We start from the raw sequence: 144,179 nt of genomic DNA, 5'->3' as shown, positions 1-144,179 counted from the left end.
GTGTGTTGTGACATCTTCATAACCTTATCGAGCTGATTAATTTGACACTTTGTTTAACAAATTTGGTCCACATTTGCCAAAGTTATCGAGCTTCAAAATTGGAAAAGTCACAAAACTTGTGTGTTTGAGCACATAAAGTACTATTTTTCTTGGAAGTTCAACAAGATGTAATCATGGTGTGTTGTGTCATTTTAAAGATCTCGTCGAGCTGATTAATTCGACACTTTGTTTAACAAATTTGGTCCACATTTGCCAAAGTTATCGAGCTTCAAAATTGGAAAAGTCACAAAAGTTGTGTGTTTGAGCACATAAAGTACTATTTTTCTTGGAAATTCAACAAGATGCAATCATGATGTGTTGTGACATCTTCAAAATCTCGTCGAGCTGATTAATTTGACACTTTGTTTAACAAATTTGGTCCACATTTGCCAAAGTTATCGAGCTTCAAAATTGGAAAAGTCACAAAAGTTGTGTGTTTGAGCACATAAAGTACTATTTTTCGTGGAAATTCAACAAGATGCAATCATGAATTGTTGTGTCATTTTAAAGATCTCGTCGAGCTGATTAATTTGACACTTTGGTTAACAAATTGGTCCACATTTGCCAAAGTTATCGAGCTTCAAAATTGGAAAAGTCACAAAAGTTGTGTGTTTGAGCACATAAAGTACTATTTTTCTTGGAAATTCAACAAGATGCAATCATGATGTGTTGTGACATATTCAAAATCTCGTCGAGCTGATTAATTTGACACTTTGTTTAACAAATTTGGTCTTCATTTGCCGAAGTTATCGAGCTTCAAAATTGGAAAAGTCACAAAAGTTGTGTGTTTGAGCACATAAAGTACTATTTTTCTTGGAAATTCAACAAGATGCAATCATGATGTGTTGTGACATATTCAAAATCTCGTCGAACTAATTAATTTGACACTTTGTTTAAGAAATGTGGTCCACATTTGCCGAAGTTATCGAGCTTCAAAGTTTGAAAAGTCACAAAAGTTGTGTGTTTGAGCACATAAAGTACTATTTTTCTTGGAAGTTCAACAAGAGGTAATCATGATGTGTTGTGACATCTTCAAAATCTCGTTGAGGTGATTACTTTGACACTTTGTGTAACAAATTTGGTCCACATTTGCCAAAGTTATCGAGCTTCAGAGTTTGAAAAGTCACAAAATATGTGTGTTTGAGCATATAAAGTACTATTTTTCTTGGAAATTCAACAAGATGCAATCATGATGTGTTGTGACATATTCAAAATCTCGTCGAACTAATTAATTTGACACTTTGTTTAAGAAATGTGGTCCACATTTGCCGAAGTTATCGAGCTTCAAAGTTTGAAAAGTCACAAAAGTTGTGTGTTTGAGCACATAAAGTACTATTTTTCTTGGAAGTTCAACAAGATGTAATCATGATGTGTTGTGACATCTTCAAAATCTCGTCGAGCTGATTAATTTGACACTTTGTGTAACAAATTTGGTCCACATTTGCCAAAGTTATCGAGCTTCAGAGTTTGAAAAGTCACAAAATATGTGTGTTTGAGCATTTAAAGTACTATTTTTCTTGGAAGTTCAACAAGATGTAATCATGATGTGTTGTGACATCTTCAAAATCTCGTCGAGCTGATTAATTTGACACTTTGTTTAACAAATTTGGTCCTCATTTGCCGAAGTTATCGAGCTTCAAAATTGGAAAAGTCACAAAAGTTGTGTGTTTGAGCACATAAAGTACTATTTTTCTTGGAAATTCAACAAGATGCAATCATGATGTGTTGTGACATTCAAAATCTCGTCGAGCTGATTAATTTGACACTTTGTTTAACAAATTTGGTCTTCATTTGCCGAAGCTATCGAGCTTCAAAGTTTGAAAAGTCACAAAAGTTGTGTGTTTGAGCACATAAAGTACTATTTTTCTTGGAAGTTCAACAAGATGTAATCATGATGTGTTGTGACATCTTCAAAATCTCGTTGAGGTGATTACTTTGACACTTTGTGTAACAAATTTGGTCCACATTTGCCAAAGTTATCGAGCTTCAGAGATTGAAAAGTCACAAAATATGTGTGTTTGAGCACATAAAGTACTATTTTTCTTGGAAGTTCAACAAGATGTAATCATGGTGTGTTGTGACATCTTCATAACCTTATCGAGCTGATTAATTTGACACTTTGTTTAACAAATTTGGTCCACATTTGCCAAAGTTATCGAGCTTCAAAATTGGAAAAGTCACAAAACTTGTGTGTTTGAGCACATAAAGTACTATTTTTCTTGGAAGTTCAACAAGATGTAATCATGATGTGTTGTGACATCTTCAAAATCTCGTTGAGGTGATTAATTTGACACTTTGTTTAACAAATTTGGTCCACATTTGCCGAAGTTATCGAGCTTCAAAGTTTGAAAAGTCACAAAAGTTGTGTGTTTGAGCACATAAAGTACTATTTTTCTTGGAAGTTCAACAAGATGTAATCATGGTGTGTTGTGTCATTTTAAAGGTCTCGTCGAGCTGATTAATTTGACACTTTGTTTAACAAATTTGGTCCACATTTGCCAAAGTTATCGAGCTTCAAAATTGGAAAAGTCACAAAACTTGTGTGTTTGAGCACATAAAGTACTATTTTTCTTGGAAATTCAACAAGATGCAATCATGATGTGTTGTGACATATTCAAAATCTCGTCGAGCTGATTAATTTTACACTCTGTTTAACAAATTTGGTCCTCATTTGCCGAAGCTATCGAGCTTCAAAGTTTGAAAAGTCACAAAATATGTGTGTTTGAGCACATAAAGTACTATTTTTCTTGGAAGTTCAACAAGAGGTAATCATGATGTGTTGTGACATCTTCAAAATCTCGTTGAGGTGATTACTTTGACACTTTGGTTAACAAATTTGGTCCACATTTGCCAAAGTTATCGAGCTTCAGAGATTGAAAAGTCACAAAATATGTGTGTTTGAGCACATAAAGTACTATTTTTCTTGGAAGTTCAACAAGATGTAATCATGGTGTGTTGTGACATCTTCATAACCTTATCGAGCTGATTAATTTGACACTTTGTTTAACAAATTTGGTCCACATTTGCCAAAGTTATCGAGCTTCAAAATTGGAAAAGTCACAAAACTTGTGTGTTTGAGCACATAAAGTACTATTTTTCTTGGAAGTTCAACAAGATGTAATCATGGTGTGTTGTGTCATTTTAAAGATCTCGTCGAGCTGATTAATTCGACGCTTTGTTTAACAAATTTGGTCCACATTTGCCAAAGTTATCGAGCTTCAAAATTGGAAAAGTCACAAAAGTTGTGTGTTTGAGCACATAAAGTACTATTTTTCTTGGAAATTCAACAAGATGCAATCATGATGTGTTGTGACATATTCAAAATCTCGTCGAGCTGATTAATTTGACACTTTGTTTAACAAATTTGGTCTTCATTTGCCGAAGTTATCGAGCTTCAAAATTGGAAAAGTCACAAAAGTTGTGTGTTTGAGCACATAAAGTACTATTTTTCTTGGAAATTCAACAAGATGCAATCATGATGTGTTGTGACATATTCAAAATCTCGTCGAACTAATTAATTTGACACTTTGTTTAAGAAATGTGGTCCACATTTGCCGAAGTTATCGAGCTTCAAAGTTTGAAAAGTCACAAAAGTTGTGTGTTTGAGCACATAAAGTACTATTTTTCTTGGAAGTTCAACAAGATGTAATCATGGTGTGTTGTGACATCTTCATAACCTTATCGAGCTGATTAATTTGACACTTTGTTTAACAAATTTGGTCCACATTTGCCAAAGTTATCGAGCTTCAAAATTGGAAAAGTCACAAAACTTGTGTGTTTGAGCACATAAAGTACTATTTTTCTTGGAAATTCAACAAGATGTAATCATGATGTGTTGTGACATCTTCAAAATCTCGTCGAGCTGATTAATTTGACACTTTGTTTAACAAATTTGGTCCTCATTTGCCGAAGTTATCGAGCTTCAAAATTGGAAAAGTCACAAAAGTTGTGTGTTTGAGCACATAAAGTACTATTTTTCTTGGAAATTCAACAAGATGCAATCATGATGTGTTGTGACATTCAAAATCTCGTCGAGCTGATTAATTTGACACTTTGTTTAACAAATTTGGTCTTCATTTGCCGAAGCTATCGAGCTTCAAAGTTTGAAAAGTCACAAAAGTTGTGTGTTTGAGCACATAAAGTACTATTTTTCTTGGAAGTTCAACAAGATGTAATCATGATGTGTTGTGACATCTTCAAAATCTCGTTGAGGTGATTACTTTGACACTTTGTGTAACAAATTTGGTCCACATTTGCCAAAGTTATCGAGCTTCAGAGATTGAAAAGTCACAAAATATGTGTGTTTGAGCACATAAAGTACTATTTTTCTTGGAAGTTCAACAAGATGTAATCATGGTGTGTTGTGACATCTTCATAACCTTATCGAGCTGATTAATTTGACACTTTGTTTAACAAATTTGGTCCACATTTGCCAAAGTTATCGAGCTTCAAAATTGGAAAAGTCACAAAACTTGTGTGTTTGAGCACATAAAGTACTATTTTTCTTGGAAGTTCAACAAGATGTAATCATGATGTGTTGTGACATCTTCAAAATCTCGTTGAGGTGATTAATTTGACACTTTGTTTAACAAATTTGGTCCACATTTGCCGAAGTTATCGAGCTTCAAAGTTTGAAAAGTCACAAAAGTTGTGTGTTTGAGCACATAAAGTACTATTTTTCTTGGAAGTTCAACAAGATGTAATCATGGTGTGTTGTGTCATTTTAAAGGTCTCGTCGAGCTGATTAATTTGACACTTTGTTTAACAAATTTGGTCCACATTTGCCAAAGTTATCGAGCTTCAAAATTGGAAAAGTCACAAAACTTGTGTGTTTGAGCACATAAAGTACTATTTTTCTTGGAAATTCAACAAGATGCAATCATGATGTGTTGTGACATATTCAAAATCTCGTCGAGCTGATTAATTTGACACTTTGGTTAACAAATTTGGTCCACATTTGCCAAAGTTATCGAGCTTCAAAATTGGAAAAGTCACAAAAGTTGTGTGTTTGAGCACATAAAGTACTATTTTTCGTGGAAATTCAACAAGATGCAATCATGAATTGTTGTGTCATTTTAAAGATCTCGTCGAGCTGATTAATTTGACACTTTGGTTAACAAATTTGGTCCACATTTGCCAAAGTTATCGAGCTTCAAAATTGGATAAGTCACAAAAGTTGTGTGTTTGAGCACATAAAGTACTATTTTTCATGGAAATTCAACAAGATGCAATCATGATGTGTTGTGACATCTTCAAAATCTCGTCGAGCTGATTAATTTGACACTTTGTTTAACAAATTTGGTCCCCATTTGCCGAAGTTATCGAGCTTCAAAGTTTGAAAAGTCACAAAAGTTGTGTGTTTGAGCACATAAAGTACTATTTTTCTTGGAAGTTCAACAAGAGGTAATCATGATGTGTTGTGACATCTTCAAAATCTCGTTGAGGTGATTACTTTGACACCTTGTGTAACAAATTTGGTCCACATTTGCCAAAGTTATCGAGCTTCAAAATTGGAAAAGTCACAAAAGTTGTGTGTTTGAGCACATAAAGTACTATTTTTCGTGGAAATTCAACAAGATGCAATCATGAATTGTTGTGTCATTTTAAAGATCTCGTCGAGCTGATTAATTTGACACTTTGGTTAACAAATTTGGTCCACATTTGCCAAAGTTATCGAGCTTCAAAATTGGATAAGTCACAAAAGTTGTGTGTTTGAGCACATAAAGTACTATTTTTCATGGAAATTCAACAAGATGCAATCATGATGTGTTGTGACATCTTCAAAATCTCGTCGAGCTGATTAATTTGACACTTTGTTTAACAAATTTGGTCCCCATTTGCCGAAGTTATCGAGCTTCAAAGTTTGAAAAGTCACAAAAGTTGTGTGTTTGAGCACTTAAAGTACTATTTTTCTTGAAAGTTCAACAAGAGGTAATCATGATGTGTTGTGACATCTTCAAAATCTCGTTGAGGTGATTACTTTGACACCTTGTGTAACAAATTTGGTCCACATTTGCCAAAGTTATCGAGCTTCATAGTTTGAAAAGTCACAAAATATGTGTGTTTGAGCACATAAAGTACTATTTTTCTTGGAAGTTCAACAAGATGTGATCATGGTGTGTTGTGACATCTTCATAACCTTGTCGAGCTGATTAATTTGACACTTTGTTTAACAAATTTGGTCCACATTTGCCAATGTTATCGAGCTTCAAAATTGGAAAAGTCACAAAAGTTGTGTGTTTGAGCACATAAAGTACTATTTTTCTTGGAAGTTCAACAAGATGTAATCATGATGTGTTGTGACATCTTCAAAATCTCGTTGAGGTGATTACTTTGACACTTTGTGTAACAAATTTGGTCCACATTTGCCAAAGTTATCGAGCTTCAGAGATTGAAAAGTCACAAAATATGTGTGTTTGAGCACATAAAGTACTATTTTTCTTGGAAGTTCAACAAGATGTAATCATGGTGTGTTGTGACATCTTCATAACCTTACCGAGCTGATTAATTTGACACTTTGTTTAACAAATTTGGTCCACATTTGCCAAAGTTATCGAGCTTCAAAATTGGAAAAGTCACAAAACTTGTGTGTTTGAGCACATAAAGTACTATTTTTCTTGGAAATTCAACAAGATGCAATCATGATGTGTTGTGACATATTCAAAATCTCGTCGAGCTAATTAATTTGACACTTTGTTTAACAAATTTGGTCCACATTTGCCGAAGTTATCGAGCTTCAAAGTTTGAAAAGTCACAAAAGTTGTGTGTTTGAGCACATAAAGTACTATTTTTCTTGGAAATTCAACAAGATGCAATCATGAATTGTTGTGTCATTTTAAAGATCTCGTCGAGCTGATGAATTTGACACTTTGGTTAACAAATTTGGTCCACATTTGCCGAAGTTATCGAGCTTCAAAATTGGAAAAGTCACAAAAGTTGTGTGTTTGAGCACATAAAGTACTATTTTTCTTGGAAATTCAACAAGATGCAATCATGATGTGTTGTGACATCTTCAAAATCTCGTCGAGCTGATTAATTTGACACTTTGTTTAACAAATTTGGTCCACATTTGCCAAAGTTATCGAGCTTCAAAATTGGAAAAGTCACAAAAGTTGTGTGTTTGAGCACATAAAGTACTATTTTTCGTGGAAATTCAACAAGATGCAATCATGATGTGTTGTGACATATTCAAAATCTCGTCGAGCTGATTAATTTGACACTTTGGTTAACAAATTTGGTCCACATTTGCCAAAGTTATCGAGCTTCAAAATTGGAAAAGTCACAAAAGTTGTGTGTTTGAGCACATAAAGTACTATTTTTCTTGGAAGTTCAACAAGATGTGATCATGGTGTGTTGTGACATCTTCATAACCTTGTCGAGCTGATTAATTTGACACTTTGTTTAACAAATTTGGTCCACATTTGCCAATGTTATCGAGCTTCAAAATTGGAAAAGTCACAAAAGTTGTGTGTTTGAGCACATAAAGTACTATTTTTCATGGAAATTCAACAAGATGCAATCATGAATTGTTGTGTCATTTCAAAGATCTCGTCGAGCTGATGAATTTGACACTTTGGTTAACAAATTTGGTCCACATTTGCCAAAGTTATCGAGCTTCAAAATTGGAAAAGTCACAAAAGTTGTGTGTTTGAGCACATAAAGTACTATTTTTCTTGGAAATTCAACAAGATGCAATCATGATGTGTTGTGACATCTTCAAAATCTCGTCGAGCTGATTAATTTGACACTTTGTTTAACAAATTTGGTCCACATTTGCCAAAGTTATCGAGCTTCAAAATTGGAAAAGTCACAAAAGTTGTGTGTTTGAGCACATAAAGTACTATTTTTCGTGGAAAATTCAACAAGATGCAATCATGAATTGTTGTGTCATCTTCAAAATCTCGTTGAGGTGATTACTTTGACATTTTGTGTAACAAATTTGGTCCACATTTGCCGAAGTTATCGAGCTTCAAAGTTTGAAAAGTCACAAAAGTTGTGTGTTTGAGCACATAAAGTACTATTTTTCTTGGAAATTCAACAAGATGCAATCATGAATTGTTGTGTCATTTTAAAGATCTCGTCGAGCTGATGAATTTGACACTTTGGTTAACAAATTTGGTCCACATTTGCCGAAGTTATCGAGCTTCAAAATTGGGAAAGTCACAAAAGTTGTGTGTTTGAGCACATAAAGTACTATTTTTCTTGGAAAATCAACAAGATGCAATCATGATGTGTTGTGACATATTCAAAATCTCGTCGAGCTAATTAATTTGACACTTTGTTTAAGAAATTTGGTCCACATTTGGCGAAGTTATCGAGCTTCAAAATTTGAAAAGTCACAAAAGTTGTGTGTTTGAGCACATAAAGTACTATTTTTCTTGGAAGTTCAACAAGAGGTAATCATGATGTGTTGTGACATCTTCAAAATCTCGTTGAGGTGATTACTTTGACACTTTGTGTAACAAATTTGGTCCACATTTGCCAAAGTTATCGAGCTTCAGAGTTTGAAAAGTCACAAAATATGTGTGTTTGAGCATATAAAGTACTATTTTTCTTGGAAGTTCAACAAGATGTGATCATGGTGTGTTGTGACATCTTCATAACCTTGTCGAGCTGATTAATTTGACACTTTGTTTAACAAATTTGGTCCACATTTGCCAAAGTTATCGAGCTTCAAAATTGGAAAAGTCACAAAAGTTGTGTGTTTGAGCACATAAAGTACTATTTTTCTTGGAAATTCAACAAGATGCAATCATGATGTGTTGTGACATCTTCAAAATCTCGTCGAGCTGATTAATTTGACACTTTGTTTAAGAAATGTGGTTCACATTTGCCGAAGTTATCGAGCTTCAAAGTTTGAAAAGTCACAAAAGTTGTGTGTTTGAGCACATAAAGTACTATTTTTCTTGGAAGTTCAACAAGAGGTAATCATGATGTGTTGTGACATCTTCAAAATCTCGTCGAGCTTATTAATTTGACACTTTGTTTAAGAAATTTGGTCCACATTTGCCGAAGTTATCGAGCTTCAAAATTGGAAAAGTCACAAAAGTTGTGTGTTTGAGCACATAAAGTACTATTTTTCTTGGAAGTTCAACAAGAGGTAATCATGATGTGTTGTGACATCTTCAAAATCTCGTCGAGCTAATTAATTTGACAATTTGTTTAACAAATTTGGTCCACATTTGCCGAAGTTATCGAGCTTCAAAGTTTGAAAAGTCACAAAAGTTGTGTGTTTGAGCACATAAAGTACTATTTTTCTTGGAAATTCAACAAGATGCAATCATGATTTGTTGTGACATATTCAAAATCTCGTCGAGCTAATTAATTTGACACTTTGTTTAAGAAATTTGGTCCACATTTGCCGAAGTTATCGAGCTTCAGAGTTTGAAAAGTCACAAAATATGTGTGTTTGAGCACATAAAGTACTATTTTTCTTGGAAGTTCAACAAGATGTAATCATGATGTGTTGTGACATCTTCAAAATCTCGTTGAGGTGATTACTTTGACACTTTGTGTAACAAATTTGGTCCACATTTGCCAAAGTTATCGAGCTTCAGAGTTTGAAAAGTCACAAAATATGTGTGTTTGAGCACATAAAGTACTATTTTTCTTGGAAATTCAACAAGATGCAATCATGATGTGTTGTGACATATTCAAAATCTCGTCGAGCTAATTAATTTGACACTTTGTTTAACAAATTTGGTCCACATTTGCCGAAGTTATCGAGCTTCAAAATTGGAAAAGTCACAAAAGTTGTGTGTTTGAGCACATAAAGTACTATTTTTCTTGGAAATTCAACAAGATGCAATTATGAATTGTTGTGTCATTTCAAAGATCTCGTCGAGCTGATTAATTTGACACTTTGTTTAAGAAATTTGGTCCACATTTGCCGAAGTTATCGAGCTTCAAAATTGGAAAAGTCACAAAAGTTATGTGTTTGAGCACATAAAGTACTATTTTTCTTGGAAATTCAACAAGATGCAATCATGATTTGTTGTGACATCTTCAAAATCTCGTTGAGCTTATTAATTTGACACTTTGTTTAAGAAATTTGGTCCACATTTGCCGAAGTTATCGAGCTTCAGAGTTTGAAAAGTCACAAAATATGTGTGTTTGAGCACATAAAGTACTATTTTTCTTGGAAATTCAACAAGATGCAATCATGATGTGTTGTGACATATTCAAAATCTCGTCGAGCTAATTAATTTGACACTTTGTTTAACAAATTTGGTCCACATTTGCCGAAGTTATCGAGCTTCAAAGTTTGAAAAGTCACAAAAGTTGTGTGTTTGAGCACATAAAGTACTATTTTTCTTGGAAATTCAACAAGATGCAATCATGAATTGTTGTGTCATTTTAAAGATCTCGTCGAGCTGATGAATTTGACACTTTGGTTAACAAATTTGGTCCACATTTGCCGAAGTTATCGAGCTTCAAAATTGGAAAAGTCACAAAAGTTGTGTGTTTGAGCACATAAAGTACTATTTTTCTTGGAAATTCAACAAGATGCAATCATGATGTGTTGTGACATATTCAAAATCTCGTCGAGCTAATTAATTTGACACTTTGTTTAAGAAATTTGGTCCACATTTGGCGAAGTTATCGAGCTTCAAAATTTGAAAAGTCACAAAAGTTGTGTGTTTGAGCACATAAAGTACTATTTTTCTTGGAAATTCAACAAGATGCAATCATGATGTGTTGTGACATATTCAAAATCTCGTCGAGCTAATTAATTTGACACTTTGTTTAAGAAATTTGGTCCACATTTGCCGAAGTTATCTAGCTTCAAAGTTTGAAAAGTCACAAAAGTTGTGTATTTGAGCACATAACGTACTATTTTTCTTAGAAGTTCAACAATATGTAATCATGATGTGTTGTGACATCTTCAAAATCTCGTTGAGGTGATTACTTTGACATTTTGTGTAACAAATTTGGTCCACATTTGCCGAAGTTATCGAGCTTCAAAATTGGAAAAGTCACAAAAGTTGTGTGTTTGAGCACATAAAGTACTATTTTTCTTGGAAATTCAACAAGATGCAATCATGATGTGTTGTGACATATTCAAAATCTCGTCGAGCTGATTAATTTGACACTTTGTTTAACAAATTTGGTCTTCATTTGCCGAAGTTATCGAGCTTCAAAATTGGAAAAGTCACAAAAGTTGTGTGTTTGAGCACATAAAGTACTATTTTTCTTGGAAATTCAACAAGATGCAATCATGATTTGTTGTGACATCTTCAAAATCTCGTTGAGCTTATTAATTTGACACTTTGTTTAAGAAATTTGGTCCACATTTGCCGAAGTTATCGAGCTTCAGAGTTTGAAAAGTCACAAAATATGTGTGTTTGAGCACATAAAGTACTATTTTTCTTGGAAATTCAACAAGATGCAATCATGAATTGTTGTGTCATTTTAAAGATCTCGTCGAGCTGATGAATTTGACACTTTGGTTAACAAATTTGGTCCACATTTGCCGAAGTTATCGAGCTTCAAAGTTTGAAAAGTCACAAAAGTTGTGTGTTTGAGCACTTAAAGTACTATTTTTCTTGGAAATTCAACAAAATGCAATCATGAATTGTTGTGTCATTTTAAAGATCTCGTCGAGCTGATGAATTTGACACTTTGGTTAACAAATTTGGTCCACATTTGCCGAAGTTATCGAGCTTCAAAATTGGAAAAGTCACAAAAGTTGTGTGTTTGAGCACATAAAGTACTATTTTTCTTGGAAATTCAACAAGATGCAATCATGATGTGTTGTGACATATTCAAAATCTCGTCGAGCTAATTAATTTGACACTTTGTTTAAGAAATTTGGTCCACATTTGGCGAAGTTATCGAGCTTCAAAATTTGAAAAGTCACAAAAGTTGTGTGTTTGAGCACATAAAGTACTATTTTTCTTGGAAATTCAACAAGATGCAATCATGATGTGTTGTGACATATTCAAAATCTCGTCGAACTAATTAATTTGACACTTTGTTTAAGAAATTTGGTCCACATTTGCCGAAGTTATCTAGCTTCAAAGTTTGAAAAGTCACAAAAGTTGTGTATTTGAGCACATAACGTACTATTTTTCTTAGAAGTTCAACAATATGTAATCATGATGTGTTGTAACATCTTCAAAATCTCGTTGAGGTGATTACTTTGAAATTTTGTGTAACAAATTTGGTCCACATTTGCCGAAGTTATCGAGCTTCAAAATTGGAAAAGTCACAAAAGTTGTGTGTTTGAGCACATAAAGTACTATTTTTCTTGGAAATTCAACAAGATGCAATCATGATGTGTTGTGACATATTCAAAATCTCGTCGAGCTAATTAATTTGACACTTTGTTTAACAAATTTGGTCCACATTTGCCGAAGTTATCTAGCTTCAAAGTTTGAAAAGTCACAAAAGTTGTGTATTTGAGCACATAACGTACTATTTTTCTTAGAAGTTCAACAATATGTAATCATGATGTGTTGTGACATCTTCAAAATCTCGTTGAGGTGATTACTTTGACATTTTGTGTAACAAATTTGGTCCACATTTGCCGAAGTTATCGAGCTTCAAAGTTTGAAAAGTCACAAAAGTTGTGTGTTTGAGCACATAAAGTACTATTTTTCTTGGAAATTCAACAAGATGCAATCATGATGTGTTGTGACATATTCAAAATCTCGTTGAGCTGATGAATTTGACACTTTGGTTAACAAATTTGGTCCACATTTGCCGAAGTTATCGAGCTTCAAAATTGGAAAAGTCACAAAAGTTGTGTGTTTGAGCACATAAAGTACTATTTTTCTTGGAAATTCAACAAGATGCAATCATGATGTGTTGTGACATATTCAAAATCTCGTCGAGCTAATTAATTTGACACTTTGTTTAAGAAATTTGGTCCACATTTGGCGAAGTTATCGAGCTTCAAAATTTGAAAAGTCACAAAAGTTGTGTGTTTGAGCACATAAAGTACTATTTTTCTTGGAAATTCAACAAGATGCAATCATGATGTGTTGTGACATATTCAAAATCTCGTCGAGCTAATTAATTTGACACTTTGTTTAAGAAATTTGGTCCACATTTGCCGAAGTTATCTAGCTTCAAAGTTTGAAAAGTCACAAAAGTTGTGTATTTGAGCACATAACGTACTATTTTTCTTAGAAGTTCAACAATATGTAATCATGATGTGTTGTGACATCTTCAAAATCTCGTTGAGGTGATTACTTTGAAATTTTGTGTAACAAATTTGGTCCACATTTGCCGAAGTTATCGAGCTTCAAAATTGGAAAAGTCACAAAAGTTGTGTGTTTGAGCACATAAAGTACTATTTTTCTTGGAAATTAAACAAGATGCAATCATGATGTGTTGTGACATATTCAAAATCTCGTCGAGCTAATTAATTTGACACTTTGTTTAACAAATTTGGTCCACATTTGCCGAAGTTATCTAGCTTCAAAGTTTGAAAAGTCACAAAAGTTGTGTATTTGAGCACATAACGTACTATTTTTCTTAGAAGTTCAACAATATGTAATCATGATGTGTTGTGACATCTTCAAAATCTCGTTGAGGTGATTACTTTGACATTTTGAGTAACAAATTTGGTCCACATTTGCCGAAGTTATCGAGCTTCAAAGTTTGAAAAGTCACAAAAGTTGTGTGTTTGAGCACATAAAGTACTATTTTTCTTGGAAATTCAACAAGATGCAATCATGAATTGTTGTGTCATTTTAAAGATCTCGTCGAGCTGATGAATTTGACACTTTGGTTAACAAATTTGGTCCACATTTGCCGAAGTTATCGAGCTTCAAAATTGGGAAAGTCACAAAAGTTGTGTGTTTGAGCACATAAAGTACTATTTTTCTTGGAAAATCAACAAGATGCAATCATGATGTGTTGTGACATATTCAAAATCTCGTCGAGCTAATTAATTTGACACTTTGTTTAAGAAATTTGGTCCACATTTGGTGAAGTTATCGAGCTTCAAAATTTGAAAAGTCACAAAAGTTGTGTGTTTGAGCACATAAAGTACTATTTTTCTTGGAAGTTCAACAAGAGGTAATCATGATGTGTTGTGACATCTTCAAAATCTCGTTGAGGTGATTACTTTGACACTTTGTGTAACAAATTTGGTCCACATTTGCCAAAGTTATCGAGCTTCAGAGTTTGAAAAGTCACAAAATATGTGTGTTTGAGCATATAAAGTACTATTTTTCTTGGAAGTTCAACAAGATGTGATCATGGTGTGTTGTGACATCTTCATAACCTTGTCGAGCTGATTAATTTGACACTTTGTTTAACAAATTTGGTCCACATTTGCCAAAGTTATCGAGCTTCAAAATTGGAAAAGTCACAAAAGTTGTGTGTTTGAGCACATAAAGTACTATTTTTCTTGGAAATTCAACAAGATGCAATCATGATGTGTTGTGACATATTCAAAATCTCGTCGAGCTGATTAATTTGACACTTTGTTTAACAAATTTGGTCTTCATTTGCCGAAGTTATCGAGCTTCAAAATTGGAAAAGTCACAAAAGTTGAGTGTTTGAGCACATAAAGTACTATTTTTCTTGGAAATTCAACAAGATGCAATCATGATTTGTTGTGACATCTTCAAAATCTCGTTGAGCTTATTAATTTGACACTTTGTTTAAGAAATTTGGTCCACATTTGCCGAAGTTATCGAGCTTCAGAGTTTGAAAAGTCACAAAATATGTGTGTTTGAGCACATAAAGTACTATTTTTCTTGGAAATTCAACAAGATGCAATCATGAATTGTTGTGTCATTTTAAAGATCTCGTCGAGCTGATGAATTTGACACTTTGGTTAACAAATTTGGTCCACATTTGCCGAAGTTATCGAGCTTCAAAGTTTGAAAAGTCATAAAAGTTGTGTGTTTGAGCACTTAAAGTACTATTTTTCTTGGAAATTCAACAAAATGCAATCATGAATTGTTGTGTCATTTTAAAGATCTCGTCGAGCTGATGAATTTGACACTTTGGTTAACAAATTTGGTCCACATTTGCCGAAGTTATCGAGCTTCAAAATTGGAAAAGTCACAAAAGTTGTGTGTTTGAGCACATAAAGTACTATTTTTCTTGGAAATTCAACAAGATGCAATCATGATGTGTTGTGACATATTCAAAATCTCGTCGAGCTAATTAATTTGACACTTTGTTTAAGAAATTTGGTCCACATTTGGCGAAGTTATCGAGCTTCAAAATTTGAAAAGTCACAAAAGTTGTGTGTTTGAGCACATAAAGTACTATTTTTCTTGGAAATTCAACAAGATGCAATCATGATGTGTTGTGACATATTCAAAATCTCGTCGAGCTAATTAATTTGACACTTTGTTTAAGAAATTTGGTCCACATTTGCCGAAGTTATCTAGCTTCAAAGTTTGAAAAGTCACAAAAGTTGTGTATTTGAGCACATAACGTACTATTTTTCTTAGAAGTTCAACAATATGTAATCATGATGTGTTGTGACATCTTCAAAATCTCGTTGAGGTGATTACTTTGAAATTTTGTGTAACAAATTTGGTCCACATTTGCCGAAGTTATCGAGCTTCAAAATTGGAAAAGTCACAAAAGTTGTGTGTTTGAGCACATAAAGTACTATTTTTCTTGGAAATTCAACAAGATGCAATCATGATGTGTTGTGACATATTCAAAATCTCGTCGAGCTAATTAATTTGACACTTTGTTTAACAAATTTGGTCCACATTTGCCGAAGTTATCTAGCTTCAAAGTTTGAAAAGTCACAAAAGTTGTGTATTTGAGCACATAACGTACTATTTTTCTTAGAAGTTCAACAATATGTAATCATGATGTGTTGTGACATCTTCAAAATCTCGTTGAGGTGATTACTTTGACATTTTGTGTAACAAATTTGGTCCACATTTGCCGAAGTTATCGAGCTTCAAAGTTTGAAAAGTCACAAAAGTTGTGTGTTTGAGCACATAAAGTACTATTTTTCTTGGAAATTCAACAAGATGCAATCATGATGTGTTGTGACATATTCAAAATCTCGTTGAGCTGATGAATTTGACACTTTGGTTAACAAATTTGGTCCACATTTGCCGAAGTTATCGAGCTTCAAAATTGGAAAAGTCACAAAAGTTGTGTGTTTGAGCACATAAAGTACTATTTTTCTTGGAAATTCAACAAGATGCAATCATGATGTGTTGTGACATATTCAAAATCTCGTCGAGCTAATTAATTTGACACTTTGTTTAAGAAATTTGGTCCACATTTGGCGAAGTTATCGAGCTTCAAAATTTGAAAAGTCACAAAAGTTGTGTGTTTGAGCACATAAAGTACTATTTTTCTTGGAAATTCAACAAGATGCAATCATGATGTGTTGTGACATATTCAAAATCTCGTCGAGCTAATTAATTTGACACTTTGTTTAAGAAATTTGGTCCACATTTGCCGAAGTTATCTAGCTTCAAAGTTTGAAAAGTCACAAAAGTTGTGTATTTGAGCACATAACGTACTATTTTTCTTAGAAGTTCAACAATATGTAATCATGATGTGTTGTGACATCTTCAAAATCTCGTTGAGGTGATTACTTTGACATTTTGTGTAACAAATTTGGTCCACATTTGCCGAAGTTATCTAGCTTCAAAGTTTGAAAAGTCACAAAAGTTGTGTATTTGAGCACATAACGTACTATTTTTCTTAGAAGTTCAACAATATGTAATCATGATGTGTTGTGACATCTTCAAAATCTCGTTGAGGTGATTACTTTGAAATTTTGTGTAACAAATTTGGTCCACATTTGCCGAAGTTATCGAGCTTCAAAATTGGAAAAGTCACAAAAGTTGTGTGTTTGAGCACATAAAGTACTATTTTTCTTGGAAATTAAACAAGATGCAATCATGATGTGTTGTGACATATTCAAAATCTCGTCGAGCTAATTAATTTGACACTTTGTTTAACAAATTTGGTCCACATTTGCCGAAGTTATCTAGCTTCAAAGTTTGAAAAGTCACAAAAGTTGTGTATTTGAGCACATAACGTACTATTTTTCTTAGAAGTTCAACAATATGTAATCATGATGTGTTGTGACATCTTCAAAATCTCGTTGAGGTGATTACTTTGACATTTTGTGTAACAAATTTGGTCCACATTTGCCGAAGTTATCGAGCTTCAAAGTTTGAAAAGTCACAAAAGTTGTGTGTTTGAGCACATAAAGTACTATTTTTCTTGGAAATTCAACAAGATGCAATCATGAATTGTTGTGTCATTTTAAAGATCTCGTCGAGCTGATGAATTTGACACTTTGGTTAACAAATTTGGTCCACATTTGCCGAAGTTATCGAGCTTCAAAATTGGGAAAGTCACAAAAGTTGTGTGTTTGAGCACATAAAGTACTATTTTTCTTGGAAAATCAACAAGATGCAATCATGATGTGTTGTGACATATTCAAAATCTCGTCGAGCTAATTAATTTGACACTTTGTTTAAGAAATTTGGTCCACATTTGGTGAAGTTATCGAGCTTCAAAATTTGAAAAGTCACAAAAGTTGTGTGTTTGAGCACATAAAGTACTATTTTTCTTGGAAGTTCAACAAGAGGTAATCATGATGTGTTGTGACATCTTCAAAATCTCGTTGAGGTGATTACTTTGACACTTTGTGTAACAAATTTGGTCCACATTTGCCAAAGTTATCGAGCTTCAGAGTTTGAAAAGTCACAAAATATGTGTGTTTGAGCATATAAAGTACTATTTTTCTTGGAAGTTCAACAAGATGTGATCATGGTGTGTTGTGACATCTTCATAACCTTGTCGAGCTGATTAATTTGACACTTTGTTTAACAAATTTGGTCCACATTTGCCAAAGTTATCGAGCTTCAAAATTGGAAAAGTCACAAAAGTTGTGTGTTTGAGCACATAAAGTACTATTTTTCTTGGAAATTCAACAAGATGCAATCATGATGTGTTGTGACATCTTCAAAATCTCGTCGAGCTGATTAATTTGACACTTTGTTTAACAAATTTGGTCCTCATTTGCCGAAGTTATCGAGCTTCAAAATTGGAAAAGTCACAAAAGTTGTGTGTTTGAGCACATAAAGTACTATTTTTCTTGGAAATTCAACAAGATGCAATCATGATGTGTTGTGACATATTCAAAATCTCGTCGAGCTGATTAATTTGACACTTTGTTTAACAAATTTGGTCTTCATTTGCCGAAGTTATCGAGCTCCAAAATTGGAAAAGTCACAAAAGTTGTGTGTTTGAACACATAAAGTACTATTTTTCTTGGAAATTCAACAAGATGCAATCATGATGTGTTGTGACATATTCAAAATCTCGTCGAGCTAATTAATTTGACACTTTGTTTAAGAAATGTGGTTCACATTTGCCGAAGTTATCGAGCTTCAAAGTTTGAAAAGTCACAAAAGTTGTGTGTTTGAGCACATAAAGTACTATTTTTCTTGGAAGTTCAACAAGAGGTAATCATGATGTGTTGTGACATCTTCAAAATCTCGTTGAGCTTATTAATTTGACACTTTGTTTAAGAAATTTGGTCCACATTTGCCGAAGTTATCGAGCTTCAAAATTGGAAAAGTCACAAAAGTTGTGTGTTTGAGCACATAAAGTACTATTTTTCTTGGAAGTTCAACAAGAGGTAATCATGATGTGTTGTGACATCTTCAAAATCTCGTCGAGCTAATTAATTTGACACTTTGTTTAACAAATTTGGTCCACATTTGCCGAAGTTATCGAGCTTCAAAGTTTGAAAAGTCACAAAAGTTGTGTGTTTGAGCACATAAAGTACTATTTTTCTTGGAAATTCAACAAGATGCAATCATGATGTGTTGTGACATATTCAAAATCTCGTCGAGCTAATTAATTTGACACTTTGTTTAAGAAATTTGGTCCACATTTGCCGAAGTTATCGAGCTTCAGAGTTTGAAAAGTCACAAAATATGTGTGTTTGAGCACATAAAGTACTATTTTTCTTGGAAGTTCAACAAGATGTAATCATGATGTGTTGTGACATATTCAAAATCTCGTCGAGCTAATTAATTTGACACTTTGTTTAACAAATTTGGTCCACATTTGCCGAAGTTATCGAGCTTCAAAATTGGAAAAGTCACAAAAGTTGTGTGTTTGAGCACATAAAGTACTATTTTTCTTGGAAATTCAACAAGATGCAATTATGAATTGTTGTGTCATTTCAAAGATCTCGTCGAGCTGATTAATTTGACACTTTGTTTAAGAAATTTGGTCCACATTTGCCGAAGTTATCGAGCTTCAAAATTGGAAAAGTCACAAAAGTTATGTGTTTGAGCACATAAAGTACTATTTTTCTTGGAAATTCAACAAGATGCAATCATGATTTGTTGTGACATCTTCAAAATCTCGTTGAGCTTATTAATTTGACACTTTGTTTAAGAAATTTGGTCCACATTTGCCGAAGTTATCGAGCTTCAGAGTTTGAAAAGTCACAAAATATGTGTGTTTGAGCACATAAAGTACTATTTTTCTTGGAAATTCAACAAGATGCAATCATGATGTGTTGTGACATATTCAAAATCTCGTCGAGCTAATTAATTTGACACTTTGTTTAACAAATTTGGTCCACATTTGCCGAAGTTATCGAGCTTCAAAGTTTGAAAAGTCACAAAAGTTGTGTGTTTGAGCACATAAAGTACTATTTTTCTTGGAAATTCAACAAGATGCAATCATGAATTGTTGTGTCATTTTAAAGATCTCGTCGAGCTGATGAATTTGACACTTTGGTTAACAAATTTGGTCCACATTTGCCGAAGTTATCGAGCTTCAAAATTGGAAAAGTCACAAAAGTTGTGTGTTTGAGCACATAAAGTACTATTTTTCTTGGAAATTCAACAAGATGCAATCATGATGTGTTGTGACATATTCAAAATCTCGTCGAGCTAATTAATTTGACACTTTGTTTAAGAAATTTGGTCCACATTTGGCGAAGTTATCGAGCTTCAAAATTTGAAAAGTCACAAAAGTTGTGTGTTTGAGCACATAAAGTACTATTTTTCTTGGAAATTCAACAAGATGCAATCATGATGTGTTGTGACATATTCAAAATCTCGTCGAGCTAATTAATTTGACACTTTGTTTAAGAAATTTGGTCCACATTTGCCGAAGTTATCGAGCTTCAGAGTTTGAAAAGTCACAAAATATGTGTGTTTGAGCACATAAAGTACTATTTTTCTTGGAAATTCAACAAGATGCAATCATGATGTGTTGTGACATATTCAAAATCTCGTCGAGCTAATTAATTTGACACTTTGTTTAACAAATTTGGTCCACATTTGCCGAAGTTATCGAGCTTCAAAGTTTGAAAAGTCACAAAAGTTGTGTGTTTGAGCACATAAAGTACTATTTTTCTTGGAAATTCAACAAGATGCAATCATGAATTGTTGTGTCATTTTAAAGATCTCGTCGAGCTGATGAATTTGACACTTTGGTTAACAAATTTGGTCCACATTTGCCGAAGTTATCGAGCTTCAAAATTGGAAAAGTCACAAAAGTTGTGTGTTTGAGCACATAAAGTACTATTTTTCTTGGAAATTCAACAAGATGCAATCATGATGTGTTGTGACATATTCAAAATCTCGTCGAGCTAATTAATTTGACACTTTGTTTAAGAAATTTGGTCCACATTTGGCGAAGTTATCGAGCTTCAAAATTTGAAAAGTCACAAAAGTTGTGTGTTTGAGCACATAAAGTACTATTTTTCTTGGAAATTCAACAAGATGCAATCATGATGTGTTGTGACATATTCAAAATCTCGTCGAGCTAATTAATTTGACACTTTGTTTAAGAAATTTGGTCCACATTTGCCGAAGTAATCGAGCTTCAGAGTTTGAAAAGTCACAAAATATGTGTGTTTGAGCACATAAAGTACTATTTTTCTTGGAAATTCAACAAGATGCAATCATGATGTGTTGTGACATATTCAAAATCTCGTCGAGCTAATTAATTTGACACTTTGTTTAACAAATTTGGTCCACATTTGCCGAAGTTATCGAGCTTCAAAGTTTGAAAAGTCACAAAAGTTGTGTGTTTGAGCACATAAAGTACTATTTTTCTTGGAAATTCAACAAGATGCAATCATGAATTGTTGTGTCATTTTAAAGATCTCGTCGAGCTGATGAATTTGACACTTTGGTTAACAAATTTGGTCCACATTTGCCGAAGTTATCGAGCTTCAAAATTGGAAAAGTCACAAAAGTTGTGTGTTTGAGCACATAAAGTACTATTTTTCTTGGAAATTCAACAAGATGCAATCATGATGTGTTGTGACATATTCAAAATCTCGTCGAGCTAATTAATTTGACACTTTGTTTAAGAAATTTGGTCCACATTTGGCGAAGTTATCGAGCTTCAAAATTTGAAAAGTCACAAAAGTTGTGTGTTTGAGCACATAAAGTACTATTTTTCTTGGAAATTCAACAAGATGCAACCATGATGTGTTGTGACATATTCAAAATCTCGTCGAGCTAATTAATTTGACACTTTGTTTAAGAAATTTGGTCCACATTTGCCGAAGTTATCTAGCTTCAAAGTTTGAAAAGTCACAAAAGTTGTGTATTTGAGCACATAACGTACTATTTTTCTTAGAAGTTCAACAATATGTAATCATGATGTGTTGTGACATCTTCAAAATCTCGTTGAGGTGATTACTTTGAAATTTTGTGTAACAAATTTGGTCCACATTTGCCGAAGTTATCGAGCTTCAAAATTGGAAAAGTCACAAAAGTTGTGTGTTTGAGCACATAAAGTACTATTTTTCTTGGAAATTAAACAAGATGCAATCATGATGTGTTGTGACATATTCAAAATCTCGTCGAGCTAATTAATTTGACACTTTGTTTAACAAATTTGGTCCACATTTGCCGAAGTTATCTAGCTTCAAAGTTTGAAAAGTCACAAAAGTTGTGTGTTTGAGCACATAAAGTACTATTTTTCTTGGAAATTCAACAAGATGCAATCATGAATTGTTGTGTCATTTTAAAGATCTCGTCGAGCTGATGAATTTGACACTTTGGTTAACAAATTTGGTCCACATTTGCCGAAGTTATCGAGCTTCAAAATTGGGAAAGTCACAAAAGTTGTGTGTTTGAGCACATAAAGTACTATTTTTCTTGGAAAATCAACAAGATGCAATCATGATGTGTTGTGACATATTCAAAATCTCGTCGAGCTAATTAATTTGACACTTTGTTTAAGAAATTTGGTCCACATTTGGTGAAGTTATCGAGCTTCAAAATTTGAAAAGTCACAAAAGTTGTGTGTTTGAGCACATAAAGTACTATTTTTCTTGGAAGTTCAACAAGAGGTAATCATGATGTGTTGTGACATCTTCAAAATCTCGTTGAGGTGATTACTTTGACACTTTGTGTAACAAATTTGGTCCACATTTGCCAAAGTTATCGAGCTTCAGAGTTTGAAAAGTCACAAAATATGTGTGTTTGAGCATATAAAGTACTATTTTTCTTGGAAGTTCAACAAGATGTGATCATGGTGTGTTGTGACATCTTCATAACCTTGTCGAGCTGATTAATTTGACACTTTGTTTAACAAATTTGGTCCACATTTGCCAAAGTTATCGAGCTTCAAAATTGGAAAAGTCACAAAAGTTGTGTGTTTGAGCACATAAAGTACTATTTTTCTTGGAAATTCAACAAGATGCAATCATGATGTGTTGTGACATCTTCAAAATCTCGTCGAGCTGATTAATTTGACACTTTGTTTAACAAATTTGGTCCTCATTTGCCGAAGTTATCGAGCTTCAAAATTGGAAAAGTCACAAAAGTTGTGTGTTTGAGCACATAAAGTACTATTTTTCTTGGAAATTCAACAAGATGCAATCATGATGTGTTGTGACATATTCAAAATCTCGTCGAGCTGATTAATTTGACACTTTGTTTAAGAAATGTGGTTCACATTTGCCGAAGTTATCGAGCTTCAAAGTTTGAAAAGTCACAAAAGTTGTGTGTTTGAGCACATAAAGTACTATTTTTCTTGGAAGTTCAACAAGAGGTAATCATGATGTGTTGTGACATCTTCAAAATCTCGTTGAGCTTATCAATTTGACACTTTGTTTAAGAAATTTGGTCCACATTTGCCGAAGTTATCGAGCTTCAAAATTGGAAAAGTCACAAAAGTTGTGTGTTTGAGCACATAAAGTACTATTTTTCTTGGAAGTTCAACAAGAGGTAATCATGATGTGTTGTGACATCTTCAAAATCTCGTCGAGCTAATTAATTTGACACTTTGTTTAACAAATTTGGTCCACATTTGCCGAAGTTATCGAGCTTCAAAGTTTGAAAAGTCACAAAAGTTGTGTGTTTGAGCACATAAAGTACTATTTTTCGTGGAAGTTCAACAAGAGGTAATCATGATGTGTTGTGACATCTTCAAAATCTCGTTGAGGTGATTAATTTGACACTTTGTTTAAGAAATTTGGTCCACATTTGGCGAAGTTATCGAGCTTCAAAATTTGAAAAGTCACAAAAGTTGTGTGTTTGAGCACATAAAGTACTATTTTTCGTGGAAGTTCAACAAGAGGTAATCATGATGTGTTGTGACATCTTCAAAATCTCGTTGAGGTGATTAATTTGACACTTTCTTTAACAAATTTGGTCCACATTTGCCGAAGTTATCGAGCTTCAAAATTGGAAAAGTCACAAAAGTTGTGTGTTTGAGCACATAAAGTACTATTTTTCTTGGAAATTCAACAAGATGCAATCATGATGTGTTGTGACATATTCAAAATCTCGTCGAGCTGATTAATTTGACACTTTGTTTAACAAATTTGGTCTTCATTTGCCGAAGTTATCGAGCTTCAAAATTGGAAAAGTCACAAAAGTTGTGTGTTTGAGCACATAAAGTACTATTTTTCTTGGAAAATCAACAAGATGCAATCATGATGTGTTGTGACATATTCAAAATCTCGTCGAGCTAATTAATTTGACACTTTGTTTAAGAAATTTGGTCCACATTTGGCGAAGTTATCGAGCTTCAAAATTTGAAAAGTCACAAAAGTTGTGTGTTTGAGCACATAAAGTACTATTTTTCGTGGAAGTTCAACAAGAGGTAATCATGATGTGTTGTGACATCTTCAAAATCTCGTTGAGGTGATTAATTTGACACTTTGTTTAACAAATTTGGTCCACATTTGCCAAAGTTATCGAGCTTCAAAATTGGAAAAGTCACAAAAGTTGTGTGTTTGAGCACATAAAGTACTATTTTTCTTGGAAATTCAACAAGATGCAATCATGAATTGTTGTGTCATTTTAAAGATCTCGTCGAGCTGATTAATTTGACACTTTGGTTAACAAATTTGGTCCACATTTGCCAAAGTTATCGAGCTTCAAAATTGGAAAAGTCACAAAAGTTGTGTGTTTGAGCACATAAAGTACTATTTTTCTTGGAAATTCAACAAGATGCAATCATGATGTGTTGTGACATATTCAAAATCTCGTCGAGCTGATTAATTTGACACTTTGTTTAACAAATTTGGTCTTCATTTGCCGAAGCTATCGAGCTTCAAAGTTTGAAAAGTCACAAAAGTTGTGTGTTTGAGCACATAATGTACTATTTTTCTTGGAAGTTCAACAAGATGCAATGATGATGTGTTGTGACATATTCAAAATCTCGTTGAGCTGATTAATTTGACACTTTGTTTAAGAAATTTGGTCCACATTTGCCGAAGTTATCGAGCTTCAAAATTGGAAAAGTCACAAAAGTTGTGTGTTTGAGCACATAAAGTACTATTTTTCTTGGAAATTCAACAAGATGCAATCATGATTTGTTGTGACATCTTCAAAATCTCGTTGAGCTTATTAATTTGACACTTTGTTTAAGAAATTTGGTCCACATTTACCGAAGTTATCGAGCTTCAGAGTTTGAAAAGTCACAAAATATGTTTGTTTGAGCACATAAAGTACTATTTTTCTTGGAAGTTCAACAAGATGTAATCATGATGTGTTGTGACATCTTCAAAATCTCGTTGAGGTGATTACTTTGACACTTTGTGTAACAAATTTGGTCCACATTTGCCAAAGTTATCGAGCTTCAGAGTTTGAAAAGTCACAAAATATGTGTGTTTGAGCACATAAAGTACTATTTTTCTTGGAAATTCAACAAGATGCAATCATGATGTGTTGTGACATATTCAAAATCTCGTCGAGCTAATTAATTTGACACTTTGTTTAACAAATTTGGTCCACATTTGCCGAAGTTATCGAGCTTCAAAGTTTGAAAAGTCACAAAAGTTGTGTGTTTGAGCACATAAAGTACTATTTTTCTTGGAAATTCAACAAGATGCAATCATGAATTGTTGTGTCATTTTAAAGATCTCGTCGAGCTGATTAATTTGACACTTTGGTTAACAAATTTGGTCCACATTTGCCAAAGTTATCGAGCTTCAAAATTGGAAAAGTCACAAAAGTTGTGTGTTTGAGCACATAAAGTACTATTTTTCGTGGAAATTCAACAAGATGCAATCATGAATTGTTGTATCATTTTAAAGATCTCGTCGAGCTGATTAATTTGACACTTTGGTTAACAAATTGGTCCACATTTGCCAAAGTTATCGAGCTTCAAATTTGGAAAAGTCACAAAAGTTGTGTGTTTGAGCACATAAAGTACTATTTTTCTTGGAAATTCAACAAGATGCAATCATGATGTGTTGTGACATCTTCAAAATCTCGTCGAGCTGATTAATTTGACACTTTGTTTAACAAATTTGGTCCTCATTTGCCGAAGTTATCGAGCTTCAAAATTGGAAAAGTCACAAAAGTTGTGTGTTTGAGCACATAAAGTACTATTTTTCTTGGAAATTCAACAAGATGCAATCATGATGTGTTGTGACATATTCAAAATCTCGTCGAGCTGATTAATTTGACACTTTGTTTAACAAATTTGGTCTTCATTTGCCGAAGTTATCGAGCTTCAAAATTGGAAAAGTCACAAAAGTTGTGTGTTTGAGCACATAAAGTACTATTTTTCTTGGAAATTCAACAAGATGCAATCATGATGTGTTGTGACATCTTTAAAATCTCGTCGAGCTGATTAATTTGACACTTTGTTTAACAAATTTGGTCTTCATTTGCCGAAGTTATCGAGCTTCAAAGTTTGAAAAGTCACAAAAGTTGTGTGTTTGAGCACATAAAGTATTATTTTTCTTGGAAGTTCAACAAGATGCAATTCTGATGTGTTGTGACATCTTCAAAATCTCGTCGAGCTGATTAATTTGACACTTTGTTTAACAAATTTGGTCCTCATTTGCCGAAGTTATCGAGCTTCAAAGTTTGAAAAGTCACAAAATATGTGTGTTTGAGCACATAAAGTACTATTTTTCTTGGAAATTCAACAAGATGCAATCATGATGTGTTGTGACATCTTCAAAATCTCGTCGAGCTGATTAATTTGACACTTTGTTTAACAAATTCGGTCCTCATTTGCCGAAGTTATCGAGCTTCAAAATTGGAAAAGTCACAAAAGTTGTGTGTTTGAGCACATAAAGTACTATTTTTCTTGGAAATTCAACAAGATGCAATCATGATGTGTTGTGACATATTCAAAATCTCGTCGAGCTGATTACTTTGACACTTTGTTTAAGAAATGTGGTCCACATTTGCCGAAGTTATCGAGCTTCAAAATTTGAAAAGTCACAAAAGTTGTGTGTTTGAGCACATAAAGTACTATTTTTCTTGGAAATTCAACAAGATGCAATCATGATGTGTTGTGACATATTCAAAATCTCGTCGAGCTAATTAATTTGACACTTTGTTTAACAAATTTGGTCCTCATTTGCCGAAGTTATCGAGCTTCAAAATTGGAAAAGTCACAAAAGTTGTGTGTTTGAGCACATAAAGTACTATTTTTCTTGGAAATTCAACAAGATGCAATCATGATGTGTTGTGACATATTCAAAATCTCGTCGAGCTGATTAATTTGACACTTTGTTTAACAAATTTGATCCACATTTGCCGAAGTTATCGAGCTTCAAAGTTTGAAAAGTCACAAAAGTTGTGTGTTTGAGCACATAAAGTACTATTTTTCTTGGAAGTTCAACAAGATGTAATCATGGTGTGTTGTGTCATTTTAACGATCTCGTCGAGCTGATTAATTTGACACTTTGTTTAACAAATTTGGTCCACATTTGCCGAAGATATCGAGCTTCAAAGTGTGATAAGTCAGAAAAGTTGTGTTTGAGCGCTTAAAGTACTATTTTTCATGGAAATTCAACAAGTTGCAATCATGACTTGTTGTTTTATCTTAAACATCTCATCGAGTTGATTAATTTGACATTTTGTTTAACAAATTTGGTCCTAATTTGCCAAAGATATCGAACTTCAAAATTTGAAAAGTCACAAAAGTTGTGTGTTTGAGCACTTAAAGTACTATTTTTCTTGGAAATTCAACAAGGTGCAATCATGACTTGTTTTGTCATCTTAAAGATCTCGTCGAACTGATTAATTTGACATTTTGTTTAACAAATTTGGTCCTCATTTGCCGAATTTATCGAGCTTCAATATTTGAAAAATCACAAAAGTTGTGTGTTTGAGCACTTAAAGTACTATTTTTCTTGGAAATTCAACATGATGCAATCATGACATGTTTTATCATCTTAAAAATCTCGTCGAACTGATTAATTTGACATTTTGTATAACAAATTTGGTTCTCATTTGCCGAAGTTATCGAGCTTCAAAGTTTGAAAAGTCACAAAAGTTGTGTGTTTGAGCACTTAAAATACTATTTTTCTTGGAAATTCAATATGATGCAATCATGACTTGTTTTGTCATCTTAAAAATCTCGTCGAACTGATTAATTTGACATTTTGTTTAACAAAATTGGTCCTCATTTGCCGAAGTTATCGAGCTTCAAAGATTGAAAAGTCTCAAAAGTTGTGTGTTTGAGCACTTAAAGTACTATTTTTCTTGGAAATTCAACATGATGCAATCATAACTTGTTGTGTTATCTTAAACATCTCATCGAGTTGATTAATTTGACATTTTGTTTAACAAATTTGGTCCTAATTTGCCAAAGATATCGAGCTTCAAAGTGTGATAAGTCACAAAAGTTGTGTGTTTGAGCACTTAAAGTACTACTTTTCTTGGAAATTCAACATGATGCAATCATGACTTGTTATGTCATCTTAAAGATCTCGTCGAACTGATAAATTTGACATTTTGTTTAACAAATTTGGTCCTCATTTGCCGAACTTATCGAACTTCAAAATTTGAAAAGTCACAAAAGTTGTGTGTTTGAGCACTTAAAGTACTATTTTTCTTGGAAATTCAACATGATGCAATCATGACTTGTTATGTCATCTTAAAAATCTCGTCGAACTGATAAATTTGACATTTTGTTTAACAAAATTGGTCCTCATTTGCCGAAGTTATCGAGCTTCAAAGTTTGAAAAGTCACAAAAGTTGTGTGTTTGAGCACATAAAATACTATTTTTCTTGGAAATTCAATATGATGCAATCATGACTTGTTTTGTCATCTTAAAAATCTCGTCGAACTGATTAATTTGACATTTTGTTTAACAAATTTGGTTCTCATTTGCCGAAGATATCGAGCTTCAAAGATTGAAAAGTCACAAAAGTTGTGTGTTTGAGCACTTAAAGTACTATTTTTCTTGGAAATTCAACATGATGCAATCATAACTTGTTGTGTTATCTTAAACATCTCATCGAGTTGATTAATTTGACATTTTGTTTAACAAATTTGGTCCTAATTTGCCGATGATATCGAGCTTCAAAGATTGAAAAGTCACAAAAGTTGTGTGTTTGAGCACTTAAAGTACTATTTTTCTTGGAAATTCAACATGATGCAATCATAACTTGTTGTGTTATCTTAAACATCTCATCAAGTTGATTAATTTGACATTTTGATTAACAAATTTGGTCCTAATTTGCCGATGATATCGAGCTTCAAAGATTGAAAAGTCACAAAAGTTGTGTGTTTGAGCACTTAAAGTACTATTTTTCTTGGAAATTCAACATGATGCAATCATGACTTGTTATGTCATCTTAAAGATCTCGTCGAACTGATAAATTTGACATTTTGTTTAACAAAATTTGTCCTCATTTGCCGAAGTTATCGAGCATCAAAGTTTGAAAAGTCACAAAAGTTGTGTGTTTGAGCGCTGAAAGTACTATTTTTCTTGGAAATTCAACATGATGCAATCATGACTTGTTTTGTCATCTTAAAAATGTCGTCGAACTGATTAATTTGACATTTTGTTTAACAAATTTGGTCCTCATTTGCCGAAGATATCGAGCTTCAAAGTGTGATAAGTCACAAAAGTTGTGTAATTGAGCGCTGAATGTACTATTTTTCTTGGAAATTCAACATGATGCAATCATGACTTGTTTTGTCATCTTAAAAAAGTCGTCGAACTGATTAATTTGACATTTTGTTTAACAAATTTGGTCCTCATTTGCCGAAGATATCGAGCTTCAAAGTCATAAGTCACAAAAGTTGTGTGTTTGAGCACTTAAAGTACTATTTTTCTTGGAAATTCAACATGATGCAATCATAACTTGTTGTGTTATCTTAAACATCTCATCGAGTTGATTAATTTGACATTTTGTTTAACAAATTTGGTCCTAATTTGCCGAAGATATCGAGCTTCAAAGTGTGATAAGTCACAAAAGTTGTGTGTTTGAGCACTTAAAGAACTATTTTTCTTGGAAATTCAACATGATGAAATCATAACTTGTTGTGTTATCTTAAAGATCTCGTCGAACTGATAAATTTGACATTTTGTTTAACAAAATTGGTCCTCATTTGCCGAAGTTATCGAGCATCAAAGTTTGAAAAGTCACAAAAGTTGTGTGTTTGAGCGCTGAAAGTACTATTTTTCTTGGAAATTCAACATGATGCAATCATGACTTGTTTTGTCATCTTAAAAAAGTCGTCGAACTGATTAATTTGACATTTTGTTTAACAAATTTGGTCCTCATTTGCCGAAGATATCGAGCTTCAAAGTCATAAGTCACAAAAGTTGTGTGTTTGAGCACTTAAAGTACTATTTTTCTTGGAAATTCAACATGATGCAATCATAACTTGTTGTGTTATCTTAAACATCTCATCGAGTTGATTAATTTGACATTTTGTTTAACAAATTTGGTCCTAATTTGCCGAAGATATCGAGCTTCAAAGTGTGATAAGTCACAAAAGTTGTGTGTTTGAGCACTTAAAGAACTATTTTTCTTGGAAATTCAACATGATGAAATCATAACTTGTTGTGTTATCTTAAAGATCTCGTCGAACTGATAAATTTGACATTTTGTTTAACAAAATTGGTCCTCATTTGCCGAAGTTATCGAGCATCAAAGTTTGAAAAGTCACAAAAGTTGTGTGTTTGAGCGCTGAAAGTACTATTTTTCTTGGAAATTCAACATGATGCAATCATAACTTGTTGTGTTATCTTAAACATATCATCGAGTTGATTAATTTGACATTTTGTTTAACAAATTTGGTCCTAATTTGCCGATGATATCGAGCTTCAAAGATTGAAAAGTCACAAAAGTTGTGTGTTTGAGCACTTAAAGTACTATTTTTCTTGGAAATTCAACATGATGCAATCATGACTTGTTATGTCATCTTAAAGATCTCGTCGAACTGATAAATTTGTCATTTTGTTTAACAAAATTGGTCCTCATTTGCCGAAGTTATCGAGCATCAAAGTTTGAAAAGTCACAAAAGTTGTGTGTTTGAGCGCTGAAAGTACTATTTTTCTTGGAAATTCAACATGATGCAATCATGACTTGTTTTGTCATCTTAAAAATGTCGTCGAACTGATTAATTTGACATTTTGTTTAACAAATTTGGTCCTCATTTGCCGAAGATATCGAGCTTCAAAGTGTGATAAGTCACAAAAGTTGTGTAATTGAGCCCTTATAGTACTATTTTTCTTGGAAATTCAACATGATGCAATCATGACTTGTATTGTCATCTTAAAGGTCTCGTCGAACTGATTAATTTGATATTTTGTTTAACAAATTTGGTTCTCATTTGCCGAAGATATCGAGCTTCAAAGATTGAAAAGTCACAAAAGTTGTGTATTTGAGCACTTAAAGTACTATTTTTCTTGGAAATTCAACATGATGCAATCATGACTTGTTTTGTCATCTTAAAGATCTCGTCGAACTGATTAATTTGATATTTGGTTTAACAAATTTGGTTCTCATTTGCCGAAGATATCGAGCTTCAATGTTTGAAAAGTCACAAAAGTTGTGTATATGAGCGCTTAAAGTACTATTTTTCTTGGAAATTCAACATGATGCAATCATGACTTGTTTTGTCATCTTAAAAAAGTCGTCGAACTGATTAATTTGACATTTTGTTTAACAAATTTGGTCCTCATTTGCCGAAGATATCGAGCTTCAAAGTCATAAGTCACAAAAGTTGTGTGTTTGAGCGCTTAAAGTACTATTTTTCTTGGAAATTCAACATGATGCAATCATGACTTCTTGTGTTATCTTAAATATCTCAATGAGTTGATTAATTTGACATTTTGTTTAACAAAATTGGTCCTCATTTGCCGAAGTTATCGAGCTTCAAAGTTTGAAAAGTCACAAAAGTTGTGTGTTTGAGCACTTAAAGTACTATTTTTCTTGGAAATTCAACATGATGCAATCATAACTTGTTGTGTTATCTTAAACATCTCATCGAGTTGATTAATTTGACATTTTGTTTAACAAATTTGGTCCTAATTTGCCGAAGATATCGAGCTTCAAAGTGTGATAAGTCACAAAAGTTGTGTGTTTGAGCACTTAAAGAACTATTTTTCTTGGAAATTCAACATGATGCAATCATAACTTGTTGTGTTATCTTAAACATCTCATCAAGTTGATTAATTTGACATTTTGTTTAACAAATTTGGTCCTAATTTGCCGAAGATATCGAGCTTCAAAGATTGAAAAGTCACAAAAGTTGTGTGTTTGAGCACTTAAAGTACTATTTTTCTTGGAAATTCAACATGATGCAATCATGACTTGTTATGTCATCTTAAAGATCTCGTCGAACTGATAAATTTGACATTTTGTTTAACAAAATTTGTCCTCATTTGCCGAAGTTATCGAGCATCAAAGTTTGAAAAGTCACAAAAGTTGTGTGTTTGAGCGCTGAAAGTACTATTTTTCTTGGAAATTCAACATGATGCAATCATGACTTGTTTTGTCATCTTAAAAATGTCGTCGAACTGATTAATTTGACATTTTGTTTAACAAATTTGGTCCTCATTTGCCGAAGATATCGAGCTTCAAAGTGTGATAAGTCACAAAAGTTGTGTAATTGAGCGCTGAAAGTACTATTTTTCTTGGAAATTCAACATGATGCAATCATGACTTGTTTTGTCATCTTAAAAAAGTCGTCGAACTGATTAATTTGACATTTTGTTTAACAAATTTGGTCCTCATTTGCCGAAGATATCGAGCTTCAAAGTCATAAGTCACAAAAGTTGTGTGTTTGAGCACTTAAAGTACTATTTTTCTTGGAAATTCAACATGATGCAATCATAACTTGTTGTGTTATCTTAAACATCTCATCGAGTTGATTAATTTGACATTTTGTTTAACAAATTTGGTCCTAATTTGCCGAAGATATCGAGCTTCAAAGTGTGATAAGTCACAAAAGTTGTGTGTTTGAGCACTTAAAGAACTATTTTTCTTGGAAATTCAACATGATGAAATCATAACTTGTTGTGTTATCTTAAAGATCTCGTCGAACTGATAAATTTGACATTTTGTTTAACAAAATTGGTCCTCATTTGCCGAAGTTATCGAGCATCAAAGTTTGAAAAGTCACAAAAGTTGTGTGTTTGAGCGCTGAAAGTACTATTTTTCTTGGAAATTCAACATGATGCAATCATAACTTGTTGTGTTATCTTAAACATATCATCGAGTTGATTAATTTGACATTTTGTTTAACAAATTTGGTCCTAATTTGCCGATGATATCGAGCTTCAAAGATTGAAAAGTCACAAAAGTTGTGTGTTTGAGCACTTAAAGTACTATTTTTCTTGGAAATTCAACATGATGCAATCATGACTTGTTATGTCATCTTAAAGATCTCGTCGAACTGATAAATTTGACATTTTGTTTAACAAAATTGGTCCTCATTTGCCGAAGTTATCGAGCATCAAAGTTTGAAAAGTCACAAAAGTTGTGTGTTTGAGCGCTGAAAGTACTATTTTTCTTGGAAATTCAACATGATGCAATCATGACTTGTTTTGTCATCTTAAAAATGTCGTCGAACTGATTAATTTGACATTTTGTTTAACAAATTTGGTCCTCATTTGCCGAAGATATCGAGCTTCAAAGTGTGATAAGTCACAAAAGTTGTGTAATTGAGCCCTTATAGTACTATTTTTCTTGGAAATTCAACATGATGCAATCATGACTTGTATTGTCATCTTAAAGGTCTCGTCGAACTGATTAATTTGATATTTTGTTTAACAAATTTGGTTCTCATTTGCCGAAGATATCGAGCTTCAAAGATTGAAAAGTCACAAAAGTTGTGTATTTGAGCACTTAAAGTACTATTTTTCTTGGAAATTCAACATGATGCAATCATGACTTGTTTTGTCATCTTAAAGATCTCGTCGAACTGATTAATTTGATATTTGGTTTAACAAATTTGGTTCTCATTTGCCGAAGATATCGAGCTTCAATGTTTGAAAAGTCACAAAAGTTGTGTATATGAGCGCTTAAAGTACTATTTTTCTTGGAAATTCAACATGATGCAATCATGACTTGTTTTGTCATCTTAAAAAAGTCGTCGAACTGATTAATTTGACATTTTGTTTAACAAATTTGGTCCTCATTTGCCGAAGATATCGAGCTTCAAAGTCATAAGTCACAAAAGTTGTGTGTTTGAGCGCTTAAAGTACTATTTTTCTTGGAAATTCAACATGATGCAATCATGACTTCTTGTGTTATCTTAAATATCTCAATGAGTTGATTAATTTGACATTTTGTTTAACAAAATTGGTCCTCATTTGCCGAAGTTATCGAGCTTCAAAGTTTGAAAAGTCACAAAAGTTGTGTGTTTGAGCACTTAAAGTACTATTTTTCTTGGAAATTCAACATGATGCAATCATAACTTGTTGTGTTATCTTAAACATCTCATCGAGTTGATTAATTTGACATTTTGTTTAACAAATTTGGTCCTAATTTGCCGAAGATATCGAGCTTCAAAGTGTGATAAGTCACAAAAGTTGTGTGTTTGAGCACTTAAAGAACTATTTTTCTTGGAAATTCAACATGATGCAATCATAACTTGTTGTGTTATCTTAAACATCTCATCGAGTTGATTAATTTGACATTTTGTTTAACAAATTTGGTCCTAATTTGCCGAAGATATCGAGCTTCAAAGTGTGATAAGTCACAAAAGTTGTGTGTTTGAGCGCTTAAAGTACTATTTTTCTTGGAAATTCAACATGATGCAATCATGACTTGTTTTGTCATCTTAAAAATGTCGTCGAACTGATTAATTTGACATTTTGTTTAACAAATTTGGTCCTCATTTGCCGAAGATATCGAGCTTCAAAGTGTGATAAGTCACAAAAGTTGTGTAATTGAGCGCTTATAGTACTATTTTTCTTGGAAATTCAACATGATGCAATCATGACTTGTTTTGTCATCTTAAAGATCTCGTCGAACTGATTAATTTGATATTTTGTTTAACAAATTTGGTTCTCATTTGCCGAAGATATCGAGCTTCAATGTTTGAAAAGTCACAAAAGTTGTGTATATGAGCGCTTAAAGTACTATTTTTCTTGGAAATTCAACATGATGCAATCATGACTTGTTTTGTCATCTTAAAAAAGTCGTCGAACTGATTAATTTGACATTTTGTTTAACAAATTTGGTCCTCATTTGCCGAAGATATCGAGCTTCAAAGTCATAAGTCACAAAAGTTGTGTGATTGAGCACTTAAAGTACTATTTTTCTTGGAAATTCAACATGATGCAATCATAACTTGTTGTGTTATCTTAAACATCTCATCGAGTTGATTAATTTGACATTTTGTTTAACAAATTTGGTCCTAATTTGCCGAAGATATCGAGCTTCAAAGATTGAAAAGTCACAAAAGTTGTGTGTTTGAGCACTTAAAGTACTATTTTTCTTGGAAATTCAACATGATGCAATCATGACTTGTTATGTTATCTTAAAGATCTCGTCGAACTGATAAATTTGACATTTTGTTTAACAAAATTGGTCCTCATTTGCCGAAGTTATCGAGCATCAAAGTTTGAAAAGTCACAAAAGTTGTGTGTTTGAGCGCTGAAAGTACTATTTTTCTTGGAAATTCAACATGATGCAATCATGACTTGTTTTGTCATCTTAAAAATGTCGTCGAACTGATTAATTTGACATTTTTTTTAACAAAGTTGGTCCTCATTTGCCGAAGATATCGAGCATCAAAGTTTGAAAAGTCACAAAAGTTGTGTGTTTGAGCGCTGAAAGTACTATTTTTCTTGGAAATTCAACATGATGCAATCATGACTTGTTTTGTCATCTTAAAGATCTCGTCGTACTGATTAATTTGACATTTTGTTTAACAAATTTGGTCCTCATTTGCCGAAGATATCGAGCTTCAAAGTGTGATAAGTCACAAAAGTTGTGTAATTGAGCGCTTATAGTACTATTTTTCTTGGAAATTCAATATGATGCAATCATGACTTGTTTTGTCATCTTAAAGGTCTCGTCGAACTGATTAATTTGATATTTTGTTTAACAAATTTGGTTCTCATTTGCCGAAGATATCGAGCTTCAAAGATTGAAAAGTCACAAAAGTTGTGTGTTTGAGCACTTAAAGTACTATTTTTCTTGGAAATTCAACATGATGCAATCATGACTTGTTTTGTCATCTTAAAGATCTCGTCGAACTGATTAATTTGATATTTTGTTTAACAAATTTGGTTCTCATTTGCCGAAGATATCGAGCTTCAATGTTTGAAAAGTCACAAAAGTTGTGTGTTTGAGCACTTAAAGTACTATTTTTCTTGGAAATTCAACATGATGCAATCATGACTTGTTGTGTTATCTTAAACATCTCATCGAGTTGATTAATTTGACATTTTGTTTAACAAATTTGGTCCTAATTTGCCGAAGATATCGAGTTTCAAAGATTGAAAAGTCACAAAAGTTGTGTGTTTGAGCACTTAAAGTACTATTTTTCTTGGAAATTCAACATGATGCAATCATGACTTGTCATGTCATCTTAAAGATCTCGTCGAACTGATAAATTTGACATTTTGTTTAACAAAATTGGTCCTCATTTGCCGAAGTTATCGAGCATCAAAGTTTGAAAAGTCACAAAAGTTGTGTGTTTGAGCGCTTAAAGTACTATTTTTCTTGGAAATTCAACATGATGCAATCATGACTTGTTTTGTCATCTTAAAAATGTCGTCGAACTGATTAATTTGACATTTTGTTTAACAAAATTGGTCCTCATTTGCCGAAGTTATCGAGCTTCAAAGTTTGAAAAGTCACAAAAGTTGTGTGTTTGAGCACATAAAATACTATTTTTCTTGGAAATTCAATATGATGCAATCATAACTTGTTGTGTTATCTTAAACATCTCATCGAGTTGATTAATTTGACATTTTGTTTAACAAATTTGGTCCTAATTTGCCGATGATATCGAGCTTCAATGATTGAAAAGTCACAAAAGTTGTGTGTTTGAGCACTTAAAGTACTATTTTTCTTGGAAATTCAACATGATGCAATCATGACTTGTTTTGTCATCTTAAAGATCTCGTCGAACTGATTAATTTGATATTTTGTTTAACAAATTTGGTTCTCATTTGCCGAAGATATCGAGCTTCAATGTTTGAAAAGTCACAAAAGTTGTGTATATGAGCGCTTAAAGTACTATTTTTCTTGGAAATTCAACATGATGCAATCATGACTTGTATTGTCATCTTAAAAAAGTCGTCGAACTGATTAATTTGACATTTTGTTTAACAAATTTGGTCCTCATTTGCCGAAGATATCGAGCTTCAAAGTCATAAGTCACAAAAGTTGTGTGTTTGAGCGCTTAAAGTACTATTTTTCTTGGAAATTCAACATGATGCAATCATGACTTCTTGTGTTATCTTAAACATCTCAATGAGTTGATTAATTTGACATTTTGTTTAACAAAATTGGTCCTCATTTGCCGAAGTTATCGAGCTTCAAAGATTGAAAAGTCTCAAAAGTTGTGTGTTTGAGCACTTAAAGTACTATTTTTCTTGGAAATTCAACATGATGCAATCATAACTTGTTGTGTTATCTTAAACATCTCATCGAGTTGATTAATTTGACATTTTGTTTAACAAATTTGGTCCTAATTTGCCAAAGATATCGAGCTTCAAAGTGTGATAAGTCACAAAAGTTGTGTGTTTGAGCACTTAAAGTACTATTTTTCTTGGAAATTCAACATGATGCAATCATGACTTGTTATGTCATCTTAAAGATCTCGTCGAACTGATAAATTTGACATTTTGTTTAACAAATTTGGTCCTCATTTGCCGAACTTATCGAACTTCAAAATTTGAAAAGTCACAAAAGTTGTGTGTTTGAGCACTTAAAGTACTATTTTTCTTGGAAATTCAACAAGGTGCAATCATGACTTGTTTTGTCATCTTAAAGATCTCGTCGAACTGATTAATTTAACATTTTTTTTAACAAATTTGGTCCTCATTTGCCGAAGTTATCGAGCTTCAAAGTTTGAAAAGTCACAAAAGTTGTGTGTTTGAGCGCTTAAATTACTATTTTTCTTGGAAATTCAACATGATGCAATCATGACTTGTTTTGTCATCTTAAAGATCTCGTCGAACTGATTAATTTGACACTGTGTGTAACAAATTTGGTCCTCATTTGCCGAAGTTATCGAGCTTCAAAGTTTGAAAAGTCACAAAAGTTGTGTGTTTGAGCGCTTAAAGTACTATTTTTCTTGGAAATTCAACATGATGCAATCATGACTTGTTATGTCATCTTAAAAATCTCGTCGAACTGATAAATTTGACATTTTGTTTAACAAAATTGGTCCTCATTTGCCGAAGTTATCGAGCTTCAAAGTTTGAAAAGTCACAAAAGTTGTGTGTTTGAGCACTTAAAATACTATTTTTCTTGGAAATTCAATATGATGCAATCATGACTTGTTTTGTCATCTTAAAAATCTCGTCGAACTGATTAATTTGACATTTTGTTTAACAAATTTGGTTCTCATTTGCCGAAGATATCGAGCTTCAAAGATTGAAAAGTCACAAAAGTTGTGTGTTTGAGCACTTAAAGTACTATTTTTCTTGGAAATTCAACATGATGCAATCATAACTTGTTGTGTTATCTTAAACATCTCATCGAGTTGATTAATTTGACATTTTGATTAACAAATTTGGTCCTAATTTGCCGATGATATCGAGCTTCAAAGATTGAAAAGTCACAAAAGTTGTGTGTTTGAGCACTTAAAGTACTATTTTTCTTGGAAATTCAACATGATGCAATCATGACTTGTTTTGTCATCTTAAAGATCTCGTCGAACTGATTAATTTGATATTTTGTTTAACACATTTGGTTCTCATTTGCCGAAGATATCGAGCTTCAATGTTTGAAAAGTCACAAAAGTTGTGTATATGAGCGCTTAAAGTACTATTTTTCTTGGAAATTCAACATGATGCAATCATGACTTGTTTTGTCATCTTAAAAAAGTCGTCGAACTGATTAATTTGACATTTTGTTTAACAAATTTGGTCCTCATTTGCCGAAGATATCGAGCTTCAAAGTCATAAGTCACAAAAGTTGTGGGTTTGAGCGCTTAAAGTACTATTTTTCTTGGAAATTCAACATGATGCAATCATGACTTCTTGTGTTATCTTAAACATCTCAATGAGTTGATTAATTTGACATTTTGTTTAACAAAATTGGTCCTCATTTGCCGATGTTATCGAGCTTCAAAGATTGAAAAGTCTCAAAAGTTGTGTGTTTGAGCACTTAAAGTACTATTTTTCTTGGAAATTCAACATGATGCAATCATAACTTGTTGTGTTATCTTAAACATCTCATCGAGTTGATTAATTTGACATTTTGTTTAACAAATTTGTTCCTAATTTGCCAAAGATATCGAGCTTCAAAGTGTGATAAGTCACAAAAGTTGTGTGTTTGAGCACTTAAAGTACTATTTTTCTTGGAAATTCAACATGATGCAATCATGACTTGTTATGTCATCTTAAAGATCTCGTCGAACTGATAAATTTGACATTTTGTTTAACAAATTTGGTCCTCATTTGCCGAAGATATCGAGCTTCAAAGTCATAAGTCACAAAAGTTGTGTGTTTGAGCACTTAAAGTACTATTTTTCTTGGAAATTCAACAAGGTGCAATCATGACTTGTTTTGTCATCTTAAAGATCTCGTCGAACTGTTTAATTTAACATTTTTTTTAACAAATTTGGTCCTCATTTGCCGAAGTTATCGAGCTTCAAAGTTTGAAAAGTCACAAAAGTTGTGTGTTTGAGCGCTTAAAGTACTATTTTTCTTGGAAATTCAACATGATGCAATCATGACTTGTTTTGTCATCTTAAAAATGTCGTCGAACTGATTAATTTGACATTTTGTTTAACAAATTTGGTCCTCATTTGCCGAAGATATCGAGCATCAAAGTTTGAAAAGTCACAAAAGTTGTGTGTTTGAGCGCGGAAAGTACTATTTTTCTTGGAAATTCAACATGATGCAATCATGACTTGTTTTGTCATCTTAAAGATCTCGTCGAACTGATTAATTTTACATTTTGTTTAACAAATTTGGTCCTCATTTGCCGAAGATATCGAGCATCAAAGTTTGAAAAGTCACAAAAGTTGTGTGTTTGAGCGCGGAAAGTACTATTTTTCTTGGAAATTCAACATGATGCAATCATGACTTGTATTGTCATCTTAAAAAAGTCGTCGAACTGATTAATTTGACATTTTGTTTAACAAATTTGGTTCTCATTTGCCGAAGATATCGAGCTTCAATGTTTGAAAAGTCACAAAAGTTGTGTGTTTGAGCACTTAAAGTACTATTTTTCTTGGAAATTCAACATGATGCAATCATGACTTGTTGTGTTATCTTAAACATCTCATCGAGTTGATTAATTTGACATTTTGTTTAACAAATTTGGTCCTAATTTGCCGAAGATATCGAGTTTCAAAGATTGAAAAGTCACAAAAGTTGTGTGTTTGAGCACTTAAAGTACTATTTTTCTTGGAAATTCAACATGATGCAATCATGACTTGTCATGTCATCTTAAAGATCTCGTCGAACTGATAAATTTGACATTTTGTTTAACAAAATTGGTCCTCATTTGCCGAAGTTATCGAGCATCAAAGTTTGAAAAGTCACAAAAGTTGTGTGTTTGAGCGCTTAAAGTACTATTTTTCTTGGAAATTCAACATGATGCAATCATGACTTGTTTTGTCATCTTAAAAATGTCGTCGAACTGATTAATTTGACATTTTGTTTAACAAAATTGGTCCTCATTTGCCGAAGTTATCGAGCTTCAAAGTTTGAAAAGTCACAAAAGTTGTGTGTTTGAGCACATAAAATACTATTTTTCTTGGAAATTCAATATGATGCAATCATAACTTGTTGTGTTATCTTAAACATCTCATCGAGTTGATTAATTTGACATTTTGTTTAACAAATTTGGTCCTAATTTGCCGATGATATCGAGCTTCAATGATTGAAAAGTCACAAAAGTTGTGTGTTTGAGCACTTAAAGTACTATTTTTCTTGGAAATTCAACATGATGCAATCATGACTTGTTTTGTCATCTTAAAGATCTCGTCGAACTGATTAATTTGATATTTTGTTTAACAAATTTGGTTCTCATTTGCCGAAGATATCGAGCTTCAATGTTTGAAAAGTCACAAAAGTTGTGTATATGAGCGCTTAAAGTACTATTTTTCTTGGAAATTCAACATGATGCAATCATGACTTGTATTGTCATCTTAAAAAAGTCGTCGAACTGATTAATTTGACATTTTGTTTAACAAATTTGGTCCTCATTTGCCGAAGATATCGAGCTTCAAAGTCATAAGTCACAAAAGTTGTGTGTTTGAGCGCTTAAAGTACTATTTTTCTTGGAAATTCAACATGATGCAATCATGACTTCTTGTGTTATCTTAAACATCTCAATGAGTTGATTAATTTGACATTTTGTTTAACAAAATTGGTCCTCATTTGCCGAAGTTATCGAGCTTCAAAGATTGAAAAGTCTCAAAAGTTGTGTGTTTGAGCACTTAAAGTACTATTTTTCTTGGAAATTCAACATGATGCAATCATAACTTGTTGTGTTATCTTAAACATCTCATCGAGTTGATTAATTTGACATTTTGTTTAACAAATTTGGTCCTAATTTGCCAAAGATATCGAGCTTCAAAGTGTGATAAGTCACAAAAGTTGTGTGTTTGAGCACTTAAAGTACTATTTTTCTTGGAAATTCAACATGATGCAATCATGACTTGTTATGTCATCTTAAAGATCTCGTCGAACTGATAAATTTGACATTTTGTTTAACAAATTTGGTCCTCATTTGCCGAACTTATCGAACTTCAAAATTTGAAAAGTCACAAAAGTTGTGTGTTTGAGCACTTAAAGTACTATTTTTCTTGGAAATTCAACAAGGTGCAATCATGACTTGTTTTGTCATCTTAAAGATCTCGTCGAACTGATTAATTTAACATTTTTTTTAACAAATTTGGTCCTCATTTGCCGAAGTTATCGAGCTTCAAAGTTTGAAAAGTCACAAAAGTTGTGTGTTTGAGCGCTTAAATTACTATTTTTCTTGGAAATTCAACATGATGCAATCATGACTTGTTTTGTCATCTTAAAGATCTCGTCGAACTGATTAATTTGACACTGTGTGTAACAAATTTGGTCCTCATTTGCCGAAGTTATCGAGCTTCAAAGTTTGAAAAGTCACAAAAGTTGTGTGTTTGAGCGCTTAAAGTACTATTTTTCTTGGAAATTCAACATGATGCAATCATGACTTGTTATGTCATCTTAAAAATCTCGTCGAACTGATAAATTTGACATTTTGTTTAACAAAATTGGTCCTCATTTGCCGAAGTTATCGAGCTTCAAAGTTTGAAAAGTCACAAAAGTTGTGTGTTTGAGCACTTAAAATACTATTTTTCTTGGAAATTCAATATGATGCAATCATGACTTGTTTTGTCATCTTAAAAATCTCGTCGAACTGATTAATTTGACATTTTGTTTAACAAATTTGGTTCTCATTTGCCGAAGATATCGAGCTTCAAAGATTGAAAAGTCACAAAAGTTGTGTGTTTGAGCACTTAAAGTACTATTTTTCTTGGAAATTCAACATGATGCAATCATAACTTGTTGTGTTATCTTAAACATCTCATCGAGTTGATTAATTTGACATTTTGATTAACAAATTTGGTCCTAATTTGCCGATGATATCGAGCTTCAAAGATTGAAAAGTCACAAAAGTTGTGTGTTTGAGCACTTAAAGTACTATTTTTCTTGGAAATTCAACATGATGCAATCATGACTTGTTTTGTCATCTTAAAGATCTCGTCGAACTGATTAATTTGATATTTTGTTTAACACATTTGGTTCTCATTTGCCGAAGATATCGAGCTTCAATGTTTGAAAAGTCACAAAAGTTGTGTATATGAGCGCTTAAAGTACTATTTTTCTTGGAAATTCAACATGATGCAATCATGACTTGTTTTGTCATCTTAAAAAAGTCGTCGAACTGATTAATTTGACATTTTGTTTAACAAATTTGGTCCTCATTTGCCGAAGATATCGAGCTTCAAAGTCATAAGTCACAAAAGTTGTGGGTTTGAGCGCTTAAAGTACTATTTTTCTTGGAAATTCAACATGATGCAATCATGACTTCTTGTGTTATCTTAAACATCTCAATGAGTTGATTAATTTGACATTTTGTTTAACAAAATTGGTCCTCATTTGCCGATGTTATCGAGCTTCAAAGATTGAAAAGTCTCAAAAGTTGTGTGTTTGAGCACTTAAAGTACTATTTTTCTTGGAAATTCAACATGATGCAATCATAACTTGTTGTGTTATCTTAAACATCTCATCGAGTTGATTAATTTGACATTTTGTTTAACAAATTTGTTCCTAATTTGCCAAAGATATCGAGCTTCAAAGTGTGATAAGTCACAAAAGTTGTGTGTTTGAGCACTTAAAGTACTATTTTTCTTGGAAATTCAACATGATGCAATCATGACTTGTTATGTCATCTTAAAGATCTCGTCGAACTGATAAATTTGACATTTTGTTTAACAAATTTGGTCCTCATTTGCCGAAGATATCGAGCTTCAAAGTCATAAGTCACAAAAGTTGTGTGTTTGAGCACTTAAAGTACTATTTTTCTTGGAAATTCAACAAGGTGCAATCATGACTTGTTTTGTCATCTTAAAGATCTCGTCGAACTGTTTAATTTAACATTTTTTTTAACAAATTTGGTCCTCATTTGCCGAAGTTATCGAGCTTCAAAGTTTGAAAAGTCACAAAAGTTGTGTGTTTGAGCGCTTAAAGTACTATTTTTCTTGGAAATTCAACATGATGCAATCATGACTTGTTTTGTCATCTTAAAAATGTCGTCGAACTGATTAATTTGACATTTTGTTTAACAAATTTGGTCCTCATTTGCCGAAGATATCGAGCATCAAAGTTTGAAAAGTCACAAAAGTTGTGTGTTTGAGCGCGGAAAGTACTATTTTTCTTGGAAATTCAACATGATGCAATCATGACTTGTTTTGTCATCTTAAAGATCTCGTCGAACTGATTAATTTTACATTTTGTTTAACAAATTTGGTCCTCATTTGCCGAAGATATCGAGCATCAAAGTTTGAAAAGTCACAAAAGTTGTGTGTTTGAGCGCGGAAAGTACTATTTTTCTTGGAAATTCAACATGATGCAATCATGACTTGTATTGTCATCTTAAAAAAGTCGTCGAACTGATTAATTTGACATTTTGTTTAACAAATTTGGTCCTCATTTGCCGAAGATATCGAGCTTCAAAGTCATAAGTCACAAAAGTTGTGTGTTTGAGCACTTAAAGTACTATTTTTCTTGGAAATTCAACATGATGCAATCATAACTTGTTGTGTTATCTTAAACATCTCATCGAGTTGATTAATTTGACATTTTGTTTAACAAATTTGGTCCTCATTTGCCGAAGATATCGAGCTTCAAAGTGTGATAAGTCAGAAAAGTTGTGTTTGAGCGCTTAAAGTACTATTTTTCTTGGAAATTCAACATGATGTAATCATGACTTGTTTTGTCATCTTAAAAATCTCGTCGAACTGATTAATTTGACATTTTGTATAACAAATTTGGTTCTCATTTGCCGAAGTTATCGAGCTTCAAAGTTTGAAAAGTCACAAAAGTTGTGTGTTTGAGCACTTAAAATACTATTTTTCTTGGAAATTCAATATGATGCAATCATGACTTGTTTTGTCATCTTAAAAATCTCGTCGAACTGATTAATTTGACATTTTGTATAACAAATTTGGTTCTCATTTGCCGAAGATATCGAGCTTCAAAGATTGAAAAGTCACAAAAGTTGTGTGTTTGAGCACTTAAAGTACTATTTTTCTTGGAAATTCAACATGATGCAATCATAACTTGTTGTGTTATCTTAAACATCTCATCGAGTTGATTAATTTGACATTTTGTTTAACAAATTTGGTCCTAATTTGCCGAAGATATCGAGCTTCAAAGTGTGATAAGTCACAAAAGTTGTGTGTTTGAGCACTTAAAGAACTATTTTTCTTGGAAATTCAACATGATGCAATCATAACTTGTTGTGTTATCTTAAACATCTCATCGAGTTGATTAATTTGACATTTTGTTTAACAAATTTGGTCCTAATTTGCCGAAGATATCGAGCTTCAAAGATTGAAAAGTCACAAAAGTTGTGTGTTTGAGCACTTAAAGTACTATTTTTCTTGGAAATTCAACATGATGCAATCATGACTTGTTATGTCATCTTAAAAATATCGTCGAACTGATTAATTTGACATTTTGTTTAACAAATTTGGTCCTCATTTGCCGAAGATATCGAGCTTCAAAGTGTGATAAGTCACAAAAGTTGTGTGTTTGAGCACTTAAAGTACTATTTTTCTTGGAAATTCAACATGATGCAATCATGACTTGTTATGTCATCTTAAAAATGTCGTCGAACTGATTAATTTGACATTTTGTTTAACAAATTTGGTCCTCATTTGCCGAAGATATCGAGCTTCAAAGTGTGATAAGTCACAAAAGTTGTGTAATTGAGCGCTTATAGTACTATTTTTCTTGGAAATTCAACATGATGCAATAATGACTTGTTATGTCATCTTAAAAATGTCGTCAAACTGATTAATTTGATATTTTGTTTAACAAATTTGGTCCTAATTTGCCGAAGATATCGAGCTTCAAAGTGTGATAAGTCACAAAAGTTGTGTGTTTGAGCGCTTAAAGTACTATTTTTCTTGGAAATTCAACATGATGCAATCATGACTTCTTGTGTTATCTTAAACATCTCATCGAGTTGATTAATTTGACATTTTGTTTAACAAATTTGTTCCTAATTTGCCAAAGATATCGAGCTTCAAAGTGTGATAAGTCACAAAAGTTGTGTGTTTGAGCACTTAAAGTACTATTTTTCTTGGAAATTCAACATGATGCAATCATGACTTGTTATGTCATCTTAAAGATCTCGTCGAACTGATAAATTTGACATTTTGTTTAACAAATTTGGTCCTCATTTGCCGAAGATATCGAGCTTCAAAGTCATAAGTCACAAAAGTTGTGTGTTTGAGCACTTAAAGTACTATTTTTCTTGGAAATTCAACATGATGCAATCATAACTTGTTGTGTTATCTTAAACATCTCATCGAGTTGATTAATTTGACATTTTGTTTAACAAATTTGGTCCTAATTTGCCGAAGATATCGAGCTTCAAAGTGTGATAAGTCACAAAAGTTGTGTGTTTGAGCACTTAAAGAACTATTTTTCTTGGAAATTCAACATGATGCAATCATAACTTGTTGTGTTATCTTAAACATCTCATCGAGTTGATTAATTTGACATTTTGTTTAACAAATTTGGTCCTAATTTGCCGAAGATATCGAGCTTCAAAGATTGAAAAGTCACAAAAGTTGTGTGTTTGAGCACTTAAAGTACTATTTTTCTTGGAAATTCAACATGATGCAATCATGACTTGTTATGTCATCTTAAAAATATCGTCGAACTGATTAATTTGACATTTTGTTTAACAAATTTGGTCCTCATTTGCCGAAGATATCGAGCTTCAAAGTGTGATAAGTCACAAAAGTTGTGTGTTTGAGCACTTAAAGTACTATTTTTCTTGGAAATTCAACATGATGCAATCATGACTTGTTATGTCATCTTAAAAATGTCGTCGAACTGATTAATTTGACATTTTGTTTAACAAATTTGGTCCTCATTTGCCGAAGATATCGAGCTTCAAAGTGTGATAAGTCACAAAAGTTGTGTAATTGAGCGCTTATAGTACCTTTTTTCTTGGAAATTCAACATGATGCAATAATGACTTGTTATGTCATCTTAAAAATGTCGTCAAACTGATTAATTTGATATTTTGTTTAACAAATTTGGTCCTAATTTGCCGAAGATATCGAGCTTCAAAGTGTGATAAGTCACAAAAGTTGTGTGTTTGAGCGCTTAAAGTACTATTTTTCTTGGAAATTCAACATGATGCAATCATGACTTCTTGTGTTATCTTAAACATCTCATCGAGTTGATTAATTTGACATTTTGTTTAACAAATTTGTTCCTAATTTGCCAAAGATATCGAGCTTCAAAGTGTGATAAGTCACAAAAGTTGTGTGTTTGAGCACTTAAAGTACTATTTTTCTTGGAAATTCAACATGATGCAATCATGACTTGTTATGTCATCTTAAAGATCTCGTCGAACTGATAAATTTGACATTTTGTTTAACAAATTTGGTCCTCATTTGCCGAAGATATCGAGCTTCAAAGTCATAAGTCACAAAAGTTGTGTGTTTGAGCACTTAAAGTACTATTTTTCTTGGAAATTCAACAAGGTGCAATCATGACTTGTTTTGTCATCTTAAAGATCTCGTCGAACTGATTAATTTAACATTTTTTTTAACAAATTTGGTCCTCATTTGCCGAAGTTATCGAGCTTCAAAGTTTGAAAAGTCACAAAAGTTGTGTGTTTGAGCGCTTAAAGTACTATTTTTCTTGGAAATTCAACATGATGCAATCATGACTTGTTTTGTCATCTTAAAAATGTCGTCGAACTGATTAATTTGACATTTTGTTTAACAAATTTGGTCCTCATTTGCCGAAGATATCGAGCATCAAAGTTTGAAAAGTCACAAAAGTTGTGTGTTTGAGCGCGGAAAGTACTATTTTTCTTGGAAATTCAACATGATGCAATCATGACTTGTTTTGTCATCTTAAAGATCTCGTCGAACTGATTAATTTTACATTTTGTTTAACAAATTTGGTCCTCATTTGCCGAAGATATCGAGCATCAAAGTTTGAAAAGTCACAAAAGTTGTGTGTTTGAGCGCGGAAAGTACTATTTTTCTTAGAAATTCAACATGATGCAATCATGACTTGTTTTGTCATCTTAAAAATGTCGTCGAACTGATTAATTTGACATTTTGTTTAACAAAATTGGTCCTCATTTGCCGAAGTTATCGAGCTTCAAAGTTTGAAAAGTCACAAAAGTTGTGTATATGAGCGCTTAAAGTACTATTTTTCTTGGAAATTCAACATGATGCAATCATGACTTGTATTGTCATCTTAAAAAAGTCGTCGAACTGATTAATTTGACATTTTGTTTAACAAATTTGGTCCTCATTTGCCGAAGATATCGAGCTTCAAAGTCATAAGTCACAAAAGTTGTGTGTTTGAGCACTTAAAGTACTATTTTTCTTGGAAATTCAACATGATGCAATCATGACTTGTTTTGTCATCTTAAAGATCTCGTCGAACTGATTAATTTGATATTTTGTTTAACAAATTTGGTTCTCATTTGCCGAAGATATCGAGCTTCAATGTTTGAAAAGTCACAAAAGTTGTGTATATGAGCGCTTAAAGTACTATTTTTCTTGGAAATTCAACATGATGCAATCATGACTTGTATTGTCATCTTAAAAAAGTCGTCGAACTGATTAATTTGACATTTTGTTTAACAAATTTGGTCCTCATTTGCCGAAGATATCGAGCTTCAAAGTCATAAGTCACAAAAGTTGTGTGTTTGAGCACTTAAAGTACTATTTTTCTTGGAAATTCAACATGATGCAATCATAACTTGTTGTGTTATCTTAAACATCTCATCGAGTTGATTAATTTGACATTTTGTTTAACAAATTTGGTCCTCATTTGCCGAAGATATCGAGCTTCAAAGTGTGATAAGTCAGAAAAGTTGTGTTTGAGCGCTTAAAGTACTATTTTTCTTGGAAATTCAACATGATGTAATCATGACTTGTTTTGTCATCTTAAAAATCTCGTCGAACTGATTAATTTGACATTTTGTAGAACAAATTTGGTTCTCATTTGCCGAAGTTATCGAGCTTCAAAGTTTGAAAAGTCACAAAAGTTGTGTGTTTGAGCACTTAAAATACTATTTTTCTTGGAAATTCAATATGATGCAATCATGACTTGTTTTGTCATCTTAAAAATCTCGTCGAACTGATTAATTTGACATTTTGTATAACAAATTTGGTTCTCATTTGCCGAAGATATCGAGCTTCAAAGATTGAAAAGTCACAAAAGTTGTGTGTTTGAGCACTTAAAGTACTATTTTTCTTGGAAATTCAACATGATGCAATCATAACTTGTTGTGTTATCTTAAACATCTCATCGAGTTGATTAATTTGACATTTTGTTTAACAAATTTGGTCCTAATTTGCCGAAGATATCGAGCTTCAAAGTGTGATAAGTCACAAAAGTTGTGTGTTTGAGCACTTAAAGAACTATTTTTCTTGGAAATTCAACATGATGCAATCATAACTTGTTGTGTTATCTTAAACATCTCATCGAGTTGATTAATTTGACATTTTGTTTAACAAATTTGGTCCTAATTTGCCGAAGATATCGAGCTTCAAAGATTGAAAAGTCACAAAAGTTGTGTGTTTGAGCACTTAAAGTACTATTTTTCTTGGAAATTCAACATGATGCAATCATGACTTGTTATGTCATCTTAAAAATATCGTCGAACTGATTAATTTGACATTTTGTTTAACAAATTTGGTCCTCATTTGCCGAAGATATCGAGCTTCAAAGTGTGATAAGTCACAAAAGTTGTGTGTTTGAGCACTTAAAGTACTATTTTTCTTGGAAATTCAACATGATGCAATCATGACTTGTTATGTCATCTTAAAAATGTCGTCGAACTGATTAATTTGACATTTTGTTTAACAAATTTGGTCCTCATTTGCCGAAGATATCGAGCTTCAAAGTGTGATAAGTCACAAAAGTTGTGTAATTGAGCGCTTATAGTACTATTTTTCTTGGAAATTCAACATGATGCAATAATGACTTGTTATGTCATCTTAAAAATGTCGTCGAACTGATTAATTTGATATTTTGCTTAACAAATTTGGTCCTAATTTGCCGAAGATATCGAGCTTCAAAGTGTGATAAGTCACAAAAGTTGTGTGTTTGAGCGCTTAAAGTACTATTTTTCTTGGAAATTCAACATGATGCAATCATGACTTCTTGTGTTATCTTAAACATCTCATCGAGTTGATTAATTTGACATTTTGTTTAACAAATTTGTTCCTAATTTGCCAAAGATATCGAGCTTCAAAGTGTGATAAGTCACAAAAGTTGTGTGTTTGAGCACTTAAAGTACTATTTTTCTTGGAAATTCAACATGATGCAATCATGACTTGTTATGTCATCTTAAAGATCTCGTCGAACTGATAAATTTGACATTTTGTTTAACAAATTTGGTCCTCATTTGCCGAAGATATCGAGCTTCAAAGTCATAAGTCACAAAAGTTGTGTGTTTGAGCACTTAAAGTACTATTTTTCTTGGAAATTCAACAAGGTGCAATCATGACTTGTTTTGTCATCTTAAAGATCTCGTCGAACTGATTAATTTAACATTTTTTTTAACAAATTTGGTCCTCATTTGCCGAAGTTATCGAGCTTCAAAGTTTGAAAAGTCACAAAAGTTGTGTGTTTGAGCGCTTAAAGTACTATTTTTCTTGGAAATTCAACATGATGCAATCATGACTTGTTTTGTCATCTTAAAAATGTCGTCGAACTGATTAATTTGACATTTTGTTTAACAAATTTGGTCCTCATTTGCCGAAGATATCGAGCATCAAAGTTTGAAAAGTCACAAAAGTTGTGTGTTTGAGCGCGGAAAGTACTATTTTTCTTGGAAATTCAACATGATGCAATCATGACTTGTTTTGTCATCTTAAAGATCTCGTCGAACTGATTAATTTTACATTTTGTTTAACAAATTTGGTCCTCATTTGCCGAAGATATCGAGCATCAAAGTTTGAAAAGTCACAAAAGTTGTGTGTTTGAGCGCGGAAAGTACTATTTTTCTTAGAAATTCAACATGATGCAATCATGACTTGTTTTGTCATCTTAAAAATGTCGTCGAACTGATTAATTTGACATTTTGTTTAACAAAATTGGTCCTCATTTGCCGAAGTTATCGAGCTTCAAAGTTTGAAAAGTCACAAAAGTTGTGTATATGAGCGCTTAAAGTACTATTTTTCTTGGAAATTCAACATGATGCAATCATGACTTGTATTGTCATCTTAAAAAAGTCGTCGAACTGATTAATTTGACATTTTGTTTAACAAATTTGGTCCTCATTTGCCGAAGATATCGAGCTTCAAAGTCATAAGTCACAAAAGTTGTGTGTTTGAGCACTTAAAGTACTATTTTTCTTGGAAATTCAACATGATGCAATCATGACTTGTTTTGTCATCTTAAAGATCTCGTCGAACTGATTAATTTGATATTTTGTTTAACAAATTTGGTTCTCATTTGCCGAAGATATCGAGCTTCAATGTTTGAAAAGTCACAAAAGTTGTGTATATGAGCGCTTAAAGTACTATTTTTCTTGGAAATTCAACATGATGCAATCATGACTTGTATTGTCATCTTAAAAAAGTCGTCGAACTGATTAATTTGACATTTTGTTTAACAAATTTGGTCCTCATTTGCCGAAGATATCGAGCTTCAAAGTCATAAGTCACAAAAGTTGTGTGTTTGAGCACTTAAAGTACTATTTTTCTTGGAAATTCAACATGATGCAATCATAACTTGTTGTGTTATCTTAAACATCTCATCGAGTTGATTAATTTGACATTTTGTTTAACAAATTTGGTCCTCATTTGCCGAAGATATCGAGCTTCAAAGTGTGATAAGTCAGAAAAGTTGTGTTTGAGCGCTTAAAGTACTATTTTTCTTGGAAATTCAACATGATGTAATCATGACTTGTTTTGTCATCTTAAAAATCTCGTCGAACTGATTAATTTGACATTTTGTATAACAAATTTGGTTCTCATTTGCCGAAGTTATCGAGCTTCAAAGTTTGAAAAGTCACAAAAGTTGTGTGTTTGAGCACTTAAAATACTATTTTTCTTGGAAATTCAATATGATGCAATCATGACTTGTTTTGTCATCTTAAAAATCTCGTCGAACTGATTAATTTGACATTTTGTATAACAAATTTGGTTCTCATTTGCCGAAGATATCGAGCTTCAAAGATTGAAAAGTCACAAAAGTTGTGTGTTTGAGCACTTAAAGTACTATTTTTCTTGGAAATTCAACATGATGCAATCATAACTTGTTGTGTTATCTTAAACATCTCATCGAGTTGATTAATTTGACATTTTGTTTAACAAATTTGGTCCTAATTTGCCGAAGATATCGAGCTTCAAAGTGTGATAAGTCACAAAAGTTGTGTGTTTGAGCACTTAAAGAACTATTTTTCTTGGAAATTCAACATGATGCAATCATAACTTGTTGTGTTATCTTAAACATCTCATCGAGTTGATTAATTTGACATTTTGTTTAACAAATTTGGTCCTAATTTGCCGAAGATATCGAGCTTCAAAGATTGAAAAGTCACAAAAGTTGTGTGTTTGAGCACTTAAAGTACTATTTTTCTTGGAAATTCAACATGATGCAATCATGACTTGTTATGTCATCTTAAAAATATCGTCGAACTGATTAATTTGACATTTTGTTTAACAAATTTGGTCCTCATTTGCCGAAGATATCGAGCTTCAAAGTGTGATAAGTCACAAAAGTTGTGTGTTTGAGCACTTAAAGTACTATTTTTCTTGGAAATTCAACATGATGCAATCATGACTTGTTATGTCATCTTAAAAATGTCGTCGAACTGATTAATTTGACATTTTGTTTAACAAATTTGGTCCTCATTTGCCGAAGATATCGAGCTTCAAAGTGTGATAAGTCACAAAAGTTGTGTAATTGAGCGCTTATAGTACTATTTTTCTTGGAAATTCAACATGATGCAATAATGACTTGTTATGTCATCTTAAAAATGTCGTCGAACTGATTAATTTGATATTTTGCTTAACAAATTTGGTCCTAATTTGCCGAAGATATCGAGCTTCAAAGTGTGATAAGTCACAAAAGTTGTGTGTTTGAGCACTTAAAGAACTATTTTTCTTGGAAATTCAACATGATGCAATCATAACTTGTTGTGTTATCTTAAACATCTCATCGAGTTGATTAATTTGACATTTTGTTTAACAAATTTGGTCCTAATTTGCCGAAGATATCGAGCTTCAAAGTGTGATAAGTCACAAAAGTTGTGTGTTTGAGCACTTAAAGAACTATTTTTCTTGGAAAGTCAACATGATGCAATCATAACTTGTTGTGTTATCTTAAACATCTCATCGAGTTGATTAATTTGACATTTTGTTTAACAAATTTGGTCCTCATTTGCCGAAGATATCGAGCTTCAAAGTGTGATAAGTCACAAAAGTTGTGTGTTTGAGCACTTAAAGAACTATTTTTCTTGGAAATTCAACATGATGCAATCATAACTTGTTGTGTTATCTTAAACATCTCATCGAGTTGATTAATTTGACATTTTGTTTAACAAATTTGGTCCTAATTTGCCGAAGATATCGAGCTTCAAAGTGTGATAAGTCACAAAAGTTGTGTGTTTGAGCACTTAAAGAACTATTTTTCTTGGAAAGTCAACATGATGCAATCATAACTTGTTGTGTTATCTTAAACATCTCATCGAGTTGATTAATTTGACATTTTGTTTAACAAATTTGGTCCTCATTTGCCGAAGATATCGAGCTTCAAAGTGTGATAAGTCAGAAAAGTTGTGTTTGAGCGCTTAAAGTACTATTTTTCTTGGAAATTCAACATGATGTAATCATGACTTGTTTTGTCATCTTAAAGATCTGGTCGAACTGATTAATTTGACACTGTGTGTAACAAATTTGGTCCTCATTTGCCGAAGTTATCGAGCTTCAAAGTTTGAAAAGTCACAAAAGTTGTGTGTTTGAGCGCTTAAAGTACTATTTTTCTTGGAAATTCAGCATGATGCAATCATGACTTGTTGTTTTATCTTAAACATCTCATCGAGTTGATTAATTTGACATTTAGTTTAACAAATTTGGTCCTCATTTGCCGAAGATATCGAGCTTCAAAGTGTGATAAGTCACAAAAGTTGTGTGTTTGAGCACTTAAAGAACTATTTTTCTTGGAAAGTCAACATGATGCAATCATAACTTGTTGTGTTATCTTAAACATCTCATCGAGTTGATTAATTTGACATTTTGTTTAACAAATTTGGTCCTCATTTGCCGAAGATATCGAGCTTCAAAGTGTGATAAGTCAGAAAAGTTGTGTTTGAGCGCTTAAAGTACTATTTTTCTTGGAAATTCAACAAGATGTAATCATGACTTGTTTTGTCATCTTAAAGATCTGGTCGAACTGATTAATTTGACACTGTGTGTAACAAATTTGGTCCTCATTTGCCGAAGTTATCGAGCTTCAAAGTTTGAAAAGTCACAAAAGTTGTGTGTTTGAGCGCTTAAAGTACTATTTTTCTTGGAAATTCAGCATGATGCAATCATGACTTGTTGTTTTATCTTAAACATCTCATCGAGTTGATTAATTTGACACTTTGTTTAACAAATTTGGTCCTCATTTGCCGAAGTTATCGAGCTTCAAAATTGGAAAAGTCACAAAAGTTGTGTGTTTGAGCACATAAAGTACTATTTTTCTTGGAAATTCAACAAGATGCAATCATGATGTGTTGTGACATATTCAAAATCTCGTCGAGCTGATTAATTTGACACTTTGTTTAACAAATTTGGTCTTCATTTGCCGAAGTTATCGAGCTTCAAAATTGGAAAAGTCACAAAAGTTGTGTGTTTGAGCACATAAAGTACTATTTTTCTTGGAAATTCAACAAGATGCAATCATGATGTGTTGTGACATATTCAAAATCTCGTCGAGCTAATTAATTTGACACTTTGTTTAAGAAATGTGGTCCACATTTGCCGAAGTTATCGAGCTTCAAAATTTGAAAAGTCACAAAAGTTGTGTGTTTGAGCACATAAAGTACTATTTTTCTTGGAAGTTCAACAAGATGTAATCATGGTGTGTTGTGACATCTTCAAAATCTCGTTGAGGTGATTACTTTGACACTTTGTGTAACAAATTTGGTCCACATTTGCCAAAGTTATCGAGCTTCAGAGTTTGAAAAGTCACAAAATATGTGTGTTTGAGCACATAAAGTACTATTTTTCTTGGAAGTTCAACAAGATGTAATCATGATGTGTTGTGACATCTTCAAAATCTCGTTGAGGTGATTACCTTGACACTTTGTGTAACAAATTTGGTCCACATTTGCCAAAGTTATCGAGCTTCAGAGTTTGAAAAGTCACAAAATATGTGTGTTTGAGCACATAAAGTACTATTTTTCTTGGAAATTCAACAAGATGCAATCATGATGTGTTGTGACATATTCAAAATCTCGTCGAGCTAATTAATTTGACACTTTGTTTAACAAATTTGGTCCACATTTGCCGAAGTTATCGAGCTTCAAAGTTTGAAAAGTCACAAAAGTTGTGTGTTTGAGCACATAAAGTACTATTTTTCTTGGAAATTCAACAAGATGCAATCATGAATTGTTGTGTCATTTTAAAGATCTCGTCGAGCTGATGAATTTGACACTTTGGTTAACAAATTTGGTCCACATTTGCCGAAGTTATCGAGCTTCAAAATTGGAAAAGTCACAAAAGTTGTGTGTTTGAGCACATAAAGTACTATTTTTCTTGGAAATTCAACAAGATGCAATCATGATGTGTTGTGACATCTTCAAAATCTCGTCGAGCTGATTAATTTGACACTTTGTTTAACAAATTCGGTCCTCATTTGCCGAAGTTATCGAGCTTCAAAATTGGAAAAGTCACAAAAGTTGTGTGTTTGAGCACATAAAGTACTATTTTTCTTGGAAATTCAACAAGATGCAATCATGATGTGTTGTGACATATTCAAAATCTCGTCGAGCTGATTAATTTGACACTTTGTTTAACAAATTTGGTCTTCATTTGCCGAAGCTATCGAGCTTCAAAGTTTGAAAAGTCACAAAAGTTGTGTGTTTGAGCACATAAAGTACTATTTTTCTTGGAAGTTCAACAAGATGTAATCATGATGTGTTGTGGCATCTTTAAAATCTCGTCGAGCTGATTAATTTGACACTTTGTTTAACAAATTTGGTCTTCATTTGCCGAAGTTATCGAGCTTCAAAGTTTGAAAAGTCACAAAAATTGTGTGTTTGAGCACATAAAGTATTATTTTTCTTGGAAGTTCAACAAGATGCAATTCTGATGTGTTGTGACATCTTCAAAATCTCGTCGAGCTGATTAATTTGACACTTTGTTTAACAAATTTGGTCCTCATTTGCCGAAGTTATCGAGCTTCAAAGTTTGAAAAGTCACAAAATATGTGTGTTTGAGCACATAAAGTACTATTTTTCTTGGAAGTTCAACAAGATGTAATCATGATGTGTTGTGACATCTTCAAAATCTCGTTGAGGTGATTACTTTGACACTTTGTGTAACAAATTTGGTCCACATTTGCCAAAGTTATCGAGCTTCAGAGTTTGAAGTCACAAAATATGTGTGTTTGAGCACATAAAGTACTATTTTTCTTGGAAATTCAACAAGATGCAATCATGATGTGTTGTGACATATTCAAAATCTCGTCGAGCTAATTAATTTGACACTTTGTTTAACAAATTTGGTCCACATTTGCCGAAGTTATCGAGCTTCAAAGTTTGAAAAGTCACTAAAGTTGTGTGTTTGAGCACATAAAATACTATTTTTCTTGGAAGTTCAACAAGATGTAATCATGGTGTGTTGTGTCATTTTAAAGATCTCGTCGAGCTGATTAATTTGACACTTTGTTTAATAAATTTGGTCTTCATTTGCCGAAGCTATCGAGCTTCAATGTTTGAAAAGTAACAAAATATGTGTGTTTGAGCACATAAAGTACTATTTTTCTTGGAAATTCAACAAGATGCAATCATGATGTGTTGTGACATATTCAAAATCTCGTTGAGCTGATTAATTTGACACTTTGTTTAACAAATTTGGTCCTCATTTGCCGAAGTTATCGAGCTTCAAAATTGGAAAAGTCACAAAAGTTGTGTGTTTGAGCACATAAAGTACTATTTTTCTTGGAAATTCAACAAGATGCAATCATGATGTGTTGTGACATATTCAAAATCTCGTCGAGCTGATTAATTTGACACTTTGTTTAACAAATTTGATCCACATTTGCCGAAGTTATCGAGCTTCAAAGTTTGAAAAGTCACAAAAGTTGTGTGTTTGAGCACATAAAGTACTATTTTTCTTGGAAGTTCAACAAGATGTAATCATGGTGTGTTGTGTCATTTTAACGATCTCGTCGAGCTGATTAATTTGACACTTTGTTTAACAAATTTGGTCCACATTTGCCGAAGATATCGAGCTTCAAAGTGTGATAAGTCAGAAAAGTTGTGTTTGAGCGCTTAAAGTACTATTTTTCTTGGAAATTCAACATGATGCAATCATGACTTGTTTTGTCATCTTAAAGATCTCGTCGAACTGATTAATTTTACATTTTGTTTAACAAATTTGGTCCTCATTTGCCGAAGATATCGAGCATCAAAGTTTGAAAAGTCACAAAAGTTGTGTGTTTGAGCGCGGAAAGTACTATTTTTCTTGGAAATTCAACATGATGCAATCATGACTTGTTTTGTCATCTTAAAGATCTCGTCGAACTGATTAATTTGACATTTTGTTTAACAAATTTGGTCCTCATTTGCCGAATTTATCGAGCTTCAATATTTGAAAAATCACAAAAGTTGTGTGTTTGAGCACTTAAAGTACTATTTTTCTTGGAAATTCAACATGATGCAATCATGACATGTTTTATCATCTTAAAAATCTCGTCGAACTGATTAATTTGACATTTTGTATAACAAATTTGGTTCTCATTTGCCGAAGTTATCGAGCTTCAAAGTTTGAAAAGTCACAAAAGTTGTGTGTTTGAGCACTTAAAATACTATTTTTCTTGGAAATTCAATATGATGCAATCATGACTTGTTTTGTCATCTTAAAAATCTCGTCGAACTGATTAATTTGACATTTTGTTTAACAAAATTGGTCCTCATTTGCCGAAGTTATCGAGCTTCAAAGATTGAAAAGTCTCAAAAGTTGTGTGTTTGAGCACTTAAAGTACTATTTTTCTTGGAAATTCAACATGATGCAATCATAACTTGTTGTGTTATCTTAAACATCTCATCGAGTTGATTAATTTGACATTTTGTTTAACAAATTTGGTCCTAATTTGCCAAAGATATCGAGCTTCAAAGTGTGATAAGTCACAAAAGTTGTGTGTTTGAGCACTTAAAGTACTATTTTTCTTGGAAATTCAACATGATGCAATCATGACTTGTTATGTCATCTTAAAGATCTCGTCGAACTGATAAATTTGACATTTTGTTTAACAAATTTGGTCCTCATTTGCCGAACTTATCGAACTTCAAAATTTGAAAAGTCACAAAAGTTGTGTGTTTGAGCACTTAAAGTACTATTTTTCTTGGAAATTCAACATGATGCAATCATGACTTGTTATGTCATCTTAAAAATCTCGTCGAACTGATAAATTTGACATTTTGTTTAACAAAATTGGTCCTCATTTGCCGAAGTTATCGAGCTTCAAAGTTTGAAAAGTCACAAAAGTTGTGTGTTTGAGCACATAAAATACTATTTTTCTTGGAAATTCAATATGATGCAATCATGACTTGTTTTGTCATCTTAAAAATCTCGTCGAACTGATTAATTTGACATTTTGTTTAACAAATTTGGTTCTCATTTGCCGAAGATATCGAGCTTCAAAGATTGAAAAGTCACAAAAGTTGTGTGTTTGAGCACTTAAAGTACTATTTTTCTTGGAAATTCAACATGATGCAATCATAACTTGTTGTGTTATCTTAAACATCTCATCGAGTTGATTAATTTGACATTTTGTTTAACAAATTTGGTCCTAATTTGCCGATGATATCGAGCTTCAAAGATTGAAAAGTCACAAAAGTTGTGTGTTTGAGCACTTAAAGTACTATTTTTCTTGGAAATTCAACATGATGCAATCATAACTTGTTGTGTTATCTTAAACATCTCATCAAGTTGATTAATTTGACATTTTGATTAACAAATTTGGTCCTAATTTGCCGATGATATCGAGCTTCAAAGATTGAAAAGTCACAAAAGTTGTGTGTTTGAGCACTTAAAGTACTATTTTTCTTGGAAATTCAACATGATGCAATCATGACTTGTTATGTCATCTTAAAGATCTCGTCGAACTGATAAATTTGACATTTTGTTTAACAAAATTTGTCCTCATTTGCCGAAGTTATCGAGCATCAAAGTTTGAAAAGTCACAAAAGTTGTGTGTTTGAGCGCTGAAAGTACTATTTTTCTTGGAAATTCAACATGATGCAATCATGACTTGTTTTGTCATCTTAAAAATGTCGTCGAACTGATTAATTTGACATTTTGTTTAACAAATTTGGTCCTCATTTGCCGAAGATATCGAGCTTCAAAGTGTGATAAGTCACAAAAGTTGTGTAATTGAGCGCTGAAAGTACTATTTTTCTTGGAAATTCAACATGATGCAATCATGACTTGTTTTGTCATCTTAAAAAAGTCGTCGAACTGATTAATTTGACATTTTGTTTAACAAATTTGGTCCTCATTTGCCGAAGATATCGAGCTTCAAAGTCATAAGTCACAAAAGTTGTGTGTTTGAGCACTTAAAGTACTATTTTTCTTGGAAATTCAACATGATGCAATCATAACTTGTTGTGTTATCTTAAACATCTCATCGAGTTGATTAATTTGACATTTTGTTTAACAAATTTGGTCCTAATTTGCCGAAGATATCGAGCTTCAAAGTGTGATAAGTCACAAAAGTTGTGTGTTTGAGCACTTAAAGAACTATTTTTCTTGGAAATTCAACATGATGAAATCATAACTTGTTGTGTTATCTTAAAGATCTCGTCGAACTGATAAATTTGACATTTTGTTTAACAAAATTGGTCCTCATTTGCCGAAGTTATCGAGCATCAAAGTTTGAAAAGTCACAAAAGTTGTGTGTTTGAGCGCTGAAAGTACTATTTTTCTTGGAAATTCAACATGATGCAATCATGACTTGTTTTGTCATCTTAAAAAAGTCGTCGAACTGATTAATTTGACATTTTGTTTAACAAATTTGGTCCTCATTTGCCGAAGATATCGAGCTTCAAAGTCATAAGTCACAAAAGTTGTGTGTTTGAGCACTTAAAGTACTATTTTTCTTGGAAATTCAACATGATGCAATCATAACTTGTTGTGTTATCTTAAACATCTCATCGAGTTGATTAATTTGACATTTTGTTTAACAAAATTGGTCCTCATTTGCCGAAGTTATCGAGCATCAAAGTTTGAAAAGTCACAAAAGTTGTGTGTTTGAGCGCTGAAAGTACTATTTTTCTTGGAAATTCAACATGATGCAATCATAACTTGTTGTGTTATCTTAAACATATCATCGAGTTGATTAATTTGACATTTTGTTTAACAAATTTGGTCCTAATTTGCCGATGATATCGAGCTTCAAAGATTGAAAAGTCACAAAAGTTGTGTGTTTGAGCACTTAAAGTACTATTTTTCTTGGAAATTCAACATGATGCAATCATGACTTGTTATGTCATCTTAAAGATCTCGTCGAACTGATAAATTTGACATTTTGTTTAACAAAATTGGTCCTCATTTGCCGAAGTTATCGAGCATCAAAGTTTGAAAAGTCACAAAAGTTGTGTGTTTGAGCGCTGAAAGTACTATTTTTCTTGGAAATTCAACATGATGCAATCATGACTTGTTTTGTCATCTTAAAAATGTCGTCGAACTGATTAATTTGACATTTTGTTTAACAAATTTGGTCCTCATTTGCCGAAGATATCGAGCTTCAAAGTGTGATAAGTCACAAAAGTTGTGTAATTGAGCCCTTATAGTACTATTTTTCTTGGAAATTCAACATGATGCAATCATGACTTGTATTGTCATCTTAAAGGTCTCGTCGAACTGATTAATTTGATATTTTGTTTAACAAATTTGGTTCTCATTTGCCGAAGATATCGAGCTTCAAAGATTGAAAAGTCACAAAAGTTGTGTATTTGAGCACTTAAAGTACTATTTTTCTTGGAAATTCAACATGATGCAATCATGACTTGTTTTGTCATCTTAAAGATCTCGTCGAACTGATTAATTTGATATTTGGTTTAACAAATTTGGTTCTCATTTGCCGAAGATATCGAGCTTCAATGTTTGAAAAGTCACAAAAGTTGTGTATATGAGCGCTTAAAGTACTATTTTTCTTGGAAATTCAACATGATGCAATCATGACTTGTTTTGTCATCTTAAAAAAGTCGTCGAACTGATTAATTTGACATTTTGTTTAACAAATTTGGTCCTCATTTGCCGAAGATATCGAGCTTCAAAGTCATAAGTCACAAAAGTTGTGTGTTTGAGCGCTTAAAGTACTATTTTTCTTGGAAATTCAACATGATGCAATCATGACTTCTTGTGTTATCTTAAATATCTCAATGAGTTGATTAATTTGACATTTTGTTTAACAAAATTGGTCCTCATTTGCCGAAGTTATCGAGCTTCAAAGTTTGAAAAGTCACAAAAGTTGTGTGTTTGAGCACTTAAAGTACTATTTTTCTTGGAAATTCAACATGATGCAATCATAACTTGTTGTGTTATCTTAAACATCTCATCGAGTTGATTAATTTGACATTTTGTTTAACAAATTTGGTCCTAATTTGCCGAAGATATCGAGCTTCAAAGTGTGATAAGTCACAAAAGTTGTGTGTTTGAGCACTTAAAGAACTATTTTTCTTGGAAATTCAACATGATGCAATCATAACTTGTTGTGTTATCTTAAACATCTCATCAAGTTGATTAATTTGACATTTTGTTTAACAAATTTGGTCCTAATTTGCCGAAGATATCGAGCTTCAAAGATTGAAAAGTCACAAAAGTTGTGTGTTTGAGCACTTAAAGTACTATTTTTCTTGGAAATTCAACATGATGCAATCATGACTTGTTATGTCATCTTAAAGATCTCGTCGAACTGATAAATTTGACATTTTGTTTAACAAAATTTGTCCTCATTTGCCGAAGTTATCGAGCATCAAAGTTTGAAAAGTCACAAAAGTTGTGTGTTTGAGCGCTGAAAGTACTATTTTTCTTGGAAATTCAACATGATGCAATCATGACTTGTTTTGTCATCTTAAAAATGTCGTCGAACTGATTAATTTGACATTTTGTTTAACAAATTTGGTCCTCATTTGCCGAAGATATCGAGCTTCAAAGTGTGATAAGTCACAAAAGTTGTGTAATTGAGCGCTGAAAGTACTATTTTTCTTGGAAATTCAACATGATGCAATCATGACTTGTTTTGTCATCTTAAAAAAGTCGTCGAACTGATTAATTTGACATTTTGTTTAACAAATTTGGTCCTCATTTGCCGAAGATATCGAGCTTCAAAGTCATAAGTCACAAAAGTTGTGTGTTTGAGCACTTAAAGTACTATTTTTCTTGGAAATTCAACATGATGCAATCATAACTTGTTGTGTTATCTTAAACATCTCATCGAGTTGATTAATTTGACATTTTGTTTAACAAATTTGGTCCTAATTTGCCGAAGATATCGAGCTTCAAAGTGTGATAAGTCACAAAAGTTGTGTGTTTGAGCACTTAAAGAACTATTTTTCTTGGAAATTCAACATGATGAAATCATAACTTGTTGTGTTATCTTAAAGATCTCGTCGAACTGATAAATTTGACATTTTGTTTAACAAAATTGGTCCTCATTTGCCGAAGTTATCGAGCATCAAAGTTTGAAAAGTCACAAAAGTTGTGTGTTTGAGCGCTGAAAGTACTATTTTTCTTGGAAATTCAACATGATGCAATCATGACTTGTTTTGTCATCTTAAAAAAGTCGTCGAACTGATTAATTTGACATTTTGTTTAACAAATTTGGTCCTCATTTGCCGAAGATATCGAGCTTCAAAGTCATAAGTCACAAAAGTTGTGTGTTTGAGCACTTAAAGTACTATTTTTCTTGGAAATTCAACATGATGCAATCATAACTTGTTGTGTTATCTTAAACATCTCATCGAGTTGATTAATTTGACATTTTGTTTAACAAATTTGGTCCTCATTTGCCGAAGATATCGAGCTTCAAAGTGTGATAAGTCACAAAAGTTGTGTAATTGAGCCCTTATAGTACTATTTTTCTTGGAAATTCAACATGATGCAATCATGACTTGTATTGTCATCTTAAAGGTCTCGTCGAACTGATAAATTTGACATTTTGTTTAACAAAATTTGTCCTCATTTGCCGAAGTTATCGAGCATCAAAGTTTGAAAAGTCACAAAAGTTGTGTGTTTGAGCGCTGAAAGTACTATTTTTCTTGGAAATTCAACATGATGCAATCATGACTTGTTTTGTCATCTTAAAAATGTCGTCGAACTGATTAATTTGACATTTTGTTTAACAAATTTGGTCCTCATTTGCCGAAGATATCGAGCTTCAAAGTGTGATAAGTCACAAAAGTTGTGTAATTGAGCCCTTATAGTACTATTTTTCTTGGAAATTCAACATGATGCAATCATGACTTGTATTGTCATCTTAAAGGTCTCGTCGAACTGATAAATTTGACATTTTGTTTAACAAAATTTGTCCTCATTTGCCGAAGTTATCGAGCATCAAAGTTTGAAAAGTCACAAAAGTTGTGTGTTTGAGCGCTGAAAGTACTATTTTTCTTGGAAATTCAACATGATGCAATCATGACTTGTTTTGTCATCTTAAAAAAGTCGTCGAACTGATTAATTTGACATTTTGTTTAACAAATTTGGTCCTCATTTGCCGAAGATATCGAGCTTCAAAGTCATAAGTCACAAAAGTTGTGTGTTTGAGCGCTTAAAGTACTATTTTTCTTGGAAATTCAACATGATGCAATCATGACTTCTTGTGTTATCTTAAATATCTCAATGAGTTGATTAATTTGACATTTTGTTTAACAAAATTGGTCCTCATTTGCCGAAGTTATCGAGCTTCAAAGTTTGAAAAGTCACAAAAGTTGTGTGTTTGAGCACTTAAAGTACTATTTTTCTTGGAAATTCAACATGATGCAATCATAACTTGTTGTGTTATCTTAAACATCTCATCGAGTTGATTAATTTGACATTTTGTTTAACAAATTTGGTCCTAATTTGCCGAAGATATCGAGCTTCAAAGTGTGATAAGTCACAAAAGTTGTGTGTTTGAGCACTTAAAGAACTATTTTTCTTGGAAATTCAACATGATGCAATCATAACTTGTTGTGTTATCTTAAACATCTCATCAAGTTGATTAATTTGACATTTTGTTTAACAAATTTGGTCCTAATTTGCCGAAGATATCGAGCTTCAAAGATTGAAAAGTCACAAAAGTTGTGTGTTTGAGCACTTAAAGTACTATTTTTCTTGGAAATTCAACATGATGCAATCATGACTTGTTATGTCATCTTAAAGATCTCGTCGAACTGATAAATTTGACATTTTGTTTAACAAAATTTGTCCTCATTTGCCGAAGTTATCGAGCATCAAAGTTTGAAAAGTCACAAAAGTTGTGTGTTTGAGCGCTGAAAGTACTATTTTTCTTGGAAATTCAACATGATGCAATCATGACTTGTTTTGTCATCTTAAAAATGTCGTCGAACTGATTAATTTGACATTTTGTTTAACAAATTTGGTCCTCATTTGCCGAAGATATCGAGCTTCAAAGTGTGATAAGTCACAAAAGTTGTGTAATTGAGCGCTGAAAGTACTATTTTTCTTGGAAATTCAACATGATGCAATCATGACTTGTTTTGTCATCTTAAAAAAGTCGTCGAACTGATTAATTTGACATTTTGTTCAACAAATTTGGTCCTCATTTGCCGAAGATATCGAGCTTCAAAGTCATAAGTCACAAAAGTTGTGTGTTTGAGCACTTAAAGTACTATTTTTCTTGGAAATTCAACATGATGCAATCATAACTTGTTGTGTTATCTTAAACATCTCATCGAGTTGATTAATTTGACATTTTGTTTAACAAATTTGGTCCTAATTTGCCGAAGATATCGAGCTTCAAAGTGTGATAAGTCACAAAAGTTGTGTGTTTGAGCACTTAAAGAACTATTTTTCTTGGAAATTCAACATGATGAAATCATAACTTGTTGTGTTATCTTAAAGATCTCGTCGAACTGATAAATTTGACATTTTGTTTAACAAAATTGGTCCTCATTTGCCGAAGTTATCGAGCATCAAAGTTTGAAAAGTCACAAAAGTTGTGTGTTTGAGCGCTGAAAGTACTATTTTTCTTGGAAATTCAACATGATGCAATCATGACTTGTTTTGTCATCTTAAAAAAGTCGTCGAACTGATTAATTTGACATTTTCTTTAACAAATTTGGTCCTCATTTGCCGAAGATATCGAGCTTCAAAGTCATAAGTCACAAAAGTTGTGTGTTTGAGCACTTAAAGTACTATTTTTCTTGGAAATTCAACATGATGCAATCATAACTTGTTGTGTTATCTTAAACATCTCATCGAGTTGATTAATTTGACATTTTGTTTAACAAATTTGGTCCTAATTTGCCGAAGATATCGAGCTTCAAAGTGTGATAAGTCACAAAAGTTGTGTGTTTGAGCACTTAAAGAACTATTTTTCTTGGAAATTCAACATGATGAAATCATAACTTGTTGTGTTATCTTAAAGATCTCGTCGAACTGATAAATTTGACATTTTGTTTAACAAATTTGGTCCTCATTTGCCGAAGATATCGAGCTTCAAAGTGTGATTAGTCACAAAAGTTGTGTGTTTGAGCACTTAAAGTACTATTTTTCTTGGAAATTCAACATGATGCAATCATGACTTCTTGTGTTATCTTAAACATCTCAATGAGTTGATTAATTTGACATTTTGTTTAACAAATTTGGTCCTAATTTGCCGATGATATCGAGCTTCAAAGATTGAAAAGTCACAAAAGTTGTGTGTTTGAGCACTTAAAGTACTATTTTTCTTGGAAATTCAACATGATGCAATCATGACTTGTTATGTCATCTTAAAGATCTCGTCGAACTGATAAATTTGACATTTTGTTTAACAAAATTGGTCCTCATTTGCCGAAGTTATCGAGCATCAAAGTTTGAAAAGTCACAAAAGTTGTGTGTTTGAGCGCTGAAAGTACTATTTTTCTTGGAAATTCAACATGATGCAATCATGACTTGTTTTGTCATCTTAAAAATGTCGTCGAACTGATTAATTTGACATTTTGTTTAACAAATTTGGTCCTCATTTGCCGAAGATATCGAGCTTCAAAGTGTGATAAGTCACAAAAGTTGTGTAATTGAGCCCTTATAGTACTATTTTTCTTGGAAATTCAACATGATGCAATCATGACTTGTATTGTCATCTTAAAGGTCTCGTCGAACTGATTAATTTGATATTTTGTTTAACAAATTTGGTTCTCATTTGCCGAAGATATCGAGCTTCAAAGATTGAAAAGTCACAAAAGTTGTGTATTTGAGCACTTAAAGTACTATTTTTCTTGGAAATTCAACATGATGCAATCATGACTTGTTTTGTCATCTTAAAGATCTCGTCGAACTGATTAATTTGATATTTGGTTTAACAAATTTGGTTCTCATTTGCCGAAGATATCGAGCTTCAATGTTTGAAAAGTCACAAAAGTTGTGTATATGAGCGCTTAAAGTACTATTTTTCTTGGAAATTCAACATGATGCAATCATGACTTGTTTTGTCATCTTAAAAAAGTCGTCGAACTGATTAATTTGACATTTTGTTTAACAAATTTGGTCCTCATTTGCCGAAGATATCGAGCTTCAAAGTCATAAGTCACAAAAGTTGTGTGTTTGAGCGCTTAAAGTACTATTTTTCTTGGAAATTCAACATGATGCAATCATGACTTCTTGTGTTATCTTAAATATCTCAATGAGTTGATTAATTTGACATTTTGTTTAACAAAATTGGTCCTCATTTGCCGAAGTTATCGAGCTTCAAAGTTTGAAAAGTCACAAAAGTTGTGTGTTTGAGCACTTAAAGTACTATTTTTCTTGGAAATTCAACATGATGCAATCATAACTTGTTGTGTTATCTTAAACATCTCATCGAGTTGATTAATTTGACATTTTGTTTAACAAATTTGGTCCTAATTTGCCGAAGATATCGAGCTTCAAAGTGTGATAAGTCACAAAAGTTGTGTGTTTGAGCACTTAAAGAACTATTTTTCTTGGAAATTCAACATGATGCAATCATAACTTGTTGTGTTATCTTAAACATCTCATCGAGTTGATTAATTTGACATTTTGTTTAACAAATTTGGTCCTAATTTGCCGAAGATATCGAGCTTCAAAGTGTGATAAGTCACAAAAGTTGTGTGTTTGAGCGCTTAAAGTACTATTTTTCTTGGAAATTCAACATGATGCAATCATGACTTGTTTTGTCATCTTAAAAATGTCGTCGAACTGATTAATTTGACATTTTGTTTAACAAATTTGGTCCTCATTTGCCGAAGATATCGAGCTTCAAAGTGTGATAAGTCACAAAAGTTGTGTAATTGAGCGCTTATAGTACTATTTTTCTTGGAAATTCAACATGATGCAATCATGACTTGTTTTGTCATCTTAAAGATCTCGTCGAACTGATTAATTTGATATTTTGTTTAACAAATTTGGTTCTCATTTGCCGAAGATATCGAGCTTCAATGTTTGAAAAGTCACAAAAGTTGTGTATATGAGCGCTTAAAGTACTATTTTTCTTGGAAATTCTACATGATGCAATCATGACTTGTTTTGTCATCTTAAAAAAGTCGTCGAACTGATTAATTTGACATTTTGTTTAACAAATTTGGTCCTCATTTGCCGAAGATATCGAGCTTCAAAGTCATAAGTCACAAAAGTTGTGTGTTTGAGCACTTAAAGTACTATTTTTCTTGGAAATTCAACATGATGCAATCATAACTTGTTGTGTTATCTTAAACATCTCATCGAGTTGATTAATTTGACATTTTGTTTAACAAATTTGGTCCTAATTTGCCGAAGATATCGAGCTTCAAAGATTGAAAAGTCACAAAAGTTGTGTGTTTGAGCACTTAAAGTACTATTTTTCTTGGAAATTCAACATGATGCAATCATGACTTGTTATGTCATCTTAAAGATCTCGTCGAACTGATAAATTTGACATTTTGTTTAACAAAATTGGTCCTCATTTGCCGAAGTTATCGAGCATCAAAGTTTGAAAAGTCACAAAAGTTGTGTGTTTGAGCGCTGAAAGTACTATTTTTCTTGGAAATTCAACATGATGCAATCATGACTTGTTTTGTCATCTTAAAAATGTCGTCGAACTGATTAATTTGACATTTTTTTTAACAAAGTTGGTCCTCATTTGCCGAAGATATCGAGCATCAAAGTTTGAAAAGTCACAAAAGTTGTGTGTTTGAGCGCTGAAAGTACTATTTTTCTTGGAAATTCAACATGATGCAATCATGACTTGTTTTGTCATCTTAAAGATCTCGTCGAACTGATTAATTTGACATTTTGTTTAACAAATTTGGTCCTCATTTGCCGAAGATATCGAGCTTCAAAGTGTGATAAGTCACAAAAGTTGTGTAATTGAGCGCTTATAGTACTATTTTTCTTGGAAATTCAATATGATGCAATCATGACTTGTTTTGTCATCTTAAAGGTCTCGTCGAACTGATTAATTTGATATTTTGTTTAACAAATTTGGTTCTCATTTGCCGAAGATATCGAGCTTCAAAGATTGAAAAGTCACAAAAGTTGTGTGTTTGAGCACTTAAAGTACTATTTTTCTTGGAAATTCAACATGATGCAATCATGACTTGTTTTGTCATCTTAAAGATCTCGTCGAACTGATTAATTTGATATTTTGTTTAACAAATTTGGTTCTCATTTGCCGAAGATATCGAGCTTCAATGTTTGAAAAGTCACAAAAGTTGTGTGTTTGAGCAGTTAAAGTACTATTTTTCTTGGAAATTCAACATGATGCAATCATGACTTGTTGTGTTATCTTAAACATCTCATCGAGTTGATTAATTTGACATTTTGTTTAACAAATTTGGTCCTAATTTGCCGAAGATATCGAGTTTCAAAGATTGAAAAGTCACAAAAGTTGTGTGTTTGAGCACTTAAAGTACTATTTTTCTTGGAAATTCAACATGATGCAATCATGACTTGTCATGTCATCTTAAAGATCTCGTCGAACTGATAAATTTGACATTTTGTTTAACAAAATTGGTCCTCATTTGCCGAAGTTATCGAGCATCAAAGTTTGAAAAGTCACAAAAGTTGTGTGTTTGAGCGCTTAAAGTACTATTTTTCTTGGAAATTCAACATGATGCAATCATGACTTGTTTTGTCATCTTAAAAATGTCGTCGAACTGATTAATTTGACATTTTGTTTAACAAAATTGGTCCTCATTTGCCGAAGTTATCGAGCTTCAAAGTTTGAAAAGTCACAAAAGTTGTGTGTTTGAGCACATAAAATACTATTTTTCTTGGAAATTCAATATGATGGAATCATAACTTGTTGTGTTATCTTAAACATCTCATCGAGTTGATTAATTTGACATTTTGTTTAACAAATTTGGTCCTAATTTGCCGATGATATCGAGCTTCAATGATTGAAAAGTCACAAAAGTTGTGTGTTTGAGCACTTAAAGTACTATTTTTCTTGGAAATTCAACATGATGCAATCATGACTTGTTTTGTCATCTTAAAGATCTCGTCGAACTGATTAATTTGATATTTTGTTTAACAAATTTGGTTCTCATTTGCCGAAGATATCGAGCTTCAATGTTTGAAAAGTCACAAAAGTTGTGTATATGAGCGCTTAAAGTACTATTTTTCTTGGAAATTCAACATGATGCAATCATGACTTGTATTGTCATCTTAAAAAAGTCGTCGAACTGATTAATTTGACATTTTGTTTAACAAATTTGGTCCTCATTTGCCGAAGATATCGAGCTTCAAAGTCATAAGTCACAAAAGTTGTGTGTTTGAGCGCTTAAAGTACTATTTTTCTTGGAAATTCAACATGATGCAATCATGACTTCTTGTGTTATCTTAAACATCTCAATGAGTTGATTAATTTGACATTTTGTTTAACAAAATTGGTCCTCATTTGCCGAAGTTATCGAGCTTCAAAGATTGAAAAGTCTCAAAAGTTGTGTGTTTGAGCACTTAAAGTACTATTTTTCTTGGAAATTCAACATGATGCAATCATAACTTGTTGTGTTATCTTAAACATCTCATCGAGTTGATTAATTTGACATTTTGTTTAACAAATTTGGTCCTAATTTGCCAAAGATATCGAGCTTCAAAGTGTGATAAGTCACAAAAGTTGTGTGTTTGAGCACTTAAAGTACTATTTTTCTTGGAAATTCAACATGATGCAATCATGACTTGTTATGTCATCTTAAAGATCTCGTCGAACTGATAAATTTGACATTTTGTTTAACAAATTTGGTCCTCATTTGCCGAACTTATCGAACTTCAAAATTTGAAAAGTCACAAAAGTTGTGTGTTTGAGCACTTAAAGTACTATTTTTCTTGGAAATTCAACAAGGTGCAATCATGACTTGTTTTGTCATCTTAAAGATCTCGTCGAACTGATTAATTTAACATTTTTTTTAACAAATTTGGTCCTCATTTGCCGAAGTTATCGAGCTTCAAAGTTTGAAAAGTCACAAAAGTTGTGTGTTTGAGCGCTTAAAGTACTATTTTTCTTGGAAATTCAACATGATGCAATCATGACTTGTTTTGTCATCTTAAAGATCTCGTCGAACTGATTAATTTGACACTGTGTGTAACAAATTTGGTCCTCATTTGCCGAAGTTATCGAGCTTCAAAGTTTGAAAAGTCACAAAAGTTGTGTGTTTGAGCGCTTAAAGTACTATTTTTCTTGGAAATTCAACATGATGCAATCATGACTTGTTATGTCATCTTAAAAATCTCGTCGAACTGATAAATTTGACATTTTGTTTAACAAAATTGGTCCTCATTTGCCGAAGTTATCGAGCTTCAAAGTTTGAAAAGTCACAAAAGTTGTGTGTTTGAGCGCTTAAAGTACTATTTTTCTTGGAAATTCAACATGATGCAATCATGACTTGTTATGTCATCTTAAAAATCTCGTCGTACTGATAAATTTGACATTTTGTTTAACAAAATTGGTCCTCATTTGCCGAAGTTATCGAGCTTCAAAGTTTGAAAAGTCACAAAAGTTGTGTGTTTGAGCACTTAAAATACTATTTTTCTTGGAAATTCAATATGATGCAATCATGACTTGTTTTGTCATCTTAAAAATCTCGTCGAACTGATTAATTTGACATTTTGTTTAACAAATTTGGTTCTCATTTGCCGAAGATATCGAGCTTCAAAGATTGAAAAGTCACAAAAGTTGTGTGTTTGAGCACTTAAAGTACTATTTTTCTTGGAAATTCAACATGATGCAATCATAACTTGTTGTGTTATCTTAAACATCTCATCGAGTTGATTAATTTGACATTTTGATTAACAAATTTGGTCCTAATTTGCCGATGATATCGAGCTTCAAAGATTGAAAAGTCACAAAAGTTGTGTGTTTGAGCACTTAAAGTACTATTTTTCTTGGAAATTCAACATGATGCAATCATGACTTGTTTTGTCATCTTAAAGATCTCGTCGAACTGATTAATTTGATATTTTGTTTAACAAATTTGGTTCTCATTTGCCGAAGATATCGAGCTTCAATGTTTGAAAAGTCACAAAAGTTGTGTATATGAGCGCTTAAAGTACTATTTTTCTTGGAAATTCAACATGATGCAATCATGACTTGTTTTGTCATCTTAAAAAAGTCGTCGAACTGATTAATTTGACATTTTGTTTAACAAATTTGGTCCTCATTTGCCGAAGATATCGAGCTTCAAAGTCATAAGTCACAAAAGTTGTGGGTTTGAGCGCTTAAAGTACTATTTTTCTTGGAAATTCAACATGATGCAATCATGACTTCTTGTGTTATCTTAAACATCTCAATGAGTTGATTAATTTGACATTTTGTTTAACAAAATTGGTCTTCATTTGCCGATGTTATCGAGCTTCAAAGATTGAAAAGTCACAAAAGTTGTGTGTTTGAGCACTTAAAGTACTATTTTTCTTGGAAATTCAACATGATGCAATCATAACTTGTTGTGTTATCTTAAACATCTCATCGAGTTGATTAATTTGACATTTTGTTTAACAAATTTGGTCCTAATTTGCCGAAGATATCGAGCTTCAAAGTCATAAGTCACAAAAGTTGTGTGTTTGAGCACTTAAAGTACTATTTTTCTTGGAAATTCAACAAGGTGCAATCATGACTTGTTTTGTCATCTTAAAGATCTCGTCGAACTGATTAATTTAACATTTTTTTTAACAAATTTGGTCCTCATTTGCCGAAGTTATCGAGCTTCAAAGTTTGAAAAGTCACAAAAGTTGTGTGTTTGAGCGCTTAAAGTACTATTTTTCTTGGAAATTCAACATGATGCAATCATGACTTGTTTTGTCATCTTAAAAATGTCGTCGAACTGATTAATTTGACATTTTGTTTAACAAATTTGGTCCTCATTTGCCGAAGATATCGAGCTTCAAAGTGTGATAAGTCACAAAAGTTGTGTAATTGAGCGCCTATAGTACTATTTTTCTTGGAAATTCAACATGATGAAATCATGACTTGTTTTGTCATCTTAAAGATCTCGTCGAACTGATTAATTTTACATTTTGTTTAACAAATTTGGTCCTCATTTGCCGAAGATATCGAGCATCAAAGTTTGAAAAGTCACAAAAGTTGTGTGTTTGAGCGCGGAAAGTACTATTTTTCTTGGAAATTCAACATGATGCAATCATGACTTGTTTTGTCATCTTAAAAATGTCGTCGAACTGATTAATTTGACATTTTGTTTAACAAAATTGGTCCTCATTTGCCGAAGTTATCGAGCTTCAAAGTTTGAAAAGTCACAAAAGTTGTGTGTTTGAGCACATAAAATACTATTTTTCTTGGAAATTCAATATGATGCAATCATAACTTGTTGTGTTATCTTAAACATCTCATCGAGTTGATTAATTTGCCATTTTGTTTAACAAATTTGGTCCTAATTTGCCGATGATATCGAGCTTCAAAGATTGAAAAGTCACAAAAGTTGTGTGTTTGAGCACTTAAAGTACTATTTTTCTTGGAAATTCAACATGATGCAATCATGACTTGTATTGTCATCTTAAAAAAGTCGTCGAACTGATTAATTTGACATTTTGTTTAACAAATTTGGTCCTCATTTGCCGAAGATATCGAGCTTCAAAGTCATAAGTCACAAAAGTTGTGTGTTTGAGCACTTAAAGTACTATTTTTCTTGGAAATTCAACAAGGTGCAATCATGACTTGTTTTGTCATCTTAAAGATCTCGTCGAACTGATTAATTTAACATTTTTTTTAACAAATTTGGTCCTCATTTGCCGAAGTTATCGAGCTTCAAAGTTTGAAAAGTCACAAAAGTTGTGTGTTTGAGCGCTTAAAGTACTATTTTTCTTGGAAATTCAACATGATGCAATCATGACTTGTTTTGTCATCTTAAAGATCTCGTCGAACTGATTAATTTGACACTGTGTGTAACAAATTTGGTCCTCATTTGCCGAAGTTATCGAGCTTCAAAGTTTGAAAAGTCACAAAAGTTGTGTGTTTGAGCGCTTAAAGTACTATTTTTCTTGGAAATTCAACATGATGCAATCATGACTTGTTATGTCATCTTAAAAATCTCGTCGAACTGATAAATTTGACATTTTGTTTAACAAAATTGGTCCTCATTTGCCGAAGTTATCGAGCTTCAAAGTTTGAAAAGTCACAAAAGTTGTGTGTTTGAGCGCTTAAAGTACTATTTTTCTTGGAAATTCAACATGATGCAATCATGACTTGTTATGTCATCTTAAAAATCTCGTCGTACTGATAAATTTGACATTTTGTTTAACAAAATTGGTCCTCATTTGCCGAAGTTATCGAGCTTCAAAGTTTGAAAAGTCACAAAAGTTGTGTGTTTGAGCACTTAAAATACTATTTTTCTTGGAAATTCAATATGATGCAATCATGACTTGTTTTGTCATCTTAAAAATCTCGTCGAACTGATTAATTTGACATTTTGTTTAACAAATTTGGTTCTCATTTGCCGAAGATATCGAGCTTCAAAGATTGAAAAGTCACAAAAGTTGTGTGTTTGAGCACTTAAAGTACTATTTTTCTTGGAAATTCAACATGATGCAATCATAACTTGTTGTGTTATCTTAAACATCTCATCGAGTTGATTAATTTGACATTTTGAGTAACAAATTTGGTTCTCATTTGCCGAAGATATCGAGCTTCAATGTTTGAAAAGTCACAAAAGTTGTGTATATGAGCGCTTAAAGTACTATTTTTCTTGGAAATTCAACATGATGCAATCATGACTTGTTTTGTCATCTTAAAAAAGTCGTCGAACTGATTAATTTGACATTTTGTTTAACAAATTTGGTCCTCATTTGCCGAAGATATCGAGCTTCAAAGTCATAAGTCACAAAAGTTGTGGGTTTGAGCGCTTAAAGTACTATTTTTCTTGGAAATTCAACATGATGCAATCATGACTTCTTGTGTTATCTTAAACATCTCAATGAGTTGATTAATTTGACATTTTGTTTAACAAAATTGGTCTTCATTTGCCGATGTTATCGAGCTTCAAAGATTGAAAAGTCACAAAAGTTGTGTGTTTGAGCACTTAAAGTACTATTTTTCTTGGAAATTCAACATGATGCAATCATAACTTGTTGTGTTATCTTAAACATCTCATCGAGTTGATTAATTTGACATTTTGTTTAACAAATTTGGTCCTAATTTGCCAAAGATATCGAGCTTCAAAGTGTGATAAGTCACAAAAGTTGTGTGTTTGAGCACTTAAAGTACTATTTTTCTTGGAAATTCAACATGATGCAATCATGACTTGTTATGTCATCTTAAAGATCTCGTCGAACTGATAAATTTGACATTTTGTTTAACAAATTTGGTCCTCATTTGCCGAAGATATCGAGCTTCAAAGTCATAAGTCACAAAAGTTGTGTGTTTGAGCACTTAAAGTACTATTTTTCTTGGAAATTCAACAAGGTGCAATCATGACTTGTTTTGTCATCTTAAAGATCTCGTCGAACTGATTAATTTAACATTTTTCTTAACAAATTTGGTCCTCATTTGCCGAAGTTATCGAGCTTCAAAGTTTGAAAAGTCACAAAAGTTGTGTGTTTGAGCGCTTAAAGTACTATTTTTCTTGGAAATTCAACATGATGCAATCATGACTTGTTTTGTCATCTTAAAAATGTCGTCGAACTGATTAATTTGACATTTTGTTTAACAAATTTGGTCCTCATTTGCCGAAGATATCGAGCTTCAAAGTGTGATAAGTCACAAAAGTTGTGTAATTGAGCGCCTATAGTACTATTTTTCTTGGAAATTCAACATGATGAAATCATGACTTGTTTTGTCATCTTAAAGATCTCGTCGAACTGATTAATTTTACATTTTGTTTAACAAATTTGGTCCTCATTTGCCGAAGATATCGAGCATCAAAGTTTGAAAAGTCACAAAAGTTGTGTGTTTGAGCGCGGAAAGTACTATTTTTCTTGGAAATTCAACATGATGCAATCATGACTTGTTTTGTCATCTTAAAAATGTCGTCGAACTGATTAATTTGACATTTTGTTTAACAAAATTGGTCCTCATTTGCCGAAGTTATCGAGCTTCAAAGTTTGAAAAGTCACAAAAGTTGTGTGTTTGAGCACATAAAATACTATTTTTCTTGGAAATTCAATATGATGCAATCATAACTTGTTGTGTTATCTTAAACATCTCATCGAGTTGATTAATTTGCCATTTTGTTTAACAAATTTGGTCCTAATTTGCCGATGATATCGAGCTTCAAAGATTGAAAAGTCACAAAAGTTGTGTGTTTGAGCACTTAAAGTACTATTTTTCTTGGAAATTCAACATGAAGCAATCATGACTTGTATTGTCATCTTAAAAAAGTCGTCGAACTGATTAATTTGACATTTTGTTTAACAAATTTGGTCCTCATTTGCCGAAGATATCGAGCTTCAAAGTCATAAGTCACAAAAGTTGTGTGTTTGAGCACTTAAAGTACTATTTTTCTTGGAAATTCAACATGATGCAATCATAACTTGTTGTGTTATCTTAAACATCTCATCGAGTTGATTAATTTGACATTTTGTTTAACAAATTTGGTCCTCATTTGCCGAAGATATCGAGCTTCAAAGTGTGATAAGTCAGAAAAGTTGTGTTTGAGCGCTTAAAGTACTATTTTTCTTGGAAATTCAACATGATGTAATCATGACTTGTTTTGTCATCTTAAAAATCTCGTCGAACTGATTAATTTGACATTTTGTATAACAAATTTGGTTCTCATTTGCCGAAGTTATCGAGCTTCAAAGTTTGAAAAGTCACAAAAGTTGTGTGTTTGAGCACTTAAAATACTATTTTTCTTGGAAATTCAATATGATGCAATCATGACTTGTTTTGTCATCTTAAAAATCTCGTCGAACTGATTAATTTGACATTTTGTATAACAAATTTGGTTCTCATTTGCCGAAGATATCGAGCTTCAAAGATTGAAAAGTCACAAAAGTTGTGTGTTTGAGCACTTAAAGTACTATTTTTCTTGGAAATTCAACAAGGGGCAATCATGACTTGTTTTGTCATCTTAAAGATCTCGTCGAACTGATTAATTTAACATTTTTTTTAACAAATTTGGTCCTCATTTGCCGAAGTTATCGAGCTTCAAAGTTTGAAAAGTCACAAAAGTTGTGTGTTTGAGCGCTTAAAGTACTATTTTTCTTGGAAATTCAACATGATGCAATCATGACTTGTTTTGTCATCTTAAAGATCTCGTCGAACTGATTAATTTGACACTGTGTGTAACAAATTTGGTCCTCATTTGCCGAAGTTATCGAGCTTCAAAGTTTGAAAAGTCACAAAAGTTGTGTGTTTGAGCGCTTAAAGTACTATTTTTCTTGGAAATTCAACATGATGCAATCATGACTTGTTATGTCATCTTAAAAATCTCGTCGAACTGATAAATTTGACATTTTGTTTAACAAAATTGGTCCTCATTTGCCGAAGTTATCGAGCTTCAAAGTTTGAAAAGTCACAAAAGTTGTGTGTTTGAGCGCTTAAAGTACTATTTTTCTTGGAAATTCAACATGATGCAATCATGACTTGTTATGTCATCTTAAAAATCTCGTCGTACTGATAAATTTGACATTTTGTTTAACAAAATTGGTCCTCATTTGCCGAAGTTATCGAGCTTCAAAGTTTGAAAAGTCACAAAAGTTGTGTGTTTGAGCACTTAAAATACTATTTTTCTTGGAAATTCAATATGATGCAATCATGACTTGTTTTGTCATCTTAAAAATCTCGTCGAACTGATTAATTTGACATTTTGTTTAACAAATTTGGTTCTCATTTGCCGAAGATATCGAGCTTCAAAGATTGAAAAGTCACAAAAGTTGTGTGTTTGAGCACTTAAAGTACTATTTTTCTTGGAAATTCAACATGATGCAATCATAACTTGTTGTGTTATCTTAAACATCTCATCGAGTTGATTAATTTGACATTTTGATTAACAAATTTGGTCCTAATTTGCCGATGATATCGAGCTTCAAAGATGGAAAAGTCACAAAAGTTGTGTGTTTGAGCACTTAAAGTACTATTTTTCTTGGAAATTCAACATGATGCAATCATGACTTGTTTTGTCATCTTAAAGATCTCGTCGAACTGATTAATTTGATATTTTGTTTAACAAATTTGGTTCTCATTTGCCGAAGATATCGAGCTTCAATGTTTGAAAAGTCACAAAAGTTGTGTATATGAGCGCTTAAAGTACTATTTTTCTTGGAAATTCAACATGATGCAATCATGACTTGTTTTGTCATCTTAAAAAAGTCGTCGAACTGATTAATTTGACATTTTGTTTAACAAATTTGGTCCTCATTTGCCGAAGATATCGAGCTTCAAAGTCATAAGTCACAAAAGTTGTGGGTTTGAGCGCTTAAAGTACTATTTTTCTTGGAAATTCAACATGATGCAATCATGACTTCTTGTGTTATCTTAAACATCTCAATGAGTTGATTAATTTGACATTTTGTTTAACAAAATTGGTCTTCATTTGCCGATGTTATCGAGCTTCAAAGATTGAAAAGTCACAAAAGTTGTGTGTTTGAGCACTTAAAGTACTATTTTTCTTGGAAATTCAACATGATGCAATCATAACTTGTTGTGTTATCTTAAACATCTCATCGAGTTGATTAATTTGACATTTTGTTTAACAAATTTGGTCCTAATTTGCCAAAGATATCGAGCTTCAAAGTGTGATAAGTCACAAAAGTTGTGTGTTTGAGCACTTAAAGTACTATTTTTCTTGGAAATTCAACATGATGCAATCATGACTTGTTATGTCATCTTAAAGATCTCGTCGAACTGATAAATTTGACATTTTGTTTAACAAATTTGGTCCTCATTTGCCGAAGATATCGAGCTTCAAAGTCATAAGTCACAAAAGTTGTGTGTTTGAGCACTTAAAGTACTATTTTTCTTGGAAATTCAACAAGGTGCAATCATGACTTGTTTTGTCATCTTAAAGATCTCGTCGAACTGATTAATTTAACATTTTTTTTAACAAATTTGGTCCTCATTTGCCGAAGTTATCGAGCTTCAAAGTTTGAAAAGTCACAAAAGTTGTGTGTTTGAGCGCTTAAAGTACTATTTTTCTTGGAAATTCAACATGATGCAATCATGACTTGTTTTGTCATCTTAAAAATGTCGTCGAACTGATTAATTTGACATTTTGTTTAACAAATTTGGTCCTCATTTGCCGAAGTTATCGAGCTTCAAAGTTTGAAAAGTCACAAAAGTTGTGTGTTTGAGCACATAAAATACTATTTTTCTTGGAAATTCAATATGATGCAATCATAACTTGTTGTGTTATCTTAAACATCTCATCGAGTTGATTAATTTGCCATTTTGTTTAACAAATTTGGTCCTAATTTGCCGATGATATCGAGCTTCAAAGATTGAAAAGTCACAAAAGTTGTGTGTTTGAGCACTTAAAGTACTATTTTTCTTGGAAATTCAACATGATGCAATCATGACTTGTATTGTCATCTTAAAAAAGTCGTCGAACTGATTAATTTGACATTTTGTTTAACAAATTTGGTCCTCATTTGCCGAAGATATCGAGCTTCAAAGTCATAAGTCACAAAAGTTGTGTGTTTGAGCACTTAAAGTACTATTTTTCTTGGAAATTCAACATGATGCAATCATAACTTGTTGTGTTATCTTAAACATCTCATCGAGTTGATTAATTTGACATTTTGTTTAACAAATTTGGTCCTCATTTGCCGAAGATATCGAGCTTCAAAGTGTGATAAGTCAGAAAAGTTGTGTTTGAGCGCTTAAAGTACTATTTTTCTTGGAAATTCAACATGATGTAATCATGACTTGTTTTGTCATCTTAAAAATCTCGTCGAACTGATTAATTTGACATTTTGTATAACAAATTTGGTTCTCATTTGCCGAAGTTATCGAGCTTCAAAGTTTGAAAAGTCACAAAAGTTGTGTGTTTGAGCACTTAAAATACTATTTTTCTTGGAAATTCAATATGATGCAATCATGACTTGTTTTGTCATCTTAAAAATCTCGTCGAACTGATTAATTTGACATTTTGTATAACAAATTTGGTTCTCATTTGCCGAAGATATCGAGCTTCAAAGATTGAAAAGTCACAAAAGTTGTGTGTTTGAGCACTTAAAGTACTATTTTTCTTGGAAATTCAACAAGGTGCAATCATGACTTGTTTTGTCATCTTAAAGATCTCGTCGAACTGATTAATTTAACATTTTTTTTAACAAATTTGGTCCTCATTTGCCGAAGTTATCGAGCTTCAAAGTTTGAAAAGTCACAAAAGTTGTGTGTTTGAGCGCTTAAAGTACTATTTTTCTTGGAAATTCAACATGATGCAATCATGACTTGTTTTGTCATCTTAAAGATCTCGTCGAACTGATTAATTTGACACTGTGTGTAACAAATTTGGTCCTCATTTGCCGAAGTTATCGAGCTTCAAAGTTTGAAAAGTCACAAAAGTTGTGTGTTTGAGCGCTTAAAGTACTATTTTTCTTGGAAATTCAACATGATGCAATCATGACTTGTTATGTCATCTTAAAAATCTCGTCGAACTGATAAATTTGACATTTTGTTTAACAAAATTGGTCCTCATTTGCCGAAGTTATCGAGCTTCAAAGTTTGAAAAGTCACAAAAGTTGTGTGTTTGAGCGCTTAAAGTACTATTTTTCTTGGAAATTCAACATGATGCAATCATGACTTGTTATGTCATCTTAAAAATCTCGTCGTACTGATAAATTTGACATTTTGTTTAACAAAATTGGTCCTCATTTGCCGAAGTTATCGAGCTTCAAAGTTTGAAAAGTCACAAAAGTTGTGTGTTTGAGCACTTAAAATACTATTTTTCTTGGAAATTCAATATGATGCAATCATGACTTGTTTTGTCATCTTAAAAATCTCGTCGAACTGATTAATTTGACATTTTGTTTAACAAATTTGGTTCTCATTTGCCGAAGATATCGAGCTTCAAAGATTGAAAAGTCACAAAAGTTGTGTGTTTGAGCACTTAAAGTACTATTTTTCTTGGAAATTCAACATGATGCAATCATAACTTGTTGTGTTATCTTAAACATCTCATCGAGTTGATTAATTTGACATTTTGATTAACAAATTTGGTCCTAATTTGCCGATGATATCGAGCTTCAAAGATGGAAAAGTCACAAAAGTTGTGTGTTTGAGCACTTAAAGTACTATTTTTCTTGGAAATTCAACATGATGCAATCATGACTTGTTTTGTCATCTTAAAGATCTCGTCGAACTGATTAATTTGATATTTTGTTTAACAAATTTGGTTCTCATTTGCCGAAGATATCGAGCTTCAATGTTTGAAAAGTCACAAAAGTTGTGTATATGAGCGCTTAAAGTACTATTTTTCTTGGAAATTCAACATGATGCAATCATGACTTGTTTTGTCATCTTAAAAAAGTCGTCGAACTGATTAATTTGACATTTTGTTTAACAAATTTGGTCCTCATTTGCCGAAGATATCGAGCTTCAAAGTCATAAGTCACAAAAGTTGTGGGTTTGAGCGCTTAAAGTACTATTTTTCTTGGAAATTCAACATGATGCAATCATGACTTCTTGTGTTATCTTAAACATCTCAATGAGTTGATTAATTTGACATTTTGTTTAACAAAATTGGTCCTCATTTGCCGATGTTATCGAGCTTCAAAGATTGAAAAGTCTCAAAAGTTGTGTGTTTGAGCACTTAAAGTACTATTTTTCTTGGAAATTCAACATGATGCAATCATAACTTGTTGTGTTATCTTAAACATCTCATCGAGTTGATTAATTTGACATTTTGTTTAACAAATTTGTTCCTAATTTGCCAAAGATATCGAGCTTCAAAGTGTGATAAGTCACAAAAGTTGTGTGTTTGAGCACTTAAAGTACTATTTTTCTTGGAAATTCAACATGATGCAATCATGACTTGTTATGTCATCTTAAAGATCTCGTCGAACTGATAAATTTGACATTTTGTTTAACAAATTTGGTCCTCATTTGCCGAAGATATCGAGCTTCAAAGTCATAAGTCACAAAAGTTGTGTGTTTGAGCACTTAAAGTACTATTTTTCTTGGAAATTCAACAAGGTGCAATCATGACTTGTTTTGTCATCTTAAAGATCTCGTCGAACTGATTAATTTAACATTTTTTTTAACAAATTTGGTCCTCATTTGCCGAAGTTATCGAGCTTCAAAGTTTGAAAAGTCACAAAAGTTGTGTGTTTGAGCGCGGAAAGTACTATTTTTCTTGGAAATTCAGCATGATGCAATCATGACTTGTTGTTTTATCTTAAACATCTCATCGAGTTGATTAATTTGACATTTAGTTTAACAAATTTGGTCCTCATTTGCCGAAGATATCGAGCTTCAAAGTGTGATAAGTCACAAAAGTTGTGTGTTTGAGCACTTAAAGAACTATTTTTCTTGGAAATTCAACATGATGCAATCATAACTTGTTGTGTTATCTTAAACATCTCATCGAGTTGATTAATTTGACATTTTGTTTAACAAATTTGGTCCTAATTTGCCGAAGATATCGAGCTTCAAAGTGTGATAAGTCACAAAAGTTGTGTGTTTGAGCACTTAAAGAACTATTTTTCTTGGAAAGTCAACATGATGCAATCATAACTTGTTGTGTTATCTTAAACATCTCATCGAGTTGATTAATTTGACATTTTGTTTAACAAATTTGGTCCTCATTTGCCGAAGATATCGAGCTTCAAAGTGTGATAAGTCAGAAAAGTTGTGTTTGAGCGCTTAAAGTACTATTTTTCTTGGAAATTCAACATGATGTAATCATGACTTGTTTTGTCATCTTAAAGATCTCGTCGAACTGATTAATTTGACACTGTGTGTAACAAATTTGGTCCTCATTTGCCGAAGTTATCGAGCTTCAAAGTTTGAAAAGTCACAAAAGTTGTGTGTTTGAGCGCTTAAAGTACTATTTTTCTTGGAAATTCAGCATGATGCAATCGTGACTTGTTGTTTTATCTTAAACATCTCATCGAGTTGATTAATTTGACATTTAGTTTAACAAATTTGGTTCTCATTTGCCGAAGTTATCGAACTTCAAAGTTTGAAAAGTAACAAAAGTTGTGTGTTTGAGCGCTTAAAGTACTATTTTTCTTGGAAATTCAACATGATGCAATCATGACTTGTTGTGTCATCTTAAAAATCTCGTCGAACTGATTAATTTGACATTTTGTATAACAAATTTGGTTCTCATTTGCCGAAGTTATCGAGCTTCAAAGTTTGAAAAGTCACAAAAGTTGTGTGTTTGAGCACTTAAAATACTATTTTTCTTGGAAATTCAATATGATGCAATCATGACTTGTTTTGTCATCTTAAAAATCTCGTCGAACTGATTAATTTGACATTTTGTATAACAAATTTGGTTCTCATTTGCCGAAGATATCGAGCTTCAAAGATTGAAAAGTCACAAAAGTTGTGTGTTTGAGCACTTAAAGTACTATTTTTCTTGGAAATTCAACATGATGCAATCATAACTTGTTGTGTTATCTTAAACATCTCATCGAGTTGATTAATTTGACATTTTGTTTAACAAATTTGGTCCTAATTTGCCGAAGATATCGAGCTTCAAAGTGTGATAAGTCACAAAAGTTGTGTGTTTGAGCACTTAAAGAACTATTTTTCTTGGAAATTCAACATGATGCAATCATAACTTGTTGTGTTATCTTAAACATCTCATCGAGTTGATTAATTTGACATTTTGTTTAACAAATTTGGTCCTAATTTGCCGAAGATATCGAGCTTCAAAGATTGAAAAGTCACAAAAGTTGTGTGTTTGAGCACTTAAAGTACTATTTTTCTTGGAAATTCAACATGATGCAATCATGACTTGTTATGTCATCTTAAAAATATCGTCGAACTGATTAATTTGACATTTTGTTTAACAAATTTGGTCCTCATTTGCCGAAGATATCGAGCTTCAAAGTGTGATAAGTCACAAAAGTTGTGTGTTTGAGCACTTAAAGTACTATTTTTCTTGGAAATTCAACATGATGCAATCATGACTTGTTATGTCATCTTAAAAATGTCGTCGAACTGATTAATTTGACATTTTGTTTAACAAATTTGGTCCTCATTTGCCGAAGATATCGAGCTTCAAAGTGTGATAAGTCACAAAAGTTGTGTAATTGAGCGCTTATAGTACTATTTTTCTTGGAAATTCAACATGATGCAATAATGACTTGTTATGTCATCTTAAAAATGTCGTCGAACTGATTAATTTGATATTTTGTTTAACAAATTTGGTCCTAATTTGCCGAAGATATCGAGCTTCAAAGTGTGATAAGTCACAAAAGTTGTGTGTTTGAGCGCTTAAAGTACTATTTTTCTTGGAAATTCAACATGATGCAATCATAACTTGTTGTGTTATCTTAAACATCTCATCGAGTTGATTAATTTGACATTTTGTTTAACAAATTTGGTCCTAATTTGCCGAAGATATCGAGCTTCAAAGTGTGATAAGTCACAAAAGTTGTGTGTTTGAGCACTTAAAGAACTATTTTTCTTGGAAAGTCAACATGATGCAATCATAACTTGTTGTGTTATCTTAAACATCTCATCGAGTTGATTAATTTGACATTTTGTTTAACAAATTTGGTCCTCATTTGCCGAAGATATCGAGCTTCAAAGTGTGATAAGTCAGAAAAGTTGTGTTTGAGCGCTTAAAGTACTATTTTTCTTGGAAATTCAACATGATGTAATCATGACTTGTTTTGTCATCTTAAAGATCTGGTCGAACTGATTAATTTGACACTGTGTGTAACAAATTTGGTCCTCATTTGCCGAAGTTATCGAGCTTCAAAGTTTGAAAAGTCACAAAAGTTGTGTGTTTGAGCGCTTAAAGTACTATTTTTCTTGGAAATTCAGCATGATGCAATCATGACTTGTTGTTTTATCTTAAACATCTCATCGAGTTGATTAATTTGACATTTAGTTTAACAAATTTGGTCCTCATTTGCCGAAGATATCGAGCTTCAAAGTGTGATAAGTCACAAAAGTTGTGTGTTTGAGCACTTAAAGTACTATTTTTCTTGGAAATTCAACATGATGCAATCATGACTTGTTATGTCATCTTAAAAATGTCGTCGAACTGATTAATTTGACATTTTGTTTAACAAATTTGGTCCTCATTTGCCGAAGATATCGAGCTTCAAAGTGTGATAAGTCACAAAAGTTGTGTAATTGAGCGCTTATAGTACTATTTTTCTTGGAAATTCAACATGATGCAATCATGACTTGTTATGTCATCTTAAAAATGTCGTCGAACTGATTAATTTGATATTTTGTTTAACAAATTTGGTCCTAATTTGCCGAAGATATCGAGCTTCAAAGTGTGATAAGTCACAAAAGTTGTGTGTTTGAGCACTTAAAGAACTATTTTTCTTGGAAATTCAACATGATGCAATCATAACTTGTTGTGTTATCTTAAACATCTCATCGAGTTGATTAATTTGACATTTTGTTTAACAAATTTGGTCCTAATTTGCCGAAGATATCGAGCTTCAAAGTGTGATAAGTCACAAAAGTTGTGTGTTTGAGCACTTAAAGAACTATTTTTCTTGGAAAGTCAACATGATGCAATCATAACTTGTTGTGTTATCTTAAACATCTCATCGAGTTGATTAATTTGACATTTTGTTTAACAAATTTGGTCCTCATTTGCCGAAGATATCGAGCTTCAAAGTGTGATATGTCAGAAAAGTTGTGTTTGAGCGCTTAAAGTACTATTTTTCTTGGAAATTCAACATGATGTAATCATGACTTGTTTTGTCATCTTAAAGATCTCGTCGAACTGATTAATTTGACACTGTGTGTAACAAATTTGGTCCTCATTTGCCGAAGTTATCGAGCTTCAAAGTTTGAAAAGTCACAAAAGTTGTGTGTTTGAGCGCTTAAAGTACTATTTTTCTTGGAAATTCAGCATGATGCAATCGTGACTTGTTGTTTTATCTTAAACATCTCATCGAGTTGATTAATTTGACATTTAGTTTAACAAATTTGGTTCTCATTTGCCGAAGTTATCGAACTTCAAAGTTTGAAAAGTAACAAAAGTTGTGTGTTTGAGCGCTTAAAGTACTATTTTTCTTGGAAATTCAACATGATGCAATCATGACTTGTTGTGTCATCTTAAAAATCTCGTCGAACTGATTAATTTGACATTTTGTATAACAAATTTGGTTCTCATTTGCCGAAGTTATCGAGCTTCAAAGTTTGAAAAGTCACAAAAGTTGTGTGTTTGAGCACTTAAAATACTATTTTTCTTGGAAATTCAATATGATGCAATCATGACTTGTTTTGTCATCTTAAAAATCTCGTCGAACTGATTAATTTGACATTTTGTATAACAAATTTGGTTCTCATTTGCCGAAGATATCGAGCTTCAAAGATTGAAAAGTCACAAAAGTTGTGTGTTTGAGCACTTAAAGTACTATTTTTCTTGGAAATTCAACATGATGCAATCATAACTTGTTGTGTTATCTTAAACATCTCATCGAGTTGATTAATTTGACATTTTGTTTAACAAATTTGGTCCTAATTTGCCGAAGATATCGAGCTTCAAAGTGTGATAAGTCACAAAAGTTGTGTGTTTGAGCACTTAAAGAACTATTTTTCTTGGAAATTCAACATGATGCAATCATAACTTGTTGTGTTATCTTAAACATCTCATCGAGTTGATTAATTTGACATTTTGTTTAACAAATTTGGTCCTAATTTGCCGAAGATATCGAGCTTCAAAGATTGAAAAGTCACAAAAGTTGTGTGTTTGAGCACTTAAAGTACTATTTTTCTTGGAAATTCAACATGATGCAATCATGACTTGTTATGTCATCTTAAAAATATCGTCGAACTGATTAATTTGACATTTTGTTTAACAAATTTGGTCCTCATTTGCCGAAGATATCGAGCTTCAAAGTGTGATAAGTCACAAAAGTTGTGTGTTTGAGCACTTAAAGTACTATTTTTCTTGGAAATTCAACATGATGCAATCATGACTTGTTATGTCATCTTAAAAATGTCGTCGAACTGATTAATTTGACATTTTGTTTAACAAATTTGGTCCTCATTTGCCGAAGATATCGAGCTTCAAAGTGTGATAAGTCACAAAAGTTGTGTAATTGAGCGCTTATAGTACTATTTTTCTTGGAAATTCAACATGATGCAATAATGACTTGTTATGTCATCTTAAAAATGTCGTCGAACTGATTAATTTGATATTTTGTTTAACAAATTTGGTCCTAATTTGCCGAAGATATCGAGCTTCAAAGTGTGATAAGTCACAAAAGTTGTGTGTTTGAGCGCTTAAAGTACTATTTTTCTTGGAAATTCAACATGATGCAATCATAACTTGTTGTGTTATCTTAAACATCTCATCGAGTTGATTAATTTGACATTTTGTTTAACAAATTTGGTCCTAATTTGCCGAAGATATCGAGCTTCAAAGTGTGATAAGTCACAAAAGTTGTGTGTTTGAGCACTTAAAGAACTATTTTTCTTGGAAAGTCAACATGATGCAATCATAACTTGTTGTGTTATCTTAAACATCTCATCGAGTTGATTAATTTGACATTTTGTTTAACAAATTTGGTCCTCATTTGCCGAAGATATCGAGCTTCAAAGTGTGATAAGTCAGAAAAGTTGTGTTTGAGCGCTTAAAGTACTATTTTTCTTGGAAATTCAACATGATGTAATCATGACTTGTTTTGTCATCTTAAAGATCTGGTCGAACTGATTAATTTGACACTGTGTGTAACAAATTTGGTCCTCATTTGCCGAAGTTATCGAGCTTCAAAGTTTGAAAAGTCACAAAAGTTGTGTGTTTGAGCGCTTAAAGTACTATTTTTCTTGGAAATTCAGCATGATGCAATCATGACTTGTTGTTTTATCTTAAACATCTGATCGAGTTGATTAATTTGACATTTAGTTTAACAAATTTGGTCCTCATTTGCCGAAGATATCGAGCTTCAAAGTGTGATAAGTCACAAAAGTTGTGTGTTTGAGCACTTAAAGTACTATTTTTCTTGGAAATTCAACATGATGCAATCATGACTTGTTATGTCATCTTAAAAATGTCGTCGAACTGATTAATTTGACATTTTGTTTAACAAATTTGGTCCTCATTTGCCGAAGATATCGAGCTTCAAAGTGTGATAAGTCACAAAAGTTGTGTAATTGAGCGCTTATAGTACTATTTTTCTTGGAAATTCAACATGATGCAATCATGACTTGTTATGTCATCTTAAAAATGTCGTCGAACTGATTAATTTGATATTTTGTTTAACAAATTTGGTCCTAATTTGCCGAAGATATCGAGCTTCAAAGTGTGATAAGTCACAAAAGTTGTGTGTTTGAGCACTTAAAGAACTATTTTTCTTGGAAATTCAACATGATGCAATCATAACTTGTTGTGTTATCTTAAACATCTCATCGAGTTGATTAATTTGACATTTTGTTTAACAAATTTGGTCCTAATTTGCCGAAGATATCGAGCTTCAAAGTGTGATAAGTCACAAAAGTTGTGTGTTTGAGCACTTAAAGAACTATTTTTCTTGGAAAGTCAACATGATGCAATCATAACTTGTTGTGTTATCTTAAACATCTCATCGAGTTGATTAATTTGACATTTTGTTTAACAAATTTGGTCCTCATTTGCCGAAGATATCGAGCTTCAAAGTGTGATAAGTCAGAAAAGTTGTGTTTGAGCGCTTAAAGTACTATTTTTCTTGGAAATTCAACATGATGTAATCATGACTTGTTTTGTCATCTTAAAGATCTCGTCGAACTGATTAATTTGACACTGTGTGTAACAAATTTGGTCCTCATTTGCCGAAGTTATCGAGCTTCAAAGTTTGAAAAGTCACAAAAGTTGTGTGTTTGAGCGCTTAAAGTACTATTTTTCTTGGAAATTCAGCATGATGCAATCGTGACTTGTTGTTTTATCTTAAACATCTCATCGAGTTGATTAATTTGACATTTAGTTTAACAAATTTGGTTCTCATTTGCCGAAGTTATCGAACTTCAAAGTTTGAAAAGTAACAAAAGTTGTGTGTTTGAGCGCTTAAAGTACTATTTTTCTTGGAAATTCAACATGATGCAATCATGACTTGTTGTGTCATCTTAAAAATCTCGTCGAACTGATTAATTTGACATTTTGTATAACAAATTTGGTTCTCATTTGCCGAAGATATCGAGCTTCAAAGATTGAAAAGTCACAAAAGTTGTGTGTTTGAGCACTTAAAGTACTATTTTTCTTGGAAATTCAACATGATGCAATCATAACTTGTTGTGTTATCTTAAACATCTCATCGAGTTGATTAATTTGACATTTTGTTTAACAAATTTGGTCCTAATTTGCCGAAGATATCGAGCTTCAAAGTGTGATAAGTCACAAAAGTTGTGTGTTTGAGCACTTAAAGAACTATTTTTCTTGGAAATTCAACATGATGCAATCATAACTTGTTGTGTTATCTTAAACATCTCATCGAGTTGATTAATTTGACATTTTGTTTAACAAATTTGGTCCTAATTTGCCGAAGATATCGAGCTTCAAAGATTGAAAAGTCACAAAAGTTGTGTGTTTGAGCACTTAAAGTACTATTTTTCTTGGAAATTCAACATGATGCAATCATGACTTGTTATGTCATCTTAAAAATGTCGTCGAACTGATTAATTTGACATTTTGTTTAACAAATTTGGTCCTCATTTGCCGAAGATATCGAGCTTCAAAGTGTGATAAGTCACAAAAGTTGTGTGTTTGAGCACTTAAAGTACTATTTTTCTTGGAAATTCAACATGATGCAATCATGACTTGTTATGTCATCTTAAAAATGTCGTCGAACTGATTAATTTGATATTTTGTTTAACAAATTTGGTCCTAATTTGCCGAAGATATCGAGCTTCAAAGTGTGATAAGTCACAAAAGTTGTGTGTTTGAGCACTTAAAGAACTATTTTTCTTGGAAATTCAACATGATGCAATCATAACTTGTTGTGTTATCTTAAACATCTCATCGAGTTGATTAATTTGACATTTTGTTTAACAAATTTGGTCCTAATTTGCCGAAGATATCGAGCTTCAAAGTGTGATAAGTCACAAAAGTTGTGTGTTTGAGCACTTAAAGAACTATTTTTCTTGGAAAGTCAACATGATGCAATCATAACTTGTTGTGTTATCTTAAACATCTCATCGAGTTGATTAATTTGACATTTTGTTTAACAAATTTGGTCCTAATTTGCCGAAGATATCGAGCTTCAAATTGTGATAAGTCACAAAAGTTGTGTGTTTGAGCACTTAAAGAACTATTTTTCTTGGAAATTCAACATGATGCAATCATAACTTGTTGTGTTATCTTAAAAATCTCATCGAGTTGATTAATTTGACATTTTGTTTAACAAATTTGGTCCTCATTTGCCGAAGATATCGAGCTTCAAAGTGTGATAAGTCAGAAAAGTTGTGTTTGAGCGCTTAAAGTACTATTTTTCTTGGAAATTCAACATGATGCAATCATGACTTGTTATGTCATCTTAAAGATCTCGTCGAACTGATAAATTTGACATTTTGTTTAACAAATTTGGTCCTCATTTGCCGAACTTATCGAACTTCAAAATTTGAAAAGTCACAAAAGTTGTGTGTTTGAGCACTTAAAGTACTATTTTTCTTGGAAATTCAACAAGGTGCAATCATGACTTGTTTTGTCATCTTAAAGATCTCGTCGAACTGATTAATTTGACATTTTGTTTAACAAATTTGGTCCTCATTTGCCGAATTTATCGAGCTTCAATATTTGAAAAATCACAAAAGTTGTGTGTTTGAGCACTTAAAGTACTATTTTTCTTGGAAATTCAACATGATGCAATCATGACATGTTTTATCATCTTAAAGATCTCGTCAAACTGATTAATTTGACATTTTGTTTAACAAATTTGGTCCTCATTTGCCGAAGTTATCGAGCTTCAAAGTTTGAAAAGTCACAAAAGTTGTGTGTTTGAGCGCTTAAAGTACTATTTTTCTTGGAAATTCAACATGATGTAATCATGACTTGTTTTGTCATCTTAAAGATCTCGTCGAACTGATTAATTTGACACTGTGTGTAACAAATTTGGTCCTCATTTGCCGAAGTTATCGAGCTTCAAAGTTTGAAAAGTCACAAAAGTTGTGTGTTTGAGCACTTAAAGTACTATTTTTCTTGGAAATTCAGCATGATGCAATCATGACTTGTTGTTTTATCTTAAACATCTCATCGAGTTGATTAATTTGACATTTAGTTTAACAAATTTGGTTCTCATTTGCCGAAGTTATCGAACTTCAAAGTTTGAAAAGTAACAAAAGTTGTGTGTTTGAGCGCTTAAAGTACTATTTTTCTTGGAAATTCAACATGATGCAATCATGACTTGTTTTGTCATCTTAAAAATCTCGTCGAACTGATTAATTTGACATTTTGTATAACAAATTTGGTTCTCATTTGCCGAAGATATCGAGCTTCAAAGATTGAAAAGTCACAAAAGTTGTGTGTTTGAGCACTTAAAGTACTATTTTTCTTGGAAATTCAACATGATGCAATCATAACTTGTTGTGTTATCTTAAACATCTCATCGAGTTGATTAATTTGACATTTTGTTTAACAAATTTGGTCCTAATTTGCCGAAGATATCGAGCTTCAAAGTGTGATAAGTCACAAAAGTTGTGTGTTTGAGCACTTAAAGAACTATTTTTCTTGGAAATTCAACATGATGCAATCATAACTTGTTGTGTTATCTTAAACATCTCATCGAGTTGATTAATTTGACATTTTGTTTAACAAATTTGGTCCTAATTTGCCGAAGATATCGAGCTTCAAAGATTGAAAAGTCACAAAAGTTGTGTGTTTGAGCACTTAAAGTACTATTTTTCTTGGAAATTCAACATGATGCAATCATGACTTGTTATGTGATCTTAAAGATCTCGTCGAACTGATTAATTTGACATTTTGTTTAACAAATTTGGTCCTCATTTGCCGAAGTTATCGAGCATCAAAGTTTGAAAAGTCACAAAAGTTGTGTGTTTGAGCGCTGAAAGTACTATTTTTCTTGGAAATTCAACATGATGCAATCATGACTTGTTTTGTCATCTTAAAAATGTCGTCGAACTGATTAATTTGACATTTTGTTTAACAAATTTGGTCCTCATTTGCCGAAGATATCGAGCTTCAAAGTGTGATAAGTCAGAAAAGTTGTGTTTGAGCGCTTAAAGTACTATTTTTCTTGGAAATTCAACATGATGCAATCATGACTTGTTATGTCATCTTAAAGATCTCGTCGAACTGATAAATTTGACATTTTGTTTAACAAATTTGGTCCTCATTTGCCGAACTTATCGAACTTCAAAATTTGAAAAGTCACAAAAGTTGTGTGTTTGAGCACTTAAAGTACTATTTTTCTTGGAAATTCAACAAGGTGCAATCATGACTTGTTTTGTCATCTTAAAGATCTCGTCGAACTGATTAATTTGACATTTTGTTTAACAAATTTGGTCCTCATTTGCCGAATTTATCGAGCTTCAATATTTGAAAAATCACAAAAGTTGTGTGTTTGAGCACTTAAAGTACTATTTTTCTTGGAAATTCAACATGATGCAATCATGACATGTTTTATCATCTTAAAGATCTCGTCAAACTGATTAATTTGACATTTTGTTTAACAAATTTGGTCCTCATTTGCCGAAGTTATCGAGCTTCAAAGTTTGAAAAGTCACAAAAGTTGTGTGTTTGAGCGCTTAAAGTACTATTTTTCTTGGAAATTCAACATGATGTAATCATGACTTGTTTTGTCATCTTAAAGATCTCGTCGAACTGATTAATTTGACACTGTGTGTAACAAATTTGGTCCTCATTTGCCGAAGTTATCGAGCTTCAAAGTTTGAAAAGTCACAAAAGTTGTGTGTTTGAGCACTTAAAGTACTATTTTTCTTGGAAATTCAGCATGATGCAATCATGACTTGTTGTTTTATCTTAAACATCTCATCGAGTTGATTAATTTGACATTTAGTTTAACAAATTTGGTTCTCATTTGCCGAAGTTATCGAACTTCAAAGTTTGAAAAGTAACAAAAGTTGTGTGTTTGAGCGCTTAAAGTACTATTTTTCTTGGAAATTCAACATGATGCAATCATGACTTGTTTTGTCATCTTAAAAATCTCGTCGAACTGATTAATTTGACATTTTGTATAACAAATTTGGTTCTCATTTGCCGAAGATATCGAGCTTCAAAGATTGAAAAGTCACAAAAGTTGTGTGTTTGAGCACTTAAAGTACTATTTTTCTTGGAAATTCAACATGATGCAATCATAACTTGTTGTGTTATCTTAAACATCTCATCGAGTTGATTAATTTGACATTTTGTTTAACAAATTTGGTCCTAATTTGCCGAAGATATCGAGCTTCAAAGTGTGATAAGTCACAAAAGTTGTGTGTTTGAGCACTTAAAGAACTATTTTTCTTGGAAATTCAACATGATGCAATCATAACTTGTTGTGTTATCTTAAACATCTCATCGAGTTGATTAATTTGACATTTTGTTTAACAAATTTGGTCCTAATTTGCCGAAGATATCGAGCTTCAAAGTGTGATAAGTCACAAAAGTTGTGTGTTTGAGCACTTAAAGAACTATTTTTCTTGGAAATTCAACATGATGCAATCATAACTTGTTGTGTTATCTTAAACATCTCATCGAGTTGATTAATTTGACATTTTGTTTAACAAATTTGGTCCTAATTTGCCGAAGATATCGAGCTTCAAAGATTGAAAAGTCACAAAAGTTGTGTGTTTGAGCACTTAAAGTACTATTTTTCTTGGAAATTCAACATGATGCAATCATGACTTGTTATGTCATCTTAAAAATATCGTCGAACTGATTAATTTGACATTTTGTTTAACAAATTTGGTCCTCATTTGCCGAAGATATCGAGCTTCAAAGTGTGATAAGTCACAAAAGTTGTGTGTTTGAGCACTTAAAGTACTATTTTTCTTGGAAATTCAACATGATGCAATCATGACTTGTTATGTCATCTTAAAAATGTCGTCGAACTGATTAATTTGACATTTTGTTTAACAAATTTGGTCCTCATTTGCCGAAGATATCGAGCTTCAAAGTGTGATAAGTCACAAAAGTTGTGTAATTGAGCGCTTATAGTACTATTTTTCTTGGAAATTCAACATGATGCAATAATGACTTGTTATGTCATCTTAAAAATGTCGTCGAACTGATTAATTTGATATTTTGTTTAACAAATTTGGTCCTAATTTGCCGAAGATATCGAGCTTCAAAATGTGATAAGTCACAAAAGTTGTGTGTTTGAGCGCTTAAAGTACTATTTTTCTTGGAAATTCAACATGATGCAATCATAACTTGTTGTGTTATCTTAAACATCTCATCGAGTTGATTAATTTGACATTTTGTTTAACAAATTTGGTCCTAATTTGCCGAAGATATCGAGCTTCAAAGTGTGATAAGTCACAAAAGTTGTGTGTTTGAGCACTTAAAGAACTATTTTTCTTGGAAAGTCAACATGATGCAATCATAACTTGTTGTGTTATCTTAAACATCTCATCGAGTTGATTAATTTGACATTTTGTTTAACAAATTTGGTCCTCATTTGCCGAAGATATCGAGCTTCAAAGTGTGATAAGTCAGAAAAGTTGTGTTTGAGCGCTTAAAGTACTATTTTTCTTGGAAATTCAACATGATGTAATCATGACTTGTTTTGTCATCTTAAAGATCTGGTCGAACTGATTAATTTGACACTGTGTGTAACAAATTTGGTCCTCATTTGCCGAAGTTATCGAGCTTCAAAGTTTGAAAAGTCACAAAAGTTGTGTGTTTGAGCGCTTAAAGTACTATTTTTCTTGGAAATTCAGCATGATGCAATCATGACTTGTTGTTTTATCTTAAACATCTCATCGAGTTGATTAATTTGACATTTAGTTTAACAAATTTGGTCCTCATTTGCCGAAGATATCGAGCTTCAAAGTGTGATAAGTCACAAAAGTTGTGTGTTTGAGCACTTAAAGTACTATTTTTCTTGGAAATTCAACATGATGCAATCATGACTTGTTATGTCATCTTAAAAATGTCGTCGAACTGATTAATTTGACATTTTGTTTAACAAATTTGGTCCTCATTTGCCGAACTTATCGAACTTCAAAATTTGAAAAGTCACAAAAGTTGTGTAATTGAGCGCTTATAGTACTATTTTTCTTGGAAATTCAACATGATGCAATCATGACTTGTTATGTCATCTTAAAAATGTCGTCGAACTGATTAATTTGACATTTTGTTTAACAAATTTGGTCCTAATTTGCCAAAGATATCGAGCTTCAAAGTGTGATAAGTCACAAAAGTTGTGTGTTTGAGCACTTAAAGTACTATTTTTCTTGGAAATTCAACATGATGCAATCATGACTTGTTATGTCATCTTAAAGATCTCGTCGAACTGATTAATTTGACACTGTGTGTAACAAATTTGGTCCTCATTTGCCGAAGTTATCGAGCTTCAAAGTTTGAAAAGTCACAAAAGTTGTGTGTTTGAGCGCTTAAAGTACTATTTTTCTTGGAAATTCAACATGATGCAATCATGACTTGTTATGTCATCTTAAAGATCTCGTCGAACTGATTAATTTGACACTGTGTGTAACAAAATTGGTCCTCATTTGCCGAAGTTATCGAGCTTCAAAGTTTGAAAAGTCACAAAAGTTGTGTGTTTGAGCGCTTAAAGTACTATTTTTCTTGGAAATTCAACATGATGCAATCATGACTTGTTATGTCATCTTAAAAATGTCGTCCAACTGATTAATTTGACATTTTGTTTAACAAATTTGGTCCTCATTTGCCGAAGATATCGAGCTTCAAAGTGTGATAAGTCACAAAAGTTGTGTAATTGAGCGCTTATAGTACTATTTTTCTTGGAAATTCAACATGATGCAATCATGACTTGTTATGTCATCTTAAAAATGTCGTCGAACTGATTAATTTGATATTTTGTTTAACAAATTTGGTCCTAATTTGCCGAAGATATCGAGCTTCAAAGTGTGATAAGTCACAAAAGTTGTGTGTTTGAGCACTTAAAGAACTATTTTTCTTGGAAATTCAACATGATGCAATCATAACTTGTTGTGTTATCTTAAACATCTCATCGAGTTGATTAATTTGACATTTTGTTTAACAAATTTGGTCCTAATTTGCCGAAGATATCGAGCTTCAAAGTGTGATAAGTCACAAAAGTTGTGTGTTTGAGCACTTAAAGAACTATTTTTCTTGGAAAGTCAACATGATGCAATCATAACTTGTTGTGTTATCTTAAACATCTCATCGAGTTGATTAATTTGACATTTTGTTTAACAAATTTGGTCCTCATTTGCCGAAGATATCGAGCTTCAAAGTGTGATAAGTCAGAAAAGTTGTGTTTGAGCGCTTAAAGTACTATTTTTCTTGGAAATTCAACATGATGTAATCGTGACTTGTTGTTATATCTTAAACATCTCATCGAGTTGATTAATTTGACATTTAGTTTAACAAATTTGGTTCTCATTTGCCGAAGTTATCGAGCTTCAAAGTTTGAAAAGTCACAAAAGTTGTGTGTTTGAGCGCTTAAAGTACTATTTTTCTTGGAAATTCAGCATGATGCAATCATGACTTGTTATGTCATCTTAAAAATCTCGTCGAACTGATAAATTTGACATTTTGTTTAACAAAATTGGTCCTCATTTGCCGAAGTTATCGAGCTTCAAAGTTTGAAAAGTCACAAAAGTTGTGTGTTTGAGCGCTTAAAGTACTATTTTTCTTGGAAATTCAACATGATGCAATCATGACTTGTTATGTCATCTTAAAAATCTCGTCGAACTGATAAATTTGACATTTTGTTTAACAAATTTGGTCCTCATTTGCCGAAGATATCGAGCTTCAAAGTGTGATAAGTCACAAAAGTTGTGTAATTGAGCGCTTATAGTACTATTTTTCTTGGAAATTCAACATGATGCAATCATGACTTGTTATGTCATCTTAAAAATGTCGTCGAACTGATTAATTTGATATTTTGTTTAACAAATTTGGTCCTAATTTGCCGAAGATATCGAGCTTCAAAGTGTGATAAGTCACAAAAGTTGTGTGTTTGAGCACTTAAAGAACTATTTTTCTTGGAAATTCAACATGATGCAATCATAACTTGTTGTGTTATCTTAAACATCTCATCGAGTTGATTAATTTGACATTTTGTTTAACAAATTTGGTCCTAATTTGCCGAAGATATCGAGCTTCAAAGTGTGATAAGTCACAAAAGTTGTGTGTTTGAGCACTTAAAGAACTATTTTTCTTGGAAAGTCAACATGATGCAATCATAACTTGTTGTGTTATCTTAAACATCTCATCGAGTTGATTAATTTGACATTTTGTTTAACAAATTTGGTCCTCATTTGCCGAAGATATCGAGCTTCAAAGTGTGATAAGTCAGAAAAGTTGTGTTTGAGCGCTTAAAGTACTATTTTTCTTGGAAATTCAACATGATGTAATCATGACTTGTTTTGTCATCTTAAAGATCTCGTCGAACTGATTAATTTGACACTGTGTGTAACAAATTTGGTCCTCATTTGCCGAAGTTATCGAGCTTCAAAGTTTGAAAAGTCACAAAAGTTGTGTGTTTGAGCACTTAAAGTACTATTTTTCTTGGAAATTCAGCATGATGCAATCATGACTTGTTGTTTTATCTTAAACATCTCATCGAGTTGATTAATTTGACATTTAGTTTAACAAATTTGGTTCTCATTTGCCGAAGTTATCGAACTTCAAAGTTTGAAAAGTAACAAAAGTTGTGTGTTTGAGCGCTTAAAGTACTATTTTTCTTGGAAATTCAACATGATGCAATCATGACTTGTTTTGTCATCTTAAAAATCTCGTCGAACTGATTAATTTGACATTTTGTATAACAAATTTGGTTCTCATTTGCCGAAGATATCGAGCTTCAAAGATTGAAAAGTCACAAAAGTTGTGTGTTTGAGCACTTAAAGTACTATTTTTCTTGGAAATTCAACATGATGCAATCATAACTTGTTGTGTTATCTTAAACATCTCATCGAGTTGATTAATTTGACATTTTGTTTAACAAATTTGGTCCTAATTTGCCGAAGATATCGAGCTTCAAAGTGTGATAAGTCACAAAAGTTGTGTGTTTGAGCACTTAAAGAACTATTTTTCTTGGAAATTCAACATGATGCAATCATAACTTGTTGTGTTATCTTAAACATCTCATCGAGTTGATTAATTTGACATTTTGTTTAACAAATTTGGTCCTAATTTGCCGAAGATATCGAGCTTCAAAGATTGAAAAGTCACAAAAGTTGTGTGTTTGAGCACTTAAAGTACTATTTTTCTTGGAAATTCAACATGATGCAATCATGACTTGTTATGTGATCTTAAAGATCTCGTCGAACTGATTAATTTGACATTTTGTTTAACAAATTTGGTCCTCATTTGCCGAAGTTATCGAGCATCAAAGTTTGAAAAGTCACAAAAGTTGTGTGTTTGAGCGCTGAAAGTACTATTTTTCTTGGAAATTCAACATGATGCAATCATGACTTGTTTTGTCATCTTAAAAATGTCGTCGAACTGATTAATTTGACATTTTGTTTAACAAATTTGGTCCTCATTTGCCGAAGATATCGAGCTTCAAAGTGTGATAAGTCACAAAAGTTGTGTAATTGAGCGCTTATAGTACTATTTTTCTTGGAAATTCAACATGATGCAATCATGACTTGTTATGTCATCTTAAAAATGTCGTCGAACTGATTAATTTGATATTTTGTTTAACAAATTTGGTCCTAATTTGCCGAAGATATCGAGCTTCAAAGTGTGATAAGTCACAAAAGTTGTGTGTTTGAGCACTTAAAGAACTATTTTTCTTGGAAATTCAACATGATGCAATCATAACTTGTTGTGTTATCTTAAACATCTCATCGAGTTGATTAATTTGACATTTTGTTTAACAAATTTGGTCCTAATTTGCCGAAGATATCGAGCTTCAAAGTGTGATAAGTCACAAAAGTTGTGTGTTTGAGCACTTAAAGAACTATTTTTCTTGGAAAGTCAACATGATGCAATCATAACTTGTTGTGTTATCTTAAACATCTCATCGAGTTGATTAATTTGACATTTTGTTTAACAAATTTGGTCCTCATTTGCCGAAGATATCGAGCTTCAAAGTGTGATAAGTCAGAAAAGTTGTGTTTGAGCGCTTAAAGTACTATTTTTCTTGGAAATTCAACATGATGTAATCATGACTTGTTGTTATATCTTAAACATCTCATCGAGTTGATTAATTTGACATTTAGTTTAACAAATTTGGTTCTCATTTGCCGAAGTTATCGAGCTTCAAAGTTTGAAAAGTCACAAAAGTTGTGTGTTTGAGCGCTTAAAGTACTATTTTTCTTGGAAATTCAGCATGATGTAATCGTGACTTGTTGTTATATCTTAAACATCTCATCGAGTTGATTAATTTGACATTTAGTTTAACAAATTTGGTTCTCATTTGCCGAAGTTATCGAACTTCAAAGTTTGAAAAGTAACAAAAGTTGTGTGTTTGAGCGCTTAAAGTACTATTTTTCTTGGAAATTCAACATGATGCAATCATGACTTGTTGTGTCATCTTAAAAATCTCGTCGAACTGATTAATTTGACATTTTGTATAACAAATTTGGTTCTCATTTGCCGAAGTTATCGAGCTTCAAAGTTTGAAAAGTCACAAAAGTTGTGTGTTTGAGCACTTAAAATACTATTTTTCTTGGAAATTCAATATGATGAAATCATGACTTGTTTTGTCATCTTAAAAATCTCGTCGAACTGATTAATTTGACATTTTGTATAACAAATTTGGTTCTCATTTGCCGAAGATATCGAGCTTCAAAGATTGAAAAGTCACAAAAGTTGTGTGTTTGAGCACTTAAAGTACTATTTTTCTTGGAAATTCAACATGATGCAATCATAACTTGTTGTGTTATCTTAAACATCTCATCGAGTTGATTAATTTGACATTTTGTTTAACAAATTTGGTCCTAATTTGCCGAAGATATCGAGCTTCAAAGTGTGATAAGTCACAAAAGTTGTGTGTTTGAGCACTTAAAGAACTATTTTTCTTGGAAATTCAACATGATGCAATCATAACTTGTTGTGTTATCTTAAACATCTCATCGAGTTGATTAATTTGACATTTTGTTTAACAAATTTGGTCCTAATTTGCCGAAGATATCGAGCTTCAAAGATTGAAAAGTCACAAAAGTTGTGTGTTTGAGCACTTAAAGTACTATTTTTCTTGGAAATTCAACATGATGCAATCATGACTTGTTATGTCATCTTAAAAATATCGTCGAACTGATTAATTTGACATTTTGTTTAACAAATTTGGTCCTCATTTGCCGAAGATATCGAGCTTCAAAGTGTGATAAGTCAGAAAAGTTGTGTTTGAGCGCTTAAAGTACTATTTTTCTTGGAAATTCAACATGATGCAATCATGACTTGTTATGTCATCTTAAAGATCTCGTCGAACTGATAAATTTGACATTTTGTTTAACAAATTTGGTCCTCATTTGCCGAACTTATCGAACTTCAAAATTTGAAAAGTCACAAAAGTTGTGTGTTTGAGCACTTAAAGTACTATTTTTCTTGGAAATTCAACAAGGTGCAATCATGACTTGTTTTGTCATCTTAAAGATCTCGTCGAACTGATTAATTTGACATTTTGTTTAACAAATTTGGTCCTCATTTGCCGAATTTATCGAGCTTCAATATTTGAAAAATCACAAAAGTTGTGTGTTTGAGCACTTAAAGTACTATTTTTCTTGGAAATTCAACATGATGCAATCATGACATGTTTTATCATCTTAAAGATCTCGTCAAACTGATTAATTTGACATTTTGTTTAACAAATTTGGTCCTCATTTGCCGAAGTTATCGAGCTTCAAAGTTTGAAAAGTCACAAAAGTTGTGTGTTTGAGCGCTTAAAGTACTATTTTTCTTGGAAATTCAACATGATGTAATCATGACTTGTTTTGTCATCTTAAAGATCTCGTCGAACTGATTAATTTGACACTGTGTGTAACAAATTTGGTCCTCATTTGCCGAAGTTATCGAGCTTCAAAGTTTGAAAAGTCACAAAAGTTGTGTGTTTGAGCACTTAAAGTACTATTTTTCTTGGAAATTCAGCATGATGCAATCATGACTTGTTGTTTTATCTTAAACATCTCATCGAGTTGATTAATTTGACATTTAGTTTAACAAATTTGGTTCTCATTTGCCGAAGTTATCGAACTTCAAAGTTTGAAAAGTAACAAAAGTTGTGTGTTTGAGCGCTTAAAGTACTATTTTTCTTGGAAATTCAACATGATGCAATCATGACTTGTTTTGTCATCTTAAAAATCTCGTCGAACTGATTAATTTGACATTTTGTATAACAAATTTGGTTCTCATTTGCCGAAGATATCGAGCTTCAAAGATTGAAAAGTCACAAAAGTTGTGTGTTTGAGCACTTAAAGTACTATTTTTCTTGGAAATTCAACATGATGCAATCATAACTTGTTGTGTTATCTTAAACATCTCATCGAGTTGATTAATTTGACATTTTGTTTAACAAATTTGGTCCTAATTTGCCGAAGATATCGAGCTTCAAAGTGTGATAAGTCACAAAAGTTGTGTGTTTGAGCACTTAAAGAACTATTTTTCTTGGAAATTCAACATGATGCAATCATAACTTGTTGTGTTATCTTAAACATCTCATCGAGTTGATTAATTTGACATTTTGTTTAACAAATTTGGTCCTAATTTGCCGAAGATATCGAGCTTCAAAGTGTGATAAGTCACAAAAGTTGTGTGTTTGAGCACTTAAAGAACTATTTTTCTTGGAAATTCAACATGATGCAATCATAACTTGTTGTGTTATCTTAAACATCTCATCGAGTTGATTAATTTGACATTTTGTTTAACAAATTTGGTCCTAATTTGCCGAAGATATCGAGCTTCAAAGATTGAAAAGTCACAAAAGTTGTGTGTTTGAGCACTTAAAGTACTATTTTTCTTGGAAATTCAACATGATGCAATCATGACTTGTTATGTCATCTTAAAAATATCGTCGAACTGATTAATTTGACATTTTGTTTAACAAATTTGGTCCTCATTTGCCGAAGATATCGAGCTTCAAAGTGTGATAAGTCACAAAAGTTGTGTGTTTGAGCACTTAAAGTACTATTTTTCTTGGAAATTCAACATGATGCAATCATGACTTGTTATGTCATCTTAAAAATGTCGTCGAACTGATTAATTTGACATTTTGTTTAACAAATTTGGTCCTCATTTGCCGAAGATATCGAGCTTCAAAGTGTGATAAGTCACAAAAGTTGTGTAATTGAGCGCTTATAGTACTATTTTTCTTGGAAATTCAACATGATGCAATAATGACTTGTTATGTCATCTTAAAAATGTCGTCGAACTGATTAATTTGATATTTTGTTTAACAAATTTGGTCCTAATTTGCCGAAGATATCGAGCTTCAAAATGTGATAAGTCACAAAAGTTGTGTGTTTGAGCGCTTAAAGTACTATTTTTCTTGGAAATTCAACATGATGCAATCATAACTTGTTGTGTTATCTTAAACATCTCATCGAGTTGATTAATTTGACATTTTGTTTAACAAATTTGGTCCTAATTTGCCGAAGATATCGAGCTTCAAAGTGTGATAAGTCACAAAAGTTGTGTGTTTGAGCACTTAAAGAACTATTTTTCTTGGAAAGTCAACATGATGCAATCATAACTTGTTGTGTTATCTTAAACATCTCATCGAGTTGATTAATTTGACATTTTGTTTAACAAATTTGGTCCTCATTTGCCGAAGATATCGAGCTTCAAAGTGTGATAAGTCAGAAAAGTTGTGTTTGAGCGCTTAAAGTACTATTTTTCTTGGAAATTCAACATGATGTAATCATGACTTGTTTTGTCATCTTAAAGATCTGGTCGAACTGATTAATTTGACACTGTGTGTAACAAATTTGGTCCTCATTTGCCGAAGTTATCGAGCTTCAAAGTTTGAAAAGTCACAAAAGTTGTGTGTTTGAGCGCTTAAAGTACTATTTTTCTTGGAAATTCAGCATGATGCAATCATGACTTGTTGTTTTATCTTAAACATCTCATCGAGTTGATTAATTTGACATTTAGTTTAACAAATTTGGTCCTCATTTGCCGAAGATATCGAGCTTCAAAGTGTGATAAGTCACAAAAGTTGTGTGTTTGAGCACTTAAAGTACTATTTTTCTTGGAAATTCAACATGATGCAATCATGACTTGTTATGTCATCTTAAAAATGTCGTCGAACTGATTAATTTGACATTTTGTTTAACAAATTTGGTCCTCATTTGCCGAACTTATCGAACTTCAAAATTTGAAAAGTCACAAAAGTTGTGTAATTGAGCGCTTATAGTACTATTTTTCTTGGAAATTCAACATGATGCAATCATGACTTGTTATGTCATCTTAAAAATGTCGTCGAACTGATTAATTTGACATTTTGTTTAACAAATTTGGTCCTAATTTGCCAAAGATATCGAGCTTCAAAGTGTGATAAGTCACAAAAGTTGTGTGTTTGAGCACTTAAAGTACTATTTTTCTTGGAAATTCAACATGATGCAATCATGACTTGTTATGTCATCTTAAAGATCTCGTCGAACTGATTAATTTGACACTGTGTGTAACAAATTTGGTCCTCATTTGCCGAAGTTATCGAGCTTCAAAGTTTGAAAAGTCACAAAAGTTGTGTGTTTGAGCGCTTAAAGTACTATTTTTCTTGGAAATTCAACATGATGCAATCATGACTTGTTATGTCATCTTAAAGATCTCGTCGAACTGATTAATTTGACACTGTGTGTAACAAAATTGGTCCTCATTTGCCGAAGTTATCGAGCTTCAAAGTTTGAAAAGTCACAAAAGTTGTGTGTTTGAGCGCTTAAAGTACTATTTTTCTTGGAAATTCAACATGATGCAATCATGACTTGTTATGTCATCTTAAAAATGTCGTCCAACTGATTAATTTGACATTTTGTTTAACAAATTTGGTCCTCATTTGCCGAAGATATCGAGCTTCAAAGTGTGATAAGTCACAAAAGTTGTGTAATTGAGCGCTTATAGTACTATTTTTCTTGGAAATTCAACATGATGCAATCATGACTTGTTATGTCATCTTAAAAATGTCGTCGAACTGATTAATTTGATATTTTGTTTAACAAATTTGGTCCTAATTTGCCGAAGATATCGAGCTTCAAAGTGTGATAAGTCACAAAAGTTGTGTGTTTGAGCACTTAAAGAACTATTTTTCTTGGAAATTCAACATGATGCAATCATAACTTGTTGTGTTATCTTAAACATCTCATCGAGTTGATTAATTTGACATTTTGTTTAACAAATTTGGTCCTAATTTGCCGAAGATATCGAGCTTCAAAGTGTGATAAGTCACAAAAGTTGTGTGTTTGAGCACTTAAAGAACTATTTTTCTTGGAAAGTCAACATGATGCAATCATAACTTGTTGTGTTATCTTAAACATCTCATCGAGTTGATTAATTTGACATTTTGTTTAACAAATTTGGTCCTCATTTGCCGAAGATATCGAGCTTCAAAGTGTGATAAGTCAGAAAAGTTGTGTTTGAGCGCTTAAAGTACTATTTTTCTTGGAAATTCAACATGATGTAATCGTGACTTGTTGTTATATCTTAAACATCTCATCGAGTTGATTAATTTGACATTTAGTTTAACAAATTTGGTTCTCATTTGCCGAAGTTATCGAGCTTCAAAGTTTGAAAAGTCACAAAAGTTGTGTGTTTGAGCGCTTAAAGTACTATTTTTCTTGGAAATTCAGCATGATGTAATCGTGACTTGTTGTTATATCTTAAACATCTCATCGAGTTGATTAATTTGACATTTAGTTTAACAAATTTGGTTCTCATTTGCCGAAGTTATCGAACTTCAAAGTTTGAAAAGTAACAAAAGTTGTGTGTTTGAGCGCTTAAAGTACTATTTTTCTTGGAAATTCAACATGATGCAATCATGACTTGTTGTGTCATCTTAAAAATCTCGTCGAACTGATTAATTTGACATTTTGTATAACAAATTTGGTTCTCATTTGCCGAAGTTATCGAGCTTCAAAGTTTGAAAAGTCACAAAAGTTGTGTGTTTGAGCACTTAAAATACTATTTTTCTTGGAAATTCAATATGATGCAATCATGACTTGTTTTGTCATCTTAAAAATCTCGTCGAACTGATTAATTTGACATTTTGTATAACAAATTTGGTTCTCATTTGCCGAAGATATCGAGCTTCAAAGATTGAAAAGTCACAAAAGTTGTGTGTTTGAGCACTTAAAGTACTATTTTTCTTGGAAATTCAACATGATGCAATCATAACTTGTTGTGTTATCTTAAACATCTCATCGAGTTGATTAATTTGACATTTTGTTTAACAAATTTGGTCCTAATTTGCCGAAGATATCGAGCTTCAAAGTGTGATAAGTCACAAAAGTTGTGTGTTTGAGCACTTAAAGAACTATTTTTCTTGGAAATTCAACATGATGCAATCATAACTTGTTGTGTTATCTTAAACATCTCATCGAGTTGATTAATTTGACATTTTGTTTAACAAATTTGGTCCTAATTTGCCGAAGATATCGAGCTTCAAAGTGTGATAAGTCACAAAAGTTGTGTGTTTGAGCACTTAAAGTACTATTTTTCTTGGAAATTCAACATGATGCAATCATGACTTGTTATGTCATCTTAAAGATCTCGTCGAACTGATAAATTTGACATTTTGTTTAACAAATTTGGTCCTCATTTGCCGAAGATATCGAGCTTCAAAGTGTGATAAGTCACAAAAGTTGTGTAATTGAGCGCTTATAGTACTATTTTTCTTGGAAATTCAACATGATGCAATCATGACTTGTATTGTCATCTTAAAGGTCTCGTCGAACTGATTAATTTGATATTTTGTTTAACAAATTTGGTTCTCATTTGCCGAAGATATCGAGCTTCAAAGATTGAAAAGTCACAAAAGTTGTGTGTTTGAGCACTTAAAGTACTATTTTTCTTGGAAATTCAACATGATGCAATCATGACTTGTTTTGTCATCTTAAAGATCTCGTCGAACTGATTAATTTGATATTTTGTTTAACAAATTTGGTTCTCATTTGCCGAAGATATCGAGCTTCAATGTTTGAAAAGTCACAAAAGTTGTGTGTTTGAGCGCTTAAAGTACTATTTTTCTTGGAAATTCAACATGATGCAATCATAACTTGTTGTGTTATCTTAAACATCTCATCGAGTTGATTAATTTGACATTTTGTTTAACAAATTTGGTCCTAATTTGCCGAAGATATCGAGTTTCAAAGATTGAAAAGTCACAAAAGTTGTGTGTGTGAGCACTTAAAGTACTATTTTTCTTGGAAATTCAACATGATGCAATCATGACTTGTCATGTCATCTTAAAGATCTCGTCGAACTGATAAATTTGACATTTTGTTTATCAAAATTGGTCCTCATTTGCCGAAGTTATCGAGCATCAAAGTTTGAAAAGTCACAAAAGTTGTGTGTTTGAGCGCTTAAAGTACTATTTTTCTTGGAAATTCAACATGATGCAATCATGACTTGTTTTGTCATCTTAAAGATCTCGTCGAACTGATTAATTTGACACTGTGTGTAACAAATTTGGTCCTCATTTGCCGAAGTTATCGAGCTTCAAAGTTTGAAAAGTCACAAAAGTTGTGTGTTTGAGCGCTTAAAGTACTATTTTTCTTGGAAATTCAACATGATGCAATCATGACATGTTTTATCATCTTAAAGATCTCGTCAAACTGATTAATTTGACATTTTGTTTAACAAATTTGGTCCTCATTTGCCGAAGTTATCGAGCTTCAAAGTTTGAAAAGTCACAAAAGTTGTGTGTTTGAGCGCTTAAAGTACTATTTTTCTTGGAAATTCAACATGATGCAATCATGACTTGTTATGTCATCTTAAAAATCTCGTCGAACTGATAAATTTGACATTTTGTTTAACAAAATTGGTCCTCATTTGCCGAAGTTATCGAGCTTCAAAGTTTGAAAAGTCACAAAAGTTGTGTGTTTGAGCGCTTAAAGTACTATTTTTCTTGGAAATTCAACATGATGCAATCATGACTTGTTATGTCATCTTAAAAATCTCGTCGAACTGATAAATTTGACATTTTGTTTAACAAATTTGGTCCTCATTTGCCGAAGATATCGAGCTTCAAAGTGTGAAAAGTCAGAAAAGTTGTGTTTGAGCGCTTAAAGTACTATTTTTCTTGGAAATTCAACATGATGCAATCATGACTTGTTATGTCATCTTAAAAATGTCGTCGAACTGATTAATTTGACATTTTGTTTAACAAATTTGGTCCTAATTTGCCAAAGATATCGAGCTTCAAAGTGTGATAAGTCACAAAAGTTGTGTGTTTGAGCACTTAAAGTACTATTTTTCTTGGAAATTCAACATGATGCAATCATGACTTGTTATGTCATCTTAAATATCTCGTCGAACTGATTAATTTGACACTGTGTGTAACAAATTTGGTCCTCATTTGCCGAAGTTATCGAGCTTCAAAGTTTGAAAAGTCACAAAAGTTGTGTGTTTGAGCGCTTAAAGTACTATTTTTCTTGGAAATTCAGCATGATGCAATCATGACTTGTTGTTTTATCTTAAACATCTCATCGAGTTGATTAATTTGACATTTAGTTTAACAAATTTGGTCCTCATTTGCCGAAGATATCGAGCTTCAAAGTGTGATAAGTCACAAAAGTTGTGTGTTTGAGCACTTAAAGTACTATTTTTCTTGGAAATTCAACATGATGCAATCATGACTTGTTATGTCATCTTAAAAATGTCGTCGAACTGATTAATTTGACATTTTGTTTAACAAATTTGGTCCTCATTTGCCGAAGATATCGAGCTTCAAAGTGTGATAAGTCACAAAAGTTGTGTAATTGAGCGCTTATAGTACTATTTTTCTTGGAAATTCAACATGATGCAATCATGACTTGTTATGTCATCTTAAAAATGTCGTCGAACTGATTAATTTGATATTTTGTTTAACAAATTTGGTCCTAATTTGCCGAAGATATCGAGCTTCAAAGTGTGATAAGTCACAAAAGTTGTGTGTTTGAGCACTTAAAGAACTATTTTTCTTGGAAATTCAACATGATGCAATCATAACTTGTTGTGTTATCTTAAACATCTCATCGAGTTGATTAATTTGACATTTTGTTTAACAAATTTGGTCCTAATTTGCCGAAGATATCGAGCTTCAAAGTGTGATAAGTCACAAAAGTTGTGTGTTTGAGCACTTAAAGAACTATTTTTCTTGGAAAGTCAACATGATGCAATCATAACTTGTTGTGTTATCTTAAACATCTCATCGAGTTGATTAATTTGACATTTTGTTTAACAAATTTGGTCCTCATTTGCCGAAGATATCGAGCTTCAAAGTGTGATAAGTCAGAAAAGTTGTGTTTGAGCGCTTAAAGTACTATTTTTCTTGGAAATTCAACATGATGTAATCATGACTTGTTGTTATATCTTAAACATCTCATCGAGTTGATTAATTTGACATTTAGTTTAACAAATTTGGTTCTCATTTGCCGAAGTTATCGAGCTTCAAAGTTTGAAAAGTCACAAAAGTTGTGTGTTTGAGCGCTTAAAGTACTATTTTTCTTGGAAATTCAGCATGATGTAATCGTGACTTGTTGTTATATCTTAAACATCTCATCGAGTTGATTAATTTGACATTTAGTTTAACAAATTTGGTTCTCATTTGCCGAAGTTATCGAACTTCAAAGTTTGAAAAGTAACAAAAGTTGTGTGTTTGAGCGCTTAAAGTACTATTTTTCTTGGAAATTCAACATGATGCAATCATGACTTGTTGTGTCATCTTAAAAATCTCGTCGAACTGATTAATTTGACATTTTGTATAACAAATTTGGTTCTCATTTGCCGAAGTTATCGAGCTTCAAAGTTTGAAAAGTCACAAAAGTTGTGTGTTTGAGCACTTAAAATACTATTTTTCTTGGAAATTCAATATGATGAAATCATGACTTGTTTTGTCATCTTAAAAATCTCGTCGAACTGATTAATTTGACATTTTGTATAACAAATTTGGTTCTCATTTGCCGAAGATATCGAGCTTCAAAGATTGAAAAGTCACAAAAGTTGTGTGTTTGAGCACTTAAAGTACTATTTTTCTTGGAAATTCAACATGATGCAATCATAACTTGTTGTGTTATCTTAAACATCTCATCGAGTTGATTAATTTGACATTTTGTTTAACAAATTTGGTCCTAATTTGCCGAAGATATCGAGCTTCAAAGTGTGATAAGTCACAAAAGTTGTGTGTTTGAGCACTTAAAGAACTATTTTTCTTGGAAATTCAACATGATGCAATCATAACTTGTTGTGTTATCTTAAACATCTCATCGAGTTGATTAATTTGACATTTTGTTTAACAAATTTGGTCCTAATTTGCCGAAGATATCGAGCTTCAAAGATTGAAAAGTCACAAAAGTTGTGTGTTTGAGCACTTAAAGTACTATTTTTCTTGGAAATTCAACATGATGCAATCATGACTTGTTATGTCATCTTAAAGATCTCGTCGAACTGATAAATTTGACATTTTGTTTAACAAAATTGGTCCTCATTTGCCGAAGTTATCGAGCATCAAAGTTTGAAAAGTCACAAAAGTTGTGTGTTTGAGCGCTGAAAGTACTATTTTTCTTGGAAATTCAACATGATGCAATCATGACTTGTTTTGTCATCTTAAAAATGTCGTCGAACTGATTAATTTGACATTTTGTTTAACAAATTTGGTCCTCATTTGCCGAAGATATCGAGCTTCAAAGTGTGATAAGTCACAAAAGTTGTGTAATTGAGCGCTTATAGTACTATTTTTCTTGGAAATTCAACATGATGCAATCATGACTTGTATTGTCATCTTAAAGGTCTCGTCGAACTGATTAATTTGATATTTTGTTTAACAAATTTGGTTCTCATTTGCCGAAGATATCGAGCTTCAAAGATTGAAAAGTCACAAAAGTTGTGTGTTTGAGCACTTAAAGTACTATTTTTCTTGGAAATTCAACATGATGCAATCATGACTTGTTTTGTCATCTTAAAGATCTCGTCGAACTGATTAATTTGATATTTTGTTTAACAAATTTGGTTCTCATTTGCCGAAGATATCGAGCTTCAATGTTTGAAAAGTCACAAAAGTTGTGTGTTTGAGCACTTAAAGTACTATTTTTCTTGGAAATTCAACATGATGCAATCATAACTTGTTGTGTTATCTTAAACATCTCATCGAGTTGATTAATTTGACACTTTGTTTAACAAATTTGGTCCTAATTTGCCGAAGATATCGAGTTTCAAAGATTGAAAAGTCACAAAAGTTGTGTGTGTGAGCACTTAAAGTACTATTTTTCTTGGAAATTCAACATGATGCAATCATGACTTGTCATGTCATCTTAAAGATCTCGTCGAACTGATAAATTTGACATTTTGTTTATCAAAATTGGTCCTCATTTGCCGAAGTTATCGAGCATCAAAGTTTGAAAAGTCACAAAAGTTGTGTGTTTGAGCGCTTAAAGTACTATTTTTCTTGGAAATTCAACATGATGCAATCATGACTTGTTTTGTCATCTTAAAGATCTCGTCGAACTGATTAATTTGACACTGTGTGTAACAAATTTGGTCCTCATTTGCCGAAGTTATCGAGCTTCAAAGTTTGAAAAGTCACAAAAGTTGTGTGTTTGAGCGCTTAAAGTACTATTTTTCTTGGAAATTCAACATGATGCAATCATGACATGTTTTATCATCTTAAAGATCTCGTCAAACTGATTAATTTGACATTTTGTTTAACAAATTTGGTCCTCATTTGCCGAAGTTATCGAGCTTCAAAGTTTGAAAAGTCACAAAAGTTGTGTGTTTGAGCGCTTAAAGTACTATTTTTCTTGGAAATTCAACATGATGCAATCATGACTTGTTTTGTCATCTTAAAGATCTCGTCGAACTGATTAATTTGACACTGTGTGTAACAAATTTGGTCCTCATTTGCCGAAGTTATCGAGCTTCAAAGTTTGAAAAGTCACAAAAGTTGTGTGTTTGAGCGCTTAAAGTACTATTTTTCTTGGAAATTCAACATGATGCAATCATGACTTGTTATGTCATCTTAAAAATCTCGTCGAACTGATAAATTTGACATTTTGTTTAACAAAATTGGTCCTCATTTGCCGAAGTTATCGAGCTTCAAAGTTTGAAAAGTCACAAAAGTTGTGTGTTTGAGCGCTTAAAGTACTATTTTTCTTGGAAATTCAACATGATGCAATCATGACTTGTTATGTCATCTTAAAAATCTCGTCGAACTGATAAATTTGACATTTTGTTTAACAAAATTGGTCCTCATTTGCCGAAGTTATCGAGCTTCAAAGTTTGAAAAGTCACAAAAGTTGTGTGTTTAAGCACATAAAATACTATTTTTCTTGGAAATTCAATATGATGCAATCATGACTTGTTTTGTCATCTTAAAAATCTCGTCGAACTGATTAATTTGACATTTTGTTTAACAAATTTGGTTCTCATTTGCCGAAGATATCGAGCTTCAAAGATTGAAAAGTCACAAAAGTTGTGTGTTTGAGCACTTAAAGTACTATTTTTCTTGGAAATTCAACATGATGCAATCATAACTTGTTGTGTTATCTTAAACATCTCATCGAGTTGATTAATTTGACATTTTGTTTAACAAATTTGGTCCTAATTTGCCGATGATATCGAGCTTCAAAGATTGAAAAGTCACAAAAGTTGTGTGTTTGAGCACTTAAAGTACTATTTTTCTTGGAAATTCAACATGATGCAATCATAACTTGTTGTGTTATCTTAAACATCTCATCGAGTTGATTAATTTGCCATTTTGATTAACAAATTTGGTCCTAATTTGCCGATGATATCGAGCTTCAAAGATTGAAAAGTCACAAAAGTTGTGTGTTTGAGCACTTAAAGTACTATTTTTCTTGGAAATTCAACATGATGCAATCATGACTTGTTATGTCATCTTAAAGATCTCGTCGAACTGATAAATTTGACATTTTGTTTAACAAAATTTGTCCTCATTTGCCGAAGTTATCGAGCATCAAAGTTTGAAAAGTCACAAAAGTTGTGTGTTTGAGCGCTGAAAGTACTATTTTTCTTGGAAATTCAACATGATGCAATCATGACTTGTTTTGTCATCTTAAAAATGTCGTCGAACTGATTAATTTGACATTTTGTTTAACAAATTTGGTCCTCATTTGCCGAAGATATCGAGCTTCAATGTTTGAAAAGTCACAAAAGTTGTGTATATGAGCGCTTAAAGTACTATTTTTCTTGGAAATTCAACATGATGCAATCATGACTTGTTTTGTCATCTTAAAGATCTCGTCGAACTGATTAATTTGACATTTTGTTTAACAAATTTGGTCCTCATTTGCCGAAGATATCGAGCTTCAAAGTCATAAGTCACAAAAGTTGTGTGTTTGAGCACTTAAAGTACTATTTTTCTTGGAAATTCAACATGATGCAATCATAACTTGTTGTGTTATCTTAAACATCTCATCGAGTTGATTAATTTGACATTTTGTTTAACAAATTTGGTCCTAATTTGCCGAAGATATCGAGCTTCAAAGTGTGATAAGTCACAAAAGTTGTGTGTTTGAGCACTTAAAGAACTATTTTTCTTGGAAATTCAACATGATGCAATCATAACTTGTTGTGTTATCTTAAACATATCATCGAGTTGATTAATTTGACATTTTGTTTAACAAATTTGGTCCTCATTTGCCGAAGATATCGAGCTTCAATGTTTGAAAAGTCACAAAAGTTGTGTATATGAGCGCTTAAAGTACTATTTTTCTTGGAAATTCAACATGATGCAATCATGACTTGTTTTGTCATCTTAAAGATCTCGTCGAACTGATTAATTTGACATTTTGTTTAACAAATTTGGTCCTCATTTGCCGAAGATATCGAGCTTCAAAGTCATAAGTCACAAAAGTTGTGTGTCTGAGCGCTGAAAGTACTATTTTTCTTGGAAATTCAACATGATGCAATCATGACTTGTTTTGTCATCTTAAAAATGTCGTCGAACTGATTAATTTGACATTTTGTTTAACAAATTTGGTCCTCATTTGCCGAAGATATCGAGCATCAAAGTTTGAAAAGTCACAAAAGTTGTGTGATTGAGCGCTGAAAGTACTATTTTTCTTGGAAATTCAACATGATGCAATCATGACTTGTTTTGTCATCTTAAAAATGTCGTCGAACTGATTAATTTGACATTTTGTTTAACAAATTTGGTCCTCATTTGCCGAAGATATCGAGCTTCAAAGTGTGATAAGTCACAAAAGTTGTGTAATTGAGCCCTTATAGTACTATTTTTCTTGGAAATTCAACATGATGCAATCATGACTTGTATTGTCATCTTAAAGGTCTCGTCGAACTGATTAATTTGATATTTTGTTTAACAAATTTGGTTCTCATTTGCCGAAGATATCGAGCTTCAAAGATTGAAAAGTCACAAAAGTTGTGTGTTTGAGCTCTTAAAGTACTATTTTTCTTGGAAATTCAACATGATGCAATCATGACTTGTTTTGTCATCTTAAAGATCTCGTCGAATTGATTAATTTGATATTTTGTTTAACAAATTTGGTTCTCATTTGCCGAAGATATCGAGCTTCAATGTTTGAAAAGTCACAAAAGTTGTGTATATGAGCGCTTAAAGTACTATTTTTCTTGGAAATTCAACATGATGCAATCATGACTTGTTTTGTCATCTTAAAAAAGTCGTCGAACTGATTAATTTGACATTTTGTTTAACAAATTTGGTCCTCATTTGCCGAAGATATCGAGCTTCAAAGTCATAAGTCACAAAAGTTGTGTGTTTGAGCGCTTAAAGTACTATTTTTCTTGGAAATTCAACATGATGCAATCATGACTTCTTGTGTTATCTTAAATATCTCAATGAGTTGATTAATTTGACATTTTGTTTAACAAAATTGGTCCTCATTTGCCGAAGTTATCGAGCTTCAAAGTTTGAAAAGTCACAAAAGTTGTGTGTTTGAGCACTTAAAGTACTATTTTTCTTGGAAATTCAACATGATACAATCATAACTTGTTGTGTTATCTTAAACATCTCATCGAGTTGATTAATTTGACATTTTGTTTAACAAATTTGGTCCTAATTTGCCGAAGATATCGAGCTTCAAAGTGTGATAAGTCACAAAAGTTGTGTGTTTGAGCACTTAAAGAACTATTTTTCTTGGAAATTCAACATGATGCAATCATAACTTGTTGTGTTATCTTAAACATCTCATCGAGTTGATTAATTTGACATTTTGTTTAACAAATTTGGTCCTAATTTGCCGAAGATATCGAGCTTCAAAGATTGAAAAGTCACAAAAGTTGTGTGTTTGAGCACTTAAAGTACTATTTTTCTTGGAAATTCAACATGATGCAATCATGACTTGTTATGTCATCTTAAAGATCTCGTCGAACTGATAAATTTGACATTTTGTTTAACAAAATTGGTCCTCATTTGCCGAAGTTATCGAGCATCAAAGTTTGAAAAGTCACAAAAGTTGTGTGTTTGAGCGCTGAAAGTACTATTTTTCTTGGAAATTCAACATGATGCAATCATGACTTGCTTTGTCATCTTAAAAATGTCGTCGAACTGATTAATTTGACATTTTGTTTAACAAATTTGGTCCTCATTTGCCGAAGATATCGAGCATCAAAGTTTGAAAAGTCACAAAAGTTGTGTGTTTGAGCGCTGAAAGTACTATTTTTCTTGGAAATTCAACATGATGCAATCATGACTTGTTTTGTCATCTTAAAAATGTCGTCGAACTGATTAATTTGACATTTTGTTTAACAAATTTGGTCCTCATTTGCCGAAGATATCGAGCTTCAAAGTGTGATAAGTCACAAAAGTTGTGTAATTGAGCGCTTATAGTACTATTTTTCTTGGAAATTCAACATGATGCAATCATGACTTGTATTGTCATCTTAAAGATCTCGTCGAATTGATTAATTTGATATTTTGTTTAACAAATTTGGTTCTCATTTGCCGAAGATATCGAGCTTCAATGTTTGAAAAGTCACAAAAGTTGTGTATATGAGCGCTTAAAGTACTATTTTTCTTGGAAATTCAACATGATGCAATCATGACTTGTCATGTCATCTTAAAGATCTCGTCGAACTGATAAATTTGACATTTTGTTTAACAAAATTGGTCCTCATTTGCCGAAGTTATCGAGCATCAAAGTTTGAAAAGTCACAAAAGTTGTGTGTTTGAGCGCTTAAAGTACTATTTTTCTTGGAAATTCAACATGATGCAATCATGACTTGTTTTGTCATCTTAAAAATGTCGTCGAACTGATAAATTTGACATTTTGTTTAACAAATTTGGTCCTAATTTGCCAAAGATATCGAGCTTCAAAGTGTGATAAGTCACAAAAGTTGTGTGTTTGAGCACTTAAAGTACTATTTTTCTTGGAAATTCAACATGATGCAATCATGACTTGTTATGTCATCTTAAAGATCTCGTCGAACTGATAAATTTGACATTTTGTTTAACAAATTTGGTCCTCATTTGCCGAACTTATCGAACTTCAAAATTTGAAAAGTCACAAAAGTTGTGTGTTTGAGCACTTAAAGTACTATTTTTCTTGGAAATTCAACAAGGTGCAATCATGACTTGTTTTGTCATCTTAAAGATCTCGTCGAACTGATTAATTTAACATTTTTTTTAACAAATTTGGTCCTCATTTGCCGAAGTTATCGAGCTTCAAAGTTTGAAAAGTCACAAAAGTTGTGTGTTTGAGCGCTCAAAGTACTATTTTTCTTGGAAATTCAACATGATGCAATCATGACTTGTTTTGTCATCTTAAAAATGTCGTCGAACTGATTAATTTGACATTTTGTTTAACAAATTTGGTCCTCATTTGCCGAAGATATCTAGCTTCAAAGTGTGATAAGTCACAAAAGTTGTGTAATTGAGCGCCTATAGTACTATTTTTCTTGGAAATTCAACATGATGCAATCATGACTTGTTTTGTCATCTTAAAGATCTCGTCGAACTGATTAATTTGATATTTTGTTTAACAAATTTGGTTCTCATTTGCCGAAGATATCGAGCTTCAATGTTTGAAAAGTCACAAAAGTTGTGTATATGAGCGCTTAAAGTACTATTTTTCTTGGAAATTCAACATGATGCAATCATGACTTGTTTTGTCATCTTAAAAAAGTCGTCGAACTGATTAATTTGACATTTTGTTTAACAAATTTGGTCCTCATTTGCCGAAGATATCGAGCTTCAAAGTCATAAGTCACAAAAGTTGTGTGTTTGAGCACTTAAAGTACTATTTTTCTTGGAAATTCAACATGATGCAATCATGACTTGTTTTGTCATCTTAAAAATGTCGTCGAACTGATAAATTTGACATTTTGTTTAACAAAATTGGTCCTCATTTGCCGAAGTTATCGAGCATCAAAGTTTGAAAAGTCACAAAAGTTGTGTGTTTGAGCGCTGAAAGTACTATTTTTCTTGGAAATTCAACATGATGCAATCATGACTTGTTTTGTCATCTTAAAAATGTCGTCGAACTGATTAATTTGACATTTTGTTTAACAAATTTGGTCCTCATTTGCCGAAGATATCGAGCATCAAAGTTTGAAAAGTCACAAAAGTTGTGTGTTTGAGCGCTGAAAGTACTATTTTTCTTGGAAATTCAACATGATGCAATCATGACTTGTTTTGTCATCTTAAAAATGTCGTCGAACTGATTAATTTGACATTTTGTTTAACAAATTTGGTCCTCATTTGCCGAAGATATCGAGCATCAAAGTTTGAAAAGTCACAAAAGTTGTGTGTTTGAGCGCTGAAAGTACTATTTTTCTTGGAAATTCAACATGATGCAATCATGACTTGTTTTGTCATCTTAAAAATGTCGTCGAACTGATTAATTTGACATTTTGTTTAACAAATTTGGTCCTCATTTGCCGAAGATATCGAGCATCAAAGTTTGAAAAGTCACAAAAGTTGTGTGTTTGAGCGCTGAAAGTACTATTTTTCTTGGAAATTCAACATGATGCAATCATGACTTGTTTTGTCATCTTAAAAATGTCGTCGAACTGATTAATTTGACATTTTGTTTAACAAATTTGGTCCTCATTTGCCGAAGATATCGAGCTTCAAAGTGTGATAAGTCACAAAAGTTGTGTAATTGAGCCCTTATAGTACTATTTTTCTTGGAAATTCAACATGATGCAATCATGACTTGTATTGTCATCTTAAAGGTCTCGTCGAACTGATTAATTTGATATTTTGTTTAACAAATTTGGTTCTCATTTGCCGAAGATATCGAGCTTCAAAGATTGAAAAGTCACAAAAGTTGTGTGTTTGAGCACTTAAAGTACTATTTTTCTTGGAAATTCAACATGATGCAATCATGACTTGTTTTGTCATCTTAAAGATCTCGTCGAATTGATTAATTTGATATTTTGTTTAACAAATTTGGTTCTCATTTGCCGAAGATATCGAGCTTCAATGTTTGAAAAGTCACAAAAGTTGTGTATATGAGCGCTTAAAGTACTATTTTTCTTGGAAATTCAACATGATGCAATCATGACTTGTCATGTCATCTTAAAGATCTCGTCGAACTGATAAATTTGACATTTTGTTTAACAAAATTGGTCCTCATTTGCCGAAGTTATCGAGCATCAAAGTTTGAAAAGTCACAAAAGTTGTGTGTTTGAGCGCTTAAAGTACTATTTTTCTTGGAAATTCAACATGATGCAATCATGACCTGCTTTGTCATCTTAAAAATGTCGTCGAACTGATAAATTTGACATTTTGTTTAACAAATTTGGTCCTAATTTGCCAAAGATATCGAGCTTCAAAGTGTGATAAGTCACAAAAGTTGTGTGTTTGAGCACTTAAAGTACTATTTTTCTTGGAAATTCAACATGATGCAATCATGACTTGTTATGTCATCTTAAAGATCTCGTCGAACTGATAAATTTGACATTTTGTTTAACAAATTTGGTCCTCATTTGCCGAACTTATCGAACTTCAAAATTTGAAAAGTCACAAAAGTTGTGTGTTTGAGCACTTAAAGTACTATTTTTCTTGGAAATTCAACAAGGTGCAATCATGACTTGTTTTGTCATCTTAAAGATCTCGTCGAACTGATTAATTTAACATTTTTTTTAACAAATTTGGTCCTCATTTGCCGAAGTTATCGAGCTTCAAAGTTTGAAAAGTCACAAAAGTTGTGTGTTTGAGCGCTCAAAGTACTATTTTTCTTGGAAATTCAACATGATGCAATCATGACTTGTTTTGTCATCTTAAAAATGTCGTCGAACTGATTAATTTGACATTTTGTTTAACAAATTTGGTCCTCATTTGCCGAAGTTATCGAGCTTCAAAGTTTGAAAAGTCACAAAAGTTGTGTGTTTGAGCACTTAAAGTACTATTTTTCTTGGAAATTCAACATGATGCAATCATGACTTGTTTTGTCATCTTAAAAATGTCGTCGAACTGATAAATTTGACATTTTGTTTAACAAAATTGGTCCTCATTTGCCGAAGTTATCGAGCATCAAAGTTTGAAAAGTCACAAAAGTTGTGTGTTTGAGCGCTGAAAGTACTATTTTTCTTGGAAATTCAACATGATGCAATCATGACTTGTTTTGTCATCTTAAAAATGTCGTCGAACTGATTAATTTGACATTTTGTTTAACAAATTTGGTCCTCTTTTGCCGAAGATATCGAGCATCAAAGTTTGAAAAGTCACAAAAGTTGTGTGTTTGAGCGCTGAAAGTACTATTTTTCTTGGAAATTCAACATGATGCAATCATGACTTGTTTTGTCATCTTAAAAATGTCGTCGAACTGATTAATTTGACATTTTGTTTAACAAATTTGGTCCTCATTTGCCGAAGATATCGAGCTTCAAAGTGTGATAAGTCACAAAAGTTGTGTAATTGAGCGCTTATAGTACTATTTTTCTTGGAAATTCAACATGATGCAATCATGACTTGTATTGTCATCTTAAAGGTCTCGTCGAACTGATTAATTTGATATTTTGTTTAACAAATTTGGTTCTCATTTGCCGAAGATATCGAGCTTCAAAGATTGAAAAGTCACAAAAGTTGTGTGTTTGAGCACTTAAAGTACTATTTTTCTTGGAAATTCAACATGATGCAATCATAACTTGTTGTGTTATCTTAAACATCTCATCGAGTTGATTAATTTGACATTTTGTTTAACAAATTTGGTCCTAATTTGCCGAAGATATCGAGTTTCAAAGATTGAAAAGTCACAAAAGTTGTGTGTGTGAGCAATTAAAGTACTATTTTTCTTGGAAATTCAACATGATGCAATCATGACTTGTCATGTCATCTTAAAGATCTCGTCGAACTGATAAATTTGACATTTTGTTTAACAAAATTGGTCCTCATTTGCCGAAGTTATCGAGCATCAAAGTTTGAAAAGTCACAAAAGTTGTGTGTTTGAGCGCTTAAAGTACTATTTTTCTTGGAAATTCAACATGATGCAATCATGACTTGTTTTGTCATCTTAAAAATGTCGTCGAACTGATTAATTTGACATTTTGTTTAACAAAATTGGTCCTCATTTGCCGAAGTTATCGAGCTTCAAAGTTTGAAAAGTCACAAAAGTTGCGTGTTTGAGCACATAAAATACTATTTTTCTTGGAAATTCAATATGATGCAATCATGACTTGTTTTGTCATCTTAAAAATCTCGTCGAACTGATTAATTTGACATTTTGTTTAACAAAATTGGTCCTCATTTGCCGAAGTTATCGAGCATCAAAGTTTGAAAAGTCACAAAAGTTGTGTGTTTGAGCGCTTAAAGTACTATTTTTCTTGGAAATTCAACATGATGCAATCATGACTTGTTTTGTCATCTTAAAAATGTCGTCGAACTGATTAATTTGACATTTTGTTTAACAAAATTGGTCCTCATTTGCCGAAGTTATCGAGCATCAAAGTTTGAAAAGTCACAAAAGTTGTGTGTTTGAGCGCTTAAAGTACTATTTTTCTTGGAAATTCAACATGATGCAATCATGACTTCTTGTGTTATCTTAAATATCTCAATGAGTTGATTAATTTGACATTTTGTTTAACAAAATTGGTCCTCATTTGCCGAAGTTATCGAGCTTCAAAGTTTGAAAAGTCACAAAAGTTGTGTGTTTGAGCACTTAAAGAACTATTTTTCTTGGAAATTCAACATGATGCAATCATAACTTGTTGTGTTATCTTAAACATCTCATCGAGTTGATTAATTTGACATTTTATTTAACAAATTTGGTCCTAATTTGCCGAAGATATCGAGCATCAAAGTTTGAAAAGTCACAAAAGTTGTGTGTTTGAGCGCTTAAAGTACTATTTTTCTTGGAAATTCAACATGATGCAATCATGACTTGTTTTGTCATCTTAAAAATGTCGTCGAACTGATTAATTTGACATTTTGTTTAACAAATTTGGTCCTCATTTGCCGAAGATATCGAGCATCAAAGTTTGAAAAGTCACAAAAGTTGTGTGTTTGAGCGCTGAAAGTACTATTTTTCTTGGAAATTCAACATGATGCAATCATGACTTGTTTTGTCATCTTAAAAATGTCGTCGAACTGATTAATTTGACATTTTGTTTAACAAATTTGGTCCTCATTTGCCGAAGATATCGAGCTTCAAAGTGTGATAAGTCACAAAAGTTGTGTAATTGAGCGCTTATAGTACTATTTTTCTTGGAAATTCAACATGATACAATCATGACTTGTATTGTCATCTTAAAGGTCTCGTCGAACTGATTAATTTGATATTTTGTTTAACAAATTTGGTTCTCATTTGCCGAAGATATCGAGCATCAAAGTTTGAAAAGTCACAAAAGTTGTGTGTTTGAGCACTTAAAGTACTATTTTTCTTGGAAATTCAACATGATGCAATCATGACTTGTTATGTCATCTTAAAGATCTCGTCGAACTGATAAATTTGACATTTTGTTTAACAAAATTGGTCCTCATTTGCCGAAGTTATCGAGCATCAAAGTTTGAAAAGTCACAAAAGTTGTGTGTTTGAGCGCTGAAAGTACTATTTTTCTTGGAAATTCAACATGATGCAATCATGACTTGCTTTGTCATCTTAAAAATGTCGTCGAACTGATTAATTTGACATTTTGTTTAACAAATTTGGTCCTCATTTGCCGAAGATATCGAGCATCAAAGTTTGAAAAGTCACAAAAGTTGTGTGTTTGAGCGCTGAAAGTACTATTTTTCTTGGAAATTCAACATGATGCAATCATGACTTGTTTTGTCATCTTAAAAATGTCGTCGAACTGATTAATTTGACATTTTGTTTAACAAATTTGGTCCTCATTTGCCGAAGATATCGAGCTTCAAAGTGTGATAAGTCACAAAAGTTGTGTAATTGAGCGCTTATAGTACTATTTTTCTTGGAAATTCAACATGATGCAATCATGACTTGTATTGTCATCTTAAAGATCTCGTCGAATTGATTAATTTGATATTTTGTTTAACAAATTTGGTTCTCATTTGCCGAAGATATCGAGCTTCAATGTTTGAAAAGTCACAAAAGTTGTGTATATGAGCGCTTAAAGTACTATTTTTCTTGGAAATTCAACATGATGCAATCATGACTTGTCATGTCATCTTAAAGATCTCGTCGAACTGATAAATTTGACATTTTGTTTAACAAAATTGGTCCTCATTTGCCGAAGTTATCGAGCATCAAAGTTTGAAAAGTCACAAAAGTTGTGTGTTTGAGCGCTTAAAGTACTATTTTTCTTGGAAATTCAACATGATGCAATCATGACTTGTTTTGTCATCTTAAAAATGTCGTCGAACTGATAAATTTGACATTTTGTTTAACAAATTTGGTCCTAATTTGCCAAAGATATCGAGCTTCAAAGTGTGATAAGTCACAAAAGTTGTGTGTTTGAGCACTTAAAGTACTATTTTTCTTGGAAATTCAACATGATGCAATCATGACTTGTTATGTCATCTTAAAGATCTCGTCGAACTGATAAATTTGACATTTTGTTTAACAAATTTGGTCCTCATTTGCCGAACTTATCGAACTTCAAAATTTGAAAAGTCACAAAAGTTGTGTGTTTGAGCACTTAAAGTACTATTTTTCTTGGAAATTCAACAAGGTGCAATCATGACTTGTTTTGTCATCTTAAAGATCTCGTCGAACTGATTAATTTAACATTTTTTTTAACAAATTTGGTCCTCATTTGCCGAAGTTATCGAGCTTCAAAGTTTGAAAAGTCACAAAAGTTGTGTGTTTGAGCGCTCAAAGTACTATTTTTCTTGGAAATTCAACATGATGCAATCATGACTTGTTTTGTCATCTTAAAAATGTCGTCGAACTGATTAATTTGACATTTTGTTTAACAAATTTGGTCCTCATTTGCCGAAGATATCTAGCTTCAAAGTGTGATAAGTCACAAAAGTTGTGTAATTGAGCGCCTATAGTACTATTTTTCTTGGAAATTCAACATGATGCAATCATGACTTGTTTTGTCATCTTAAAGATCTCGTCGAACTGATTAATTTGATATTTTGTTTAACAAATTTGGTTCTCATTTGCCGAAGATATCGAGCTTCAATGTTTGAAAAGTCACAAAAGTTGTGTATATGAGCGCTTAAAGTACTATTTTTCTTGGAAATTCAACATGATGCAATCATGACTTGTTTTGTCATCTTAAAAAAGTCGTCGAACTGATTAATTTGACATTTTGTTTAACAAATTTGGTCCTCATTTGCCGAAGATATCGAGCTTCAAAGTCATAAGTCACAAAAGTTGTGTGTTTGAGCACTTAAAGTACTATTTTTCTTGGAAATTCAACATGATGCAATCATGACTTGTTTTGTCATCTTAAAAATGTCGTCGAACTGATAAATTTGACATTTTGTTTAACAAAATTGGTCCTCATTTGCCGAAGTTATCGAGCATCAAAGTTTGAAAAGTCACAAAAGTTGTGTGTTTGAGCGCTGAAAGTACTATTTTTCTTGGAAATTCAACATGATGCAATCATGACTTGTTTTGTCATCTTAAAAATGTCGTCGAACTGATTAATTTGACATTTTGTTTAACAAATTTGGTCCTCATTTGCCGAAGATATCGAGCATCAAAGTTTGAAAAGTCACAAAAGTTGTGTGTTTGAGCGCTGAAAGTACTATTTTTCTTGGAAATTCAACATGATGCAATCATGACTTGTTTTGTCATCTTAAAAATGTCGTCGAACTGATTAATTTGACATTTTGTTTAACAAATTTGGTCCTCATTTGCCGAAGATATCGAGCATCAAAGTTTGAAAAGTCACAAAAGTTGTGTGTTTGAGCGCTGAAAGTACTATTTTTCTTGGAAATTCAACATGATGCAATCATGACTTGTTTTGTCATCTTAAAAATGTCGTCGAACTGATTAATTTGACATTTTGTTTAACAAATTTGGTCCTCATTTGCCGAAGATATCGAGCATCAAAGTTTGAAAAGTCACAAAAGTTGTGTGTTTGAGCGCTGAAAGTACTATTTTTCTTGGAAATTCAACATGATGCAATCATGACTTGTTTTGTCATCTTAAAAATGTCGTCGAACTGATTAATTTGACATTTTGTTTAACAAATTTGGTCCTCATTTGCCGAAGATATCGAGCTTCAAAGTGTGATAAGTCACAAAAGTTGTGTAATTGAGCCCTTATAGTACTATTTTTCTTGGAAATTCAACATGATGCAATCATGACTTGTATTGTCATCTTAAAGGTCTCGTCGAACTGATTAATTTGATATTTTGTTTAACAAATTTGGTTCTCATTTGCCGAAGATATCGAGCTTCAAAGATTGAAAAGTCACAAAAGTTGTGTGTTTGAGCACTTAAAGTACTATTTTTCTTGGAAATTCAACATGATGCAATCATGACTTGTTTTGTCATCTTAAAGATCTCGTCGAATTGATTAATTTGATATTTTGTTTAACAAATTTGGTTCTCATTTGCCGAAGATATCGAGCTTCAATGTTTGAAAAGTCACAAAAGTTGTGTATATGAGCGCTTAAAGTACTATTTTTCTTGGAAATTCAACATGATGCAATCATGACTTGTCATGTCATCTTAAAGATCTCGTCGAACTGATAAATTTGACATTTTGTTTAACAAAATTGGTCCTCATTTGCCGAAGTTATCGAGCATCAAAGTTTGAAAAGTCACAAAAGTTGTGTGTTTGAGCGCTTAAAGTACTATTTTTCTTGGAAATTCAACATGATGCAATCATGACTTGCTTTGTCATCTTAAAAATGTCGTCGAACTGATAAATTTGACATTTTGTTTAACAAATTTGGTCCTAATTTGCCAAAGATATCGAGCTTCAAAGTGTGATAAGTCACAAAAGTTGTGTGTTTGAGCACTTAAAGTACTATTTTTCTTGGAAATTCAACATGATGCAATCATGACTTGTTATGTCATCTTAAAGATCTCGTCGAACTGATAAATTTGACATTTTGTTTAACAAATTTGGTCCTCATTTGCCGAACTTATCGAACTTCAAAATTTGAAAAGTCACAAAAGTTGTGTGTTTGAGCACTTAAAGTACTATTTTTCTTGGAAATTCAACAAGGTGCAATCATGACTTGTTTTGTCATCTTAAAGATCTCGTCGAACTGATTAATTTAACATTTTTTTTAACAAATTTGGTCCTCATTTGCCGAAGTTATCGAGCTTCAAAGTTTGAAAAGTCACAAAAGTTGTGTGTTTGAGCGCTCAAAGTACTATTTTTCTTGGAAATTCAACATGATGCAATCATGACTTGTTTTGTCATCTTAAAAATGTCGTCGAACTGATTAATTTGACATTTTGTTTAACAAATTTGGTCCTCATTTGCCGAAGATATCGAGCTTCAAAGTGTGATAAGTCACAAAAGTTGTGTAATTGAGCGCCTATAGTACTATTTTTCTTGGAAATTCAACATGATGCAATCATGACTTGTTTTGTCATCTTAAAGATCTCGTCGAACTGATTAATTTGATATTTTGTTTAACAAATTTGGTTCTCATTTGCCGAAGATATCGAGCTTCAATGTTTGAAAAGTCACAAAAGTTGTGTATATGAGCGCTTAAAGTACTATTTTTCTTGGAAATTCAACATGATGCAATCATGACTTGTTTTGTCATCTTAAAAAAGTCGTCGAACTGATTAATTTGACATTTTGTTTAACAAATTTGGTCCTCATTTGCCGAAGATATCGAGCTTCAAAGTCATAAGTCACAAAAGTTGTGTGTTTGAGCACTTAAAGTACTATTTTTCTTGGAAATTCAACATGATGCAATCATGACTTGTTTTGTCATCTTAAAAATGTCGTCGAACTGATAAATTTGACATTTTGTTTAACAAAATTGGTCCTCATTTGCCGAAGTTATCGAGCTTCAAAGATTGAAAAGTCACAAAAGTTGTGTGTTTGAGCACTTAAAGTACTATTTTTCTTGGAAATTCAACATGATGCAATCATGACTTGTTATGTCATCTTAAAGATCTCGTCGAACTGATAAATTTGACATTTTGTTTAACAAAATTGGTCCTCATTTGCCGAAGTTATCGAGCATCAAAGTTTGAAAAGTCACAAAAGTTGTGTGTTTGAGCGCTGAAAGTACTATTTTTCTTGGAAATTCAACATGATGCAATCATGACTTGTTTTGTCATCTTAAAAATGTCGTCGAACTGATTAATTTGACATTTTGTTTAACAAATTTGGTCCTCATTTGCCGAAGATATCGAGCTTCAAAGTGTGATAAGTCACAAAAGTTGTGTAATTGAGCGCTTATAGTACTATTTTTCTTGGAAATTCAACATGATGCAATCATGACTTGTATTGTCATCTTAAAGGTCTCGTCGAACTGATTAATTTGATATTTTGTTTAACAAATTTGGTTCTCATTTGCCGAAGATATCGAGCTTCAAAGATTGAAAAGTCACAAAAGTTGTGTGTTTGAGCACTTAAAGTACTATTTTTCTTGGAAATTCAACATGATGCAATCATAACTTGTTGTGTTATCTTAAACATCTCATCGAGTTGATTAATTTGACATTTTGTTTAACAAATTTGGTCCTAATTTGCCGAAGATATCGAGTTTCAAAGATTGAAAAGTCACAAAAGTTGTGTGTGTGAGCACTTAAAGTACTATTTTTCTTGGAAATTCAACATGATGCAATCATGACTTGTCATGTCATCTTAAAGATCTCGTCGAACTGATAAATTTGACATTTTGTTTAACAAAATTGGTCCTCATTTGCCGAAGTTATCGAGCATCAAAGTTTGAAAAGTCACAAAAGTTGTGTGTTTGAGCGCTTAAAGTACTATTTTTCTTGGAAATTCAACATGATGCAATCATGACTTGTTTTGTCATCTTAAAAATGTCGTCGAACTGATTAATTTGACATTTTGTTTAACAAAATTGGTCCTCATTTGCCGAAGTTATCGAGCTTCAAAGTTTGAAAAGTCACAAAAGTTGCGTGTTTGAGCACATAAAATACTATTTTTCTTGGAAATTCAATATGATGCAATCATGACTTGTTTTGTCATCTTAAAAATGTCGTCGAACTGATTAATTTGACATTTTGTTTAACAAATTTGGTCCTCATTTGCCGAAGATATCGAGCATCAAAGTTTGAAAAGTCACAAAAGTTGTGTGTTTGAGCGCTTAAAGTACTATTTTTCTTGGAAATTCAACATGATGCAATCATGACTTGTTTTGTCATCTTAAAAATGTCGTCGAACTGATTAATTTGACATTTTGTTTAACAAAATTGGTCCTCATTTGCCGAAGTTATCGAGCATCAAAGTTTGAAAAGTCACAAAAGTTGTGTGTTTGAGCGCTTAAAGTACTATTTTTCTTGGAAATTCCACATGATGCAATCATGACTTCTTGTGTTATCTTAAATATCTCAATGAGTTGATTAATTTGACATTTTGTTTAACAAAATTGGTCCTCATTTGCCGAAGTTATCGAGCTTCAAAGTTTGAAAAGTCACAAAAGTTGTGTGTTTGAGCACTTAAAGAACTATTTTTCTTGGAAATTCAACATGATGCAATCATAACTTGTTGTGTTATCTTAAACATCTCATCGAGTTGATTAATTTGACATTTTATTTAACAAATTTGGTCCTAATTTGCCGAAGATATCGAGCATCAAAGTTTGAAAAGTCACAAAAGTTGTGTGTTTGAGCGCTTAAAGTACTATTTTTCTTGGAAATTCAACATGATGCAATCATGACTTGTTTTGTCATCTTAAAAATGTCGTCGAACTGATTAATTTGACATTTTGTTTAACAAATTTGGTCCTCATTTGCCGAAGATATCGAGCATCAAAGTTTGAAAAGTCACAAAAGTTGTGTGTTTGAGCGCTGAAAGTACTATTTTTCTTGGAAATTCAACATGATGCAATCATGACTTGTTTTGTCATCTTAAAAATGTCGTCGAACTGATTAATTTGACATTTTGTTTAACAAATTTGGTCCTCATTTGCCGAAGATATCGAGCATCAAAGTTTGAAAAGTCACAAAAGTTGTGTGTTTGAGCGCTGAAAGTACTATTTTTCTTGGAAATTCAACATGATGCAATCATGACTTGTTTTGTCATCTTAAAAATGTCGTCGAACTGATTAATTTGACATTTTGTTTAACAAATTTGGTCCTCATTTGCCGAAGATATCGAGCTTCAAAGTGTGATAAGTCACAAAAGTTGTGTAATTGAGCCCTTATAGTACTATTTTTCTTGGAAATTCAACATGATGCAATCATGACTTGTATTGTCATCTTAAAGGTCTCGTCGAACTGATTAATTTGATATTTTGTTTAACAAATTTGGTTCTCATTTGCCGAAGATATCGAGCTTCAAAGATTGAAAAGTCACAAAAGTTGTGTGTTTGAGCACTTAAAGTACTATTTTTCTTGGAAATTCAACATGATGCAATCATGACTTGTTTTGTCATCTTAAAGATCTCGTCGAATTGATTAATTTGATATTTTGTTTAACAAATTTGGTTCTCATTTGCCGAAGATATCGAGCTTCAATGTTTGAAAAGTCACAAAAGTTGTGTATATGAGCGCTTAAAGTACTATTTTTCTTGGAAATTCAACATGATGCAATCATGACTTGTCATGTCATCTTAAAGATCTCGTCGAACTGATAAATTTGACATTTTGTTTAACAAAATTGGTCCTCATTTGCCGAAGTTATCGAGCATCAAAGTTTGAAAAGTCACAAAAGTTGTGTGTTTGAGCGCTTAAAGTACTATTTTTCTTGGAAATTCAACATGATGCAATCATGACTTGCTTTGTCATCTTAAAAATGTCGTCGAACTGATAAATTTGACATTTTGTTTAACAAATTTGGTCCTAATTTGCCAAAGATATCGAGCTTCAAAGTGTGATAAGTCACAAAAGTTGTGTGTTTGAGCACTTAAAGTACTATTTTTCTTGGAAATTCAACATGATGCAATCATGACTTGTTATGTCATCTTAAAGATCTCGTCGAACTGATAAATTTGACATTTTGTTTAACAAATTTGGTCCTCATTTGCCGAACTTATCGAACTTCAAAATTTGAAAAGTCACAAAAGTTGTGTGTTTGAGCACTTAAAGTACTATTTTTCTTGGAAATTCAACAAGGTGCAATCATGACTTGTTTTGTCATCTTAAAGATCTCGTCGAACTGATTAATTTAACATTTTTTTTAACAAATTTGGTCCTCATTTGCCGAAGTTATCGAGCTTCAAAGTTTGAAAAGTCACAAAAGTTGTGTGTTTGAGCGCTCAAAGTACTATTTTTCTTGGAAATTCAACATGATGCAATCATGACTTGTTTTGTCATCTTAAAAATGTCGTCGAACTGATTAATTTGACATTTTGTTTAACAAATTTGGTCCTCATTTGCCGAAGATATCGAGCTTCAAAGTGTGATAAGTCACAAAAGTTGTGTAATTGAGCGCCTATAGTACTATTTTTCTTGGAAATTCAACATGATGCAATCATGACTTGTTTTGTCATCTTAAAGATCTCGTCGAACTGATTAATTTGATATTTTGTTTAACAAATTTGGTTCTCATTTGCCGAAGATATCGAGCTTCAATGTTTGAAAAGTCACAAAAGTTGTGTATATGAGCGCTTAAAGTACTATTTTTCTTGGAAATTCAACATGATGCAATCATGACTTGTTTTGTCATCTTAAAAAAGTCGTCGAACTGATTAATTTGACATTTTGTTTAACAAATTTGGTCCTCATTTGCCGAAGATATCGAGCTTCAAAGTCATAAGTCACAAAAGTTGTGTGTTTGAGCACTTAAAGTACTATTTTTCTTGGAAATTCAACATGATGCAATCATGACTTGTTTTGTCATCTTAAAAATGTCGTCGAACTGATAAATTTGACATTTTGTTTAACAAAATTGGTCCTCATTTGCCGAAGTTATCGAGCTTCAAAGATTGAAAAGTCACAAAAGTTGTGTGTTTGAGCACTTAAAGTACTATTTTTCTTGGAAATTCAACATGATGCAATCATGACTTGTTATGTCATCTTAAAGATCTCGTCGAACTGATAAATTTGACATTTTGTTTAACAAAATTGGTCCTCATTTGCCGAAGTTATCGAGCTTCAAAGTTTGAAAAGTCACAAAAGTTGCGTGTTTGAGCACATAAAATACTATTTTTCTTGGAAATTCAATATGATGCAATCATGACTTGTTTTGTCATCTTAAAAATGTCGTCGAACTGATTAATTTGACATTTTGTTTAACAAATTTGGTCCTCATTTGCCGAAGATATCGAGCATCAAAGTTTGAAAAGTCACAAAAGTTGTGTGTTTGAGCGCTTAAAGTACTATTTTTCTTGGAAATTCAACATGATGCAATCATGACTTGTTTTGTCATCTTAAAAATGTCGTCGAACTGATTAATTTGACATTTTGTTTAACAAAATTGGTCCTCATTTGCCGAAGTTATCGAGCATCAAAGTTTGAAAAGTCACAAAAGTTGTGTGTTTGAGCGCTTAAAGTACTATTTTTCTTGGAAATTCAACATGATGCAATCATGACTTCTTGTGTTATCTTAAATATCTCAATGAGTTGATTAATTTGACATTTTGTTTAACAAAATTGGTCCTCATTTGCCGAAGTTATCGAGCTTCAAAGTTTGAAAAGTCACAAAAGTTGTGTGTTTGAGCACTTAAAGAACTATTTTTCTTGGAAATTCAACATGATGCAATCATAACTTGTTGTGTTATCTTAAACATCTCATCGAGTTGATTAATTTGACATTTTATTTAACAAATTTGGTCCTAATTTGCCGAAGATATCGAGCATCAAAGTTTGAAAAGTCACAAAAGTTGTGTGTTTGAGCGCTTAAAGTACTATTTTTCTTGGAAATTCAACATGATGCAATCATGACTTGTTTTGTCATCTTAAAAATGTCGTCGAACTGATTAATTTGACATTTTGTTTAACAAATTTGGTCCTCATTTGCCGAAGATATCGAGCATCAAAGTTTGAAAAGTCACAAAAGTTGTGTGTTTGAGCGCTGAAAGTACTATTTTTCTTGGAAATTCAACATGATGCAATCATGACTTGTTTTGTCATCTTAAAAATGTCGTCGAACTGATTAATTTGACATTTTGTTTAACAAATTTGGTCCTCATTTGCCGAAGATATCGAGCTTCAAAGTGTGATAAGTCACAAAAGTTGTGTAATTGAGCGCTTATAGTACTATTTTTCTTGGAAATTCAACATGATACAATCATGACTTGTATTGTCATCTTAAAGGTCTCGTCGAACTGATTAATTTGATATTTTGTTTAACAAATTTGGTTCTCATTTGCCGAAGATATCGAGCATCAAAGTTTGAAAAGTCACAAAAGTTGTGTGTTTGAGCACTTAAAGTACTATTTTTCTTGGAAATTCAACATGATGCAATCATGACTTGTTATGTCATCTTAAAGATCTCGTCGAACTGATAAATTTGACATTTTGTTTAACAAAATTGGTCCTCATTTGCCGAAGTTATCGAGCATCAAAGTTTGAAAAGTCACAAAAGTTGTGTGTTTGAGCGCTGAAAGTACTATTTTTCTTGGAAATTCAACATGATGCAATCATGACTTGTTTTGTCATCTTAAAAATGTCGTCGAACTGATTAATTTGACATTTTGTTTAACAAATTTGGTCCTCTTTTGCCGAAGATATCGAGCATCAAAGTTTGAAAAGTCACAAAAGTTGTGTGTTTGAGCGCTGAAAGTACTATTTTTCTTGGAAATTCAACATGATGCAATCATGACTTGTTTTGTCATCTTAAAAATGTCGTCGAACTGATTAATTTGACATTTTGTTTAACAAATTTGGTCCTCATTTGCCGAAGATATCGAGCTTCAAAGTGTGATAAGTCACAAAAGTTGTGTAATTGAGCGCTTATAGTACTATTTTTCTTGGAAATTCAACATGATGCAATCATGACTTGTATTGTCATCTTAAAGGTCTCGTCGAACTGATTAATTTGATATTTTGTTTAACAAATTTGGTTCTCATTTGCCGAAGATATCGAGCTTCAAAGATTGAAAAGTCACAAAAGTTGTGTGTTTGAGCACTTAAAGTACTATTTTTCTTGGAAATTCAACATGATGCAATCATGACTTGTTTTGTCATCTTAAAGATCTCGTCGAACTGATTAATTTGATATTTTGTTTAACAAATTTGGTTCTCATTTGCCGAAGATATCGAGCTTCAATGTTTGAAAAGTCACAAAAGTTGTGTGTTTGAGCACTTAAAGTACTATTTTTCTTGGAAATTCAACATGATGCAATCATAACTTGTTGTGTTATCTTAAACATCTCATCGAGTTGATTAATTTGACATTTTGTTTAACAAATTTGGTCCTAATTTGCCGAAGATATCGAGTTTCAAAGATTGAAAAGTCACAAAAGTTGTGTGTGTGAGCACTTAAAGTACTATTTTTCTTGGAAATTCAACATGATGCAATCATGACTTGTCATGTCATCTTAAAGATCTCGTCGAACTGATAAATTTGACATTTTGTTTAACAAAATTGGTCCTCATTTGCCGAAGTTATCGAGCATCAAAGTTTGAAAAGTCACAAAAGTTGTGTGTTTGAGCGCTTAAAGTACTATTTTTCTTGGAAATTCAACATGATGCAATCATGACTTGTTTTGTCATCTTAAAAATGTCGTCGAACTGATTAATTTGACATTTTGTTTAACAAAATTGGTCCTCATTTGCCGAAGTTATCGAGCTTCAAAGTTTGAAAAGTCACAAAAGTTGCGTGTTTGAGCACATAAAATACTATTTTTCTTGGAAATTCAATATGATGCAATCATGACTTGTTTTGTCATCTTAAAAATCTCGTCGAACTGATTAATTTGACATTTTGTTTAACAAAATTGGTCCTCATTTGCCGAAGTTATCGAGCATCAAAGTTTGAAAAGTCACAAAAGTTGTGTGTTTGAGCGCTTAAAGTACTATTTTTCTTGGAAATTCAACATGATGCAATCATGACTTGTTTTGTCATCTTAAAAATGTCGTCGAACTGATTAATTTGACATTTTGTTTAACAAAATTGGTCCTCATTTGCCGAAGTTATCGAGCATCAAAGTTTGAAAAGTCACAAAAGTTGTGTGTTTGAGCGCTTAAAGTACTATTTTTCTTGGAAATTCAACATGATGCAATCATGACTTCTTGTGTTATCTTAAATATCTCAATGAGTTGATTAATTTGACATTTTGTTTAACAAAATTGGTCCTCATTTGCCGAAGTTATCGAGCTTCAAAGTTTGAAAAGTCACAAAAGTTGTGTGTTTGAGCACTTAAAGAACTATTTTTCTTGGAAATTCAACATGATGCAATCATAACTTGTTGTGTTATCTTAAACATCTCATCGAGTTGATTAATTTGACATTTTATTTAACAAATTTGGTCCTAATTTGCCGAAGATATCGAGCATCAAAGTTTGAAAAGTCACAAAAGTTGTGTGTTTGAGCGCTTAAAGTACTATTTTTCTTGGAAATTCAACATGATGCAATCATGACTTGTTTTGTCATCTTAAAAATGTCGTCGAACTGATTAATTTGACATTTTGTTTAACAAATTTGGTCCTCATTTGCCGAAGATATCGAGCATCAAAGTTTGAAAAGTCACAAAAGTTGTGTGTTTGAGCGCTGAAAGTACTATTTTTCTTGGAAATTCAACATGATGCAATCATGACTTGTTTTGTCATCTTAAAAATGTCGTCGAACTGATTAATTTGACATTTTGTTTAACAAATTTGGTCCTCATTTGCCGAAGATATCGAGCTTCAAAGTGTGATAAGTCACAAAAGTTGTGTAATTGAGCGCTTATAGTACTATTTTTCTTGGAAATTCAACATGATACAATCATGACTTGTATTGTCATCTTAAAGGTCTCGTCGAACTGATTAATTTGATATTTTGTTTAACAAATTTGGTTCTCATTTGCCGAAGATATCGAGCTTCAAAGATTGAAAAGTCACAAAAGTTGTGTGTTTGAGCACTTAAAGTACTATTTTTCTTGGAAATTCAACATGATGCAATCATGACTTGTTTTGTCATCTTAAAGATCTCGTCGAACTGATTAATTTGATATTTTGTTTAACAAATTTGGTTCTCATTTGCCGAAGATATCGAGCTTCAATGTTTGAAAAGTCACAAAAGTTGTGTGTTTGAGCACTTAAAGTACTATTTTTCTTGGAAATTCAACATGATGCAATCATAACTTGTTGTGTTATCTTAAACATCTCATCGAGTTGATTAATTTGACATTTTGTTTAACAAATTTGGTCCTAATTTGCCGAAGATATCGAGTTTCAAAGATTGAAAAGTCACAAAAGTTGTGTGTGTGAGCACTTAAAGTACTATTTTTCTTGGAAATTCAACATGATGCAATCATGACTTGTTATGTCATCTTAAAGATCTCGTCGAACTGATAAATTTGACATTTTGTTTAACAAAATTGGTCCTCATTTGCCGAAGTTATCGAGCATCAAAGTTTGAAAAGTCACAAAAGTTGTGTGTTTGAGCGCTGAAAGTACTATTTTTCTTGGAAATTCAACATGATGCAATCATGACTTGTTTTGTCATCTTAAAGGTCTCGTTGAACTGATTAATTTGACATTTTGTTTAACAAATTTGGTCCTCATTTGCCGAAGATATCGAGCTTCAATGTTTGAAAAGTCACAAAAGTTGTGTATTTGAGCGCTTAAAGTACTATTTTTCTTGGAAATTCAACATGATGCAATCATGACTTGTTTTGTCATCTTAAAGGTCTCGTCGAACTGATTAATTTGACATTTTGTTTAACAAAATTGGTCCTCATTTGCCGAAGATATCGAGCTTCAAAGTTTGAAAAGTCACAAAAGTTGTGTGTTTGAGCACTTAAAGTACTATTTTTCTTGGAAATTCAACATGATGCAATCACGACTTCTTGTGTTATCTTAAACATCTCAATGAGTTGATTAATTTGACATTTTGTTTAACAAAATTGGTCCTCATTTGCCGAAGATATCGAGCTTCAAAGTTTGAAAACTCACAAAAGTTGTGTGTTTGAGCATTTAAAGTACTATTTTTCTTGGAAATTCAACATGATGCAATCATGACTTCTTGTGTTATCTTAAACATCTCAATGAGTTTATTAATTTGACATTTGTTTAACAAAATTGGTCCTCATTTGCCGAAGATATCGAGCTTCAAAGTTTGAAAAGTCACAAAAGTTGTGTGTTTGAGCGCTTAAAGTACTATTTTTCTTGGAAATTCAACATGATGCAATCATAACTTGTTGTGTTATCTTAAACATCTCATCGAGTTGATTAATTTGACATTTTGTTTAACAAATTTGGTCCTAATTTGCCGAAGATATCGAGCTTCAAAGATTGAAAAGTCACAAAAGTTGTGTGTTTGAGCACTTAAAGTACTATTTTTCTTGGAAATTCAACATGATGCAATCATGACTTGTTATGTCATCTTAAAGATCTCGTCGAACTGATAAATTTGACATTTTGTTTAACAAATTTGGTCCTCATTTGCCGAAGTTATCGAGCATCAAAGTTTGAAAAGTCACAAAAGTTGTGTGTTTGAGCGCTTAAAGTACTATTTTTCTTGGAAATTCAACATGATGCAATCATGACTTGTTTTGTCATCTTAAAAATGTCGTCGAACTGATTAATTTGACATTTTGTTTAACAAATTTGGTCCTCATTTGCCGAAGATATCGAGCTTCAAAGTGTGATAAGTCACAAAAGTTGTGTAATTGAGCGCTTATAGTACTATTTTTCTTGGAAATTCAACATGATGCAATCATGACTTGTATTGTCATCTTAAAGGTCTCGTCGAACTGATTAATTTGATATTTTGTTTAACAAATTTGGTTCTCATTTGCCGAAGATATCGAGCTTCAAAGATTGAAAAGTCACAAAAGTTGTGTGTTTGAGCACTTAAAGTACTATTTTTCTTGGAAATTCAACATGATGCAATCATGACTTGTTTTGTCATCTTAAAGATCTCGTCGAACTGATTAATTTGATATTTTGTTTAACAAATTTGGTTCTCATTTGCCGAAGATATCGAGCTTCAATGTTTGAAAAGTCACAAAAGTTGTGTGTTTGAGCACTTAAAGTACTATTTTTCTTGGAAATTCAACATGATGCAATCATGACTTGTTTTGTCATCTTAAAAATGTCGTCGAACTGATTAATTTGACATTTTGTTTAACAAATTTGGTCCTCATTTGCCGAAGATATCGAGCTTCAAAGTGTGATAAGTCACAAAAGTTGTGTAATTGAGCGCCTATAGTACTATTTTTCTTGGAAATTCAACATGATGCAATCATGACTTGTTTTGTCATCTTAAAGATCTCGTCGAACTGATTAATTTGATATTTTGTTTAACAAATTTGGTTCTCATTTGCCGAAGATATCGAGCTTCAATGTTTGAAAAGTCACAAAAGTTGTGTATATGAGCGCTTAAAGTACTATTTTTCTTGGAAATTCAACATGATGCAATCATGACTTGTTTTGTCATCTTAAAAAAGTCGTCGAACTGATTAATTTGACATTTTGTTTAACAAATTTGGTCCTCATTTGCCGAAGATATCGAGCATCAAAGTTTGAAAAGTCACAAAAGTTGTGTGTTTGAGCACTTAAAGTACTATTTTTCTTGGAAATTCAACATGATACAATCATAACTTGTTGTGTTATCTTAAACATCTCATCGAGTTGATTAATTTGACATTTTGTTTAACAAATTTGGTCCTCATTTGCCGAAGATATCGAGCTTCAAAGTGTGATAAGTCACAAAAGTTGTGTAATTGAGCGCTTATAGTACTATTTTTCTTGGAAATTCAACATGATGCAATCATGACTTGTATTGTCATCTTAAAGGTCTCGTCGAACTGATTAATTTGATATTTTGTTTAACAAATTTGGTTCTCATTTGCCGAAGATATCGAGCTTCAAAAATTGAAAAGTCACAAAAGTTGTGTGTTTGAGCACTTAAAGTACTATTTTTCTTGGAAATTCAACATGATGCAATCATGACTTGTTTTGTCATCTTAAAGATCTCGTCGAACTGATTAATTTGATATTTTGTTTAACAAATTTGGTTCTCATTTGCCGAAGATATCGAGCTTCAAAAATTGAAAAGTCACAAAAGTTGTGTGTTTGAGCACTTAAAGTACTATTTTTCTTGGAAATTCAACATGATGCAATCATGACTTGTTTTGTCATCTTAAAGATCTCGTCGAACTGATTAATTTGATATTTTGTTTAACAAATTTGGTTCTCATTTGCCGAAGATATCGAGCTTCAATGTTTGAAAAGTCACAAAAGTTGTGTGTTTGAGCGCTTAAAGTACTATTTTTCTTGGAAATTCAACATGATGCAATCATGACTTGTTTTGTCATCTTAAAAATGTCGTCGAACTGATTAATTTGACATTTTGTTTAACAAAATTGGTCCTCATTTGCCGAAGTTATCGAGCATCAAAGTTTGAAAAGTCACAAAAGTTGTGTGTTTGAGCGCTTAAAGTACTATTTTTCTTGGAAATTCAACATGATGCAATCATGACTTCTTGTGTTATCTTAAATATCTCAATGAGTTGATTAATTTGACATTTTGTTTAACAAAATTGGTCCTCATTTGCCGAAGTTATCGAGCTTCAAAGTTTGAAAAGTCACAAAAGTTGTGTGTTTGAGCACTTAAAGAACTATTTTTCTTGGAAATTCAACATGATGCAATCATAACTTGTTGTGTTATCTTAAACATCTCATCGAGTTGATTAATTTGACATTTTATTTAACAAATTTGGTCCTCATTTGCCGAAGATATCGAGCATCAAAGTTTGAAAAGTCACAAAAGTTGTGTGTTTGAGCGCTGAAAGTACTATTTTTCTTGGAAATTCAACATGATGCAATCATGACTTGTTTTGTCATCTTAAAAATGTCGTCGAACTGATTAATTTGACATTTTGTTTAACAAATTTGGTCCTCATTTGCCGAAGATATCGAGCTTCAAAGTGTGATAAGTCACAAAAGTTGTGTAATTGAGCGCTTATAGTACTATTTTTCTTGGAAATTCAACATGATGCAATCATGACTTGTATTGTCATCTTAAAGGTCTCGTCGAACTGATTAATTTGATATTTTGTTTAACAAATTTGGTTCTCATTTGCCGAAGATATCGAGCTTCAAAGATTGAAAAGTCACAAAAGTTGTGTGTTTGAGCACTTAAAGTACTATTTTTCTTGGAAATTCAACATGATGCAATCATGACTTATTTTGTCATCTTAAAGATCTCGTCGAACTGATTAATTTGATATTTTGTTTAACAAATTTGGTTCTCATTTGCCGAAGATATCGAGCTTCAATGTTTGAAAAGTCACAAAAGTTGTGTGTTTGAGCACTTAAAGTACTATTTTTCTTGGAAATTCAACATGATGCAATCATAACTTGTTGTGTTATCTTAAACATCTCATCGAGTTGATTAATTTGACATTTTGTTTAACAAATTTGGTCCTAATTTGCCGAAGGTATCGAGTTTCAAAGATTGAAAAGTCACAAAAGTTGTGTGTGTGAGCACTTAAAGTACTATTTTTCTTGGAAATTCAACATGATGCAATCATGACTTGTCATGTCATCTTAAAGATCTCGTCGAACTGATAAATTTGACATTTTGTTTAACAAAATTGGTCCTCATTTGCCGAAGTTATCGAGCATCAAAGTTTGAAAAGTCACAAAAGTTGTGTGTTTGAGCGCTTAAAGTACTATTTTTCTTGGAAATTCAACATGATGCAATCATGACTTGTTTTGTCATCTTAAAAATGTCGTCGAACTGATTAATTTGACATTTTGTTTAACAAAATTGGTCCTCATTTGCCGAAGTTATCGAGCTTCAAAGTTTGAAAAGTCACAAAAGTTGCGTGTTTGAGCACATAAAATACTATTTTTCTTGGAAATTCAATATGATGCAATCATGACTTGTTTTGTCATCTTAAAAATCTCGTCGAACTGATTAATTTGACATTTTGTTTAACAAAATTGGTCCTCATTTGCCGAAGTTATCGAGCATCAAAGTTTGAAAAGTCACAAAAGTTGTGTGTTTGAGCGCTTAAAGTACTATTTTTCTTGGAAATTCAACATGATGCAATCATGACTTGTTTTGTCATCTTAAAAATGTCGTCGAACTGATTAATTTGACATTTTGTTTAACAAAATTGGTCCTCATTTGCCGAAGTTATCGAGCATCAAAGTTTGAAAAGTCACAAAAGTTGTGTGTTTGAGCGCTTAAAGTACTATTTTTCTTGGAAATTCAACATGATGCAATCATGACTTGTCATGTCATCTTAAAGATCTCGTCGAACTGATAAATTTGACATTTTGTTTAACAAAATTGGTCCTCATTTGCCGAAGTTATCGAGCATCAAAGTTTGAAAAGTCACAAAAGTTGTGTGTTTGAGCGCTTAAAGTACTATTTTTCTTGGAAATTCAACATGATGCAATCATGACTTGTTTTGTCATCTTAAAAATGTCGTCGAACTGATTAATTTGACATTTTGTTTAACAAAATTGGTCCTCATTTGCCGAAGTTATCGAGCTTCAAAGTTTGAAAAGTCACAAAAGTTGCGTGTTTGAGCGCTTAAAGTACTATTTTTCTTGGAAATTCAACATGATGCAATCATGACTTCTTGTGTTATCTTAAATATCTCAATGAGTTGATTAATTTGACATTTTGTTTAACAAAATTGGTCCTCATTTGCCGAAGTTATCGAGCATCAAAGTTTGAAAAGTCACAAAAGTTGTGTGTTTGAGCGCTTAAAGTACTATTTTTCTTGGAAATTCAACATGATGCAATCATGACTTCTTGTGTTATCTTAAACATCTCAATGAGTTGATTAATTTGACATTTTGTTTAACAAAATTGGTCCTCATTTGCCGAAGTTATCGAGCTTCAAAGATTGAAAAGTCTCAAAAGTTGTGTGTTTGAGCACTTAAAGTACTATTTTTCTTGGAAATTCAATATGATGCAATCATAACTTGTTGTGTTATCTTAAACATCTCATCGAGTTGATTAATTTGACATTTTGTTTAACAAATTTGGTCCTAATTTGCCAAAGATATCGAGCTTCAAAGTGTGATAAGTCACAAAAGTTGTGTGTTTGAGCACTTAAAGTACTATTTTTCTTGGAAATTCAACATGATGCAATCATGACTTGTTATGTCATCTTAAAGATCTCGTCGAACTGATAAATTTGACATTTTGTTTAACAAATTTGGTCCTCATTTGCCGAACTTATCGAACTTCAAAATTTGAAAAGTCACAAAAGTTGTGTGTTTGAGCACTTAAAGTACTATTTTTCTTGGAAATTCAACAAGGTGCAATCATGACTTGTTTTGTCATCTTAAAGATCTCGTCGAACTGATTAATTTAACATTTTTTTTAACAAATTTGGTCCTCATTTGCCGAAGTTATCGAGCTTCAAAGTTTGAAAAGTCACAAAAGTTGTGTGTTTGAGCGCTTAAAGTACTATTTTTCTTGGAAATTCAACATGATGCAATCATGACTTGTTTTGTCATCTTAAAAATGTCGTCGAACTGATTAATTTGACATTTTGTTTAACAAATTTGGTCCTCATTTGCCGAAGATATCGAGCTTCAAAGTGTGATAAGTCACAAAAGTTGTGTAATTGAGCGCCTATAGTACTATTTTTCTTGGAAATTCAACATGATGCAATCATGACTTGTTTTGTCATCTTAAAGATCTCGTCGAACTGATTAATTTGATATTTTGTTTAACAAATTTGGTTCTCATTTGCCGAAGATATCGAGCTTCAATGTTTGAAAAGTCACAAAAGTTGTGTATATGAGCGCTTAAAGTACTATTTTTCTTGGAAATTCAACATGATGCAATCATGACTTGTTTTGTCATCTTAAAAATGTCGTCGAACTGATTAATTTGACATTTTGTTTAACAAATTTGGTCCTCATTTGCCGAAGATATCGAGCATCAAAGTTTGAAAAGTCACCAAAGTTGTGTGTTTGAGCACTTAAAGTACTATTTTTCTTGGAAATTCAACATGATACAATCATAACTTGTTGTGTTATCTTAAACATCTCATCGAGTTGATTAATTTGACATTTTGTTTAACAAATTTGGTCCTCATTTGCCGAAGATATCGAGCTTCAAAGTGTGATAAGTCACAAAAGTTGTGTAATTGAGCGCTTATAGTACTATTTTTCTTGGAAATTCAACATGATGCAATCATGACTTGTATTGTCATCTTAAAGGTCTCGTCGAACTGATTAATTTGATATTTTGTTTAACAAATTTGGTTCTCATTTGCCGAAGATATCGAGCTTCAAAAATTGAAAAGTCACAAAAGTTGTGTGTTTGAGCACTTAAAGTACTATTTTTCTTGGAAATTCAACATGATGCAATCATGACTTGTTTTGTCATCTTAAAGATCTCGTCGAACTGATTAATTTGATATTTTGTTTAACAAATTTGGTTCTCATTTGCCGAAGATATCGAGCTTCAAAAATTGAAAAGTCACAAAAGTTGTGTGTTTGAGCACTTAAAGTACTATTTTTCTTGGAAATTCAACATGATGCAATCATGACTTGTTTTGTCATCTTAAAGATCTCGTCGAACTGATTAATTTGATATTTTGTTTAACAAATTTGGTTCTCATTTGCCGAAGATATCGAGCTTCAATGTTTGAAAAGTCACAAAAGTTGTGAGTTTGAGCGCTTAAAGTACTATTTTTCTTGGAAATTCAACATGATGCAATCATGACTTGTTTTGTCATCTTAAAAATGTCGTCGAACTGATTAATTTGACATTTTGTTTAACAAAATTGGTCCTCATTTGCCGAAGTTATCGAGCATCAAAGTTTGAAAAGTCACAAAAGTTGTGTGTTTGAGCGCTTAAAGTACTATTTTTCTTGGAAATTCAACATGATGCAATCATGACTTCTTGTGTTATCTTAAATATCTCAATGAGTTGATTAATTTGACATTTTGTTTAACAAAATTGGTCCTCATTTGCCGAAGTTATCGAGCTTCAAAGTTTGAAAAGTCACAAAAGTTGTGTGTTTGAGCACTTAAAGAACTATTTTTCTTGGAAATTCAACATGATGCAATCATAACTTGTTGTGTTATCTTAAACATCTCATCGAGTTGATTAATTTGACATTTTATTTAACAAATTTGGTCCTAATTTGCCGAAGATATCGAGCTTCAAAGATTGAAAAGTCACAAAATTTGTGTGTTTGAGCACTTAAAGTACTATTTTTCTTGGAAATTCAACATGATGCAATCATGACTTGTTATGTCATCTTAAAGATCTCGTCGAACTGATAAATTTGACATTTTGTTTAACAAAATTGGTCCTCATTTGCCGAAGTTATCGAGCATCAAAGTTTGAAAAGTCACAAAAGTTGTGTGTTTGAGCGCTGAAAGTACTATTTTTCTTGGAAATTCAACATGATGCAATCATGACTTGTTTTGTCATCTTAAAAATGTCGTCGAACTGATTAATTTGACATTTTGTTTAACAAATTTGGTCCTCATTTGCCGAAGATATCGAGCATCAAAGTTTGAAAAGTCACAAAAGTTGTGTGTTTGAGCGCTGAAAGTACTATTTTTCTTGGAAATTCAACATGATGCAATCATGACTTGTTTTGTCATCTTAAAAATGTCGTCGAACTGATTAATTTGACATTTTGTTTAACAAATTTGGTCCTCATTTGCCGAAGATATCGAGCTTCAAAGTGTGATAAGTCACAAAAGTTGTGTAATTGAGCGCTTATAGTACTATTTTTCTTGGAAATTCAACATGATGCAATCATGACTTGTATTGTCATCTTAAAGGTCTCGTCGAACTGATTAATTTGATATTTTGTTTAACAAATTTGGTTCTCATTTGCCGAAGATATCGAGCTTCAAAGATTGAAAAGTCACAAAAGTTGTGTGTTTGAGCACTTAAAGTACTATTTTTCTTGGAAATTCAACATGATGCAATCATGACTTGTTTTGTCATCTTAAAGATCTCGTCGAACTGATTAATTTGATATTTTGTTTAACAAATTTGGTTCTCATTTGCCGAAGATATCGAGCTTCAATGTTTGAAAAGTCACAAAAGTTGTGTGTTTGAGCACTTAAAGTACTATTTTTCTTGGAAATTCAACATGATGCAATCATAACTTGTTGTGTTATCTTAAACATCTCATCGAGTTGATTAATTTGACATTTTGTTTAACAAATTTGGTCCTAATTTGCCGAAGATATCGAGTTTCAAAGATTGAAAAGTCACAAAAGTTGTGTGTGTGAGCACTTAAAGTACTATTTTTCTTGGAAATTCAACATGATGCAATCATGACTTGTCATGTCATCTTAAAGATCTCGTCGAACTGATAAATTTGACATTTTGTTTAACAAAATTGGTCCTCATTTGCCGAAGTTATCGAGCATCAAAGTTTGAAAAGTCACAAAAGTTGTGTGTTTGAGCGCTTAAAGTACTATTTTTCTTGGAAATTCAACATGATGCAATCATGACTTGTTTTGTCATCTTAAAAATGTCGTCGAACTGATTAATTTGACATTTTGTTTAACAAATTTGGTCCTAATTTGCCGAAGATATCGAGTTTCAAAGATTGAAAAGTCACAAAAGTTGTGTGTGTGAGCACTTAAAGTACTATTTTTCTTGGAAATTCAACATGATGCAATCATGACTTGTCATGTCATCTTAAAGATCTCGTCGAACTGATTAATTTGATATTTTGTTTAACAAATTTGGTTCTCATTTGCCGAAGATATCGAGCTTCAATGTTTGAAAAGTCACAAAAGTTGTGTGTTTGAGCACTTAAAGTAATATTTTTCTTGGAAATTCAACATGATGCAATCATAACTTGTTGTGTTATCTTAAACATCTCATCGAGTTGATTAATTTGACATTTTGTTTAACAAATTTGGTCCTAATTTGCCGAAGATATCGAGTTTCAAAGATTGAAAAGTCACAAAAGTTGTGTGTTTGAGCGCTTAAAGTACTATTTTTCTTGGAAATTCAACATGATGCAATCATGACTTGTTTTGTCATCTTAAAAATGTCGTCGAACTGATTAATTTGACATTTTGTTTAACAAAATTGGTCCTCATTTGCCGAAGTTATCGAGCATCAAATTTTGAAAAGTCACAAAAGTTGTGTGTTTGAGCGCTTAAAGTACTATTTTTCTTGGAAATTCAACAAGGTGCAATCATGACTTGTTTTGTCATCTTAAAGATCTCGTCGAACTGATTAATTTAACATTTTTTTTAACAAATTTGGTCCTCATTTGCCGAAGTTATCGAGCTTCAAAGTTTGAAAAGTCACAAAAGTTGTGTGTTTGAGCGCTTAAAGTACTATTTTTCTTGGAAATTCAACATGATGCAATCATGACTTGTTTTGTCATCTTAAAAATGTCGTCGAACTGATTAATTTGACATTTTGTTTAACAAATTTGGTCCTCATTTGCCGAAGATATCGAGCTTCAAAGTGTGATAAGTCACAAAAGTTGTGTAATTGAGCGCCTATAGTACTATTTTTCTTGGAAATTCAACATGATGCAATCATGACTTGTTTTGTCATCTTAAAAAAGTCGTCGAACTGATTAATTTGATATTTTGTTTAACAAATTTGGTTCTCATTTGCCGAAGATATCGAGCTTCAATGTTTGAAAAGTCACAAAAGTTGTGTATATGAGCGCTTAAAGTACTATTTTTCTTGGAAATTCAACATGATGCAATCATGACTTGTTTTGTCATCTTAAAAAAGTCGTCGAACTGATTAATTTGACATTTTGTTTAACAAATTTGGTCCTCATTTGCCGAAGATATCGAGCTTCAAAGTCATAAGTCACAAAAGTTGTGTGTTTGAGCACTTAAAGTACTATTTTTCTTGGAAATTCAACATGATGCAATCATGACTTGTTTTGTCATCTT

This window comes from Euwallacea fornicatus, unplaced genomic scaffold (genome assembly GCF_040115645.1).
Source record: "Euwallacea fornicatus isolate EFF26 unplaced genomic scaffold, ASM4011564v1 scaffold_39, whole genome shotgun sequence".
In the NCBI taxonomy this organism is placed as follows: Eukaryota; Metazoa; Arthropoda; class Insecta; order Coleoptera; family Curculionidae; genus Euwallacea; species Euwallacea fornicatus.
This window is presented reverse-complemented; position numbering follows the sequence as displayed.